The 126,455-nt window shown below is 37.4% G+C and overlaps 4 protein-coding genes across 7 annotated transcripts; 3 read left to right on the forward strand and 1 right to left on the reverse strand.

Moving 5' to 3' along the window:
* Positions 1–6,263: 6,263 nt before the first annotated feature.
* Positions 6,264–6,956, forward strand: LOC118348474. The gene has a single exon (XM_035690206.1). The coding sequence runs from the start codon at positions 6,264–6,266 to the stop codon at positions 6,954–6,956; it is 693 nt and encodes a 230-aa protein (XP_035546099.1).
* Positions 6,957–74,793: 67,837 nt separating this feature from the next.
* Positions 74,794–90,007, forward strand: LOC108984575 (vacuolar sorting protein 18). Of its 2 annotated transcripts, XM_018956582.2 has the most exons (23): positions 74,800–75,201; positions 75,773–75,985; positions 76,088–76,227; positions 76,654–76,749; positions 77,003–77,070; positions 77,316–77,417; positions 78,352–78,496; positions 78,818–78,961; positions 79,059–79,178; positions 79,339–79,395; positions 80,447–80,506; positions 81,231–81,338; positions 82,016–82,158; positions 82,543–82,621; positions 84,105–84,167; positions 84,264–84,394; positions 84,654–84,759; positions 85,314–85,502; positions 85,728–85,955; positions 87,669–87,824; positions 88,335–88,496; positions 89,193–89,309; positions 89,532–90,007. In XM_018956582.2, the coding sequence occupies exons 1-23, from the start codon at positions 75,039–75,041 to the stop codon at positions 89,703–89,705; spliced, it is 2,964 nt and encodes a 987-aa protein (XP_018812127.2). In that variant the 5' UTR covers positions 74,800–75,038; the 3' UTR covers positions 89,706–90,007. The 2 variants fall into 2 exon arrangements, with proteins under 2 accessions (XP_035547926.1, XP_018812127.2); XM_035692033.1 differs by lacking the exon at positions 89,532–90,007 and having other exon boundaries at positions 74,794–75,201; positions 89,133–89,233.
* Positions 90,008–93,796: 3,789 nt separating this feature from the next.
* On the forward strand, positions 93,797–100,327 carry LOC109014315 (pentatricopeptide repeat-containing protein At1g11900). The gene is made up of 3 exons (XM_018996740.2): positions 93,797–94,323; positions 97,827–98,965; positions 99,289–100,327. The coding sequence occupies exons 1-2, from the start codon at positions 94,195–94,197 to the stop codon at positions 98,871–98,873; spliced, it is 1,176 nt and encodes a 391-aa protein (XP_018852285.2). The 5' UTR covers positions 93,797–94,194; the 3' UTR covers positions 98,874–98,965; positions 99,289–100,327.
* A 1,422-nt stretch (positions 100,328–101,749) lies between these two features.
* On the reverse strand, positions 101,750–109,782 carry LOC109014314 (external alternative NAD(P)H-ubiquinone oxidoreductase B1, mitochondrial-like). Of its 3 annotated transcripts, none has more exons than XR_004801933.1 (11): positions 109,510–109,782; positions 108,666–108,942; positions 108,157–108,363; positions 107,751–108,001; positions 106,609–106,828; positions 106,259–106,363; positions 105,243–105,506; positions 105,016–105,137; positions 102,388–102,507; positions 102,114–102,276; positions 101,750–101,935 (listed from the first exon to the last, which is right to left on the reverse strand). XR_004801933.1 is itself a non-coding variant. In XM_035691883.1 (10 exons), exons 1-10 carry the CDS (start codon positions 109,596–109,598, stop codon positions 102,189–102,191), a joined length of 1,743 nt encoding a protein of 580 aa, XP_035547776.1. In that variant the 5' UTR covers positions 109,599–109,782; the 3' UTR covers positions 101,937–102,188. The 3 variants fall into 3 exon arrangements, 1 of the variants encoding a protein (XP_035547776.1); XR_004801932.1 differs by lacking the exon at positions 101,750–101,935 and adding an exon at positions 101,937–102,039; XM_035691883.1 differs by lacking the exon at positions 101,750–101,935 and having other exon boundaries at positions 101,937–102,276.
* Between the last annotated feature and the right edge of the window lie 16,673 nt (positions 109,783–126,455).

Below are 126,455 nucleotides of genomic sequence, written 5' to 3' on the forward strand. Positions count from 1 at the left end.
TTCCATCTTGCATTCTTGCTTTTTCTTTTTCCTTGCAAAACGTAATGCTTTTTACTATATTTACGAATTAATAAAAAAAATATTTTCTTAGGAAAATTTTTTAAAATGATCTATGCAATATAATATCGAGTTTCTTAAGATATTTTGAGATGGAAAGTTTATTAAAAATAGTGAAATAATTTAAAATAAAATATTTTTTATTAAATTTTGAAAACTTTTTGAGAGAAAAAATTAAATAAAAATATTATATTATTAAAATATTAATTTTTATTATTAGTCTTATTTTAAAATTTGAAAAAGTATATTATATTTTATGTTTTATTTAAAATTTTTAAAAATTATAATAATTAAATAATGACTAGATAAAAAATTAAAAATTAAAATTAAAAATATATTTATATTTAATAATGCTTGAAAAAAAAAATTATGGAAAAAATTTAAGATGGGAGATACAATAAATAAGCCTAAATCTTATAATTTGAAAGATATTTGATGTTTTAAGAAAAAATAATATACTATTAACGTGTCACTTCATAAAACATTTTGAAAATAAAAAGTTAACGTTAAAAGTTAAACAGGAATAAATAAAATTAATAAGAATCAACTAATATTTGAAAAGAAATGAAAAGGACGACTTTTGGATGATTAAATTCGGCTCAGTCAATGGTGTGGCCCCCCACCGGTCACCTCAAGGAGGTAGCCACAAATGCCACTTCTATCAGTCTGTGGATGTCCCCTTCAGCGGGACCATCCAAAAGTCTGGCCAAAACTCCGAGGCCGACCGACCTTCTTGGTGGCGGGTCTTCTTTCTTACCCCCTTTTCTTTTTTCTTTCTCTTTCCTTTTCTTTTTTTTTTTCCTTTCCTTTTCTTTTCTTTTTTTTTTTTTTAGTTTTTTTTTTAATTTTTCGAATTTTTAGGCTGATTTGGTGATAGAGTTAAAACTATCTTACAGTATTATCTTATATAATTATTATAATTCTATTTTTAATTTTTATATAAAATATAAAAAATAATTCAAAATTTTGAATTTTAAAATAAAATAAAAATTATATTAAAAAATAATATTCTAATAATATTTTATTCAACTTTCAACTTTTATCTCATTGATGCAGGAGATCCAAGTCTGAATCCGAAACCAATGAGGCTCAACTGACAGATGCGATGTTAAAAGTACTAGACTACTTCGAAAATATAGACTAATACAAAATAGGCGAGAAGAGATAAAGATTTGGGTGAGGAACGGCAGATTTGGGCGAAGAAACTTAAGTAGGGGAGAAGAGATAAAAACTTGGGCGGAGATATTTATCTCTTAGTTGGTTGGGCGAGGAGAAGTGGTGGCATCCGTAATTTAAGTATAACTTAGGCTACAGGTGTCAGAATTGCGCCTATGACTTCGACGTGCACGTCATGGTCACCATGCTTTGCCTAGTGTATCCCCATTTTCAACCCCAAGATCAGCCCTTTTTACCTCTGAAACGTCAACTTTAATCAACTCTTTTATTTTTGGTTAATTCTCTTTTATGGTAATGTTTATCTTTATTAACGATGTTATTCCGAATTCTTAGGCTACATTTTAGTCATAGTTATCTTATTCTTTATTCTATTTCCTTACCTTAATTACAGTTTTATCATTCTTCGTTAGCTATTTAAACTCGACTTGTTGCCTTCAGAAAGGGAGGATTGATTTTTTTATGTTAAAACTTTAATCTCAGAGTTTATCATTGTTTGTGATTTTTCTCAATTTCTAGCTAACTAACCTGGCTTTGTGAGCTTCCGTTGTGGCTTTGTGAGCTTCCGTTGGCTAGGCCTTGATCCATGAGGTGTGGAGCCCCCATTGATGACTCAGTGCGGCTATACGGTATCCGTACCTACGTCCATGGTTATAGATGTTCTTTTGTTGGATGACTTTACCCTTTGGTGCTCTGTTAGGGTTTACAAACAGAGAGGTGCGATGAGGTGTGTCGAATGGCTGCAGCAGTGGGTCCTGGGCCAACGGCAACCATTGGGCGGCTGCGAATGTTCGTAGACATGGTGTCTCAGTCTTCGCAACCTTTGTCTAAAGCTGAGGTCCCGTTCCGTCAGGGTAAAATGATTGATAGTGAGTTGTGTGTGATTTTCTCCAAAGAAGAAATTGAGAGATCGACTACTCCATTTATGTACTCCATGGTTCTGAAATTTCTCAAGCAGAGGCCTTCCCTTGACAATATCCGTGCGTTTATCAGAAGCCGTTGGAGTTTGGCCTCTCAACCTATGGTTTCCGCTATGAGGAAACCACAGAATGTCTTTGTGCATTTCTCTAATGAAGCTGACTTTGTGAAGGCACTTTCGAGGGAAGCTACTGATGTGGATGGAGTGAGTTACCGTGGTTTCCACTGGCACACATAATTTGATGAAACCATCGCTGCTGCCGGTTTGGATTTTTCTCCCAGGGTTGCCCCCCAATTTTTATCACGAATCGTTTTTGAAAAGCATCACTGCTACACTTGGGCGTTTCTTACGCCGTGACAACGCCACAAAGTGTGCAACCAAAACGGATGGAGCAAGAGTGTGCCTTGAAATGGATGCTTCCAAGGAGCCTATCAAGGGACTTTAGATCGGTATGCCTCACCTTTGTTCTAGTTTTTATATTGAGGTTGTATGAAACTCTCCCTGCATTTTGCTCAAACTATCGGGTTCAAGGCCATACTTTTAATCAATGTACAAGGAAAGTGGGGGTTAAAAGAGCTAGTGATCCGAGATTGGAAGGAAGTGGGAAAATTGTGCAAGTTTGGAAACCTCAAAACACAGAGACGATGGTGGAAATTGCTAAGGAGTCTGACCTGGTCGATGCGGTGGGGGCTGCTCCGAGCGGGTCTAAGGTGAATCAATTGGTAAATGAGCATGGGCCTGAGGGTAGTTGTATGAAGGATACAGAGGGGGTGTTACTTGATCATAACAGGGCTGCTATGGAAACTGAAACTGAGATGAATACATTGGTGTTGTGGTCAAATTAGCAAGATGACAATCTTTTTGAAACCGTGAATAAAGACACCGCTAAGCTCGGGGTTTATGGTTCTTTGTTGTTGGCTCCTGTGTTGGAAAATCCTACTTTGGAGGTGATTGATCCTACTGCAAGTTTGGAGGATGGGTTAGGTAACTTTGGGGGGGATGGTCCTAGTTTTTCGAAGGAAGAGCAGGGTGTATGTAGTCACGGATCTGGGGATAGTACTTTAAAAGAACTTGAGGGGGAACAATTGTTTACAATCCAAGAGCAATTAGTTGCAGAACCTATGAATAATGCCATGGTTTTATGGTCCAAACAGATAGACCAAGACACTTCAAAAACAGAGAGTTGGTTCATTGATTGCACTTACTGAGATGCCGGAGGTAGAGAACATCTTGGTTATTGAAGAGAGGAGTGATGAAATGATGCAGGAAAATATGTCGGCACATGTTGAATTAAAAGAACCGTAAGTTACAGGATGGATCACAATTCCTAATATGCCGGAGGTAGCGAATAGCTTGCTTGAAGAGTCGCAAGTTATAGAACCAGCTGATGAAAGTGTTTCAGAACCAGATAATGAGCGTTGGGAGCATCTGAGTAAAAACAAACAATACCCGTTGGATAGTGATGCTATTCAGGAAAAACATCAGGCGAAGGGTGAAAGAAAACTTAGAAGCTCAACTCGAGTTCCTCGCAAATCCGTCTGCATGGATCTATGATTTGTAACCCTATGTTTTGGAATATCCGTGGACTCAGATCCTCACGGAAAAGGTTGTGTAAGTTGGTTAGGAAATTGAAGGTGAATTTTCTTTTGTTAGTGGAGCCGTTTGCAGATGATACTAGGATGGAAATTCTGCGTACTAGTTTGAATTTTGAGATTAGTTTTTTGAATCACAGTGCTGGTGGTAAACTTTGGGTGCTTTGGGGTAGGGGAATGGAGCTCTCGGTCACTAATTTTAGTGCTCAACATATCACAATTTCTATGGTTAATAACTTTCAGCAAGTCTTTGTGTCTGTGGTTTATGCCAAATGCAGTTATTTGGAAAGACGAGATCTCTAGAGGCTACTACAACTGGATGTTGTGCAAGATAGTCCTTGGCCGTGTCTTGGGGATTTCGATATTATTCACAATGAGGAGGAAAGAAGAGGTGGTAGACCTCGGTTGAGGGCTGCTATGGATGATTTTAATGAATTCATTGATAATTGTCGCTTAGTAGATATGAAACCAGCCAGGAGTAAGTTCTCGTGGTGTAATGGTCAGAGGGGTTTAGCTCGAAGTTGGTTGAAGATTGACAGATGTCTGCTCAATACCTTGGTTGCTAATTCTTTATCGGATGCTTATTGTAAATATCTGGCCCGTACAACTTCCAATCATGCTCCGATGTTTTTCGTCCTACATTCTCCGATAACTTGTTATGGTCATTCCTCTTTTAAGTCCCAACAAATGGGGTTTCGCATGAGAACTTCCGAGATGTTGTTAAATAGGCATGGAATGTTTCGGGTGTGTCTATGGGTTTTCTCGGTTTGGCTATTAAGTTGAAAAAAATTAAAGTGGTTCTAAAGGAGTGGAATCGTTGGATCTTTGGGTGTACTGAGCTTAATATTCAGGCGTTGGAAACTCAGATTGATCATTTAGAAAGCCAACTTCAAGGTGGTTTCTCAGAGGACAATGAGTTGGAGTTACTGGTCGCTAAAGAACAACTTGATTTATGGATTCATAGAGAAGAAACTAGGCTTTCACAACAGGTAAAGCTTAGCTGGATGGAAAAATGGGAGGCGTTGACCAAGTTTTTTAAGACTTTTGCTTCTTTAACTAAGCTTGTTGTTCATGAAATAAGACTTTGGGATGGGACGTGCCTATCTAGTCCGGAAGACATTCATTTAGAAGCAGTGGATTTTTTTATGGCCTTCCTTTAGGCTAGACCACAGAGAGATCTCCCAGATCTGTCGAGGTATGTACATAATTCTATTATAGAGGAGGAGAATGATTGTCTCCTTCAGCTCCCTTCGATCCAAGAGGTAAAAAAAGTTATATTCTCTATTCCGGTAGATAGTAGCCCAGGCCCTGATGAGTTTGGTTCGGGTTTCTATAGATCGTGTTAGGATATTGTTGATAATAATGTGGTGGCAGTAGTTAGGGATTTTTTCAGTGGGGCCTTGATGCCTAGATTTTATTTGGCTTCTCATATTGTGCTTATCCCAAAAATGCAGCAACCTACAGGTTTTGATAAGTTTCGACCTATAAGTTTGTGCTCTGTCGTTTATAAGGTGTTTTCTAAAATATTGGTTCGAAGATTGTCTCCACTATTGAGCAAAACCATCTCGCTAGAACAAGGTGTCTTTTTGCCTGGAAGAAGTATATTTGATAATGTCACTTTGGCCCAAGAGATGACTTAGATGATCAACAAGAAGGTTCGAGGTGGAAATATGCTCATAAAAGTGGATATGTTTAAGGCGTATGACATCATTGATTGGGATTTTTTATTACATGTGATGAAAATTTTTGGGTTCTCCTTTCGTGTTTGTGAGCTGATCAAGTAGTGTATTTCGACTCCTTGGTTCTCGGTGGTTATGAATGGATCGGCAAAGGGTTTTTTCCCTAGTGATCATGATCTTCGTCAATGAGATCCGTTATCGCCATATTTGTTTATTCTGGTTGAAGAAACTCTCTCTCGTTTGTTGAAACAGAATTTTGCTACTGGACAATTGTTCCGTTCTCTAAGCCCCGTGGTACTCCTATGATTTCTCACTTACTCTATGCTGATGATATTGTGGTCTTTACGAATGGAGGGAGGTCTTCCTTGAAAGCTATCAGAGATGTATTTGCGCTATATGAAGATTGGTCAGGTCAGATGGTTAGTAAAGATAAGTCTTCTATATTTTTTCCCAAATATTATACAATTGCTCAGAAAAGAAATGTATTGTTGTTGACCTTGTTTACTGAAGGTTTTTTTCCGGTTAAGTATTTGGGTGTTCCCCGTATTACTGGTCGGTTAAAGATTTCTTACTTTGATGATCTCTTGACTCGTCTTCGGGGTCGTTTGGATGGATGGCAAACATGTTGTGTCGAGTATTCCGGTGCATTTGTTATCGGTCATCTCTGCTCCCAAGACTGTGGTGGCTTCTTTAAATAGACTCATGAGTAATTTTTTTTGGGGCACTTCGAATGAGAAGCCAAAGCGTAAGTGGGTGGCTTGGCAGAAGATCTGCTCCCCGACTCTGGAAGGGGGCCTGGGCTTAAGGAAACTAGAGGAAGTTAAATCTTCGTTATTCATGAAGATGGCTTGGAATCTCCTGACCCAAGATTCGCTATGGGCTAATTTTTTCAAATATAAGTATTGCAAAGGCAGCCATGTGACGTTGGTGGATAATCGTAAAGGTTCATTATTATGGAAAAGTATCATTAATATGGTTCCGAAGGTGCTTAGTCATGCTTGGTGGTGTGTAAAGGATGGACAGGTGTCCTGTTGGCGAGATCCTTGGTTAAAATCAGGTCCTCTGGTAGCGTCATGTGACATCTCTGCACAATCATCTTTAAAAGTTAGAGAATGCCGAATTCAGAATGGATGGGATGTGGACTTGTTAAAAGATCTGGTGGGGGAGTCAAAGCTGGAGGAAATTCTGGATGGTCTAGGGGAGCATAAAGAAGGCGCATATGTGTTGATTTGGAAACCTAATTTGAATGGGGATTTCTCATCTAAGTCGGCATGGGATTGTATCCGTGTTCGTGCGCCAAAATCTAAATGGGTGTCCTGGATATGGCACTCTGCTCTCCCTAAGAAATATTCGGTTACTATTTGGAAGGCTTTAAATTCTAGCCTTAGTCTTGTTGAACAAATTAGTTCTTTGGGTATCCCTCTGGTTTCAAAATGTGAGTGTTGTACTCAGGGATGTATGAAAGATCAAGACCATGTCCTCGCCACAGGGATGATTACAATAGAGATTTGGCAAAGAGTTTCCTTACATATGTGAATGCCTTATAAGCCGAGTAGACCTAAGAAAGCTAACATGGAGCTATGGTTTCAGAGGGCAGCTCATTCATAAAAAAAAAGTACGTTGTTGGGTCTTATTCCTATTATTTTAACTTGGCCCCTTTTGGGTTTGGAGATGTAAAGCTTGCATGGAGGAGAAATTGACTAATGTGAATACTCTTTGGAGGGCGATAAAAGCTACTATAGCTTGGGTTGGTTTACGATTGCGTGCTAGTAAAAAGCTTAAGGAGGGGGACGACAAAATTCTGCAATCTTTCAATATTCCGATTAAGGATGTTTCTAGGCCAAAAGTTTGCCTTGTGAAGTGGAATAAACCTTCTATGGGATGGTTTAAACTGAATGTGGACGGAAGCTCTCTGGGTAATCCTGGTCGAATGGGTGCTGGCAGACTTATCAAGGATGATAAGGGTCATCTGATTTGGGCCTTTGCTAAAGAGTTGACTTTTGGGATTAATAATGAAGCGGAGTTACGAGCTTTATACTATGGTTTACAACATTGTAAAGACTTGGCGATCCAAAAAAATGAGATTGAAGTAGATTCTTTATTAGTTGCTAATTGGTTGGAGTATGGAAGGTGTGGTATATGGTACCTGGAAGATTATTAGGATAGGATACAAACGATTCTTTCTTCATTGGTATTTAAGATCATACATATCTTTAGAGAAGGTAATGCAGGGGCAGATTTTCTTGCTCATTGGGCTTCGGATCAGAATTTAGGTACATGAGAGACGTTCCAGGAGGTTCTGCATAAGCTTAAAGGGATCCTCAAAGTTGACAGAATGGGCCTGTATGTCCTTAGGTTGAGAGACTTGGGGTTTTTTTTTTGGGTTTGTTGGTGTCCTTAGGTTGAGAGGAAAAGGTCTTTTTTGAACACTTGGGTTTTTGGTTTTTTCTTCTTATCTTGTAACCCCCAAGTGTGATGTTTTTACCACGGTTTTCTTTGCCATAAGTGAGAGTTTTATTAATAAAATTAGGGAGAGGCCACTATTGAACATGTGGCTCTAACTCTTTGAAAAAAAAAGTGTGTATGTCCATGGTAGTGAACAATATTTAAATACAGAGAAAATAATGAGAAACTGACACACAGATTTACGCGGTTCATCACAAGGCCTACGTCCAGGGGGCTTGGGGAGGGGAGATTCCACTATAATATATTTGTTTACAGTCTCTCATTGCATCTCATTTCTCGCTGTACAATGGGAGTTGGAGATCCACTTGCTGGAGAAGATATTCTCGCTGGAGCTCCACCTCGAGGGGTTGAAGAAGAAATCGAAGAAGAACCTAGCCAAAAAGTCCCTCCAAATGTTCAAAAAGAAAGACCCCCGAAACTGTGGTCACCCTGTCCCTTTTATCTGACCCTCTTTTTGTGTGCGCCTCAGTAGTAGTGAGGGATGTTTGCATTGCGTGTTTGATCGCTTCTCCATTTCCTACTTTCTCCTGACACCTCCCCTTCTTCTAGGGGTGGGCAACGAGGGTTCATACCCTGCTACCCTGCCCCGCAGGGAGAAGAACTAGCTAGGGCGGGGGGCGAGATGACCCCAGCGGTGCCCCACCCTGCTCCCCGCTCAACTCCACATATATAAATTTTTTTTATATATAAATAAATATATTGCATATAGATATATACAATTGATTAAGGACTTGAAATTGTATTCAAGTTATTGGATTGCTTTGGCCTCCTAGGCCAACTTTAATATAGTAGTAAGTCTCACATTACTTAAGTATGACTATTATATTTCGTTGGCCTCCTATATAAATGTTGGCTTAGGAGATCAAGGCAATTCAAAATATAACTCTAATGAGTTTAAGTTTTTTTTGTATTTATAAATTTTAATTTATAATTTGGGTCCAAAAATATTTTTTTAGACCCAATGGGTTGGCCTAATGGGGGGATGACATTTTTTACCCCACCCCTGCCTCTCGGGGGCGGGGTGCGGAAAAGGGTCCCCCCGCCCTGCATCATGCGGGTAAACCCTTACTGTCTCCTGACACCCTTGTCCCTTCTTGTCGCATTTCCCTTTCTCTTATTTTGTCTTCTAGTGATAACTCCTTAATGGGCTGGGTCTTGAGAATCATTTTGTGTCTTGTGTATTTTACCCCCTCAGAAGGGGCAGTAATGCTTGATGTTGTAGTATTAAATTATATATGTCAATTTTAATTCGATCTGATTTATTTAATCGGAGAAATCCTAACATTTGAATTCGATTCGTTTTAATTAACATGTGATATAACATGATTCGCTTAACCCGTTTAGTAATTAATTTTTATTAAGTTAGTATATTCACACCACGTACTTCAACCAGTTTAATCAATTCATATAAATAGTTTAAGCCGACTAATATATTTATTTTTTATCTCAATTAAAATAATTTCATATATAATACAATGATAACTATATAAATAATTCATAATTACAATTGGACTCATGATAAAATATTTTATTTTCAATATCTAAACAAATAATATATAAGAAAACTAATATTTTAATAAAAAAAATTACATATTAACAAAAAAAGTTTAATAGTGTGAGATATAATGTAGTTAAATATTAATATTAATATTAATATCACACATTCCCAACAATAAAGAAAAAAGACATCTAAGACTAAAAAATTATAAAATTTAAAAATAGAATTTAGTTTTATTATACTGGTTGATTGCGGGTTTCGAAAGTTGACTTTTAATTGACTCGTTTATTAATTGTGTTTTATCTGGTCAACTCGTTTTAACCCAAATTCATTTATATTGAATACAAATATGCTTATTTCCTGTTGTGTTCGTATCGGATTTAATGATCGTTTCATATATTACCACCCTAGTTTGAAATTTTTTTAGCTTATTAATATTTTTATTTTAGTTTTAAAGTTCTTTCCTCATTCCTAATTGTTTTCCATTTTTTTTCCTAATTTAAGTTATTATATGTTTTGTTGTGATTTGGTTATTTATTTTAGTTTTTGTTGTTTGTTTTTATTTTTAACTTTTTTATGAAATGGTACTCAAATAGGAAATTTACTATTTTTGAATATGAACCGGGCATTTTTAACCTTTGTGCTCTTGTAATTAATTTTGACGTAACAAATGAGTGTCATGTTAGTAATTTTGTCGTAAAATTAATGAACATCAAGTGAAGGGATCATTTTAAAATTTTGTATGTGAGAAGTGCTTCTAAACGGTTGGGCTATTAATTGCCCAAGTGCAGCCCTCCTTTCACCTGTTGCCACGTAAGAAAATACACAATAATTTCAAAAGCCTACACCACACAGAATATCATCTTTGCAAGGGACACTTGATTTCACACGAGCCTGTCATCTCTTTTGGAGATGTTTGGATTCAAAGATGACTTGAAATGACTTGAGATGACTTGAGATGAGTTGAGATGGATTGTAAATAGTAATGAGATGAGTTGTAAATAGTAGTGAGATTTGTGAGTTAAAGTTGCTGAATAGTAATGAATAGTAGTGAGATGAGTTGAGATGAGCTGAGATGAGTTGAGATGACTTCCTCGCTGCCCCTCTCTTTCGTCTCTTTGCACCACCGCCCAAGAGCAAACTTAGTTCCACCATCGTATTCCGAAGCCGATCGACCATTTGTTGCCTACCGGTGACTTTTTGTATTTGGATCTTTTATTACCAATTACCAAAGCCTAAAAAGGAAAAGGCATGTGCTTTGATGAGTTCTTTCGGTTACATCCTTATTATTCTGGAGGAATTCACGGCAATGACAGCCATGCTGTACCATGGGGTTCTCTTGGGCTTTGAATATCATCCTTACTCCCTTATCTGTATGGCTTTGTCTTTTTGTATTCACTCTTTGGCTTTTCTCATCTTTCCAGACACTTCTTGTAGTTTTTGGCAAATCTTTCATCGATTTTCTTAGATTAATTTTTTTTTTCCATGCAGTTGGTGCTGCCTACAAGTGTTAGTTTTTTTCTTTATTTTCAAGTAGTCCTTGTTGACTATGTTGTTTTCCCTCTCACTTGTAATAGTGTTTGCCATACAATGAAGAACGAGTAGATAGTAAAGTGGTTGATGGTTGAACTAGATAGGAAATAGGAAGGTTAGGGGTGTGGAAAGGAGTGCGATGGGGCTGGGTGGGGCTGAGATCGCTAGGTGAGGGAGAAAGGGGCTAAGGATTTTCTATAGTGCTGCTTCAAGATAACTGTAGTGGAAAGTCTAGGTGTCACTTAACTATCAGTAGGCTGGGTAACATCAGTCGGACCGATCCTAAGGATTTCTCTTGGTATATATCTAGGGATTGCCGTGTTCATTGGTCATTCGAGAAGAGAACGAGGAGATTGATCCACAACACACGAGAGCAGTAATGGGCAAGCAAAATGTGCCCTCGTAAATCGTAATCGTCTTTGGGAGGGCATTAATTACATGAGCTTTTCTACACAACCTCCACTACACTCCACACTCCATATTTTTTTAAATTTTTAAAATTTTTAATATTTTTTTAAAATTTTTTTTTGAGTTTATTCTTTTTAAATTATTTTAAATTATTTATTCATTATTTATATAATAAATATTTAATAAAAGAAAAAAATAATAAAAATTAAAAATAATGTGGAGTGTGGAGGTTGTATGAATAGTAGGAGGTTGAGTAGATTTTTTGTAATTACATCTCCTTCCAGAAGTTATTACAAGTTCACAAGTCGATCTGCTGGACAGGTTTCAACAATGATCTTTTTACATATTTATTTATGAAAATTTTGTTACGACTTCTCTTTTCTCAGGTTGGTTTGGATTACAAGATAAAATATAAAATTTTTATCTCATTTCTTCTCATAATTATAATTTTTTTAAATTTTTATATAAAATATAATAAATAATTCAACTTTTTCAAATCCCAATTCAATTTTTTCAAATTCAAAAACAATAATAATATTAAGACATAACATTTTAAACTTTTAAACAAAACATAAAACACAAAATTCTCATCTCACCTCCTAAACCTTAAATGATAAAATTTAATGGACTTTTTGGACATCTCAACAGCAAACCACCCACCTTGCCGCAATTGAATTTTATAGTTTAAGGAAAGTTTTGAAATTGGACAAAAATTGAACCTCAATAAATAAGTTTATCATGTACAAACGTGTGTGTATATACATATATATACTAGGAAGGTAGTAACATGCAAAGTACGTTTTCCTAGTTGGATGAATTTAATTTTTTTTAACAAAAATTATATGATTTTGTAAAAAAAAAAAATGATTATTGAAAAATTTAATGGTTAAAAAATAAATTTTGGCAAATAAGTTTGGATAATGATAGGTTTTTTTTTTTTTTTGAATCAAAAACATCGAACTTGTATTCATTCTTCTTCAACTGTTTCATCTTTATCCTTTTGAACATAGTACTGTATGCCTAAAGGGCCTTCTTCTATCCAAATTGTTTCCTCATTTACAAGTAAAGAAGATTTAGCTAGAAAGTGAGCTACACTATTACATTCCCTATAAGTATGTGTGATTGTTCAGTTAGATCTATTCTTCAAAATCCCTTTAATGTCTTCAACCAGTTGACCATGCCATTCCCAGCTAGCTTCAGTATCATTCACTGCTTTAATCACACTCAGAGCATCCCCTTCAAAGACCACTTTCAATAGGTTCAAATCTGCACACAATTGCATAGCACACCAAAGAGCCTGAAACTCAGCTACTAGAGGGGAGGTTACTATCCTCTTCTGAGCACACAGTGAGACCAACAGATCTCCATGCTCATCTCTCATCACTACACCAATCCCCATCCTTCCTTCATTAACTTTTAGTGCAGCATCCCAATTAACCTTCACTTGGCCTTCTATAGGAACCTTCCATCTGCATAACTCTCTTGCCTGAGACCTCTCAATCTGGCTCCTGGGTTCTTTTTGTTGAGCTTCCTGAAACTGAAGCAGAAAGTCAGTGGCTTGTCTAAAAATCACATCAGGCCCTTCAAATTTATTTTCAAAAACAAATCTGTTTCGCCTCAACCAAATCCTTCTCAGCACTACTACCATTAACTCCAAATCTTCTCTTTTCAATTTATTACACCAGTCTGCCCATAGCTCTTGTATATCTTTCTCAGTAGATGCCCATTTCTGCACAGGACTAAGATTATCTGCCCAAACATCCATAGCTCCACCACAGCTCCATGGAGCATGAGAAACTGTTTCCTTCTGCATTTTACAGATTGGACAGAAGTAATCTTTAACAATCTTCCTACAAGACAAGTTAAATTTTGTAGGAAGACAGTTATTCATTGCTTTCCAAAGAAACATTTTAACTACACCAGGTACATTTAACTACCACAACACCTTCCAGTTCTCTGTACCAGCTTTCAATATCTCCTCATTTTCTCTATTTTTCCTGCACAACTCCAGATGATATGCACTTTTGACATCAAACTGACCATTCTTAGTATGAGCCCAAATTAATTTGTCAGGCATACCTGATGAACTAATAGGTAAGCTGCCTACAAGAATTGCCTCTTCTTCCTTAAAAATTTCTTTAACCAAATCTGTTTTCCAAGTCTTAGTAACCCCATAAATAAGTTCTTTGACCTTTGCTTCAGCTGCTAGTAAAGTTCTGGGCATTTGAATTCTTAAAGTAGACAATTTTGGTATCCACTTATCTCTCCAGATGTTGATACTCTCCCCATCACCTACTCTCCACACCAACCCCTCCTTTAACAACTCCAAAGAATCCCATAAACTCCTCCAAATAACTGATGGCCTAAACCCCAGCTTTGAAACCAAAATGTCAGAATGCCTAAAGTATTTATCCTTCAGGACCTTTGCAGCCAAGGAGTGAGGATTTGTCAACATTCTCCAACATTGCTTTGCTAGTAAAGCCTTGTTGAAGCTTACAAGTTCTCTAAAGCCCAGTCCTCCACTAGCTTTTGCAACCCCCAATTTTGCCCAGCTCCTCCATTGAATTTTATTCTCGTCCTTTTTGAAGCTCCACCAAAATTTAGCCATTTGAGCAGCTATTTCCTGGCATAATTTCTTTGGAAGCTGGAAAACAGTCATATGATATGTTGGGATAGCTTGAATTACAGCCTTTAACAGCACCTCCTTACCCGAGGGTGATAGAAATTGATTTTTCCAATTACTAATCTTCTTCCACACTCGGTCCTTAATGACTCTAAAAGAGTTATATTTTGATCTACCAACCATACTTGGCAAACCCAAGTATTTTTCACAATTATTCTGCTGTCTTCCTCCCATTTCTTTCATCATTTTTTCTCTCATAGAAACATGGACTTTGGGACTAAAGAAGATTGTAGTCTTATGCTTGTTTAAACTCTGACCTGAGGCAGCTTCATAAAGCTCAAGAATGTCATTAATCTTCTTCCATTCTACCCAACTTGCCTTCCCAAAAATAATGCAATCATCTGCAAATAGTAAGTGAGTGACCCTTATACCTCCTTTAGCAACTGACACCCCTCTCAGTTCTGATCTTCTCTCTGCATTGTTGAGCATTGCACTTAGACCTTCAGCACACAAAAGGAAGAGATAAGGAGATAAGGGATCTCCCTATCTTAGTCCCCTTGTAGGGAGAATAGTCTCTCTTGGTCTACCATTTATTAAAATAGCATAAGATACTGAGGATATACACTCCATTATCAAATCAGTCCACCTATCCCCAAATCCCAGCTTCTTCATCACTGCTTCAAGGTAAGACCATTCTACTCTATCATATGCCTTTGAGATATCCAATTTTAAAGCCATGCTGCCATCCTTACTCCTTTGCCTTGTTTGCATAGAATGCAACACTTCATAGGCTGCTACAATATTGTCAGAAATCAACCTCCCAGGAATGAAGGCACTCTGATTTTTTGAAATAATAACATCCATAACTTTCTTCAATCTATTGGCAAGAGTTTTTGCTGCAAGCTTATACACTACATTGCATAAGCTTATTGGTCTAAACTCATTAACATTTTTGGGGTCACTCACTTTTGGAATTAAAGCTATATAGGTGTGGTTTAAAGAAGAGACCATCCTTCCACCATTGAGAAAATGAAGCACTGCCCCACACACATCATCACCCACAATATGCCAAAAAGATTGAAAGAAGCATGCCCCAAAACCATCTGGTCCTGGGGATTTTAATGGCCCCATCATCTTCAGAGCCTCCTCTACTTCCTCCCTCATAAAAATCTTCTCCAATGATTCATTCATTTCAACAGTTACCCTTCTCTCTACTGCTTCAAGGCACTTTTCAATCATTTCAACTCTCGGACTAGCAGTTTTATACACCTCAGCAAAATGGTCTTTAAAGGCTTCTGCAACTCCATCTTGTTCTAATCTCAAGGTTCCTTTTCTGTCTACAATTTGAGATATTTTACTTCTTTTCTTCCTTTGATTTGCACACTCATGAAAGAACCTTGTGTTTCTATCACCAAGGTTGTACCAGTTTCTCTTGGCCCTTTGTTTCCACATAATATCCTCCTGTTCCATCAACTCTCCCACTTGCTTTTGTAAGCTTTTCAGCTCCTTTACATTATGAGGCCCCAACTCTTCTTGCACTTCCTTAATCCTTCTTGTAATCTGTTCAATCTCTTTTGCTCTCCTTTTATCTTTGCTTTTAAAACATTTCATCAGCGTCCTACTACAATAATTCAATCGAGCTTGCACCCTGCTCCCATGGTCATTTATCTGCTGTCCTCTATCCCATTCTATCTTTATTTTTTCCTCACAGTCCTCCTCTTTAATCCAGCTGGCCTCAAATCTGAACAAAGCCTGCCATCTCCCTTGCATATTGACAGCCCCTTCTAATGACATCAATATAGGCAAATGGTCTGAAGTTCTTACTAGCAAGCCTTCCACTCTTACTTCTCGGAACAACTCCTTCCACTTATTGTTTGCCAAACACCTATCTAACCTCTCTTTTGTAAACGAGAGGTCAGCATGCCTAGTGCTCCATGTAAAGAAACCATTACAGAAGCCTAAATCAAACAGTTGATTATCTTCTAGCACTTCTCTGAATTGACTCAATTGTGATTCAGGTCTTGGCCTTCCTCCCACCTTTTCATTTTCGAAAAGAATCTCATTGAAATCCCCTACCACACACCAAGGTTCCTGCTCTCTTGGCCTCAAACTTCGTAATAAGTCCCAAGACCACTTCCTTTTAACTGTCTCAGCATGCCCATAGAACCCAGTAAATAGCCATTTCTTACCCTTTCCTTCTATTCTGACCTTTGCATTGATGTGCCAAGTAGAATAATTTTTTATTTCCACTTCCTCATTATTCCTCTAGAACAATGCCAAACCCCCCTTCCTTCCAACATAATCTACTACAAAACATCCCTCCATCCCAAGTCTTCTCTTCAGAATTTCTATTCTCCCAACTGTAAGCATAGTTTCAATCAAGAATACCATGTTGGCCTTCTTTTCCTTTGCCATTAAGCAAAGGTCATGAACTGTCCGAGGGTTGCCAAGCCCTCGGCAGTTCCAACTTATAATATTCATAATACTAGGCGGGGTTGCTCAGCAACCACCGCCCCTAAATTTCCTTCCTCAACAACTACCTCCTCCATTCTGGCTTTTTTCATTACACCCTCCCCCTTATTCCCTTCCATACTATCAGCATCCCTTTTGTTCAAAGAAAGGGAGTTAGAAATTTTACAAGTATTTGATCTACCTCTGGCTCTTCTCTTCCAACTGCCCCTCCTTCCCCCACGAGAACTCTCCTTATTCTGTACTTCCTCCATAGCCATCACTAAAGTCATATTTCTTTCATTTGAGAAAATGTCCAGATCACTATTGTTTATTTGAGAGTTCTTTTCAACTTCCTAATTAAAATTACCTTCATCAGTCTCACCTATTTGACACACCACATCATTTTCCCTTTCAATCCCAATTCCCACTCCTCCCTTCTCCTCCTTATCCCCCACTTCCACACCTTTCTCCTTCCTCTCCCCATCTCCAAAAGATTCCTCCCTATCCTTTGACCCTGTAAAAGAGCCTTGTGAATCTTCTTTTCCTGTTTCACTATTCTTATATTCTTCCCATCTCTCAAACCATCTTCGATTCCTTGATGGAGCTCTTAGCCAAGTACCATATTGCAATTCCCCACCCTTCATCCCCTGTTTACTCATCTTCCCCTCTCCACATCCTTCCTTATCATGTACAATTCTACCACAATAATAGCAAAATTTTGGTAGTTTTTCATATTGAAAAGGAACCCACATTCTCTTCCCCTCCACTTCTATGGTTCGTCCCCTTGCTAGAGGTTTTTTCAAGTCACAAGAAATTCGAACCCTTAAAACTCTACCCCACGCCAAACCATCCTCATGCATATCAACATCCTTCACAGTCCCAACAGAATCACCAATCTGTTCTCCCATCCCCTTTGTCATACAGCTTAGCGGCAAATTTAGCATCTGTATCCAAAAGCATTCTTTATCAAAATTCATCAGATGCGGTTGTGTTTACCATCATAGTCCTTAATCACGAACATGAAGTTATCAAAGAGCCATGGGCAACCACTCATAACTCTCTCCTTATCATTCACCGAAGCAAAGGTAATGATAAAACAGTTTGCTCCAAACTCTTGAAATTCCATTGGTCTCCCTACCCTCCATATTTTCTCCATTGTTGATCTCACAATTTCCTTCCCTATCCTTCTCTCCGAACAAATTTTCCCAACTACACTTCTCTTTCCTTTATTTTTTATCTTTTCCATAAACCTACAGTTCACCCCTATGGGCATATTTTCTTCCTCGCTCAGCTTCAATCGTTCCCAGATTCTTGTCACTTCTTCCATACCTTCACCTCTACCCGCCATAGCGCGCATATACAACCCTCGCCTCCTTCAGCAGTAGCCCGGAGCAGCAGCAGAAGCAGAAAGCGGACTAACAAACTCCTCTCAGTCGTTTTCAGAGAAAACGGTTAGAGAGAGAGACTGGTGATAATGATAGGTTAGTGAAGTATAATAATTACATGTTTTGATAGATTAGAAAACAAAAAGATAATAGAATTATAATTTTTTATAAAGAATGTAATAAAGATTTGAAATCATATAATCTTGTATGAGGAAGAAGTTACCTGAGCAATCAAATAAAATCAGAAATAATCACAAGTAATTACATCAATGAAATTCACCAAGAAAGGTTTTCGTATCAAATTTTATTGCATGTTTATTAACCATTGTGACAGAACTATCTAATGGTCTAAATGAATAGTTTTTCATAAGAATTCTCATTTACCAAATTTTTGTTAAAGTGTTATTAAGAAAAGATTTTGGTTAGTTGTATCTTTCAAAGCCATAGCATGTGTATTTGTCATGTTGTTTCATTTATTTCTTAATTAATAGAGTATCATTTGTTTTATAATTAAAATGATATGTTTTCTCCGATAAATACCACATAGTTGTACCTCAGAATTCTTTATCAATTCTGACAAAGAAAATAGTATAAACCAATTTACTCGTGTTTGGTTAGGTCTAACTCTTAATTTCTTTTTAAAGTAGAATAAAATATACTTTTTTTGAATTAAATACACCAAAATTAAAATGCATTTAGGGACTGTAAATAAAGAAATTCTATTTGCAGTCCCCATTTAGGGACTGCATGTGCAAGCTCTTCATTAAATGGAAAAAATACCATTTTAATAAGGATATTATTGTAATTTTGAAAAAATTTAAAGATAAAATTAACTAAGTTTGCACTGCAATCCCCATTTGGGGACTGTACGTAGCATTGCTCTATAAATGAACATTCAGTTTAGTCAAATTTTGTTAAGTCAAGCTTTTTGGATATCCAGAAAAAATGACCAACATTTTCTTTCTGTGGATAATATTTTCCAACATTTTTTTACCTTAAATTTTTCAAAAGATAAACAAAAATTAGGTTTAGTGATGTCTTGTTAAGCCCATGTATTGAACCCAAAATAACATAAAACCAATACCATACAAACCGAATGAGAAGCATGTGTCTGTTTTTAATAAAACCCTTGAGTTTTAATGGAAAAAAGAAAAAACTAACAGCCTAAAAATAGAAAAGAAAAGAAATTGCTCACGGGTCTCCTCTTTCTCAGTAAAGGCTTCTCTCTTGTCTTAGTACAGGTCCTTTCTTGTATGTTTTGTTTTGTTTGTTGTCTCGATGGCAAAGGACCTAGAATTTATGTGCCAACATTTGTCTTTATCTGTGAAGGAGAAGGGCGAGATTCATGTGGAATCTACTCTCTTAAAATCTAATATAGCATGTGGGGAATGTTGTTTGGTGATTACCTTGCTAATTGATCGTTATTATAATCGAGAGGCTCTCAAGAACACAATGAGGAAAGTGTGGCAACCTGCATGCAAGGTGAGCTTTAAGGATCTGGGCTCAAAATTATTTCTGGTGGAATTTGAGGCTAATCATGACAAACAATGTGTTCTTCAGGAGTGGCCTTGGTCTTTTGATCGTAATCTTATTCTGTTGAAGCATCTGAAGGGGGACTTACAAGTAACGAAAATAAGACTTCATGAGGCTTCTTTCTGGAGCAGGCTATATGACATGCCCTTAAATGCTACGAATGAAGAGGTGGAGAAGACTCACTGGTAATAAGATTGGCAATGTGGAGGAAGTTGATGGAGAACAGGGTGAAGTGGCATAGGGTGAGTATCTGAGGATCTGAGTAAAGCTTGATATCTCTCAGCCTCTTATGCGTGGAATCATTATGAATCTTGGTCAGTTTGGTGTAGGCTGGATTCGTTTTGCTTATGAACACTTGCCAAACTTTTGTTATATGTGTGGTAAACTTGGTCATCAGCAGAAAGACTATGAGATCAGTGGGAATCAGGATGTACGGGATAGTAATAAGCTACCTTTTGGTCTATGGCTGCGTGTTGGAACTATTGTGGGAAGAGTGAAGGCAAATTCTGGTCAAAAGCGCTCGCCCCATTAGGAATTCTCGCTGGTTACTTCATCGGGGTCAGAACGACAGCCAGCTGGTGTTAAGGCTAGAAATCAGGAAACTGCTGTGAACGACTCCTTTATTAGTGCTTTGGTTATGCATGATTCAGGGGAGGCCGTTATGGAGGGTATTAATGCAGGAGGTAGTAATGGGATGTTTCCCTCTTGGATTGATATCAAAAGATTCTTCCTAGTAATGCAGGAACTGATCCCCTAATTGGTGGTTGAAAGATTCTTTCTTGTAATGAAGGGCTGATTCATTATTTGGTGCTACTGTGGTCTTGATGGATAAGTTGACTCAAGATGATGGGCCTAAGATCATAGAGGGAGAGGGCTTTGTGGATCCAAATTCAAGGCCCAAGAGGGGAAGGCCCAGCAGGAAGTGGACTAGAGTTGGTCTTCCTTGGCAATTGAATCCAAGTGATTGCACTTTGAACCAGGATGTTAAGGGAAAGAGGAAGGCTGTTATCCAGCATGCTAAGGTTTCAAAACGTGGGAGGACTAGTTTGAAGGAGGATGGGGGTGTTCCAACGGTGGAGGCTACTATGCAACCTCGCCGAGCACTTCATGACTTGGTCATGAGGGAAGGTCCCAAAGTGTTGTTTTTACAAGAGACTAAGATGACTGTTAAGCAAATGGAACGTGTACATGTTAGAGTGGGGTTTGATTGTTGTTTTGCAGTAGCTTGTGAGGGAAGAAGCGGTGGTCTGGCAATGCTGTGAAAGAATGAAATCAATTTATCAATTGAGAGCTTCTCTTCCTGCCACATTGATGCAAAGATTCAAGATGTTGATAGGGGGTTGGTTTGGAAACTTTCTAGTTTCTATGGGCGTCCAAAAACCGAGAAAAGAGGAGAAACTTGGAGATTGCTTTGAACTTTGAAAGAAGATGGGGATATTCCATGGCTTGTTTGTGGTGATTTCAATGAAGTGCTATGTCAACAAGAGAAAATGGGTGGAAGGCCTAGATCAGAAAGATTAATGCAAGAGTTCAGAGATGTGCTTGATAACTGTAATCTTATAGGTTTGGGCTTTGAGGGTCCTATATTTACTTGGTGTAATAGAAGAGATGAGCAATAGGTGATTAGTGAAAGACTTGATATATTTGTTGCTAATATCAGTTGGAGTTATTCATGGTATTTCTGCTCATTCATATCATGTGTCAATTATGTTATTGCCTACTTCTGAAATTAAAAGGACCAGACATAAACTTTTCAGGTTTAAGGCAATGTGGGTGGAGGATGAGGAATGTGGTGATGTTATTTCAAGGTTTTGGCAAGGGAGTGTTGATGGGAGGTCTGTGGTTGAAATAGCTGACAGATTAAGTAGTTGCAACAGGGGGCTAGAAGCATGGAATAAGTAGAAATTTGGGCATGTATATATGAATATTAGAAGGGCTCGAGCTAATATTCAGAGATTGAAATTAGAGGAAGCTAGTAGGGTCTCAAAAGAGGTATTAATGCAGGCTAGAAATAACCTGCAGGCTTGGTTGGAGAGGGAGGAAATTTTGTGGAAGCAAAGAGCAAAAGCTTTATGGCTGAAGGGAGGGGACAAAAATTCAAAAATTTTCCATCACATAGTGTCTCAGAGGAAGAGGAAGAATTGGATTAAAGGTTTGAAAAGTGAAGATGGGACATGGAAACATGAAGAGGAAAGAGACCAGATTATCTTAAGTTAATTTCAATCTTTGTTTAATTTTGAACAACAAAATAGTAACTTGGATTTTCTGGATGGTATGAGTGGGAAAGTTCTTGTAGAAATGAATGATAATTTGTTGAAGGAGTTTTCTCGTGATGAAATCAAGGCAGCTTTGGATCAAATGCATACTATCAAGTCACTTGGTCCAGATGGTATGGCCCCAATTTTCTTCCAACAATATTGGCACATTGTGGGGAATGATGTCACTAATGCAGTATTACAAGTCCTTAGAACTCTTACTATACCTTCCTCATTGAATCATACTTTTATTACTTTGATCCCAAAGAAAAACAAGCCTGAATTGATTTCTGATTTTAGGCCTATTCATTTATGTAATGTATTGTATAAATTAATCTCCAAAGTACTAGCAAATAGGCTTAAAAATGTGCTTGAAGTGATCATTTCTAGTTCTTAGTGTGCTTTTGTCCCTGGTCGACTTATAACAGATAATATCCTTGTGGCTTATGAATTGATGCATTTTTTGAGAAATAAGAGGAATGGTAAGGATGGCTTTATGTCCATTAAATTGGATATGAGTAAAACCTATGATTGTGTGGAATGGTCCTATCTAGCATCGGTTATGGACATAATGGGTTTTAATGCTTAATGGATTGCCATAGTAATGATGTGTGTCAAATCTATCTCTTTTTCAGTTTTGATTAATGGAGAGCCTAAAAGTCCTATTATCCATTCGAGAGGCATTAGACAAGGGGATCCACTATCCCCTTACTGGTTCTTAATTTGTACTGAGAGATTAATATCATTGCTCAAAAAAGTTGAGGGAAGATGTGACATCATAGCTGTTAAAGTGTGTAACGGGGCTCCTAGAATATCTCATTTACTTTTTGCTGATGATAGCCTTTTGTTTTGTAAGGCTACCTTGGAAGAAAATCAGAAGATTCAAGACCTGTTAAACTGTTATGCGGTTGCTTCAGGCCAAAAGATAAACAAAGAAAAAATAGGAATTGTTTTTATTAGTAATGTACACACTGCCAAAAAGGAGGAGATACTGGAGCTTTGGGGGGTGCAGCAGAGCTAGCAGTTTGAAAAGTATCTTAGGCTTCCACCTTTGGTTGGGAGGTCCAAATATAAGACTTTTTCCAAATATTAAGCATAAAGTTTGAAAAAAATTGCAGGGGTGGAAAGAACAGATGCTTTCGGTTGGTGGAAAAGAAATCTTGATTAAAGCTATTGCATTGTCCATTCCTACTTACTCTATGAGCTGTTTCAAATTACCTTCCACTTTGTGTAATGATCTTGAGCAGTTGATGGCAAAGTTATGGTGGGGTTAGAAGAATGATTAACATAAAATACATTGGATGAGTTGGTCCAAGATGTGTGAATCTAAGCAGGATGGGAGCATGGGTTTTAAGGATCTTAGTGTCAATGATGCTCTTTTAGCTAAGCAAGGTTGAAGAATTATGCAAAATACTAATTCTCTATTGCATAAGGTCTTCAAAGTTAAATATTTCCCCAGAGACCAATTTCTGGATGCTGCACTGGGTTACAACCCTTCTTTTGTGTGGAGAGGTATTTGGAGTACTATACATAAACTGGGAGCTGGCTGTCGTTGGAGGTTTGGTTCTAGTCAAGGTGTAAGAATTTGGAAAGATTATTGGGTACCTGGGTTGCCTAAACTATCTGATCTACAGAGTGAAAGTGGAGCTTCTGCTTTTGAAGAAGATGCTACAATGAATATGCTAATGGATGATGCTCATTAGGGGTGGGATGTGGGAAAAATTACTGCTATGTTTTCACCTAATGTGGCTTCAAAGATTTTGAATATTGTCTTGAGTCATGGAAGGTCTGATTTGCTTAGTTGGGTTCAAGAAGGACATGGTGACTATTCTGTTAAGAGTGCCTATAGGCTATTTTGATCCTTGAACTAGAGCAGGCAATGTGGTGAATCTTCGAGGGCTGCCTTGTTGAAGAGGTTGTGGAAAGAAATTTGGTCTATGCAACTTCCATCTAAGGTGAAAATCTTTGCTTGGAAAGCTATCAAAGGGATCCTACCTACTAAATATAACCTTATGAAAAAACAAGTGATGGTTGAGGGAGAATGTACTTTCTATGGTGCTAAAAGGGAAGATGTCCTACATGCTATTTGTTATTGTTCATATATCAAAGAAGCTTGGCTTAATCATTTTCCTACGATGATGCAGATAAATACTAATGAGTTGTTTCTTGATGTTGTGCTAAGATTTATTCAGGACAGATCTAAAGAAATGCTTCAGTTGTATTCTCTAATTTGCTGGAGTTGTTGGTATAGAAGAAATATGAAGATCTTTGAGGAGAAGAGTGTGAGTGCAGAGGCTACAGTGGGAAATGCATTGGCTATGCAGAGGTCTTTCAAAGAACTGGAATGTAAACCTTTACCTACTGTGAAGAATTACTGCAGATGGGAATTTCCCCCTCTTGGTACTTTCAAACTTAATGTAGATGGAGCTTTATCTTCAAATGGTTTGATTACTGGAGCTGGAGCAATTTTAGGGGATTCAAAGGGGGCTATTATGATGTCTGCAACAAAGAAAAGAAGGAGCAAGCTATTTTGAATGCAGTGGAGATTGAGGGGTTGGCTATTCTGCGGGGCTTTCAGCTTAGTATCCACCTTGGAACTCATCATCTTGTGATTGAAAGTGATTCTTTATTGGTAGTTAATGAATTTAATAAACAAGGAACTTCAAAGGCAGCAATTGGAAATATTATCAAGCAAGCAAAGGAACTGATGAGTCGTTTCAATTCTTGTGTAGCTCAATATGCCAACAAAAGCTGCAATGAAGTAGCACACTCACTTGCCAAGTTTGGTTTAAGTGTTAAGGAGATTAGTTTATGGTGGGGGTTTGATGTAATTACTAATATAATTTGGATTGATTCTCTTGTATAAGTTTGTTTTTTTATGAATGAAGTTGTTTTCCTATATAAAAAAAACATTTATTAACCTATTAATAAAAAAATCTACAAATCCAACAATATATATAAAGGGGAAAAAATAATCAACATTCAAAAAATGTAAATTCTTAACCCACTGCTCAAATAATACTAACATAAATATAGAAACCGGGAGAAAATAAAACTGGAAGATATATACATAGTCCAAAGCAGGTTGAACTCTAAACCAAAATATACTAACCAAAATATACAAGCTTGAAAAAACAACCGAAAGACATACAAAGCTCAAAACACCATCATTTCTCAAATAAAATACTTGAAATTTCCTGCAAGAAGCAAACCAACAAGTCAGAATAAATAAAGAAAAAAAATTCACTAAAACACCAAAACATGTAGAAAAAATGGAAGTTAAATATTTTTTTTAGAAAGATAAATAAACAAAAATGTCTCTAAAGTCCAATTTTTTTCATTTGTTTCTTTTTTGACAAAGACCTCATTAAAACCCTTAAACCTTATAAAAAGACAAGTAGAAATGACAAATCCAAAATATACAAATCCAACAATATATAAAAAAAAAATACTCAACACGTTAAAATATAAATTTTCCAAAAAACAAAGATCCAAATTTTAGAAGACAGATATAGATGACAAATAAATAAAGCAAAAAAATTCATCAACCAAAAACTAGAAACCGATTTCGTCATGTTTGGTTAAGTCCAATTAGTTTTTACCTAATGAGAATCATGTCTCTATCTTTCATAAAATCCTTCAGTTCTAAAGGAGAAGTAAAAAATAATACATTGATGAGAAAAGAGTTAAGAAAAATCCAAAAAAGAAACATGCAACAAGGAAAGGAAAAGAGAGAAACGCACAAAGAGGGAAAAATCACAAAACAAACATAGAATAATGAAAAAGGAGTAATGAAACAAAGGAAAAAACCACACAGTAAGACCAACACAAAATATGGGAAAAAAAAGATTGAATCTTGAAAGCTAAGAAGAAATCTGATTTTTGGAAGAGAAGAGCTTGGGTGAGAAAGATGTTACACACAGGAGAGAACAAAAAAGAACACAAATGAAACTTCAAAAGACACATTACCATTTATATATAAACCAAGGGTAAAAAATGAAACCAAGCAAAATAACAAAACATAAATCAGCCAACCACTCCAGGATAACAATGAGAAAAAGCAAAGAAGAAAACACTACCCAACTGACACAAGTAAACCCAACCCATTAATCTGATTCACTGCCCCTTCCCCAAACACTCAACTCAATAGATAAGAATGAGAAAAAAAACAAACAAAAGGAGACTGAGCGACTGACACACATAAACCCAACCCATTAGTCTGACTCACTGCCCCTTCCCCAAACACTCAACTCAACGGATAAAAATGAGAAAAACAAACAAAAACAAACTTTGACCGACTGACAAACATAGACCAAAACACTCAACACATCCCCTCAACCTAACACATTGACATACAAACCCATCTGCCCATCCGTTTCCCCAAACTGAAACCATCCCTTTCATGCCTCAAACAATAAAAGAGCATAGTTAAGAACCATGTAGCTAAGAAACCAAATAAATTAAAACAAATTAAAACAAACAATGAAGTTCAATGAAAAAATAGAACTGCCCTTCATATAGATTCACAATGAAGTAAAAATATAATATTGATAGTCAAGAAGCACAAAACGAATACATGTCAAACATTATGTTTAATGTCATCTTAAATATAAAATAAACAACGTGTGAGTTATAAAATTAGTTATATAATACATCATTTCTGTTAAAGGCTATGATGTAAATAAAACATAATATCAGAACAATTATAATCCATACTCACTGCTAAATAAACAAAAATTGTGCATTATATCACAACGGCATATTGACCAACACAAATGATATTTTCAATCAATGCATCAAAATTAATTTAATTCATGAACTTTTTTTTCCCAGAAACAATGACAACAAAAAAACTTGAAATCATCTCTCAGATCCAGAGAGACCTAGACACTGATCTTAACAGATTTCAAGAAACAAAAAATGAAAAACACATTTCGAACTACCAATGAGAATCACGTCCCAGATAAAGAAGAGAAAAATGATCGAAAATCAACATAACCACCACAACACACTAGAGCCCACAACGAACAAAAGCAATCGACGCGGTTGTGGATCTAAGTTTTGAGCTGCAGTGAGTGGCAGATCTAAGTGGAGAGCTACAATGGGTCCAAATCGACCGTCATTGTGGTGGTCTCGTGGTAGTTGGGGTGGCGGTGAGAGGCGGAGCATAATGACATCGTGGTGGTTACACGGCTAGGTCGTGGGTCATAAATAGGGAAATGGAGAGGGAGGCTCGGCTGGGATCTTGGTTGGCCATGTAGGAGCTTGGGAGATCGGTGAAGGCAAGTGGTGGCTCGAGGAGGCAGTACGGTGGTTGTGGCGGCGAATCTGGGCGTGTGAGAGAGAGAGAACTTGTGAGAGATGGGTTTTTGCGTGGGGGAAGGGGGAGGAGCTAGGGTGGCTAGAAGAGCATGAGATGGTCGCCAAAGGAAGGGAAGCTCGGTGGTAGTGGTGCAGTGGCGTGGGGACGGCATATGACGGTGCTATGGTGGAGAACTTGTGTAAGACCCATTCGGGAAAGGGAGTTGCGGGAGGGAGGGTGGCTTGGGTCCATGGGGGTGGTCGCTGGCGTGAGGGGAGGTTGCTGGAGGTAGTGCAGTAGTTGAGGCTAGTCGCAGTGGCTGGAAAAACAAGAGGGAAGAGATCAGGAAGGATAGGAAGGTTGCGGTGTGGTAGAGAAGAGAGAGAGGGAAAAGAAGAAAGTGAGGAGAAAAAGGGAGGGAGCTATTTAGGTATCCTAAATCTGATCCAACGGTGAAGAAAGAAGACTGAAATGATCTTTTTTTTTTTTTTTAAGAGCGAGCAGTCACCTGTACAATAGTGACCCCCTCCCAATTTATTAAAAAAACAACCTCACTTATGGTGGAGAAAAACCGTATAAACAAATGAAAAGAATCATACAACCAAATCCCCATAACACCTCCCAAAAAAAAAAACACTAAAGCTATTGACCATGCACCAAAAGACAAGTATACCCCTAAAATAAAAGTAAAACGCACAGACTTATGCATTTAAAAATAGGGCAAAATCGATATAATAATAAAAAAAGAAAGGAAAAATGGATGAACAAAATTTACTATTTATTACTGTTTCTAACCGATAGAGACTTTTAATCATAGAATAGATATTATAAAATAAAAAAGTATTATATATTACGTTCTCATCTCTATTTCTCTGTTATATATATTAATATGAAGTTACTTTGCTTAAATTTTTGGATGCCCTTTTATTTTAAGAAAAAAATAGCAGTTAATGAACAATGTCTCATTGCTAAGAAGATAAAATAAAATAAGAGCAATTTTTTATACATCTCTTTGAAACTATGCTACTTCAACGTAGCAGTGTTATATATAGCATGGATATTTAATTTAAAATTCTGAAAACTATGATAATTAATAATATAATAAAATAGCAAGGATTTAAGTTGAGTAGGACTGTTCATCCAGGCCGAATTTTTTTCCGGCCCAGTTCGGAACCCAGATAACCGGATTCTGGATGCCGTTCCATCCAGGCAGAAAACCGGATCTATATAACCAGGTATATACGGTTACTGTTACGGGCGGGTACAGTACCTGAGTTTCGGATTTAAATCCGGTGCCCCATTTTTTTTTTCTCAAGATACAAAACGACGGCAAACCTCTTCTGACACTCTTAAGAAAAGAAAGAGTTGGGAGAAACGCCTGATTGGACTTTTCACTCCTAGTGGTGTTCTTGCATCTGCTCTTGGAAAAGCTGGCATCCTTTTCTCCCCATTTTCATCATCAGAGCTTCTTTCTTCGTATAGCTTGTAGGCGTTTTCCCTATTATACCTGTTTGCCTTCATTTGTCCACTGGTTTTTTTTTTTTTTTCATCATCTTCATCCCAAATCGAGTCCAGGTGCATGTGGCTTCTCTCGTTGCTTGGTTCTTCACCGATTGTTACTCTTCCCTTTGGGTTCTTCACTGTGTTTTGCCCAGGTCAAGTCCATATGGTTAGCTGGCCTAGCTTCAATCTCGTTTGGCTGGGTTGAGTTGATTTGTCTTAGAGGTGTCGCCCATCCCATCTTCACGCCGATTAATCTAGTTGTTGGGAATTTAGACCTCCTAAATTCACCCCCTAGGATCCACCCTTTGGTGAAATATGAAGAAAAACAGAGAAATAATAACAACACAAGAATTTACGTGGAAACTCCCAAAATAGGAGAAAAACCACCAGACCCAGAGAAGAAAATACACTATGTGAAAAATTATTACAATCACACAATTTTTCTCCTCACTCCAAATGACACCCACAAAGCTTCCCCACTAGTAAAACTTTAACTCTCACCTCTTTCTTTTTTACAAGAAAAATTAAAAGAGGAATTTTACTAGAGTCACAAGTTACTAAATAAGCTTATGATTTGGTGTACCTAACTAAGAGGCTAAGCCTCCCTTTTATAGGCCATGGGGCCTCCTTCTCTTTTTTCTCCCACCGATGTGGGATTCACAAAGGAGCAAACCCATCAATCTCCACCTTGCGACTTTGGCTGATCCCACAGCCACGCTCCACCGCAATGAAGATCTTCATAGCTTCTGCTATCATGCTCCACCATAAAAGCATACCCACTCAGAATAAACCAATTCCAAGCATTTCAATTTCGGCACATGTCGAAAATAACCTTGCTGAAAAATTATGGTGCAACTTCCACGTTTGGCTTTTCTGGAAGTTCATCAGCCATCGACATAAATTTCCACCACACACCCTACATTAATGCCAAACCAATGCTTGTGTGCAAATTTGTGGACCAGCTAACATTAACACATCCTCTATCATGACAACTTTGGGAATTAATGGCATGCCATGAGGATGTACATGTCCCTTTAACAGACATCGTCTTCCATGGAGAGGGACACAACGTTAGTTTCATTATCAGTATCTCCATTTACTGACTTGGAGCCACTTGCCGAACCTGCTCCACCTCTTGGACAATTTTTCTTGACGTGCCCAGATTGTCCACACCCCCAGCAAACTACTTTCATCTTCATGGAGTTCTTCTTCTTCCCATTACCAGCTACTACCACTGCTAAGTTCACAGGTGGACCATTTCTTCCACCACCTAGTCTTCTCTCTTCAGAAAAGAGTTTACTGGTAACCTCTGAAAAAATTATTTTCTCCTTCCCATGTATCAAAATAGGCTTCATATGCTCATAGGAAGATGGAAGAGACCAGATGAGCCTCAAGGCTTGATCCTCATCATCAATTTTAACTCCAATAGATTCTAGCTCAGAGACAATACCATTGAGAACACTTAAATGATCTGAAATAGTCGTACCTTCACTCATATGCAGTGTATGAAACTGCTCCTTTAGGTACACCCGATTTGAGACGCCCTTTGTCTGATACAACTCTTCTAGCTTTTCCCAGAGTTCCTTTGCCGTAGATATTCCATGTATATTTGCAAGAACATTCTTGGCCAAGCACAGACGTATCGCACTTGCTGCTCTCAAATCCAGATCTTCCCAATCTTCATCGCTCATTACAGATCTGCTCTTTGTTTCATCAGTCACACTAGTATCACTGCTGACTTCAGGGGTTGGTCTGCCCTTCAATGCCTTGTGTAATCCTGATTGAATCAAAACATCCTTGACTTGAACTTGCCACAAGCCAAAATTGATTCTCCCATCAAATTTCTCCACCTCATATCTGATAGAATTTGAAACTTTACTTCCTGACATTGCCTCGATGAATTTTACCGTAGAAATGAATGGTACTCACTAAGTAAGTTCCCAGAAAAGATTATTCTTTACATTGTACAGAACTTCAAGGTTCCCAGGAAAGATTGGAGGGTCACACTGGACCACTTAAATACCAATCTCCTAGACAGAACCTCCTTAGACTGTACGTATCCACACTACCACACCAAAGCTCTACCCACCAAAAAGAACCTAGTGGCTCTGATACCACTTGTTGGGAATTTAGACCTCCTAAATTCACCCCCTAGGATCCACCCTTTGGTGAAATATGAAGAAAAACAGAGAAATAATAACAACACAAGAATTTACGTGGAAACTCCCAAAATAGGAGAAAAAACCACCAGACCCAGAGAAGAAAATACACTATGTGAAAAATTATTACAATCACACAATTTTTCTCCTCACTCCAAATGACACCCACAAAGCTTCCCCACTAGTAAAACTTTAACTCTCACCTCTTTCCTTTTTACAAGAAAAATTAAAAGAGGAATTTTACTAGAGTCACAAGTTACTAAATAAGCTTATGATTTGGTGTACCTAACTAAGAGGCTAAGCCTCCCTTTTATAGGCCATGGGGCCTCCTTCTCTTTTTTCTCCCACTGATGTGGGATTCACAAAGGAGCAAACCCATCACTAGTAGGTTCTGAGTCCCATGTCAGATCCATTGCTTGCGATTCTTTTTCCCACGTACAGTGGGTAACTGGGTGGCCTTTGGAATCCTATATTTACCGCTTGGTGTGTTAGGCCTCTCGTTCATTCTGTTGATGGTTTATTCCCAGTCTCAAATGGCCTGCTATTGTGGTCACTCTCTCTCACGTTCCTCCATTCTTGCAAGGTATATCTTTGCTTTGTTTGTTTTATTTTATAGGTGATCATGGATTTTAAGGAAAAATGTACTCCAATAACTTTCTAGCACATCTCCATGGATTGAAAAAGGAGAAAGTTCAAGCAGAAATGACTTTGATCTACTTTACACAAATAAAATCCTGGAAACCATTTTCTCGAAAAACCCCCAAAGATTTAACACAAAAGAAATGCCCCAGCCTTTCTTTGATCTCAGCAATCTTCATGAACTGTTGGTTTGAAGTTAGCAAAAGCAGTAGAACATAGATTAGAGTGTGAATGGTCCTAAAGTTGTCTGTTAAAAAAAAAAAAATCGGGTACAACCCGGAACCCGGGTCTGACCCTCACCAACCCGGTCCAGGTTTTGGCCCGGATTTGAAACCCGGATCTCGGTCCGAGTATACCCGAGTTGGACCCGAATGAACACCCCTAAAGTTGAGGATAGCTTTTGGGATTTAAAAGAGGCAATTGGATTAACAACTTTCCAAAGGTGTTCCATTATCATTTCTTATTTTTAGCCTTCTCTAACCCCCCCCCAACCCCCCAATCTTCCACACCTGCAGCTTATAGCATTGGTATTAGTCTCTCTAAATTTGTGGTTAAAACCTAGATAGAAATTTCATCTTAAAGCATTCTCAATGGGTTATGTAAAACCCATGTATCTATAAAATATGAAGAAATTAGTTTAGAAAGGTTATCCAACATATGTTGCATTCCATCTATATTTTTCAATCTGCTATAGGGATATCGCTACATCTGAAGCAAGGTTCATCTATGTAAATAATTTTCGATTGGTTTCTCTCTCCCTGTTGAGGTTTTAGCTTATTTCATTTTTGCCTCTCTGGTTTGTTTGGCACCATTTTCCTCTAAGTTATTTGTGCTCTTGATTCCATCAACCATCAGTTTGCATTCTTGTGCTTCAACTTTGCTCTCTCGAGTTCAAGCATTCGGATTTCCAGCTCAGGAAAACATTTTGAAAACTTCCCATCGCTCATTTTCCAATCTAGCTTTGCTATCTAGTTTAGCTTTGTAGCTATGCCTCTTCAGCTGCGTAGAAAAGCAGCTCCTCTCTTTGTCCTCCACAAATCAAAAATACAAACTCATCAAGCAGTTGCTCTGCTGATTCCATTTGATTCTCATGATCGTCCCATCATTTTCTGATCCTTGTTTGAACATTGAAGTGAAGACATGTTTGTTCTTCTTCGCAACCCAAGTCCCAAATATTGTTGCCTAACAAGCTCAAACCCTCAACAAAATCGATTATTTTGGTTCCCCACAGTCATTCAATTCGGTTGTCGGGCATGGAGGACATAATTGCAGTTTTCTTCATGAGATTACAAAGTGTTCGTAGAACCTACGAGGACTGTTACGCCATGAGGATGATATTTTGAGGGTTTCGGGTTTAGTTCAATGAGTGGGAAGTATCCATGGAGTACTTTACATATTTGAAAAAGATGTTTCTGTGTTGGGACAAAGAATGTGACTATTATAGACATGCTTTGCACCCCTGACAACGAGCTCAATGTACCTGCAATACAAGAAAGGTGAAGGCCTGGTGAGTGGGTTACATCTCTGATACTTAAGTTAGTTTTTTCTCTTCAGAGAAAGTTGGTGATAATACATGAGTCTGAATTTTACTTGTGGTTAGGCTTATATACCCCCCTCCTTAGGTGGGACCTCAGCTTCCTCTGTACTTGGGGTGTCTGTCCATTGTACTGGGAACCATGTCATCACATTTAATGTGGTGTGGCTTCTCCGGGGCATGTCTCATACGACAGGTGGTGAAATACAACTTTTATTTGGTCATTTTGTGAAGGACAGAGCCTCCCACCGGGATCTCCTCCTTGTGATCCATATTTGGTCATTTAATGCGGAGTGGCTCTCCTGTGGATTATTCGAACAGAGGCGTGCCAATATGAGCGTTGTCCCATCTTCCCATTATCACTTTCCCACATTAGTCTTGGGTCTGCTTCTCCTTTACCGTTCATTGGGTTAGTCATATTATGACCTTTGGGCCTTCTTAAGGTGGACCGGGCCTAGCCTGGTGGGGGATGAATATATCCCATCAAGTTACGCCACAAATTCTTACCTTACGAGGACGGTGAGGATTTTTTTTTTAACCTCGAGACGCTTCAGTGATTCTTAGCGTATAACGGCTCGGTTCGCATTCATTGTTTGTAACAGTACATTTTCCCATGCCTAGGGTAACATGTGACAGCTTGGTCTCCATGTTTCCTCGTGCAGTGAGGATAGCAGGATTTGTTCCTGACGTTTCCTCTCCAGTGATACTTGTCGCCGTTCTACTAGGAGTCATCCAATTGACACCGACCCTTTATTTAAATCCCAGGTCATGACCTTCATCATTTCTTTTCTACCGTACTTCTCTCATTCTTGTATTTTTTTCAAAAACCCCTAGCTTCTCTTTCTCCGTGCCTTCTTCTACTTCTTCTTCTTCAAAAAGCCTAATCCTTTTTTCTCTGTTCACTTCTCCCATCACCAATGACACTCACAAATACCTCCGGTTTCTCGTCTCTGGGCTCATGCTTGTCACACCCCAAGGGGTCTTCCAGAAACCGTGGGACTTTTGGGCACCCTAGGGCTCAGGATTACCTTTAGTATTTTGAGGGGTACTATTGGTCTGCAGCCACTACCTCGTCGGATTTGGACACGGTGAGGAGCTCTTATGGAGTGCCTAACTCCTTTGTTTAGTTTTGGGAGCTCGACGCGAGGCCCTCGACTCGAAGGAGTTCATCGAGAAGGTCATATTGTACCCCTCCATATTTTTGAATGGTCTGCGGGTTCTTTTATGTCTACCCGTATGGAATGTCTTGGGATACCTTGCATTGGCTCCGTTGTAGCTTCATCCCAACGCATGGAGGATTTTGATGCCGGGTCGCATTGTTTAGGAGTTCTTTTTCATGCATGGGGTGTAGTAGCATGATGACAACCTTTGTAGTTTCCGTTCTTGTTGCAAGTAATGGGTTGCTCGCCTAGAACCCCGTTTTTCTCGTGTTAAGACTTGGTTCAAATGGTTCTTTTTTATATCGGGCCATGGTTGGAAATTCCCTGTCGATGAGGCCGTCTGTTAAGAGTTTCCCGTTTGAGTCGTGTGGGAAGTCGTTTCGGATGACAAGGAGTTTTCTCTAAACTTGTCCAACCGAGAAAAGGCTCACTTGAGGGCGATCTATTCTTGGGTTGAGGGGAACCAAAAGAAGGTTTGGATTGACACTCTGTCGACCGAACCCAATATTGACCATTTTTTGTGATGTCGGAATGATCACGCTTAAGTGGCCGCCGCCACTTAAGGGAGCCATTCGTTTCTTTGGGCGAAAAGAGGCCTTCTAGTCTCCTGTTGGAGGAGAAAGGGAAGAAACCACACACCAAGTGTGAGGTGGCTTGCGAGTCATCGGGGACTAGCAGCAGCTCTAAGTCCGAGCAGAAGGTTCCCCTTCCATTTGGGGGACCTTGCCAGTCTTCGCAAGCTCCGTCATATCTGGGAGCCGGTGAGCCGATTCGCCAAGAACCATCCATTCCACACAACATAGATGCCATCCTAGAGCAAGTGGAGGTTGATTTTTCAACGGTGATAGGTCTCGACTGTCCCTTGTTTAGTCTGGACTAAGCTCAATCACCCTTGTTGGTTCCATCCTCTACCCCGTTAGGTGACCAGGGGCCGACTGAGGCCCTTAGTTGGGACGAGGAAAAGCTTGAGATGGCTTTTTTATCAATCTTCCTTGAACCTGCTTCGAGGGGTTTATGCAAACCCGGTGTGCCCTTCAAGGATGTTAAGGAGGTGATCACTTCTCTAGGTGATGATGTTGGGGCACGCACAGCTGCCTCTGGGGCAACCATTGTCCGATGGCGAGACACCTACTCTTCCTTTTGACCCTAGGGATTTGTCCTAGGATAACCTTTTGGTCGTGGATCTAAGCGAGGACATTGTCTCTGTACCTTTCTCTCCTTTCAAGAGATGGTGGTCGAGGCGGGTGCTGAGGGACACCCAGACAAAAGCTTGTGACTAATGTGGCTGGGGGCATGGACTCTCCCCCACGTGCTTCCCCTTCCTATCCACTTGGGCATTTGGGAATCTCGAGGCTAGCCTTTTAGGAAGATGGGGGTTGCACTTTAGGGTCACTTGGGCCCTATGGATCTCGACCTTCTGGATCCGGATCGGGTGTTGATAAGGCCCGGGCTGAGTCTATGCTTGACACAGTCGACAAGCTTCAAAAATTCCTGACCACAGTAAGTTTTCCCCCACATTCTCCTCCGATCTTTTTCCTTTATTGTTCCTCCATTCACCAATATTTTTCCCCACATTCCCCACGGCATAATCCTAACAATGCTTCCTGGGCTTTTAGGGGGTTGACTTACTGGAAGCTTGGAGTGTCGATGGGAGGAGCGAGTTGGAAGAAGAGGTACGGTTGTTGCGGTCTTTTGCAGTTCAAGCTCACCGAAAGGTCACCAAAGTGTGGACTGAGAAGGATGAGGCGGATGAGGCCTTTGTCCAGGAGCACACTTGTTTTCACAGTTGAAAGAAGAAGGTCTCTACTCTCCGAAATGAGGTGGCGTATCTCCAAAGCAATCTAGTAAAATAACAGGAGGAGATAACATTTTGCCATCATATCCATTATGTTTTGAGGTGGCATCATATCCATTATTGCTTTGATCTTTTATGGGTTAGTCTCTATTCTCCTTCTAAGATCATAAAACTTAGAAATTTTCCCAAATCTACCTTGAAGGCACACTTTGCAGGATTTACCTTCATCTTGTACCAGTGCAGCACAGTAAAGGCTTGTCGCAAATCATCCAGATGGTGTTCGGGTTCCTTGACGAGTAAGTTGTCCACTGTACTAAAAACCATGTTGTCACATTTAATGCAGTGTGGCTTCCTCGAGTTGTGTCTCCAACGACAGGTGGTGAAGTGCAGCTTTTATCTGGTCATTCTATCAGTGATAGAGCCTTTCGTCGAGATTTCCTCGCTATGATCCGTATCTGATCATTTAATGTGGCATGGCTCTCCTATGGATTATTTGGGCAAAGGCATACCAATATGAGTGTTGTCCCATCTTCCCACGTTGTTCTTGGGTCCTCTTCTCCTTTACATTCGCCTAGTTAAATTCTTGCATTTAGGCATTCTTGAGGTGGACCTGGCCCACCCTGGAGTGAAATGAGAATGGCTTGGTTCGTTGCCCGGATTGCTGTTCCTGAAGTTGGAAAATTTATATGCCAAATGTTGTTATTCATAAATAGCCGTAATGTAAAAGAATCAATGATATCAGTTTGAAAAGTTTTTAGATTCCAAAAGTCTATTTTGAAGGAAAAAAGTTTGTCATGGGTTGGGGGAAATGATATGTTCAAATCCCTCTGTCTAAGTTACTTTGAAGTGCAAAATTGGTTTTAGGATGTGTTTTTGAATGTATGTTTCATAGGGGGGTGTCTCCAACATGAGATTGTAAATATCTTAGTAGTACCATTTACTAACAGGGTTTGCTGTTAGTGAGGCTCTCCAACATAAGGTTTATAAATTTTAACTAAAATGAAATAGAACTTAATTATAGCACAATGGTATAGGAGGAGTGTAATGGACCCAAGTGACTTGTTTGAGAAGCCACTCTCTAGAATTAGGTTAAGGAAGAAGTGTGAGATGAAGAAGGAAGAAGCAAGTCTGTAATTTGCATGAATTATCCGTTGGGAACTTCTCCCCCCAACTCCTTCTATTTATAGTATTTGTTTGAACAAAACGGCAGTGTTTAACAACACTTATTATAATTCCCGTAAGTGAAAACGACTGCGTTTACAATTAATGAGAAGAAAAGACATTAAACGACAACGTTCTATTAAAGGAATGAAACTAATTATGCATCAAACGACGTCGTTCTCAGTTTCACGCATGCAACTAACTGTCATCAACCACCTTTCTATTCCTGACTTATGAACACAACACAGAAGCTTTCATCCTCATTGCACCTTGCCCCCTTGCAGCACCCCATAACCAGACTGCAAACCTTCCACTCCAGCACTTCATCAATCCATAATAATGAGATATTGTAAATATCAAAAGATATAAAGAAATTACGAATTCATATATAATTAAAAGAAATATTTAAAATGACTACAAGAATATTTACATGATATATAGATAAAATAGATAAGGTGATATATTGTATATTGTAAAAGTCGATATGATAGAAAAAATGGATTTTAGTGATATATTTTTAAAAACAAGATAAAGAAACTAGTGCTTTTAACTAGTTTATTGGAGTGTACCTCGTGTACATCACACATTGGATTATATATAAGTTTGGCTAAACTATTAAAATGATATTTTTTGTTATATCTTTATTTAATATATTTAACGATCATGTTTTTTAAGTCCACCGGTAGTATTTATTATTTTATCTTAACGTATTTTATTTACGGTCATTTATTTTAATGGTAATTCTTAAAATAGTGATGGTTTTCTCAAACAGTCATTTTAATCTATCTTCTTATCTGATGGTAATTCATGTGTTGTAAAATATTTGCGGAAGATTTTATTGAGAATAGCAAAAGAAATTAAGAGTAAAATACTCATTTAGGCCCCGATTTGGTTTCACATATAGTTTTAACCCATTTCATCTCATTGATCTCAACATCCAAATATTATTCAAACACAAATATTTTTTAATTTCAAATTTTTAAATTTTTCATCTAATTATTATCTAATAATTATTGCTTTCCCAAATTTCTAAATAAAAGACAAAAAATAATTTAATTTTTTTAAATTTCAAAACAAAAATTATATTCTAACAATATTTTAAATTTGTAACATTTTTATTTAACTTTTTCTCTCTCATTTCTCAAAACTTTATAAAATATCTTAACTCAAACCATATTACTATTCACAAATTATCTCACTATTATTTACATATTTCATATCTGATCTCATCTCTTTTGTGTAACTAAACGAGACTTAAATGAGCTACAATATCCAACAAATATATTGGATACCATACTTTCGGGGAAGTTTAGCTTAAGTTTGTATAGGATTTTACAATCCTAGATATTGTAATTTTACAAATCCTAGATATTCCATTACCACCACATGTATGTTGCTATCTTCATTATGGTGTTCTATGTTCTTCTTCTTCTTCTTCAATTCTCTTAACTATCCTTCCCCCATCTCATTTCTGCCATACTTGATACTTCTCCCTCTCCATAATTCATTTCCTCTCCAAGTTTCCAACCCCCCCTCCCTCCCTCTATATTTTCTTAATTCAAATTCAAATTCAAATTCAAATTCAAATGGCAGCCGCATTACTCCTCAAGATCTTAAAATTAGACCAAAGACAAGGAAAACTAAATGGGATGGTAATCAAAGTGAAAAATTGAAAACTAAAATGACTTTTTCTCTAATGAAGACAACAGAATCAGAGAATATAGAATTTTTAGCCTAGTATGCATGGGAACACTGATAGAGCATCTAAGGCGAAGGGTAGGAATGTCCATTTTTATTCTTTTGTTTTATGACAACATATGACTATTTTAAAGAAATTGAAGTGAAATTTTTAAAATATCTAACCATCACAACTTTTTATTCTTACTTTTAATTTTAAAATAAGAAATTCCCAAGCCACCATCTAAAGGCATGGAAAAAGTGGTCGATGTATTGTTTTGGATTTTTAAATTTCCAATAAATATTAACTTGATAGGTTTTATGGATGGTAACGGACCACTCGATATAAATCAAGTCTTCGAAATCAAACATTATTTTCATGTAAACTTCACATCAATATTAAATTCACTTCAATTAAATCATCTAATTCCAACCAAGAATTGGAAACAGTCCATAAAAGATATGGTAATCCTAGTGGAGTCAGAGGCTCGATAAAGAACGGTTCATTCAACCGATTCAATTAGAATCGGCCGGAAACCAAATTGATATTAGTGCATTTTCTAAATTATCAGAACCGGTTTAATTAGCCAATCCATACAAATTCTAACTAATTTCAAACTGATTTGACTTAATTCTAACAAATTAAAAATTTTATTCCTTTTTTGGATCGTGTTTGCAATAAATAAGTTTTTTTTTTCTTATATCAAAATATGATGAAGCCAAAATATATATTAACTTTCCCAACTTCACTACAAGGTTCAATACTTTTGCCAGCGATTCAATATCGCTGGCTATACACCAAAATTCGCTGGCATACATATTCCCCAGCGATTTTTAAGTCGCTGGAAATTCGCCGGTATTAACGCCCCACTTTAGATCTAGTGCAACGGAAGCCAAAAATCGCCGCCATATATTTAATATCCCAGCGAATTTTTCTTCGCTGCTGATTACAAATTAATCGCCGCAAATACAATATAGGATTCTATTGATAAACGCTGGGATAGATTATTTGCAGCGATTAATTTTTGCCGCTAAATATCAAAATATCGCTGCCAAATATATTTACCAGCGACTCCACAAAATCGCCGTAATATCAAAATCGCTGTATAACTGCATATGGCAGCGATTAATTATCGCCGCAATACACCTGCCAGTATTTCCCAACGAATAATAGATCGCTGCTAAATAATATAATGCGGCGAGGTTTTACTCGCTGCTAATTGAGTTTTCAACTCGATACGTATATAGCGGCGATTTAAATATCGCCGCTATATACTTATAGACAGCGAGTTTTAGTATCGCCGTAATTCACGTTCTGCAATTTAAATTTATTTGCGGCGAATTTTTAATCGCCGGTATTGATGTTGTAGTAGCGATTTGTACATTGCTGGTTTAGGAGAATTTAAGTTTTAGTTTTTTAGCGGCGAGTAAAAAATCGCCGGTAAAGGAAATATTTCGCCGCTAAAACTGAATTCATGTTTAAATTTCCTGAGCCGAATTTTCTTTCCAGGCCTGGTTTTTAGTTGTTCCTAAATGCACCATTCATAATCCAAACTCATTCATTCAAGTTGCTGATCGATATAACATGCAAAATAAAATCATTCAATTGCATCCAAGCCCATCAACAAAATCCAAACTCATATGTATTACAATGGGGTGGTGTATTAATGTATTCTCATATACAAACTGAGCTTTTATCCTTAATAATAAATAAGCATCACAATCATCCAAAGGTCACAGTACCAAATCATTGGTTGCAGGAAGAAAATTGCTCCTTAATCAAAAGGATTAGTTCCCTTAGTCTTCTTTTGAGTTGCTGGAGTATTCAGATGAAGTTACTTCAGATGAAGCACTGGATGACGTATCACCGCTGGAGCTAACTCCATTCCTAAAGCTCTTTGATGCTAGTGCAGGGTTTCTTTGTGGATCGTTAGCTGCAGGCACTTGTCCCTCCTCTGCTAATTTTGACAGAAGAATACCTTATACAAATAGAGCAAATGAGTTACAAAAGAAATCCCAAAACCAAGCTCTTATGAAAAATATTATTGGAAAACTCCAGCTAAAAAATACGACGTAGTACTGCATAAAGCTAAAAAAACATTATAAATTAATGATGAAAGTTAGGAATACTTGCACAATCCAAAACAAAAAGGCCAACCATATCTTTGGGGAGCTCAAAACTGGAGGAAAAACTTACCGTGCGGCCTTGAGCTCCATAGGAAGCAAGACTTAAAAGCACTTACTTCTTTCTATATATGATTAATACTAGAAGGGAAGACATTTTTAAAATGAAGGATATCATCCCAAATATCAGTATAAATCCAAGGGATTGAGAATTATTATTAAACCAATTCACAATAAGAAAGAATATATCTCCACAATAAGATCCTCAATACCAAGCTGGTAGCAAGAGATCGTGAATATTTATCTCTTACAAAATATGACCAACTAAAGAAGTTGTGAATCATGTCACTTACAAGAAAAAAGAAAAGTAATACTTAATATTATAATTATAGTTTTTTTTTTAATCCATAAAAAACTAAAAAAATTCCTCCTTATATTCAACATCATGCAATCTCGATCGTTCACTAAACTGTCGTAAATGTATGATATTTGTTGTGGACGTGTTTCGCACTACTGCAAACATCTTAAGTAAACCTGCACCAATGAACTTAGAAAAGGCTTGAAGGGTATGAAACACCTCTGATACTTAGGTTAGATGGCTTATATAACGCCTTTACGAATCCAATACTCGAATAAACTTATCTCGATTGAATTTCCTCTAATATATATATATATATATAGAGAGAGAGAGAGAGAGAGAGAGAGAGAGAGAGCAAGATGACTTGTTCTGGTTTGCACAACAGCCTAATTCTTTTATTCAAATTGGGTTTGGGTTTGTTATTATTTAAATTCTCCCTTTATCTGGCCCCAAGTTGTTGTCTGGGAGAGCATTTGGATTCCCATACTATTTGGAGAGTGGCAGGGTGGTCTCCTTATATACTAGTAGTGCTAAAAGATCTGAGGCCTACAGTGAACGACTAAGGTTGGCTACCAGAGGCCGAGTGTCATAAGCTTGCTCCATTGGGCCCACAGGCCTTTCTAGCATGTTGGTAGGCCTGTAGGTGAGGAAGGAGTTTGGTCCCTTCAATATTATTCCAGTTTCTTTTCTCGCAAAATAAGAAATAATCCATTATATGTACGAAACATCACTACAAGGTTCAATACTTTTGCCAGCGACATGCAAATTCAGGGACACTGATATATCGGTAAGGCTCATTCTTTTTGTACCAGTACTGCTCCTGGTCCTTTTTTGATGTAATCTCTTGCAAGAAGTCTGCAACTCCTTTCCTTTCTGGGCACTTGAAGCCTACATTTTCAAAAAACTGAAGAACATTGTCACGTGGACCTTGATAAACAATCTGACCCTCTGAAAGTAGGATAATGTCATCAAAAAGATCAAAGGATTCAGGCGCAGGTTGCAGAAGAGATATTATCATTGTCACGTCCATGATATACCTCCATCTGTCTCATAAACCTGACAATTTGGAAAGTTGTGGAACTGTCCAGACCATTTGACGGGAATATAGTCTGTAACAAGACTTGCTTCTTCGCCTAGCATACCAATTTTTCATACCACTTATATGGCAACCCCATATGGCACCAATGCAAAAATATCACATTTTGGCAAGTGTGTGGTATTTTAAGGGAAATTAATTATAGACATTTGAAGATAAGTACAAGCGACACTGGAGACTTGCACCTACATATGTATAACTACTGTAGATTGTAATGGGCTGAGTTTTCATGATTTAATCATCTCTTTTCCTGTTCCTAATAAAGAGTTCATCTTGTATACTACTCATGTGCTTCGGCTATGCCTTTTGGGATTTTAATAGAATCTTTGTTTGGTTATTTATTTAATTCTTGGAAATAAATATGCATAAAATCACCTATATCGAACTAGTACACTTAATAGATACAAGCAAACAATCAACTTTTATGCTCACCATAGAATATTTTGAGAAAAGATCCTTAGGCATCTGTCACATCCTACTAGCCCAATGTGAGTAGATATTCTTCTCGACAGAGGACGATAAGAGCAACTGTTGCAAACAACAAAAATTTTGTATGAATATTCATCGGATTTGGGAAACCAAGTTGCTAGAAATATATTGAACACTTCACTTGTCCCGTATATTTTATGGTGGATAACTCCAAATGATACTAACCTCATTTGCAGACCATGAGAGATCCAAGAGATCCCCGGTGTAGACATAGATCCAAGATTTATATAAATATATATATAATACTATATATATATATTTATATATATAGCCCAGTGTCGTATAGACTAAGTACAAAAACCACCCAAAAGCACAACACGTCGACACCCTTGACTCCTCATGCCTCCCCGGTGTCACAAAAAACCACCCAAAAAATGTGCCCTTTTATGAGAAGCCCCTTATGGGCTGGGGGAATCGTTACACTGAGTCTGTCGAACTGACTCAGTGAACGACGGGAATGCCCTAAAGAAAGACTGCATCACTTTGTCATTTTGTATCTGATGCTCCCTCAGCTCCCGCATCTCTGTCCTCATTTCATCCAGCTGACTCTTGTAAGCTTCAGCATCCTTCTTATATTGCTCAGCATCCTTCTTATATTGTTCAGCATCTTTCTTGTGCTTTTCAGCCTCAGACATGTATGGTTGCATTTGAACTTTGTCACGTTGTCTACTTGACTCGGGGATGACCATTTCCCCAAGTCCCCGTGCATATCCAGGTCGATGGCCAAGAACCTCCCTAAAGACAGTCGCTGCTGCCTCATCACTCCGTTGCTCTGGTCCTAGGCCATCCAACCTACCTTGCATCTCCTTCTGCACATTGAGAAAGCAACGATTATTAACAAATAATCAGCTAGTGTTATATTAATATTTATCACGTATAGAAAGAAACATAGATCCCAACGGCTGTTTCTGTACTACTCACATAAGTACTTTCTGTAGCATCTGTGACAAATGCATTCTTTTTCTTCGACCAACACGTCTCTTTGTAGAAGTCGACCAAATTCCCATTCTCATTGCGCTGTCATGTGTATGAACCATGTGACATTTGAACAACAAAAGCTATGAGTAACCACCTTTAGTGATAGTAAAGTAATATTGTCACTAAAATCTCCAAGTAAAGTGCATTTTCACTATTCTCTTGAAATGAAAAGATTGTTTTCCCTTAGACATACATTTTGCTCAAGTAATCGGACGAATGATTTACGTCCTGATGTGTGATTAATGGCCTGCTTGTTTCGGTTCTCCCGATTTTGAGCTGAAATTTTCTGTCATACACATTAGGGAACAATTACTTATAATAGACAAACAGATTTTCCACCACAATATTTAGACATATTAAATATTTACATATTATATGGTTATATGTATATATGAATATCTGTACCTTGAAGGCATCGCTGCCCCACCTTTCACACAACTTCACCCATACAATGGGGTCCACCAGACTAGTTCCATTAGCCAACGCTTCTGCGTGGCTTCCATAGGATTCATAAATCTTGTGCAAGTCGTGGTGGAAGGAGTTGAAGCGCTTACGTAAGGCCTTTGTCACCGTCAATCGGTGGTTTTCGCAATCCCAATCCAACACAAAGTCACTCTACATAAGGCAGCATGCAAACAATCAATGTGTCATCTCGTTATTTAGGCGATAATTATACTACATAAACAACTTCCAAACAAGGACAATTAAATTTTTTACTTACTCGAACACGGTCGATGAGCTCCTCTTTAATCGCTGGTGGGACATCCGACCAACGCTTGTAACTCATATCACAGTATTGTTTCACAATCCACGATACTCGTGTTGTGAACATAGAAGCGTGTTCACAACATGGGGCTGTCTCACCATCGTTTATCTTCAACTGCACTTTCCCGTTCTTCCTTAACTTGTCAAAGAAAATGCATCTAGATGGCCCACGAGTTCGTCTCCTCTGTTCTTGCGTTCCTTCGGTCTCCGCTGGGGCATCTGCAGCTGTATTTTAAGGTACAATATATTAGCATTTTAAAGTGTAATGTGGAATATTCACACTTAATAACACATACAAACATGATAATGCTTTCAAAATTAAAGTATTGGAAAAACATGTACCAGTTTGTTCTCTAGTAGGTGATTGTTTCCCAGCAGTATTTGGTGGGGGTTCTTGAATAGGTTCTAGCGCGTGAGTTGGCACAACGCATGGTGGGGGACTTGGGGGCTGTGTTGAGTCATCTGAGGAGGATTGATTACACTCCTCCGTGCTATGATATGAAGATAATTTCGCACCACGTGGTCGGATGTGACGACCTGAGTATGGGATATAACGCCTTCCGCCTCGAAGACCTCGAAGTCTGCCTCCACCTCTTGAACTAGGTCCCGGCTGATTACCTACACGAGTACAAGTTAATAACATAGTTGGATAAAATTGATGCCCTAATTGATACAAAATAATCTCAATATGCACAGACAGGTTCGTAAACAAGCAAATTTATCTACCATTTTCAGTTACTTTTAGGTAGACTAACCCTTACACTATGAGACTTTAAATAGACAAACGAATAACTGAGAGTCGGCCGTATATATACCTTGATAATGCATAGTGCTCCTCACATAGCCTCCCGATATTGAACGTAACCTGAAGCAAATTAAATCCCATGGTTTAATACTATTTAATTTAGGTATAGATGTTGTAAAACTTGAATACTACTCTCAAGATTGTTTGCTACTTGCATAATAATTAGTTCGAGCCAGGTAAAATGATTTTCTTCATGGTGGTAAGAAAATAAATCAGAACATATATTTCACCCAAACTCATATTGAACTGTCTATATACACATACCAATTTCAAAGTCAATCTCATATTGTCAGATGTCTATATACACATGGAAATTTCGAACAAGAATTCTAATATCTCAACCTTAAATGAACGAATTTCCTAGGTTATATTTATAGGTCGCCAGACTCATCAGATGTTGTGTGCCCATCCTCATCTGAATGTTCCCCCTCATTTGTTGATAGGTCCTCTTCATCTGAATATTCCCCCTCACTGGACGCATTTCCAGACTCAGAAGTGATCATGTCATCATTAATAAAGCCTGTTGAATCTATGCATTGACCAACCGGATCCATGATTTCTCGTGCATCTACATGGCTAGGTAGTATATCAGGCCTATTCAGTTGAGTTGCCACTTGATCTGTGTTATCACACTGCACTGGTTCATAATAATATGATGGCTCATCTTCTTGATCGGCATCAGGAGTACTTGATTCCCCATCAAGTACTTCAAGAACTCTCGGCAGTGGCGGAATGTTGTATACATTCCTATTTGCATAGTTCTGCACAACACCCCGATTCCCTTTCGCCCTTAAATCTCTTATGTAGAAACATTGATCAGCCTGACTCGCCAACACGAATGGTTCATCCTTATACCAAGTCCTGTTCATGTTGACACTAATCATATGGTCATCCACCCGCACCCTTCGTTTTCGATCACCAACGTCAAACCAATCACATTCAAACAGGTACACCTGACGCCACTCCATGTAGCATAACTCTACAATATTATTAATAACTCCATAGAAGTCCAAGTTATTTGTGGCCTCATCACCAGTTACCACCACTCCAGAATTTTGTGTACGCCGGCGAAGTTCACGCTGTTTCGTATGAAACCTTTTTCCATTTATTATGCAAGCAGCATATGTTGCAACCCAACGGTCAGGCCCGCAAGCTAACGCGTACAAATCAGCGGACACATCAAGTGTATGCGAGGTACGATGTTCCCGGATCTATATATTTAAAAAAACAAATTTCATAACGTTTATTTTCGATTATATCCAAATCATATAAAATGAAAGCTATAGCAGCACATCTTAGATAGGAATGGATAAGAACTTACACGTTGCTTAAACCAAGTTGGGAACTCAATTTGGTGGGTGTGTAAGGTGCAATCTGGGTGTTGCACCTTACATTTCTCGTAGTGTTCCCTGCATTTGGTGCATCGAGGCGAAACAACATATTGAAGTTAGATGGTATTGGGTTCATAACAAATTGTATAGAATGAAAGATGATTTTTAAGTAGACTCATTAATGCTTACTCTATATATGGTCCAATCTCCACACAATTATTGAGCACGTACCAGATGGCTGCCCTAAATAGTTTATCTTCTAATTGCACGTTAGAAGGCATGCCCAAGGGACGGACTTTCTGGTTGAAAATTTTGAACCCATCTAACGTTTCCTCTTCGTCAGCATCAATGTTGCGGTCTGGTCGACTAAACCTCGTCTCAATATCTTTGAGATACATGGAGCAGAATGTCAAGCATTCGGTGTGAATGTAGGCCTCGGCTATTGAACCTTCTAGGCGGGCTTTATTCTTAACATACCGCTTGAATTTGCTGAGATACCTCTCAAATGGGTACATCCACCTATATTGTACTGGACCCCCAAGTCTGGCCTCACGGGGTAAATGGACAGCTAGGTGGACCATAACATCGAAAAAGGAAGGAGGGAATATCATCTCCAGTTTGCATAGAATGGTGACAACATCAGTTTGGAGTTGGGCCAGGCGGTTGATATCGAGTGTTCGAGCGCACAACTCTTTGAAGAAAGTACCAAGTTCAGTCAAAGCCAAGCCAATGTCACTTCTCAAATACCCCCCAGCAGTAATAGGGAGTAGTCTTTGAAGGAAAACGTGACAGTCATGGCTTTTCAACCCTGAGATTTTGCACTCACGTCGAGATACACAGTTCGAGATATTGGAAGCGAACCCATCTGGAAATTTGATATCAGACAACCACTCACAAAATTTATTCCTTTACTCGACGTTTAATGTGTACTGTGCATGTGGCATTGTTACACGATCACCATGCCATATCAAGTGTAATTCTTTTCTATAGCCCAAAAGCTCTAAGTCATGCCTTGAATTGATGTTATCCTTACTTTTCCCTGGACTGTTCATTAAAGTGAATAAGATGTTGTCGGCAATATTCTTCTCAATATGCATAACATCTAAATTATGCCGAAGTCAAACTGTTGACCAATAAGGTAACACGAAGAATATGCTACACTTTGTCCAGTTCAGCTCTTCAGCAGTGCGTTTTTTCTTCCTATGAGATTTGCCAAACTGAACATCCCCAATCATCTGCAATTGATTTTGAATCTCTTCAGCTCCTACATCCCTTGGTGGCATGCGATGATCTTCTCTACCATTGAACAACCATTTCCTCCTTCTCCATATGTGATATGGGGGTAAGAAACGGCGATGTCCCATGTAACAATGTTTTCGGCCATATTTCAACCAATTAGAGTCTGTGTCTGCATTGCAAGACGGACAAGCCAATTTTCCCTTTGTTGACCAGCCAGACAGATTCCCGTAGGCAGGAAAATCATTGATTGTCCACAATAAGGCAGCATGCAACATAAACGTCTCCTTGGTTGAGGCATCATATGTAGGTACCCCATCTTCCCAAAATTCAAGCAGTTCATCGATCAACGGCTGCAAGTATACATCAATCTCATTCCCTGGTGACCTTGGGCCAGGAATAATCAGAGATGTCATGAAGAATTGGTCTTTCATGCATGACCACGGCGGCAAGTTATAGGGGACAAGGATGACTGGCCAAATGCTATGAGGTTTAGCCAAGTTGTTGAATGGAGTGAAGCCATCACTTGCCAGACCGAGCCTAACATTGCGAGGATCCGAAGCGAACCAGCCATAGTCTTCATCAAATTTCTTCCAGCACTCAGAGTCGGATGTCTCATACAAGTATCTTCTTTCGTCTGTTGCTCTTTGTGCCATCGCATATCACCTGCTATTTTTGCAGACATGAAGAGACGCTGCAATCTCGGTTTCAAAGGAAAGTGACGCAACACTTTTTGAGGTACCGCGCGCTGTCCGTGTGTATTTGGTATCCACCTCGAAGCCTTACATACAGGGCATTCATTAAGAGCTGCATTTTCCTTCCAATATAAGATGTAGTCGTTGGGGCACGCATGGATTTTGTGGTATTTGAAGCCTAAACCGCACTCCAGCGACCTTGACTCCTCATATGATTGTGGCAATAGGGCATCAGGAAAGGCAGACCTCAACAAATCAAGTAGCATGTCAAATGACTTAATTGACCACCCACCGATCGATTTGATGTGTAACAACTTGACAACGAATGACAATTTTGAAAATTTTGTACACCCATCGAATAATGGACGTCAGGCATCCTCTAGTAGCTGCTCGAAAGATGGTGAATCTACCGTCTCTCGTGGCCTGTTTGCCGCAGGAGTGCTATCTTGGGGCGCATCATCGAAGGTGCCTGCCCGGATGTCATCCAACATATCCTGCATGTCATCTATGTAATCGTCTTCTTGGTTGATATCATCATCAATATCTTCATCACTCACGTTCCATGTTGTATCCTCCTCCCCATGAAATATCCACTGTGTGTAATTTGGGTTGATCCCTTTCATAAACAAATGAATTTCCACCTCAAATATAGGCAGCCACAGATTGTTAAGGCATGCACGACATGGACACCGGATGTGATCCCTTCCACTTGCATGGTTTCGTGCTTGTGCGAGGAAATATTTAACGCCTTCGGCATATGTAGGTGATACAAGCCTATCGGGGTCATTCATCCAACTTTTGTCCATCTGAAGCACGATATGGGAGGGGAAGAAAGTTAGTTAAGCATGGACCGTAAACAATTAAGTTCGATGAAAAACTCACTATAGTGCGCATTCACGTTTAGAAGAATGAATAAGTTGTTTGAAGAAGAGAATTGGAGGCACCTAGTTCACTTCATAAAAAGCATATTAGAAGGTGGTTGAGACACTAGGCTTTTAGAGCGTGGCGCCAATGGGAGTAACCTTTACGTGGAATTCAGGAAACTCTAATCAAGACTGTGAAGGATGTTATAGAGGTTGCCAGCGTATTTAAAGAGCATATATGTGTTTTCCTGTTCAGTTATTGCATACCAAAGGTTAGTGTAATATAGCTTATTTAAAGAGCATATGTGTGTAACAGTTCATTTTTTCAAGGCAATGAATTGTGTTGCTTACTCGTGCCTACAACTTACAAATAAGTTGCTTTCTTAAGATATAGGAAGGTGGTCTAAGCTATGGTGTTTGCATACACCACTGGAATCATGTAACAAATACTGAATTCAAGATATGGTGTTTGTATAGTACCTCATATGTACTTGGGCAATGCCTATTTACTTGTATTATTAAAAAAAAATTACACTTCTTGAATCAGAAGCTCATGCTTTATTATGTTGTCTAAAATGTCCATTTCATTCTATGGTTGTATGTGAGTTCCGATTTATGTTTTCATCTATGGAAATTACAATTCATCGTAGATAGATGATGTAATATTGTTAAAGCAATTTTCCTAACAAAAGTAAGCAAACAACTATAATTGGTCCGACATTATAGTTGAAGATTATATATAGAAGATAAGAAAAGATAGAAGATTCAAGAAGTAATCAGGTTTTCTTGATATCATCTCAGTTGGGAATTTGTTCGTTTGTGAGGCCATAACACTGACCACTTTTCTTGTTTGGTCGGCAGAAACTGCTTATCTACCTTATATACTCCATACTGTTTTAGGCAATTCCTTATAATACTTGTCCAATATATATAATCTAAGAAAATACATTGTTTAATCCAAGGATTGAAATATAGATGCATTAAGCAGTACTTAACAGCTTCATTCTGACTTGGTAATAATTGTTTTTGGGTTTGCATGCAGAATTACTTTTGGTTGACATCTTTTGCATGGTCTTGCTTAAGGATCCTTGAGTACTTTGTTGTTATTTTATATCTACCAACTGTGTTATTAAGTAAAGCAAATTAAATCATAGCACTGACCACTCTAACTCAAATTCAAATTAATTAATTAGCCACTACAAGGAAAAATACCTTTACCGGCAAACAACATCACCCAAAACAAAGAACAAACAACATGTGGAATTTGTTAAGTAGAATACAATTATTATTAGATGGATTATCTAATAATAAACCATATATATTAACCAATCATTAGAATGTCTAGCATATATAATAACACTAACAACAAAACATCCATCTATGTTTTGAGAATTCATGAAATGAACGGAAGAAGGAATTACGGACGTGTATGGGTATTCGTTACCTTCAATCCCCAATACAAATTGTTTCAGCTCACCCCTGGGTGAAATGGCCACCAATAAGGCCGTCGGGCTCAGCCAAGTGCTTTTCAATCAAAATGACAGCACGTCCGTCCTACAATCTGCACCCAAAAATGAAACATAAAGTGTCAGATTAAATCTTAATAGAAGAGCCTAACACAAACGAAATCAATAAACAAAAGAAATATATACAAATAAAAGCAAACAAATATAGGAGTAATGATTTTAATCAGAAGCTTAACTGCATAAACCAACTATATAATTTCAACTAGAAAGCACGTTCCTTACATCTTGTCAACTTAGGGAAAATCAACTAACAAGCACAACATCAAACCATTTAACTTCTATCCATACTTAGCACTAAGCCAAACTTTAAAAGTCCTTATTCCAAGCATCCTAAATAAATAACTAGAGCATACATACTATTGCATGTTTGCTGTCCAATAAAGGCCATTGGGTTTTGTACATGAAAGATAAATGGATGGAAGCAACAATTGGGTTGAGTTCCTATAAGTTCAATAGTATTTCATGTAGTATTGTATTTTCAATATTTCTGTAAGTGTAGAGCTATTTTTTAAAAAATAGCAATTTGAAATAGGATGTCCCGTATACTAGTGCACAAAGTAGGAAAGCTAGTTATAAGCTTGAGATCGGCTCAGACAACGTACATATTAATACCAAGGGCTAAACAATCCATTCAATGCTTAATGAATAAAATTTTCAATTAATGAATAAAACATCAATCAATACTTGAGTTCGATCTAAATCACTCCAATTAATAAAATTACTAAGAGCAAATCTCAACTACATGACACTAAAAGTAACCCTGAAATTGCAACAAACTGCTTTCAATTTAGTATGCGATATACACTTTGTTGGTATTAGAAACATTAATAGCATATATACACAAATGCAAGCTAATTGTTGTAGGTACATGCATGGTATCTATTCATTTCCCTCAATGAATATTTGCATTTTAGGGTTCAGGAAGGAGTTGGGAATTTTGAAGCATAGTTGGAAATGAATTTTTATTTGAACTTCATACAGAGATTACGCATTATATGGCTCTTACCTACCTTGGCATGATTGCTCTCTGCATTTTAGCCCTCAAAATCAAGTCAAGCAAAAGCCACATAAATAAACCAATTTCAAACTTGATCTTTTTAATTTTTGCATATGAAGGTCTATGTTAGTAGGATGGGATGAGCTAAAGGGAGGCACTTGTTGAAGGCAAAAAGGGCATACTTAGTATGGTCCTGGAATAAGAGCATGATTAAAAAAAGTTGTATGATGAATAGCCCTAAAGAAAGCAATATCGTTAAAACAGTTGAAAATATATTTATTTACAGTTTTCCACCCTGACAGGAAAAGAGAGAAGGACGGAGTGGGGTTGGTGGGCACACATGGCCAATAATTAAATGACTAAATATCCCAAGCAACTATGCAAATGTACCAAAGAAGTTTAAGTGTTCAGGAGTTTTAATGAAGCACCAATGAAGAACCCAAGTTCACAATATTTTAAATCCATTAAGGGACTTCTTGATTGGCATTTTATGGTTGCAACTTAAATAAGGAACCCATCGATCTATTGTAACTACACAACCAAGCATGCACCTGCAACTAACTCCCAGACTTGTTGAAAGCCCCATAACAGAGTTGAGCAAGATCATTGAACTTAAAAATATATATAGTAAAGTAAAAAGAAAAAAGACTTTTGGCAGGGAGCATTCACCAAAAGTTTGAAGGTAGGAATGTGACAAAGTTGCCACAGAAGTTAGCAACAATTTTCAAAGCAATTTGTTGTCCTTAAGGAATCAGTAAATATATAGTGTGATTCCAATGAGTATGAAGCTCATGGGCTTGATTATTTAGTCATAAGAAACCTAGAAATTTGATATCAGAAGCAAGCACACCATAAGAAACCTAATCTATCACATGCATAATGTCTGATACAAGGAAATATAACCAAAAGACAAACTTTTATATAGACATGTCAAAACTTTAGTTTTCCAAGTATCATACCAAGAAAAATTTCCTTCCATCAAGAAAGATAACCCAATCCATAAAACCTTCTTACTAAGTTCATATCCTTAGTTAAGATTTTCTTTGCATCCATATCTTAATAGTTATTAATAGTTATTTGAAAGAGAAAAAAGAGGAAAAGATTCATTTCAGCCCCAAAAGAAAAATGGTAGCTTGCATCCTAACCAGATTTTAGTGGATACACGAGAAATATGATGAGAAAGACAGCTTAGAAAGTGTATTCAGATTTTTGTGCATGCCACACGCACACAAAAATTCCTAGCAACAACACTTAATCAGTTTGTGTTATATGAAGTACCAGTACTAAACAACACACCAATTCAGTGTGTACCTTCAGGGTATAGAGCCATAACCACCCAAAAAAATCCTGTCAATTATAAATACAAAGCACTTTCCTGACCTCCCATTCACTTAGGGTTAATCAACTACAAAGCACAACCTCCCTCTCATTTAACTTCTCTCCATACTTAGCACTAAGCTCAAACTTTAAAACTCCTCATTTCAAGAATTTGGAAGGAATTAATGAAAATGACTAATACCATGCTTGCTATCCAATAAAGGCCATTGAATTTTCTACATGACAGATATATGAAGATCGTGGGTTAAGAATCAAAACAAATGATAGGAATTGACTTAGAAATGGAAGAGAACAAGGAAGTTACAAAAATCTGGCAATTTCACCATTAAAATGGCATTTGACAACTTTTTAGTAACTTGTTGCAACCAAATTAAATGAAGAGCAAGTGCTACAAGATGGATGGTTGTTGCCCCTTGTTTGCAATAGTTTTTCATAGAAACAAATAACTTTGGTTGAGCAAAAGATGCAAATGAGTAATGGGGATGAAATGGATTGGTTGAAGAAGCAAAACAGAGTGCGATTCAAAATTTTCTGCACTACCATGGACAGCCAGCAGCTAAAGGACATTCATGCTCAACGGAAACATAGAGTATGCTCAATTAACCACAATCTCAACTACACAACCCAAGCATACTAGATTTGAAACAAACATGAGAATTCACATCATTTTGGGTCTATTTGCATAGCATAAACAGCAACAAAACTATCAGCACCAAGGCAGGAAATTCTAATCGAGCGCTACCCTCTTGAATAAAATCCTCGGTTGCTTACAACATATATTATCATTGAAGAAAAGTGTTAAAAATAATACATAAACATGTTGCACTAGTTTAACACAGTCATAAAGGGTTAAAGATAGTCAAAACATGATTGAAACAGAATATTTAAAACAGAAGATCTTCTCAATATTTAAAAAAGTAGAAATAAATAAGCACATATGGACCGGCCCGGTGTTTTCGACGTTAAAATCCATTGACTTAAAAATGGGTACATGCGTGGGTTAACGAATGTACAAATGATAGGAATTGACTTAAAATGGAAGAGAGCAAGGAAGTCAATAGTGAAATCTGAAAATTTCACTATTGAAATGGCATTTGACAACTTGTTAGTAACTTGTTGGAACCAAAGTTAAATGAAATAATAAAGCTCACTCGGAACTGGTATTTGTCCCTTATTTTCACTCTTTGGAGAGAGACATAATTTTGTTTGAGCAAAAGATGCAAATAAAAAATGGGGATGAAATGGACTGGTTGAAGAAGCAATACAGAATGCAGTGCCATATTTTCTGCACTTCCATGGACAACTAGCAGCTTTGGTAGATTCATGCTCTTAAACATCCCTCATTTAACCACAATCTGAACTACATAACCCAAGCATACTAGATTTGAAGAAAACCTAAGAATTCACATTATTTATGTGTGAAAGCATAGCAAAAACAGCAAGCGTATCTGTCGAAAAACTAGGAAATTCTAATTTCCCTACTAGTTTGAATAAAATCCTCGGCTGCTTACATAGGGTATTATCATATCAGAAAAGTGTTAAGAATAATACATTCTCATCTCCACTAGTTTAACACATGGTCATAAAGGGTTAAACATAGTCAAAAAAAAGATTCAAACCACTGTATTTAAAACAGAAGATCTTCTCAATAACCTGCATATATATATGATAAGCAACTAGTTTTAGGCCAGTTAATTGTCTTGGTGAAAAAAGTAGAAGTCAGATACCAGCTGTTGCAATCTGTGTCTCTACACCTAATTCCAATTTAAAGGTTAACTATATAGAATAGGTATTTATTACATTATTGCACCTTAGTATATTCATATGAACTGTTCCAATACAGTTGGTGTGAAGCTGTTTCATGCATGGTAAAGGAAATTTGTTTCTTGTAGTGAAGCTGCTACGTAAAATGTAATCAATATAGTGGCTTTCAAGGAAGCTACTTAAAATGTGTCACATCATTTGGTGTGACAAAGCATGAAAAATTAACAATAAAGAGTAGCATTGCTTTTTATTCAATTTATATTATGAACAATAAAAACATTGTTATGTGCACCACCAGTTAAGTGTACCTCTTTCAATATTGCATCACATCCAGTACTACCTAAATGAAGAAGCCCGCAAGAAAAAAAAGGATTTAAGAAGAGAAAGACAGAGGCAACAAAAAAAGGAGAGAGAGAGAGACTTTATTCATGATGAAAATCCATCTTTGAGACAATTGTGACAGTTTTATCAGCACAAAAGAGTTACATTTTATAGTTAAAATAAGCTTATAATCCTCCATGTTAGCCCATTAATTGTGGGCAACAGCACATTTATCATCAAGGATCTAGGTCTTTTTTGCATTTCACGATCTCAAATAATAAGAGAAATATAGATAAATATTATGGGTATTAAAGATTGTATATTTATCCTACTGCTACTTAAAATGTTTATATGGGTAGTAATAATATAAGTTGAATGATCCTGTCACTTAAAACTAATCTGAAATTCAGCTTAAAATGAAAGTCAACATGATCAAGTTGGACAATTCATTTCCTAGCCAGCTTGTCGAAGTTAGTTATTTATTACATTATTTCTACCAATATTCATATGAACTGTTTCATCTTATTTAACCCCCAACTTCTACTTCTTTACACCAATTATCAAATAAACAGCTTGGGTTGTGTAATCATGTTGAGCACAAAGATCTAGTAGCTAGTTCTAAACCTAATTAATTAACCCTTGAATATTTTAGCTAGCATAGTCTAAAGGGTAGAATGCATGCATGCAAACAGAAAGAAGAATTGGAAGAAAAACAATGAAATTCAGCCAAATATCTAAATCAATCTTCCCTAACTGCAGCCTTAACTAGAAGCGAAGGATCTTCATAAGGTTCATCACAAATCAATGTCAATATTACTTTCTGCAAGAAAAGTTCCACACTTATATGTTTTCTAATCTACTTTGATTGTTCACAAGGCATTATTTCTATTTCTGATAGTTATAGATGATCAATATATCATACAGAACTGAGAGGGCTGGATCTAAGTATTTGTATATATCAAAAACAGAAAATCTAATGGGTTTTCGAAAAAGGCATTTATTCTTTATGGATATCAGAGAAAGAGTTAACGTACAATAATTCAAGATCAGCAAAACAATTCCCACAAAACTCTAAAAAATGCACATTCAAACAACGCAACATTATTCACAGAAATCTTCTAATTTCTGTATTAAAAGCTACTTGTAAAGGGCCATAAACGCTGCAACTGAAAAGGCTCTGTTTTTGCAAGAATATCACCCACGAATCGCTGCATTATAGTAATATCCACAGCTTAGACCACCACGTACGCATAAGGCAGGTATACAAAAATTTAAACCTCAAGGAAGGACACGGGAATCATATTGACAGTGACAAAAAATTATAGTAGAAACAAACAAAAAACCTATGAAGCACTGCAAGAAATTTGGGAAGGTTTCTCTAATAGAAAAATTAGACAACAAAAATATACTTGAAAGGGAATTTATTCCGTACAAATCAGCCTCAGTCGTTCGCAAGATAGATGCCCAAAGACTTAGTTCCCAGCCAAATATGGAGGCACTATTTCCCAGTCTAATTCAAGGGGCAGGAAACGACTGGAAATATTGAAGCGATACCGTCGGGAAAGTAAAAAATCAGCATGTAAACTGGGGTAGGAGGCACTTTAAGTTGCAGGTGAGCTGTTCATGGAGGAACATGAAAGTATAGGAAAATGGGAAATGGGACTCCGAAGGTGAATGGAGGAGTTTCGGCAGTGAGGCCTTCAAGTGGCGTTCCGTCCGTCGCAAACAGGAGTGATCATCGGCATAAGCAGGAGGTGGAAGCACCGTTGAATGGTGTTTGGCGAGTGGGTTTTCGTATTTCTTGGATTTCGTCGAAGTGGAGAAGAACAGGCCGTGGGGCGAAAATGTTTGGGGGGAAATTAGCGATATTTTCGTCTTTTGCCGCCCAGAATCAATCCCGCCGTAAATTTGTTTGTCGCAACAAGTTAAAACATATTGCAGCACATAAATTTGTTGCTAAAACATTCACAATCGCCGTAATTAATAAATTAACCGAAGTAGTGCACTGTTTTGTATTAAAACATACGGCGAGTTGAAAATCGCTGTCAATATATTGCATATTGCAGCGAATTGTTTGCAGTGGTTTATTAATCGCCGGTAAAGGATATATTTCTTGTAGTGCTTGGAGGAGTCAATATTGGTCTAGCCTGAGCTAGGGGCCCAAGACCCATCTTCTGTAAAGGAAAACTGTTCAAAAGAGTTGTGAATTGTGCATGGACTCTAGTCGTCCTGTTTATTAGGGCGGATAGAACCCTTCCATTGTGGATATAGATAGAATGGTGACCAAATAATTTTGTGATATCAGGGATAGGCCTTGTTATAGGTAAGTCTTATGCGAAGTTGATCGATTAATAGTACTCATCCAATATTTTTCACGCCTATATATAGAGACAACATGTAACATGTAACCCTTTAGTGATCTGATTGAGGATTCTTAAATTACTATCCCTCATTTGTTGCTGACTTAGAAATCGGAGCTGTCTCAAGCACACCGTGCTGCTAACATTACTATTTATAGGTGAACGGTCATCGTTGGCGGTGGGACACGTCCTTGACAGTGGCACCGTCTGTGTGATTGTTGTAATTTGTGATTTCAGTCTCTCATCGGACTTCAACGTGGTTCCCTCATGCCGATTGTGACGTGCTCTCAAGAAACTCTTGCAAACATGGAAACACATTTAGCAACGACAGAAGAAAAGTTGAAGATGGCGTTGGACGCATGAAAAACTTGAAAGAAGAGAACAAGGAACTGAAGCGCCGCAATGCCAAACTCACTGACGCTACCATGCCTAGTCATAGCGAACAAGGAGAAGGAGGAGCACATAGCAATGGAGGAATAAACGCGGAGGAGGTGGAAAAGAAAAAGCTGCGTGATGAGATGCGTAGCCTTATCGACAAGTACGAGGAGATGGTGAAGAAGATGAGGGGATCTTCCTAAGTGGAACAGCTGCTGAGTTGCACAGATTTGCCTTACAGCGCAGAAGTAATGGCTATGCCACTCCTGCCGAAGTTTAAAGTGCCACATATAGAGATGTACGACGGGTCTAAAGACCCTGTAGATCACCTGGAGAACTTCAAGGCACACATCACACTCCACGGTTTCTTAGGAGAAATTGATTGCCAAGCTTTTCCTCTGACTCTAAGGGGGATGGCGAAAGGATGGTTTGGAACACTCCGGTTGGGGTTGATCGATAGCTTTAAAGAGTTGGCTAGACAGTTCTTAACAAAATTTATGCCCAGTGGGAGGCGGAGGCGCCCAACAACATACCTCCTGATAGTTAAATAAAGAGAGGAGGAGAGCCTAAAGACATACCTCACCCGTTTTAAAAAAAAAAAGAGGTTGACAACGGATGATCAAGACGAGAAGATTACCGTGACCGCCCTATTGGGTGGGATCTGGCCGTGCAGCCCGTTCATGAATGAACTAGCTAGAAAGATCCCCTTTACCTTGAGAGAGTTTATGGATTGGGCTGATGACTTTGTCAACATCGAAGATATATTATAGGCTCTTGTAGAACCAAGGAAGGGGGAGTCAAAAGCGAATCGTACAAATAGAATAGGGGACATGAATGCTTCACAAAACCACCAAGATAGGAGGTGTGAAAGGCAACAGGAACATAACACTTGATGGTGCATCCTCGTCCAGCAAGAGGGCACACATCAGAAAGGCGAGAAACGAAGAAATTTATGTAGTGGACAGGCCGCCCAAGCACCAAAAATGCGACACCTCAGTAGCTGTTTATTTCGAGGAAGAAGATTGGGAGGGAGTATTATACTTTCACGATGATGCATTGGTATTAACCCTCTTAGTTGATAATTACACTACTAGGTGCATCCTTATTGACAATGGGAGCTCAACAAATATATTATTTTGGGAAACTTTAACAAAGATGGGCATAAACGCCACTAAGCTAAGACCATCTCCAACGCCGCTGAAGAGCTTCTACAGAGATTTGATCTAACTCTGTAGGCGCCATGACCCTCCTAGTCACGACAGGAAAAGGAATGTGCACTACGACCACCATGACCGACTTCTTGGTCATGAAGGCACCCTCCTCGTATAATGCTATATAGGGTGGCCAATACTGAATAATCTTAGGGCAGTAACGTCCACATACTACCTCAAAATGAAGTCCCAACTGAAGGAGGAGTGGGAGAAGCACGTGGCTAGCAGGCCTTAGCACGAGAATGTTACGTGCAGGAACTGGGAGTAAAGGGGGAGAAATATGCACTATTGCAGACAAAGGTGACCAAGCTATCCAGGAGGACGGCCAGGCTGCATTACCCCCACCCAAAGTCCTTTTGAACAGAGGCGTGGAGGTGAAGGATGAGCAAAACTTGTAGCAAGTAGAGACGAATGAGCCATTGGAGATCGTAACACTATACCTAAATTGCCCCAATGCAACAACGAAGATTGAAAATCAAATCCCCTCGAAAGACTGAGAGTCCCTAAAGCAACTGTTAGTAGAGCATCGGGATGCATTCGCCTAGAGTAAAAAAGATATGCCTGTGATTGACAACAACATTATCGAGCACCAACTGTTCATGGATCTCATGTGCAAAAAGGTCAAAAGAGAAGATCGTTCAGCACGGAGAAATATACAACCATCGTCGAGGAAGTAGAACACTCGCTCGCTGCAGGATTCATCAGGGAAGCCTGACTCACTAAAAAATGAGTAGCACACAGGCTATCCCAAGTACAGGAGGATGTCGCATAATAATTAGGAATAAATTCCTAGATCGTCTCTTCAGGAAAAGTTACTTAAATTCAAACTCGTTTAAAATACTGAAAATACTCACAAAGAGAAAATAAAAATGATGGTATATGCAATGAATGGAAGAGTGCAACAAGAATGAAAAAGGCACTAGTCATGGACTAGATTCATATTTTTGGATTTTTAAGTGTCGAAATGAAATGTAAAAGAAACTAACAAATTGAAATTAACAATAAAAAAAATCAACTAAACTAAACAATCTTAATTAATATGAAAATTAAACAATAAAATAGAAATTATGTAAATCCTAATTAAGCTTTAATCGATCTAATATGCAATGAAATTGAGAGATTAATAAAACTAATCTAAGAATTAAACTAGATTAGAAAGTAATTGACAAAATACGAACCGAAAATTGAAAAGTCCCAAAATCAAGATTCTAGGGTTCATCCTTGTATTCAAATCACAAATTCTCAAAATTAATCCATGGCAATTGTAATCAATGTTAAATGAAAGCTTAAAGAAGCGAGAAAAATAAATAACACGAAGTAAATAAACAGCAAATAAAATGCCCAAAAGTCTAAGCCAAATATCTCAAAAATATTCTATGAACTTTAAACTGAAATTAAATAAAAAGTAAGGAATGAAAAGAGCAAGCCAAATGAATGGAGATGGAGGTGGTAGGCAATGGAGGAGGCGGCTGGAGCGGCAATTGGACCCTGGAAGAGTTCTTCAAATGTGCGGCGCTGCTTTCCAAGAAGTCCTCAATTTCGTGCTAATGATATACTTAAATAGGGTAGGAAAGAAACCCTAATGTCTTTATATTCCCGCACACAAAATCGTTTAAATTTTAGGACTTAACTTGGTAGCCACGTACGTGCTTCAGAAGTTCGAGTTTGGAAATCCTTATTAAAGACAACTTTGTAACCCTTTAAGATAGTTTTCCAACGCATTAAGAATCGTATCAATCCAATATTTGAGCAAAAAGTTATAATTAAAATACTAAAGTATATCCATTTTATCTCCTAACGCATTTTGGACTTGATCCAAATTACTCTCAAACCACATCATTATCCTTATTTGAAGGGTCCTACACTCGTTGAAAGTTCTTAGGTTGTTCCAACGTCTTGCCCACTTGAAAGTCCTTTAAATTTGAAATTAGAAATAAAATAATAGAAATTAGAAATAAAATAAAATAAGAATAATAGAATATAAAAAATATGTTGTGCATATGAATGAACATTGTCCAATTAAATCACAAGTTATAAAATTAATCATAAATCATGCTATTAACCAATTTAAATCACAACTCGAATTTATTCATCTTAACCATTTTTTCATCTAAAACCAATAATAATGTAATGAAATAAATAAAATATATTGGTTCTAAATGTATAAAATATGCAATAATTCATATCAATCACACCCCCCAACTTGCGTTTTGCAAATCCTTGAGCAAAATAGTGAAAATTAATTGAGATGAACATTGCATAAAAATCGAAATCCAAACAAAAACAATCAAACACAATTCTGAATTCTCACAAAAGTGATACGTTACTACTTAACCCCCAGGAGCTATACCCACCAAGACTAGCTCAACAATATTTCACATAGAATTGAGGCAAATGTCTCAGAACTCAAATGTGTGTGTGGAGCTAAACTGGTTGTGTGTTCCTCATTACTAGCCATGATTTGTCATAGGATTTTTCAACCTTAAGATTAATCATTACTGATTCTAACTACCTCAAAGCCCAAGGGACTAGCAGTTTTCACGCCAGCTCTGTTTTTAAAGGTTGAACACTCAACCTCCAAAGTCTTGGGTAACTGTTTCTAGCCCTTTACTTAGGAAATCTCACTAAGCCGCCTTTACCTATTTTTTTTCTATTCTTTTCAAATCTATTTTTTTTCTTTTCCTTTTTCTTATTTTTTTCTTTCTTATTTTTTTTGTCTTTTTATTCTTTTCTTTTCTTTTTTTCCTTTTTGAAGCATGGCTTGGTAGTCGTGCAATTTACTTATCTTATGTTAAATCAATGAACAATAAATAAGGAACACTACAAGCGTAAGCATGTGCAAAATGTCCTTCAAAATTTGACATTCGTTCTACAAAAATCTTATCAAGTCTCATCTCAATAAGTATAGCATCCCGGTGTTTCAAGCTACACATCAACAAAATAGGATGCATAAAAAATCATACTCTATGCTTAAAGCTTGAAAATAAATATTCACAAAATGATTCTGCTCAACTACTCCACCAAGATGCTTAGATTTCATAAAATACTAGAAATAGAGTGTGTGTCAATTATATGTGTATCAATGCACATCACATTAATGCAAATTTCTTCTTCTTCTTCTTCTTCTTTTTTATTTTTTTTATTTTTTATTTTTAATTATGTGCACACACGCTACCCCCAACTAGTGAGAGACATGGTCCTTAATAAATCAAACGAAAGAAAACAAAGTGCACATGAATAAGCAAGCAAAAAAAAAAAACACATGAAATATAAAATCAAAGCATAATACAAATAAAAAAAAACAAAATACAAGCAAAGAAAGTTGTAAAGGGTGAAAAGATCAAAACACTTCCCTGGAATCTTGCACAAGTAAGATCTCTTCGTGTGGATCAAAGACCTTCAGAAACAGCTTTAGACGTTGTCCATTGACAGTGAAGCTATTTCCATTCTTCGGATTGACAATGTCTACCGCCACGTGAGGATGAACCTTCTTTACAATGTACAGCCCCTTCCATCGAGATTTCGGCTTCTTGGGAAAAAGATGTAGTCTTGAATTGTAGATGAGCACTTTCTGATCAGGGACAAGATGTTTGTCATGGATCTTCTTGTCATGCAAGGCCTTCATTCGCTCATTCACCAAGCGGGAATTATCGTAGGCCTCTATCTTTATTTTTTTAAGCTCTGAAATCACTTCAACAGCATGCACCTCTGACTCGTCGCAATCACCAAACATCTTGCAAGTATTGAACACATTTATTTCCAATGTCATATTCTCGAATGTGAGTTACAGCACCCCACTTCAACAATTTATCAGTGCATTGGAGGTAAGAATGAATGGACGCCCAAGGATGACAGGAGCTTAGTAAATAGTGGAGGCTGACTGCTGCATATCAAGAACTACAAAATCCATTAGGTAGTAAAATGGACCAGAACAATACCCCTTTGCTCCTTAACTGATCTGTCAGCCAACTGTAGCATGATAGAGGTCTTTTTCAGCTCACCCAATCCCAACTACTCATACACTGAGAATGGTAGCATGTTCACACTACTCTCTAAATCAAGTAAAGCTCTCCCAATGCGTGACTCACCAATCATAATGAAAATGTGGGGAGAGCCGGGATCTCCAAACTTTTGAGGAGTCTCGCTAAATATCAATGCGCTGAATTACTCCGTTAGGAAAGCTTTCTTCTTTACATTTAGCTTCCTCTTCACTGTGCACAAATCCTTTAGAAATTTTGCATATGAAGAAACTTGTTGTATGGCATCCAAGAGTGGAATATTAATCTTTACTTGCTTGAAAATCTCCTGAATCTCAGTGTGATATTTGTTCTTTTGGCTAGCTGCCAATCTCTAAGGATAGGGAACCACAGGTTGGTACCCTTACTAGTTTCAGCATCTGCACTCATAGGCTTCTTCGACTCTGGTCTCACTACCTCTGGTTCTTTTTCAGCTTCATCAGTCTCTGTTACATCTTCAGGTGTAGGAGCAACTACCTATCTGTCAATGGTCATCTCTAGTTGGAGAACTTCCTTTCCACTTCTCAAAGTAAGAACGGCCTTCGCTGTCTCAAAAACCTCCCCTGAGACATTATGCACTTCTTGTTGTTGTTGTTGCTGGTATACTTGAGGATTAGACTGAGATTGTGCTGGAAATTTTCATTTCTCTTGAGTGCTCAATATTTTGTTTATTTTATTGATGGTACCACGCAAGTCATTTATGGCTTGAGTGTTCTGATTATTTGTGGTGGCCTGAATCTGCATGAATTGCTAAAGTGTATTGGTCATCTGTGCCATACTGTCATCTAGAGACTTCTTCACAGATGATTGAGTCTGAGAACTCTGTGCAGCTACATGAGGCTGAAATCCTGCAGGTGCTACAAAAGGATAGCTATGAGAACTCTAATATGATTAAAATACTGGTGCTGAGGAGCAGCCTGATGAAATGGCTGCTGAGAAGGTAATGGAGACCGGCCAGGCTAATCATTCCTCCATGAGAAATTTGGGTGATTCATCCACCCTGGATTATATGTATTGGAGAAAATTTGATTTTGTGCTCTATTAACCCAGTTTGCTGATTGCATCTGCTCAGAGCCACTCTCCTAAAATACTGGCATGATTGGGCAATCTTGGGTCTTGTGGTTTGAATCAGCACATAAAGAACATGCCTCTACTATTTTCACTGCTTCACTTTTTCCATCTCCATGACCTCTAATTTTCTAGTCAATGCTGCTATTCGGTCTTGAACGTCAGTGTCCTCTTTAAGCTCATATGTCGTCTCACCCCAGGCGAAAGCCCTCATGAATCCTCTTCATATGCCCCCACCAGCAATAGCCCTCAGTGGTTGTGCTGTCAATGAAACTTGATCAGTGCAAGTGTTTTATTGTTGTGCGCTCTCAGTAAGATAGTCAAAAAATGGCAATGCTTCATCAGGTTCCTTGCTAAAGAATTCTCCATTGCACATAGTCTGAACAAACTGCTTGCATTGTGGAGTGAGACCAATGTAAAAATAATTCACCAACCTCCAGGATTCAAAACAGTGATGTGGAAAGATGTTCACCAAATCCTTAAACCTTTCACAGCTGGCCTGGAAAGTCTCGTCAGATTTCTGATTGAACTGACTGATCTGCTCTTGTAAATACTGAGTTCTCTGAAGAAAAAAAAATTTTTTTGTAAGAACTCACGCTGCATATCAGGCCAACTAGAGATAGAATTAGGCTTCAAAGAATTAAACCAAATCTTTGCTTTATCCTTTAGAGAGAAAGGAAATAAACGAAGTCTAATAAATTCATCAGTAGTGGCTCTATTGATAAAAGTAGTGCAGGCCAACTCAAAATCTGTCAAGTGTTGATAAGGACTCTCAGAATCCATCCCGTGGAACTTAGGCATCACAAACATCATGTCATGCTTAATAGAAAAATTAGGTACATCATCAGGTAAAATAATGCATGATGGTGTAGTGGTGCAGGTGGGCTGCAAATAATCCCTAAGAGTGCGTGGTGCAGGTGCAACCATGGTTTGTTCAATCTCAATGTCCTCGTCTATAGTAAAAACAGAAGAGCTATCTATCTCTGGACTGTGTATACTACTCTTAGTGCTCGATGTAACTCTAACCAACCTATTTAAATTGTCCCTCATCCATAACATGAAACATCAGTCCAAATAGCATAAGTAAGGTTCAAATGACTGAGTAGTAGATGACAAGTGCAATGTGTAATCAGAGATAAAATAGTGAAAGAAACATTTGAGATAAATAAAAAATAAAAAATAACGAGTCTAAATTTACGTCAAGCAACTATTCCCCGGCAACGGCGCCAAAAACTTGACTCACTCAAAAATGAGTAGCACAAAGGCTATCCCAAGTGCAAGAGGATGTCGAGTAATAATTAGGAATAAATTCCTAGATCGTCTCCTCAGTGAAAATTATTTAAAATTAAACTCGTTTAAAATTGTGAAAATATTCGCAAAGAAAAAATAAAAATGATGGTATCTGCAATTTATGGAACAGTGCAACAAGAATGAAAAGGGCACTAGTCATGGACTAGATTCATATTTTTGGATTTTTGAGTGTCGAAATGAAATGTAAAAAAAATAACAATTTGAAATTAACAATAAAAAAAATCAACTAAACAAAACAATCTTAATTAATCTGAAAATTAAACAATAAAACAGAAATTATTTAAATCTTAATTAAGCTTTAATCGATCTAATATGCAATGAAACTGAGAGATTAATAAACCTAATCTAAGAATTAAACTAGATTAGAAAATAATTGACAAAATACGAACTGAAAATTGAAAAGCTCCAAAATCAAGATTCTAGAGTTCATCCTTGTATTCAAATCACAAATTCTCAAAATTAATTCATAGCAATTGTAATCACTGTTAAATGAAAGCTTAAAAAAGCGAGAAATATAAATAACACGAAGTAAATAAATAACAAATAAAATGCCCAAAAGTCTAAGCCAAATATCTCAAAAATATTCCATAAACTTTAAACTGAAATTAAATAAAAAGTATGGAATGAAAAGAGCAAGCCAAATGAATGAAGATGAAGGTGGTAGGCAATGGAGGTGGCGGCTGGAGCGGCAATTGGACCTTGGAAGTGTTCTTCAAATGTGCAGCGCTGCTCTCCAAAAAGTCCACAAGTTCGTGCTAATGATATGCTTAAATATGGTACGAAAGAAATCCTAATGTCTTCATATTCCCGCACACAAAATCGTTTAAATTTTAGGACTCAACTTGACAGCCACGTACATGCTTCAGGAGTTCGAATTTAGAAATCCTTATTGAGACAACTTTGTAGCCCTTTAAGATAACTTTCCAACGCATCAAGAATTGTATCAATCCAATATTGGAGCGACAAGTTATGATTAAAATACTAAAGTATGTCCATTTTGTCTCCTAACGCATTTTAGACTCTAATCCGAATTACTATCAAACCCCATCATTATCATTATTTGAAGGGTCCTACACTCGTTGAAAGTTCTTAGGTTTGTTCCAACGTCTTACCCACTTGAAAATCCTTTGAATTTAAAATTAGAAATAAAATAATAGAAATTAGAAATAAAATAAAATAAGAATAATAGAATATCAAAAATATGTTGTGCATATGAATGAACATTGTCCAATTAAATCACAAGTTATAAAATTAATCATAAATCATGCTATTAATCAATTTAAATCACAACTCGGATTTATTCATCTTAACTATTTTTTCATCTAAAACCAATAATAATATAATGAAATAAATAAAATATATTGGTTCTAAATGTATAAAATATGCAATAATTCAGTTCAATCAAAGCTCACTAACCCAAATGGTTATCCAATGTCGTCATGGTGAAAAAAATAAATGGAAAGTGGAGAATGTGCTTGGACTTCACTAATCTTAATAAAGTCTGCCCAAAAGATAGATTCCCCTTGCCGTGAATCGATGTCATCGTAGACACCACAACGGGGCACAAGATGTTGAGATTTATGGATGCCTATGCAGGCTATAACCAAATTCGAATGCACCAAACGAACGAAGAGAAAACCTCATTTATCATAGACCGGGGTTGTGTTGTTATCAAGCCATGTCGTTTGGCCTGAAGAACGCGAGGGCAACATATTAGTGGCTGGGCAACCAGATGTTCAAAGCCATATAGGACGGACTATGAAAGTGTATGTGGATGATCGGCTGGTCAAAAGCAAAGAGTCTGCCCAACACCTAGCTGACCTAAGAGAACCATTCACAGTACTATGACAGTACAAGAGGAAGCTGAACCCATCGAAATGCGCGTTCAACGTAGGATCAAGTAAGTTTTTGGGATTCATCATGTCAGAAAGAGGAATTGATGCCTCCGAAAAAAATTGAAGTAATCATGAACATGAAGTCGCCTAAAAATCTAAACGATACGCAATGACTAGCAGGAAGAGTAGCGGCTTTAAACATGTTCATATCTCGATCCACAAATAAATGTCTCTCATTCTTTAGGGTATTACGGAAGGTACACCCCTGGAACAAGGAGTGTGACCAAGCTTTTCAAAAGTTGAAGCAGGATTTGACCAACCCGTCGCTTTCGAGGCAACCTACAGAGGGAGACACACTCTATACATATCTAGTAATATCCCCCTACGCCATCTCGACCGTCCTCATCAAAGAGGAAGGGGCGGCACAACTACCGGTGTACTACACGAGTCACGCCTTAAAGGAAGCAGAAGTCAGGTATCCATGAGTAGAGATGTTGGTGTTTGCCTTGGTGACAGAGGCCAGGAGGTTGTGCCCATACTTCCAGGCCCACTCCATCAAGGTACTCACAGAAAGCTCGCTGCAAGGGTACTATAGAGACCAAATAGCTCGGGGAGACTAGTCGGGTGGTCAATCAAACTCAGCGAGTTCGACATTGAATATTTATGAAGGAAAGTCGTAAAAGGATAGGCATTGGCAAACTTCGTTGCCAAATTCTTAGGTTTCCCACTATAAATGGTCACCACCTTGACAGGGAAACTATGGAGCCTTTTTGTGGATGACTCCTCTTGTCATGCTAGCAGAGGGGTGGGAATCCACATAATCAATGACAAAGGGCAAGATCATCTCTATATGGCGAGACTTATGTTCAAAACCACCAACAATGAAGTGAAATACGAGGCACTTATAGCAACTCTCAATGGTCAAAGCATCAGAGGCGACCGAGGTTGAGGTAAAGTCGAACTCACAAGTAATAGTCAACCAAGTGCTGGGAACATACGCCACAAAGGGAGAAAAATTAAAGAAATACCTGAGCCAAGTCTGGGAGGCGTGCAACCGATTCTCCTATTGTTAGCATAACAAAAGTGCCTAGAGAAAAAAACGTCATGGCAGACAGGCTAGCGCATACAGCCTCGGGCATGGAAAACTCCCCCTCCCCTGGGAAGCCAAGAGAAGAGTAATAGAAGTCCCAACAATAGGATCAGAAGTCTCACCGCAAGAAGCATAACACGTTTTAGCAGAAATACATGATGCATCTCACCGCAAGAAGGGGTTTTGCTGCCCCTATTGTGATGCATCTCACCGCAAGAAGCATAATCCGTTTTAGCAGAAATAAATGAAGGCTAGAAGAGCTGACCTCCATAACCGCCCCTTGGTCATTTGTCCAATGGGGGGCCGACTTAGTCGGGCCCTTCCCACCAAGGAAGGGTGGATTAAAATTCATGATTGTAACAGTGGACTACTTTAGAAGTGGGTGGGAGCGGAACCTTTGGCAACCATCATGACCAGAGCCGTGAAAAATTCTTGTGGAAAAACGTCGTTTGTCTAAATAAAATTCCGCAAAGCATAGTCTCTAATAATGGGTGGCAGTTTGATTCAAAGCACTACCGGGAGTGGTATGTCGAGTTAAAGATATAGGTCAGATATTCATCCCAAGACACCCACAGGCAAATGGACAAGCAGAGGCCACAAACAAAGCACTGCTAGGAATTCTAAAGGAGAAACTTACATACAAGAAAGGGGAATGGGCGGAAGAATTGCTAGGAGTATTATGGGCCTACAGAACCACGACAAAGCCCCTAATAGGAGAGACTATTTGCCTTGGCATATGAGAGTGAGCAGTACCCCTGTAGAAGTCGGTCTGCTAAGTTACCACACCTGTCATTTTTCAATACCTGAGAATGATAAAGCCATGGAAGAACACCTCGACCTCCTAGACGAAGAGAGAGGCAGTTGAAGTTAGAATGATACTTGACAAGAAAAAGGCAGAGCACTACTTCAACAAAAGAGTCAGACTGGGATATTCAATATAGGCGACCTGGTGCTAAGGGAAAGTGGGGGGTCACCATGAAGGAATAAGGCAAGCTCGGACCTTGATGGGAAGGACCATACGGGTAGTTACCAACCACAGACCTGTGTTGTACCATTTGAAGGATAGCCAAGGCAAGGATCTGCAACACCCCTGAAATGCAGAACACTTGAATAAGTTTTGTCCTTAAGTATTTTTCATAACTTTGTTGTTAAGTTCTTGATTATTTTCGTAGTAAAGCGTCCGTTTCGGGACAGTGGTGACTCACCCCATGAAGAAAGGCATGTAGGTCAACAGACCACGCGACCCTTAAATACCAATGATGAGTCCAAACTCAAAAACTCACGGTGCCCATGAAGAAGGTTGCGGAGGTTAACAGACCACACAACCCTTAAACAAAAATGACGAGTCCAAAAACTCCCGATGCCATGGAAGAAGGGTGCGGGAGTCAACAAACCACGCGATCCTTAAACACCAATGACGAAAAGACTCGTGGTGCTAAGGAAGAAGGGCACGAAGGTCAACAGATCACGCTGCCCTTAAACACCAATGACGAGTTCAAAGACTGGCAGTGCCAAGGAAGAAGAGCGCGGATGTCAACAGACCATGAGAAGGTCAATAGACTCGTGGTGCCCATGAAGAAGGGCGCGAAGGTCAATAGACCACGCCACCCTTAAACATCAATAACGAGTCCAAAGACTAGAGGTGCCCATGAAAATGGACTCGAAGGTCAAGAGGCCATGCGGCCCTTAAAACACTGACAACAAGTCCAAAGACTTGCGGTGCCCATGAAAAGGAGACAAGCCACTCACAAACTAAAGAGAAAAAGCCTCGTAAAATCAAAACAAAGAGTGACACAATAAAAAGCCAAAACCGGCCAAGTGTTCCCAATGTGTACAATACATAAGGGTTCACAATATTTACAATGATGAAGTAGAAGACAACTGTCATAAAAAACTAAGTGCTAGGACCACTGGAAGGTGGAGGTGGATGAGAACTATCAAAAGCATTGGGCATGGTTTTTCAACCAAATGTGTCAATAAATTGATGCGAGGCCGCATCAGGTTTAAACATCTCAAAGTGTAGGCACCTCAAGTCAGTGCTAGGATTGGCTAACAAGTGCAACCTAAGCTGCAACACGTCGGCCCCATATCCATAGCCAAAAGAGCGATTCTTGACGCCACGTGCCGATGTTAGCTAAGGGGAGAGGCGAATAAGCTCCTCCCTTGCAGCCGCTAAGTCAGACTCCAATTGCTTCACCTGCTAGGCCTGTTTCTTCAGCCGAGTATCCATGTGAATAAGTGCTTCCCTATGCTTCCTAGGGCTATAAAAATAAGCCGGAGAACCGGTCTACCCTGATTGGCTCGATTTGGGACCCGTTCCTCCATTTTAAAAATGGTCTGGTTTCAGTTTTAGGTTTTCGACACCGAACCGGTTCGTATATATATATATATATATATATATATTTAATTAACTATTAATATTATATATTATATTTTTGTATTATATATTATATGATTATATATAATATATAATTATATATGAAATAATCTCATATTATAATTTATAACATAAAATTTAAATCTTAAACATGAGCATTTGTTTGATCATATATTTTAGATATATAAAGTATATATATTAATTACATTTTATGACCTAATAAATTCTCAACATATTCCTTTTGATAAATACATTAGTAATACTAATACTAAAACCAGAAAATCGGACCGAAACCTGTAAAATCGAAAGTACCGGTTTAGGTGGGTAACCAGTATAATATCGGTTCTTGAAAATGCAAAACCAGTTTATACAAGTTTGGTCCCAAAATTTTTCCAAAACTGGACCAAACCAGACTGGTTACACCCTTAATGCTTCCTCTACTATTTGTCTGCGTCGGCACGGTTTTTCTTGTATTTCTCGTGCCATTTGGTCAACTCCTTTAAAGTACCACGCACCTCGGAGAGGTCAAGATTAGTTTGCCGCTTGCCCTCTTCTAAAGTCACCAGCGCCTCCCCAAGTTCGAAGCAACGCTATTGGGAACTAAACAACTCCTTGCAGACAGAATTTATCTCCTCCCCGAGGGCATAGAGTCGAGTGTGTGCATGGTCCCACTCTAACTCTAACTCCCCTTGGACAAAGGAAAGTTGAGCATGGGCGGAGTCACGCTCTGACTCCAACAATCCCAATGTGAAGCTGTCCCAAGCGTTCGTCTCTCCAGCACGATGAAGTTCATTTCAAAGGTGAAACACTTCATCTCGAAATATATCTAAGTCGCCTTCCAGCGAGTGCGCATAGACGTCTGCCTACTCAAGAAGAATCTCCAACTCCACCCTCACAGTCTTCCATATCTCGAATTCCCTCTTGGTGTAGAGCGAACCTCATCCTCTAGATTAGCGTGATCCGCCATGATCTAGGATGCCAAATCATCGACACCTTACAAAGGCAAAATCAAATGGAGCTAAAAAAAATGAAAGAAAAGAAGGGAGAGCAACAAGAGTGACAATAATGACAGTATCCCAGATAGGAAATTTCTTAGCGACCAACCATGTTGCTGACGACTTCATCTCTAGCAAGATTAGAGGGAGGGGAAGCTCTTCCCAACACCTCTCCATCATCCCTCGCTTCAGAACCACGACGGGAACCAAGGAAGAAAGTTTCAGACGACGCCGCCATTAAGCCCATCCTGCTCTAGGGGCCTCACCCAAGTTTTCCAACAGGCGAACAACATTGGTGGGAATGACTTCGACATCTTCCAATTCAACAACCTCATTCACGACGCCACTTGTGGGGACACCCTCTTCTAAGGGAGAGGACTTAACTTCATCCCCAAAAGAGGAGACAAAGGGAGAAGGAATAGAAACCTAGTCTTTGCCAGCCTCCAAGTCAAGTGGAGGAGTTTCTCCCCCCGAGATAGTGGTAGGCAAAGAGTGGGGAGTTGAACTTTTGTCCCCACACGCTTCTTGAGACTTTTCAATAATAGGAGGCTCATCACCCTAATTGTCGCCCTAGGCATTGCAGTCACCCTGGGCACCATCTTGATTGCCCCAAGTGTCCACGGAGGCTGCCCAGTCGCCAAGGCTAGAATAAAAGGCGGTGTCCACATCCAAATTGACCTCGTTGCTTTCCCTCGGTAGATCGGAAGCCTCAAATGTTGGGTTGGATGCCAAATCAAGCTATTGAGAAGGAAGGTCAAAATCGAAAGCGATTGCCAGGTCAGAAAGAGCTTGACCCATCAAGCCCTTGAGGTTGTCGAGACCTGGAGAAGATGTGCGAGTCGGTGAATGATAGGTGGTAGAAGGTGGGATATTGTGAGGTTGGTTGACCACAGGGGAGGTGCCAACACCTACACCCGCAACCCCTCTTTCTGCCCTGGGAGAAGGCGTACCCGTGGCTACGAGGCAAGGACGCTTCTGCGAGGCCTTGGGAGTTCAGATGGAGGCTTCTTTGTGGGAGATGGGGCGGCAACCTTGGTCAAAAATTTGCGACCACGAACATTCGAATGGTTAGGCATCACCAAGAAACGGTCAATATTGGCGGGCGTCAGAAGGAACTCTGTCCAAATCTCATCCTCATGTTCAGCTACCTAGGCAGTGACCATGTCAACACGGGATTGCTCCCATTCAGACAAAGGGCCTAAAGCCGCTGCCAGACCTTTTGTCATCTGGGACCTTACTCCAGGTGGCTCTAATAGGGAATTCTCGGCGTGCAACCTTTGAATGAGGAAATTCCAAACCTACACCAAAAATGAAGAAAAACTTTCTCGTCCATTGCTTAGCATTCGAATGGCAACTCTCAAAACGAGCCAACCGCTGGTCTTTGATTCAAAAACTAAGTTAAGTTTGGGTATTCTTCCTGAGCGGGCTCCAAGACCAAACGGAACACAATGCAAGAACGGAGAAGAACCCGTCATGCATGAGAGCACAACCATGTTAAGCAACCTTTTCGATGAACCCTTCTTCATCAACACAACCACGACGAGGAAGTTCGAGGAGTATCGAGTCTGGGATCCCTTAGGAATTGCGTAGATTCAACAAATTCTTAGGGGTGAAGGTGGAACGCCACCCGAAACCTTTGAAATGTGAAATGTCTTTCACAGAGGAAGACTCCATAATAGAGGGGGACTGGCTGTGAGTAGTGGTCTGGGATACATTTCGCTGGGACATTGGTACGGTGAATAAGCAGAGGAGAAGGGGAAAAGAAGGAAGGTTGCAAGCCAAGGGTCATAGATAGAGAGGTTAAAGTAGTGGGAACTCAAGAACATGAAGAAGATGAAAGAATGAGAAAGGGCAGGAAAATGAAGAAAGGTAATGACTACGGATCATCATTATCGGACTAAATGATGTGACGGGAAGATAACGTGGTGATGGTTAGGGGGTAGCGTATGTACGTTTCTCAAGTTTAAAATTTTCACCTCTTGATAAGTGGAAAAGACGAGTGAGGTAATCAAGGGGGTAGCGGGGTAGCCCATGGGTCTCGAATCCCTTTTTTTGAGCAAAAAGAGGTGTGTATATATATATATATATATATATAGATATAAAGAAATCCTTTATTATGAAATTCCCCACACGTACACGAGAGGAATTAGTGGGATAACTAGAGGAATCAATATTGGTCTAGCCCGTGCTAAGTGCCCAATGCCCATCTTCTGTAAAGGATAACTGTTCAAAAGAGTTGTGAATCGTGCATGGACTCTAGTTGTCATGTTTATTAGAGCGGATAGACTTTTGCGTTGTGTATATAGATAGAATGGTGAACAGATATTTCCGTGATATCAAGGATAAGCCTTATTATGGCTAAGTCTTATGCGAAGTTGATCAATTAATAGTATTCATTCAATATTCTTAACGCCTATATATAGAGACAACATGTAACCCTCTAGTGATTTGATTGAGTATTTTTAAATTATTATTCCTAATTTGTTGCTGACTTAGATATTGAAGGTGTTTCAGGCACACTGTGCCGCCAATGTTACAATTTATAGGTGAACGGTCACAACCGAGGGTGAGACACGTTCTTGACACAACCATTAATTCAATGAGAAAGGTAGAAAAATAAAAAGTACAACATGAAGTTCTTTACTTTATTTAGTTGAATAAAAGAAATTAAGAGAGAAATTAGTATTTTGAATTAAATTTGTGACTGTGCACTAAATAATGCCATTGTCATATGCTTATAATTTAATAGTATTTATCTTTTTCGTTCACGAAAATATTTTAAAAAATTGAGAAAAATTAAGGTTAAATATATAAATTATTTACTTAAAAACTATTTAGATTCATATATTATCTTTATTATAACGAGTCAGTAAATTCATAATTTCAACTCTTTTATAAATAATTCTAGATACTTAAATTGCATCACGAACAATATTAAAATTAACACTGAAATAGCAATAAACTCACGAATGATTTTCAATTTTTCATTCATTCCTCAAGTTCATTCCCAACCCATACGAAGTTTCGAGCCGGGAGCTCGAAACGACGTCGGCTGTTTGTTTCTGTGTGTTCTCTGATTAGAAATTTTGAACCTCTCTCCGATTTATATTTCTGCGACTTTGATTTTCGGCAAGGTGGTCTTACAGTGAGTGAATTGGGGGTTCTTGGATGATTGACATTTGATACGACTTGAAATCCTTCAGAACTCAAAGATGGATTCAGGGAGACAGGTATTTATGGTGGATCTTCTAGAGAGGTACGCGGCGAAAGGTCGCGGTGTTATCACCTGCATGGCCGCCGGGAACGACGTCATTGTATTGGGCACCAGCAAAGGCTGGGTCATTCGCCACGATTTCGGTGTCGGCGACTCGTCCGGTTTGTTCTTTTCCAATTTCCCGATCTAATTTTAAACTGAATTGCTTGTCTTTTATGGACGAATTCATTTCGTATAAAAGATGTATGCTGAGAAAGGTATATTAGATTCTTAGTTACACTCTTTGCTTGTTTCACTTCGTATGTGAATGCCAATGCATCTGTAGCTCATTAATGGGAATCCGGGTTGCTATAAGATTGCTTTAATCGATTTTTTTTTTTTAATTCGTTGTTTCGTGTGCTCGATTAGTGAGATTAGGAGAATTACAGCTGGTTGATTCTGAATTTTCTGCTTAGTTACCTGAGATGCTGTCGTTAGGAAACACTTTTTAGTTGTAAGACTGACTCGGGAAGTGATTTTTTATGCCGGAACCTAAATAGTTTAAATTTTCTGCATCTCGTGATCAACTTGAACTTGCCTTCAATTTTTAGCGGAGCTTTAAATCATCCACATTTTTTTTTGGAGTGGATTGGCATGGCTTGGTTCTGTTCCGTTTGTACTTCTTACGTGAGCTGTTCAATATGTAGTTGCATAAGGTAATGTCTGATATTTTCTTGTTTACTTGAGCTATAGAGATTGATCTTTCTGTGGGTCGTCCTGGGGAGCAATCGATCCATAGGGTTTTTGTTGATCCGGGAGGGAGCCATTGTCTTGCAGTCATTGTTGGGAGTGGAGGTGCTGATACTTTTTACACTCACGCAAAGTGGACCAAGCCCCGGGTTTTAAGCAAATTGAAAGGTCTCGTGGTGAATGCCGTTGCCTGGAATAGACAACAGATTACAGAAGGTAAGTTATCCCTGTGTTGGCCTTGGGATTTTTCGAAATGTGAATCATAAATATTCGTGTTGATTATTATTATTTTTTTATTTTGGTGGTTTTGAAAAACAGCTTCTACAAAGGAAGTCATTCTTGGTACAGACAACGGCCAACTACATGAGATTGCTGTGGATGAGAAGGACAAGAAGGAGAAGTATATCAAATTTCTATTTGAATTGAGCGAACTTCCAGAAGATTTCATGGGTTTGCAGGTGTTATATTTTTCTGCCTTTTCTTCTGGAACAATGATTGTTGGTTGCCAAATTTTACTTCTTTGCTTCTGTTTAACCCATTTGTACTAGTCTTACTTCGATTGTCTGAATTGTAATACTTGTACATGTAGGGCTGCAAGTGCATGTGCTATACAAGTTTCTTTTTTCTCTATGATCTTTTTGGATTCACGAAGTTGAGAAAGATCTGTAGGTAGACAAAATGCAGGAATGCCTTTTTCATTAGGAGAGGGAGAGAGAAAGGGAGAGGGGGTGGGGGGTTGCTAGGAATTGAAATAGCAGCTAGAAAGCTAGATTAAACCAAATTTGTCTTATTTTCAGAAATTCCGCTTCTTTGCAAATGGAATATATTGATCTATAACTGTTTGTAAGGAATTCATCATTTTAGTCATATTCTTTTTATTGCAGATGGAAACAGCTAGCGTACTCAGTGGAACTAGATACTATGTGATGGCTGTTACTCCCACACGACTTTACTCTTTCACTGGAACTGGATCACTGGAGGTAAGTTTAACACCCATTCTAACCTTTGGAGTTGGAGTGTGCGTTTTGCACTTTCAGTGAGTTTAGATTACTTGTATAAAATAACCTTAACATCCATTCTTCATCTGTCTTTTAGAAGTGAATAACTTTTCTACAATGAACATGTCAGATTGTGCACTGTACTCTGTAGCAATTTGTTATATGCTTATAGTTTATGTCTTATAATTGTGTGGTATAGTTGAATATTGGGCTTATTGTCCATTTTAAAATTTAGGCTCTTTTTGCAAGTTATTTAGATCGTGCTGTGCATTTCATGGAACTTCCTGGTGAAGTACCCCACAGGTAAATGCTATTTTTTATTCAAATTTATTTTAGCACCTTATGGACAAAATCATTGACAAACTAAATGTTTTCGTACTTTCAAAATTTTAAATTGGAGATATTTTTTTTTCTCTATTTCGATATTTTTTTTCTCTATTTCGTCTATGCTTTCATAGTTGTGCTGTTTGCCTGGAAGTTTGTCTCCTGTTAATTCTTTTTGAACATTATGAATATGAGAGCCCCTTGACATTTTGGTTAACTTTCAGTGAACTTCATTTCTTCATCAAGCAAAGAAGAGCCATACATTTTGCATGGCTTTCTGGAGCTGGTATCTATAATGGTGGCTTAAATTTCGGATCGCAGAATAGGTAAAGGATGAAAATCTTGATTTTTTGTGACTTATGTCAATTTGATTTCTTACGTTAGCTAGTACTTGCTTTGTGGTTTAATTTTTGGAACATGCTTTTACCTGATGCTGCATCAGTTGTAGTTTCAGTATGAAATTTTCCTTTGTTATACAGTGTCAAATATTAAAATAGTCCCAATGAATTGCTTTTTGGACAGACTAGCACCTATATTCTAAATTTTAACTTTTTGTTTCTTGTGCTTTGAAATTTGATCATTATAGTCATTCCGATAGTAAACCATTGTAAAAGCTACACCAACATCAATGAATGTTTCCCACGTGTCCTTTCGCATGCCATATGTTAAAAAATATTTTATAAAAATTGTAAAAAAGTCATTTTAAAAACTAAAATTGAAAAAATGGCAAAAATAAGGCATTGCCTAGGTTGCCCAACCATTTTTGGGCTATGTGATCCGGTGTCACTTGGGTTGGCCCAGGCATCGTTTGGGTGTTACCAGACACTACTCGAGTCGTGTGACCCAGTCATCATCAAGGCTGTGCCTAGATGTGGCTTGGGATGACCTAGGCATTGCCTAGGTCACACCCATTCACTAGCTGGGCCACCTAGGCCTTGGCCGTCCCAACAGTTTTTTTTGCCTTTTTATTTTTATTTTTAAAATTTTTAACATTAGTTTTTAATTATGATCTTTTATTTTGCATGTGGCAGTAATGGAGCACGTGGCACATAGTCATTAGTGTTGACATGACATATTTAGTAGATTATTGATAGTTTACTAAAGGAATGACTAAAATGATCAAAGTTGAAAGTATAGGGAGCAAAAAGTTCAAAATTAGAGTATAGGGACCAACCTGTCCAAAAGGCAAATCATAGGGACTATTTAGTATTTAACCCATTTATCTATTCATTCATTTTAATTTGTAAATCTCTTTGGCAGTTCACCAAATGGAGATGAAAACTTTGTGGAGAACAAAGCTCTATTGGACTATTCAAAATTGTCTGAAAGTGCTGAAGTTGTTAAACCCAGTTCAATGGCAGTGTCTGAATTTCATTTCTTGCTTCTTATTGGGAATAGGGTCAAGGTGAGTATTTACTTAACACTCATGTACCTTTACTTATCAAGAAGCCCATTTCTTGTCAACCTCATGACTGTTAGATAATTCTTGGTGCTGGTAATAAGTATTATGTTCTGAATCAATTCTGGTCTTAAATATGAGGTACATTAGTAAACCCCGTGTACTTGGGCTATGCTTATTTACTTCAATAAATGTTATTTTACTTATCAAAATAAATAAATAAATATGAGGTACATTAATCTTGTAATGTCTATAATGGGATTTTGTAGTTTTTTACATAAAAATGCCTGCACAGCACATTTGCTAAGTACCTTTTTATGTTTGTAGGTTGTAAATAGAATTAGCGAGCAAATCATAGAGGAACTTCAGTTTGATCAGGCATCAGAGTCCGTTTCAAGGGGAATCATTGGATTATGTAGTGATGCCACTGCTGGATTGTTCTACGCATATGACCAGAACTCTATATTTCAGGTTTTTATCTTCTTTTGACTTTATCTCCTGTATTTTGGTGCATGTTGCATGAGAAAGTACTTTTTCCCTATACTCCTGATTGAGAACACAATGTTAGGTGTCTGTCAATGATGAAGGTCGAGATATGTGGAAGGTTTACCTGGACATGAAAGAGTATGCTGCAGCTTTGGCAAATTGTCGTGACGCCCTCCAGAGGGACCAAGTATATTTAGTACAGGTCATGACTAGTTGATTCTATTGCTTTAAACACTTGGTTCTGATTATAGACCTCTATTGTTATTTGTTGTCACACAATTTATGTTCTTTATGCTCAGCATACACTCACCTACTAAATCTTGTTATCTTGATAGTGTATAATAGAGTTATTGGTGGTGCAGGCTGAAGCTGCATTTGCTTCCAAGGATTATCTCAGAGCAGCATCTTTCTTTGCAAAAGTGAACTCTCTATTACTTAATTTATTATGTCGATATATTTAAGTTAGAAGATTGATAATTTATTATGTCAATATATTTAAGTTAGAACTACTTATCAAAAAATATATTTAAGTTAGAATATTGATGTGTTGCCTTGGATTTGGTTATATTTATTTGATTTCTTGTCGATGAACTTGATATTCATGATATCATCCCAAAGACATACTGAAAAATCCCATACATGTTTCACCTATTGGGCTCAATCAATTTTGAACAATGGCTATAACTCTAAAGGGTTCCCACTACCTGATCACCCAAAAAGTTCCAACCTTTTTTGTCCTCAATCGGTAAGAAATTTCTTAATATTTCTGTCAATGAATTTTTGATATTACACTTGACTAAAATGAAATGTCTTGCTCCCTGTCTGGACAAAGCCACCTGATTTTTAGATGAGTAAGCCACTCCTTCCTCAATCTGGTATGGTCACGACCCTTGTTCGATCTTTTGAAGGATATTACATGTGATTTATGTAATATACATCTTCAAATAGAACTTTGATTTTCATCTGTGAGTCCTCTGATCATGAGGGTGTTTAACATAGATACAACTCGTTGTAATCCTTAATTTATGACGCTACCCTCTCATTCCTACTGGTTTCCATGGTCTTGTTGATTACCATTTCTAGTTTATGCCTGAGATGAAGATACCTTTATTATTTACTTATCTTTCTTCACTTCCTCTTTCGGTGCTCTGTATCTTCACATTTCTTCAATTCCAATTATGCTGCTTCATTTTGTTATCATTGAATTGGCTCTAACTCGATAAATAAATGTATATCAAGTTTTTATAACTCTTATTAGCTCATGCAGCAAGAACATTGAAGCTTTTATCCTTTACCTAGCCTGGGAGTTTCTTGACAAATCTTTATTGGAGAAATCAGAAAAATTTTGAATAGTACTTAAGACTGATTCTTGAGAAGTTTGATTCTATATCAATATGGAATTATGCTCTCTTTCTTTTGGTTCTTTTATCCAGAAGAGAATGTTGTAGCTGACAGGCAAATGTTTTGCAGATTAACTATATATTATCATTCGAGGAGATCACTCTAAAGTTTATTAGCATAAGCGAACAGGTAACTGGAGTACTATTTTGTTCATGTGGCTTTGTGAAGATGCAGGGCAAATGATCTAACCTGCTGCATGCATTCTATAATGTTGGCTGCAACACAATTTTGACAGTTATTTCACACCAAGTTACTTTTTGGAACTAGAGTTGTATGGAATATAGCTTTCATATTGCCTTTGAAATTTGTAGGGTTCATGCTTTGTTAACTTAATTCCAATTGGTCAAATACCCTTGATTTAGTTTACATATTTTCTTGACTGCAAGCCAACTCATTATGAGAATTTGTGGAAGGCTCGTGCAAGCTGCATATTTTCAGCTTTCAGTTATAACTGCCATTACCTACGTAAAAAACAGAAAGGCAGGATTTCTATTGTAGATGATATCTGGCATAATCTGTACTTTATTTTTTTATGATGTGGAATCTCATCAAGGCATTGTCTTTCGAACCCACCCTTAGGGAGTAAACACTGGATACACGACCCCATCTGTTGGAACCATGTTTCAGGTAGTACGGGGAACTCCTAGTGTAGCATCGAACTCAGGATGTTTGAGTCTACAGCTCATCCCAAGCCTGCCCTTTGACCATTAGGCCGCTCCCTGATGGATGCATATTTTGACTTTTGTCTATGGGCTTTCCTAAATGATGGTTTTAATTATAATATGCATGAATTTGACTAGATTTGTTTGGACTGGAATAGTGAAACATACACTTACAACTTGCTTGCTTGCAGGATGCTTTGAGAACTTTCTTACTGAGGAAGCTTGATAGTCTTGCAAAGGATGATAAATGCCAAATAACTATGATCTCCACTTGGGCTACTGAATTGTACTTGGACAAGGTTTTGTTTCTTTTTATGCATGGCTTTTGGAGGGATAACTTGGCTCTCTCTCTCTCTCTCTCTCTGTGTCTGCTATGCTAGACTGCTCTGTAAAACTTGTTTGTTGTTAGTACGAATTAGGAGATCAAGATGCTTTGGTTTAATTTGATTCATCTTATGAAATGAGAAGTATTTTGATACCATTTTCCTTGCAATTTCTTTCCATTGATGTCTTTCTTGAAAGAACTGCACTAAACAGCTCAAAAAATGTTCAGCACAAAAGTAAATGTGTCTGTTTTTTTATTTCTTTTGAACCTTCTTTTTGTCTCTCTTAATCTGAGTAATGTGGCTTCTTGTTGCTTCTTTAAAATAATCAAGGATCATATATGGTTACTCTACATTTAAATTCTGGCCAAAACAACAGTGTGTTAGTTTTTCTTGGGTTCTTTGTACATTCACAATTTCTGATAGGCAAACCAGTGGTCTTGTTAGCCCCTCTTATGCCTTTATCTTGTTGAGAAGTTGGTGCAAATGCATCAAAGCCATTTTGAAAATCTGTATCTGAGTTTTAGATATCTTCAACATGTCTTATTTCATCTGAAAATTTTCATCCATCCCTTCACTCTTGTAGTTACAAAGCACTTATTTATATGTTGCTGTTTCAAAACTAAATTCAGATTTCATAAAATAACTTGTAGATAAACCGATTACTCTTGGAAGATGACACTGCTGTCGATAATCGTAGTTCAGAGTACCAATCGATCATTAAAGAGTTTCGAGCTTTTCTTGGTGACTGCAAGGATGTATTGGATGAAGCAACTACAATGAGACTTTTGGAAAGGTACTTTTATAAGAAGCCACTATAGATATGTCAAAAAAAAAAAAAAAAGTTTATGAACTATTCTGTCTCAGCATGTGAGATTTGCTGTAAGTGTCCCAATATCTGGTTTTTTTTAGAAAGAGTGAATAAATTATCCTAGATTTTGACTGTGTTCTTAAATAGCTTTAATCTTTTAAATGCATAGTGTGTAGTTAAGTTGCTAACATAAATTATGGTAACTTGGTTCACTTTTAGTGGTAAAGTGTATTATTGCTGTATATGTTTACTTATTTCTCAAGTACTGTGACGGACACTCATTTTGCATATATGTCAATTTATCTTGGATTTCTAGTCAGTTATAAGAATGCTAAAATAAACTTGTTTTCTGTTTGAAATATGCTACAGTTATGGTCGGGTTGAAGAATTAGTATATTTTGCTAGTCTGAGGGAGCAGTATGAAATTGTTGTTCACTACTATATTCAGGTGCTTTCGGAAGCCTTTTGAATTTCTCGTGGAATGTTGTTGTTGTTACCTATTGCTGCTACTCATAGTTTCTGTAATCTTTTGATTTTAATTTTCTCATTCCCAGTCCTGCTATGTTTTTCCTCATCTTAGATCTTGGAGATTTTATTTTATTTGGTTTGGGAAACTTAGTCCAGCCTTGTAATTCAATTGGAAAATATGGGTTTTTGGTTCTGCAGTTTGTTTTCCTCTCCCCTCCCAGTCTTTTCACCCAAGCACCACTTTGATAGGCATTAATTGGATTAATAGAAAAAGATCATAGTTGTGAGGGATTCTCAACACAAAAGCCCTACGAACAAGTAGTTGTATATTCACCAGTATTAATTGGATGAGTACTTGTCCAAGAAACACCTCCTACTTATCCTCCTTTGGCAGGTAAACCTCTGGACTGCATACCAAGTCTTAAAGAGTCTTAGAAAACTGACCTTTAGCTCCTACTGGTTTTAATAATGACATAGATGGCACTGAATTAGAAATATTAAACTTAGTGTTTTGTCAAAGGAGGCTTGAAAAATCCTGAAACCAGTAAATCCTTTTTCGGCTTTTCTATTTTGAGTAAGAACCCCAGTCTATCACAACTGGGGACCAATACATGCACTTCTTAACGTACCATAACCATGCTTGTTGCCTTTGATGTTAGTTCACACCCCATAGAACTTAGCTTTATGATCTGGGCACTTAGATGTGAGTTGGGCAGTATTTCTTTGGCTGGAAACAAAAACAAATAAGAATGGTGGAAAACAAAAATTATATTTTTTTATATTTTATATTTTTATTCTTATGACGAGGAAACCTGGAGACCATGCAAATGCAACATGTCTTTAACTTGGTTAAACCCTGGACCTGTGTAACATTTCACCAATGGGACATGACCTTGAGAAATTGATTGCACCCAAGGGTTTGAACCTTAGACTTGGAGGGAGCATACCACCAAGACCAAAACCTTTACCACTTTAGCCAACCTCTAGGGGTTAAAGAAGCTGATATAGTTCAGGTAAATATTTGTATTTTCGCCAACGGGATGTGGCCCCTAGAAATTGATTGCATCCAAAGGTTCGAACCTTAGAGTTGGAGGGAGCATACCACCAAGACCAAGGCCCTTACCACTTTAGCCAACCCCTAGGGTTTAAAGAAGCTGATATAGTAGTTTGATTAATGAGATCCATAGCAATCTAGTTAAAATGGAAGTCCGATTTGCCAATTTTTTTGTGTACCCTTTCAAATTATAATATTGAATATTTAGGTCATAGAAGCTTATTGTATGGATTGGTACTGATAGGCTGAAGAGAGAAGTTATTTACTCGGTTTGCTTTAAGATAGAGATGATGCATTACATTGATAGTTTATCAGGTAGAAACTGTTAATTTTGTAATCCAATTGGTTGATATGATTCTTATAATTGACACCATGTCCCCCCCCCCTCCCCCTCCGTTTTTGGGTTCAGCAAGGAGAAGCAAAGAAAGCATTGGAAGTGCTCCAAAAACCTGCTGTTCCTATAGACCTTCAGGTAGAGTCAGAACATTCCCCCCCAAAAACAAGATATGTGTTGGTTGCTCTTTTTCACCAACTGTTGACCTCCATAATGATTGAATTTCTTTTGTAGTACAAGTTTGCCCCAGACCTCATCATGCTTGATGCATATGAAACTGTGGAGTCATGGATGGCCACAAACAACCTGAATCCGAGGAAACTGATTCCTGCAATGATGCGTTATTCAAGTGAGCCTCATGCCAAGTAATGCGCACCTACTTGCATCTTTGTTCAGCTATAAGTTCCTTTCACAATGTTAAGACCTGGGTTCACAAATTTCTTGTGCACCTGATAAACCTTGCATGATCCTGGAAAGTGTCAGAAATGCCAAGATTATTAATTTTCCACCCCTTGAATCCAATGGACTTTCAATTCTTGAAATTTCAAAGACTTCTAACTTTTGATTATCGTAGAAATACAAAAGTTTATAATTTACAATTCCCTGGATCCAAATCTTTTGTAGGAATGAAACACATGAAGTTATCAAATATTTGGAATTCTGTGTTCATCGTTTGCATAATGAGGATCCTGGAGTTCACAACTTGCTGCTCTCTCTTTATGCCAAGCAGGTTGATTTGCTAACTTCAGAATTTTGAAATAATTCCTTGAATGTATGCTTTTAAATGAATGGTGGCATAATACTTTTTGCATGCTCCATCATATGTTTCATTAATCACTGCACTTTGTACGGGTGTCATGGTGTGCTGGGATATGCTTTACTGATGCATGCTATAAATGAAATCAAAATGTCCAAGCATTACTATCAAATCTTGGCATGTCTCCTGTTTTTATGAACTCAATGTCGTGTTAGTTTCTGAAAAACGTATCATTTTTTCCATTAATAACCTCTATGGATCATATACATTTGAAGTTGGTCACGCTTGTGTTACATTTGAAACCTATGTACTTCATTTTATTAATCTTGTACGTGTGTTGCACACAGACACATGTATATGAATGTATATACGTATATATTTATATATATGCATAACTTTTGGCTAAAGTTCATCCATCATCCTTCTAGATCTTTAATCTTATTGACATCCTATAGAATTTATCTTCATAATAAATCACATTGCACTTGGAACTTGAATGTTTCTTTTTCTTTCAAAATTCTATTCAGGAAGATGATAGCACACTTCTGCGTTTCCTGCAATGCAAGTTTGGAAAAGGACAGGAAAATGGCCCTGAGTTCTTCTATGATCCCAAGTATGCCTTGCGCCTATGCCTCAAGGAAAAGCGAATGCGTGCCTGTGTACATATATACAGTATGATGTCTATGCATGAAGAAGCAGTTGCTCTTGCCCTACAGGTGACAGTTCAATGCTAACAATTTTGTTCTTACACTTTGTTTAATTTGTATCTTGTCTGTTGTAGGTTTTTTTTTGGCTGTAGCTGTGTCATTAGTCTTCTTATGTGTAAACCTATGCAGAATCTTAGATTAGACACTAGCTTTGAACCTTTAACGGTTATCTTTTCTTTCATTTAGAAGGCATTTTTACATGGTTGTTGAGTAGTTCTCCTTTTGGTGTGCTAGGTTGACCCTGAGCTCGCAATGGCTGAAGCAGACAAGGTTGAAGATGACGAAGACTTGAGAAAAAAGCTCTGGCTCATGGTTGCCAAGCATGTTATTGAACAGGAAAAGGGAGCTAAAAGGGAGAACATACGAAAGGCTATAGCATTTCTAAAGGAAACGGATGGCCTTTTAAAGATTGAGGATATATTACCATTCTTTCCAGACTTTGCTCTGATTGATGACTTCAAAGTGAGAATTTATTTCTATGGTTTTCTTCTTCTTGTTCTATTGGTCACAATGATTCCATTCTTACATAAGGCTGTTTTTCTTCTCTTGGAAAATTAAATCAATCTGTTGTAGCAGTTCTTGGCTTCTTAAATCAATCTTTTTCAGCATTCTCCTCCTTTGGACAGCTTCTATTGACTTTAAATGGGCATAACTTCCATGATTATGCTGTATCTTTTTCTTTTTCTAGTTTGATGTCTCTATTGTGTACATATTTTGTACTTGGATTGCGACTTTTGAACTTTTTAATGATATTTTATTACAAGTTAAATATATATTCTATAATTATGCTCACGGTTCATTTTAGTTATCCAACAGTTCTTTGTACCAAGTGAGTCCAATTCAAATAATTCTCTTCTTCTCATATCCAGATGGTTTTTCTACCATTAAGTCTGGGCAAATTCATCGGTTTAATATGTGGATTTCTTTCTTCTTTATTGTCCAAGTGTAGTGGAAGTTTTCTGGGGTCTCAAAGTTGAAGAGCTTGTGGTTTAACTTTGTGTATATATTGTTGGGTTTTTCCCCTTTTGTTAATTTTTGGAGTCTGGGTTTCATCTTGCACCTGAGAATGCATGTATGAGCTGCCCTTTCAGCGATCCCATAAACTTGTAATGTGCAAGAGGGTTGTTGGGTTTTTCCCCTTTTGGGAGTCTGGGTTTCATCTTGCACCAGAGAACGAATGTATGAGCTTCCCTTTCAGCAATCGGATAAGCTCGTAATTTGCAAGAGGGTTTGTTTTCTCTAAAGGCCAAGGCATTTAGGACTTCCTTGCATCTTTCCTGTAGTAGTTGAACCTCATATCCTTCTTTTGTTTTTCACTTAGTTCACATAGCCCTTGTTCTTTTGTGCATTTGCTGTTTTGCACCAAAGGCCTTAGTCCTAAACAAAGGATACCAACAACTGAATGCGATGAGGACTTCAAAGTTGGAAAGAACTATTAACTTATTGAAGATTTAAAATTTCTGAAATTTCGTTAACTGCCACAATTAGCTCAAGTGTTCTGCTGTGCGGGTTAAAAGATACTGAATGAGTTGACTTAGGTTGATTGTCTTTTGTATGTGACATCATCAATCTTCTTTTTAAAGAAACAAATAAATCTAGTGGTGAAATGGTAGGAAAATTAAGGAAAGCAAGACTTAAATCAGAGAGCAGTTAAATGCAATAGGAAAATAAGGTTTAGAAGACGATCAAACTTCTGTAAACTTGCTGCTGGCGTTTTGATCTTGTAGTATATCTTTAATCTCACACTTCTCCAAATACAATCAAACAAAAGAAAAGAAAGAAATGTGCTATCCTACTTTAGAAAAACTCAATTTTCTTATGTGCCTTCAATTCTGGAGTGTAGTGGTGGGTTCTCTGTTTTCTCTTCCATGGATGAAGCTTTAGGTATCTCTTTGTTTTGCTTTCATAAGAGACCTGTTTTTTTAGGCATAAGAGACCGGTTTATTCCACTTATCAAAAAAATAAGAGACCTGGTTTATTCCTTGTTTCTTGTTGAATAAAAATAAATTGTGACATATTTCCTCTCTGGAAATAGTTTTTTTCCCTTTTCAATCAAGATTGAAGATGATCTGTCTAAATTCCTATCTCTAATGCAGGCCAATTTTCAGATATTTTACCTTGTTTAAATTTCCTGTTGATGCAATTAGTTCTTAAATTTCTGTAATATGTATGTAGGAGGCAATTTGCTCATCACTTGAGGATTACAACAAGCAAATTGAACTACTTAAAGAGGAGATGAACGATGCAACACATGGTGCAGACAACATCAGAAATGATATAAATGCACTTGCCCAAAGATATGCTGTGATTGATCGTGATGGGGAGTGTGGGGTATTACTCATCCTAATTTTCAGTTACCATGGACAAGCTGATAATTAATGAATCAAGCTCCACTTTGGTGTTTTTGTGTGCATGCATGTGCATTAACAAATGTGCCACTTGTGTTAGATTGGAGCTGAAGCAAATTATCATGCTCGATTTGGTTTTCTTAGACAGTGGTACATCTAGTTTCCTAAGAACAAGTTAGAGTTCCGAACCAGCCTCCCTTAAACCAACCCAACCACCTTCCCCCACCCAGCAGTCACATTTAGGGTTGAGAGTGGCTGCATAAAATTTGTTTATAGCACCATATGCTATATAGTTGTCTCAACTAATAATTGAGCTTTTCCCCCCTTAAGATCTGAAATGGGACTTCTTTTGCAAGCTTTCTGATGCTTTCATTTATTAATTACTTTCATAAGTAATATGTTTTTTCCTCCAGAGTTGACTAATTCTATCTGCTGTTGTGAACTGATGGTGTGCCTATATCTGGAGTTGACTTCTCTGTATGCCAATTATCAGGTTTGTAGGCGTAAAATTTTAACTGTGGGTAGAGAGTACCAGATGGCTCAGGGTTACTCATCAATAGGACCACTAGCCCCTTTCTATGTCTTTCCATGCGGACATGCCTTCCATGCACAATGCCTGATTGCCCATGTCACACGTTGTACCAACGAAGCTCAAGTAAGTTGTGGTGTTTTCCTTATGCACTATTAGTTGATTTTATTTTAGCATGAGTGTTGTATGGCTGAACTACCATCATTTCTGGTTAGTTTATCACTAGCCCAGTCAAAAGATTTTCTTACTGCGCAAAATTGAAGTAAAATCATCATGTTCTATTATTTAGTAACTAGTAATGTTATTAGCAAGATGTGGTAGTTAACTAGATGGAGCATATCTTAAAGTATGCTGCAGCAAACAATATTGGAAGCTTTTTCTAAATTAGAAATTTTTGTTTATAGATTCATTTTTATCACAGAAACATGCACATAGTCAAGACCATTGGCGCCTCTGAATGTGCAGTTAGTTATATTACTTAATTCTTCTGTGGCCATTATGATGGAGGAAAAGAAAAGCAAAGTTGGAAGCCTAATCAATAATTTTGGTTCTTGATCTGTCTGCCTGGCTAGTGACCAGTGTTACTGAATCTCATGGAAAGCAAACAGATTCAATTACTTAATTCCATAATATAATCACTCATTCTTGGCATCTCATAAAATTCCATCTTATCCAAACTTCGCAATGTGTTTTGTACTGTCAAGAGAATACATGTCTTTGACTGTTTAGGATTGGTATTGTCGTTTTTGACATATATTCCAGTAACAGGGTCTCTCTGGCACGATCTAAATTCTCTCCTCCCTTTTTGGATGAATGTTGCAGGCAGAGTCTATACTGGACCTGCAGAAGCAACTTACTTTACTGGGTGGGGAAGCAAGGAAGGATTCAAATGGAAGCGTAACTGAGGATTCCATAACTAGCATGGCCCCTGCAGATAAGGTCTGTATTTCCATGTGGTTCTTGATTTGCATTTAGGCAGCATGTATTGGTGTATAAGAAGGCATCTGATTTGATTCAAACATAGTTTCATGGCTTTGTTGTAGACCACCATCACTTTTCACAAAAATTGCAAGTCTTGTTTCCTTGTCAGTGTTCAAACACAAGCCCATAGCTTCTCAAGTGTAAGCTAAACTGACTAATTATTATGCAATTAATGGGCAGCTCCGATCACAGCTGGATGACGCCATAGCCAGCGAATGCCCATTTTGTGGTGACTTGATGATCCGTGAGATCTCCTTGCCTTTTATCCTGCCGGAAGAAGCACAGCAGGTTATGTCATGGGAAGTAAAACCACATAATCTTGGAAACCAGAGGAGCCTTTCTTTACCTGTATGATAATAGCATGTCTGCCTAGGTTGTGCCTGTGTTCTCAGGGAGGTATGCTGTTGCCTGCAAGGTTGCCTTGCTATTTTTTTTTATTGGGAGTAATTAAACTTATATATATATATATATATATATATATATATCTCCAGGTTATTTGCAAAACTCATCAGCATTATTGTTAATTATTTTGTGGGTTTGGTGACCCTAGTAATATTGTGTGCGCGTATTTGTATTAACATTTTCTTTTATATTTTCCTGTAGTTCGTAAATTCAAAAAACACAGCGATAGAGAAAAGGGATCTGTATGCATGTAGGGCGCTTATTACCACCATAACATGATTACTTGTGTATTAATAGCACTTACATTGAGCTCAGCTGCTTTTAGTTTGTCGTTAAGCTACAAACAAACAGAACCAACAATTTGAAATATGTGCTAAAGACCAAAGAAATTACACATCTTAAAAGATGGGGAGCTAATAGGTTTTTCTTTTAAAAACCATTTCTTAGTTGTTAATGGTTTTTCAAATTAAAATTTCTAAAAAAACTTGTTAGTTTTCCTAATCTTTTTACAATGTGAAGGGTGACTATGTATTTTTAATTATTTTTATTATGATTTTGTTTATTTTTCCGGTGCATCTAAATTTAATTGATGATGACATGATAAATCTGTGTCAACTTACAAATTTAACAAATAAAGGGTAAAAGGATAGATCGATTTGAAAATATAGAAAATATTAAATAAAAAAAAATTCATCATCAAAGATCTCATTCCAAAATTCTGATTTTAAAATTCTAATCTCATTTCCTTCATAAATATAATTCAAATATAAATATTTTTAAAATAATCATTACAAGTTTTTCAAACTAATCGTTACAATTTTCCTAAGCTTTCAAATAAAAAATAAATTAAATTTTTTCAAATCTTCAAACAAAAATTATATTATAAAATTATATTATAACAATATTTTAATTTTATAATATTTTATTTAACTTTTTTTCTCATTTTCTAAATCAACTCAAACTATCTCATTACTATTCACAAATTATCTTAATATTCACAAAAAATAATATCTTCCTGCTGGTCGGGTTGTCCAACCTCCAATAACAGCCCTCCATGTAAGTCTTTTAATTTACATGTCCTGCGCCTATCTACACCTGATCAAAAAATCACAAAACTCTCCAATCTTTCTCATGTGCCCTCTTCGTCTTCCACCAAAGGACCCTGACCAAACCCAGAGCTCAACCCTGTCGAGTTGCGACGGACCTCGACCTTGCCGAGCCGCAATGGACAGAGATCGACCCCCAAGCACCCATCCCAAACCCAGAGCTCCATCGACGGACTGATTTTGAATTGGGTGCTGCGACAAACTGATTTCAAATAAAAGCTGTCAAATATGTTCAATATTTTGAGGCAAAAGAACGTAATCCTCACACATACATTATGACCCCAATCAATTACTTTTACATCAATTGGATGGGGAACATTTGACAATTAAATGTTCCATATTACCAAAGCATTCTAGAATTAAACAACTTGAATCAAAGGGTCAAATTCAATCCCAAACCCTTAAAACTATGTAGTACAAAATTAATCGAATAAAACTTGATTAGAGCTGTTGCTAGTACCATTCCATCTTATTTAATGTCTAATGTGGATTCCTCAAAACATCTCAAAAAGCATTGATAGGTCTTTCAAAAATTTCTAGTGGGGTTTCAAATCGAATAAAACTCATAATCTCACACCAAAATCTTGGAAAACTATTTGTCAACCCAAGTCTATGGGAGGTCTGGGTCTTAGATTAACAACCAACTTCAACAAAGCTCTCCTTTGCAAGTTAAGCTGGCAAATGATTAATGGTAGCACTTCAAATTGGAAAACTCTTCTTGTGAATAGGTATCTCAGAAACAATTATTTCTTTGACACCTCCCCAAAAGTGACAGATTCTTCGTTGTGGAAAGGGATTTTAAAACAAAGGGATTTTCTTAGGAGAAGTGTTTTTCATCAGATTAATAATGGTACCAACACTAAAGTGTGGATTGACCCATGGATCTCCAATCTTAACTCCTTTCACTCCCACCTCTCAAAATGAGACTATCTTCAAAGATCCCACTCTTAAAGTCTCTGAACTCACACTAGAGGAACCTAGAAGGTGGAATAAATTGCTTCTTCATACCCTTTTCAATCAAAACATTGTTAATGAGATCATCAAGATCCCTTTAGCTCAATTTGATTTCCACTCTAGGGAGGATAGAATAATCTAGATCAATCACACCTCAGGAAATTTCTCTGTGAAATCTGCTCACGCTGCCCTTAACATACCCACAGAGAGCAATCAATCGCATATCAATTAAAAAACTTGGAAGAATGTGTGGAAAATCAAGATACATGATAGACTTAAGACGTTCACCTGGAAAATCTTGAACAATATCCTTCCAACAAGAGCCTTGCTAAAAAAATTCATTCCCTTAACAAATGATCAATCTTGTTGTCCCATATGTGAATCTGAGGAAGAAACACTTAACCACTTATTTCTGAGATGCCCCTTTTCTAGAATATTATGGAGACAAGCACCTTGGCCCCTTGATATTTCCTTCTTTGCAAGCAAATGCATTGTTAATTGGATTGATTGCTTTGTTAATTCCCCCCCAAAACATTGGTATTCCAAATATGGATAAACACAGCTTCCAATTGTTTGCCATCATTTCAATGGACAATATCTGGTTTCTTAGAAACAAAGTTGTTCATGAATCATGTACTCCTAAAATTGAGACTTTTGTGACAAGAACCATCAAGAATTTCAGGGATCATTGTAATGCATGGGGCAATAAACATCTTTGTAATCCTGTGTATGAAAAGGCTATACCTGTAGGACATTATTTTTTAACATTTGATGTAGTAGTTCGGGAATCGAGCAGTACTACAGCTGTAGTGTGCAAAACATCAGATGATTCGATGGTTTTTGTTAAAACCAGATTTATCAATTCCAAGAATGCCAACCAAGGAGAAGCAATAACTCTGTTCATAGGAATTGAAGAAGCTAGAGCACTCGGATAAAGAAATTAGCTATCGGTGGTGATTCAAAAGTTGTTATTAAATTGATTGAAAATCCTGAGAAAGCTACTGATTGGATCATCGAACTCATAGTTAGAGATACAAGAATACTCCTACGATCTTTTGAGAGTTGGTGTATTAAAAAATTTCATCAAGATCATAATCGATGTGCGCATAATATAGCGCAATGAGCGGCTTCAAAATATCTATTTGGAAGCATATCCATTATTAGTATACCCCCCTGTCTTTTGGATTTTCATAGTGGAAAAGACCCACCTGTTATATATATGTAACTAAGGTAGCTTTGTCTATCAAGAGTTCTCTTTGTTTAGTTTAATACAATATAGCTATCTTGCCTTCAATAAAAAATTTATATATATATAGTACAAAATTAAAAAAGAAAATAAGAATATATCTTAAACAATTAAGGAAATGAGTTTTCACCTTTGGATAAATAAACAACAAAGGTTTTCGGCGCAATACCCAAATCGAAATCAATCCTTTGCAGTACCCAATTCGAAATCAATCTGTAGATGGAGCTTTGGATTTGGGATGGGTGCTTGGGGATCGATCTCCGTCCGTCACAGCTTGGCAAGGTCGAGGTCCATCGCGGCTCAGCAAGGTCAAGCTCTGGATTTGGTCAAGGTCCTTTTGGTGGAAGACGAAGAGGGCATGGGAGAAAGATTGGGGAGTTTTGTGATTTTTTGATCAAGTGTAAGCAGAAGCAGGACATGTAAATTAAAAGACTTACGTGGAGGGCTGTTATTTGAGATTGGACAGCCCGACCGATGGGAAGGTATTCTCTTTACAAAATTCTCATTTCATCTCATAAAATAAAATAATGATAAGATACTCTATTTAGATATTAGAATGTTCTAAGAATCCTTTACTACTATTTATTATTTCATAATTATTTTTTTACATATTTTTTTTATTTTTTATTACTAATTAATATTTTATTAATATTTTTTTATTACTATTCGTCGCAAAATATATGATATCACATATCATTTTACTACTCAAACGCAAATAATCTTTCAAAGTTCAAACCTTAAGCTACTTCCAGCCACTCCACTCCAGCCCGCAAGCAGCCGTTCCTCCACACCTCACCAGTCTCTCTGTCTCTCTCTCTCTCTGAATACAAGTGCACTTTAAAGTCTAAACCCTACCAGTTCATCTCAAACTCGGCTCTTTCTGCTTCTTTGAAAACAGGTTTCCGATGAACGAAATGCCCTCCTTGGAAGTCATCAAGGTCCAAGGAATTCCAACTTCTCTCTCACCCCAACCAAACTCATTAAACCCTACTCTCAGACTTGTCGGCTCTTTCTGCTCCCATCTCCTATCGAAATCCTAATTCCCTCACCCATAAGCCATCTGAGTGCTGCCGAGCTGCTTTTTCTATAACTCCTTACCGCTCTCTTCCTAGTTCTAATTGTCTCAGAATCGAGCATGATAACCGCTTCAATGCACCTCAGGCACATTTTTCAATGCGACAAAAGCAAGACATGCTCCTCTTCGGCGATTACTCGGTTTAGAAGTCAGATTCCCATCATAGGAAGCAGACTTTGCCGGTACAATGTAAGTGAAAGTACCAAACTTATCATTCTGGAATTGCTTTTCTTCATCTCCAAAGCTAAAATCCGTGTTTTGTTGTGGCACCGTTAGTTACTCATCTAAACAAAGTATGTGTGGTGTGGTGTTTATTCTTAATTTGGGATTGATTAAACCTTGTTGTTGGCTTTGCATAAGAACGTTGTTAAGATGCTGAAAGTGTTGTGTACTGTATTGCTTGATAGGTTGTTTATTTTGTAGAAACGTGCCGAAAATCTGAGAAAGAAAGAAATATTTTTAAGATGGAAATAAAATGGCATATCTCTAGTGTCAACGGGGAACTTATACATGGGTGGGCTGGCAATTTTTTTTCCAATAAGTAAAGGTATTTTCTTATAATGGTACAGTGATTTCAGATAGCAGATACTTGATACGTTTAAAGAATCTTGTAATAATAAAAAAATCGTCTTGCAATAAGGAGATATTTTTATCACTAGTTTGGTGTAAGATATATGTGACCAGATAGAATGTCATATCTACAAATTGTAAAATAAAAGGGATGTTATAGGTGTACTTATTGCTGCTCATGGATAAACACCATCTGTCAATATCTTCTGTTAAATTCTAATGATTTTTTCATGTGAATGATCGATGGGAACTCCCTTGTTCTGTAGAGGTCTTAGGAGGAAATTTCTAAATCCCAATGCTCATGAATAGACTGGAGTGCAATCTTGGGCCAACTGACTAGATGAAACTTCAACTTCTTGTCAATTCCACCCCATAAGAAATCCTTATGATTTTATATATATGATTGACCACACCAGCCGGCTTGAGGAATATACCCATGGTAAGTGGGCATTAGCTAAAAAGTGCTTATGATCACACAACCACAATGCCCTGAATTTCTGCTTCCAACTCAACTCCTCTAAAAGAGTGATTCTATCCAATTCATTGATAATCTCCTTTCTCGACTCTTCCATCTTAAGCAAGGATCTTCTTTCTTATAACACATCAACACAACATAATTCATTCAAAAGAAGAATATTCATTTTCCCAAGATGGCCTAACTCCTTTTAAATGCATATCTTCAAGTTTTTTTTCTATGCTCTCAACAAGACTAGGGGAGCCTTGAAAACTATATGAAAGCAACCACTGTTTCACCTTGTCCATAAAGCCTCAATTATTTATTTTTTATTGGCTCTGGGTGCCCGAGAACAAAGCCCCATAAAGCCTCAATTTTTAACCCATATTGTTGAATCGAAGTAACCTACTTCCTTCAACATCCCCCAATCAAGTAACTAAGGAAAGTGAGTCGATAATAATCAAGGTAGTCTTCTCTGTGACAAATCAGGTAACTAGATTTCCTAATCAGGGGAGATGAAAATCTATTGCCTCTAGATCATGTCGTGGGGATCTAAATATTGGACCACATGTAATTCCCTTTAATCAAACGAATTTCCCAAAGGTCGTTTTCAGAAATGAAATCCATGAACTCCACCATAGAAGCGGACAAATGGGTCTTACTTGATCATTCAGTCTAGAACCAAATCATGTTGAGCCACCCATAATGCACCGCGGTACATTCCAACAGCTAATGAGCCCAGCCAATTCATCCCATAGGAAACTTCTATCACCATTGATGATAGGGCCATAAGTTCCTGCAAACGCCCACTGAATGTTATCCTTCACATTTTTTAACATACAGGAAAAATTGAACTCCCTCAAAACTCCATTTTTTCCAACACCCTCCTATCCCACATCAACAACACAACACCACCAGCCCCTACTGATCCTAGATAATAGTAATCCACATGTTGACAACCCCACAAGCTACATAAATCTGCCCTAAACAGCATTCTCCGTCTTTGTTTCTTGTAAGCACACAATATCAGCCTTCCATTCCTTGAGAAAAAATCTAGAGTAATGCTAGATACAATTATGAGTTGTGCAAGCACCGCACAGGCCCACCATTAAAAAATTAATTTTTTCATGTAGATCTCATATTTACTCACTTTTTTTCAAAAGGAGTGCGTGGCACTTGCGCACCCTATGACTGCAAGTATCATTTCTCTAAAATCTAACCTTTAGCTGTTTATCACCCTTGTTCAGTCCCCTCACATTTCAAAATTGCCGGCTACATAAGTAAATAGTACCCCACCCCTTTCCTCTGCTTCTACTAGATTGGCCTACTTCAGAATCATAATTTATAGAACATGCTAACCGATTTTATTGCCAACTCCCTCTATTCACAGACTTAGAATTGGGAATCTTTGGGATACAGCTTGCTTCAATAGCCATAAATAAGGCCATCTAATCATTCTCAAACCCATCACCAGACACACCCACTCACTTATGAAAATCCCTAATTTTCTGTAAAACCCAATACGAGGATTATGAAAATCCTTAATTTTCCCTACTTGTTTAATTGACACATTGGGCCACGTTAGAGCCAAAGGGCCTTTCCCTTTATCTTGTGCAGAGACCTTATCCGATTGACGCAAAACTGAGGTCTCCCCCTCTGTTTAGCTTGGGTCCTTCTTTGTTTTAAACCAGCCCTCACAATTTCAATCCCATATTCATCTCATGAATTAACTGATCCACCTTCCCTCATAGAATCCAGCTGGCTTCTATGCCAAAAGAGAGTGCTATGGATTCCACTCTCTACAACTACACCGAATACACCATGCACACTATTCCTGGCAAAAAAACTCAGAGCCCTTTCCAATGGAATCAACAGATGGATGTTTTGGATTTTTCTCTTGTGCAACACTTCCAGCTGTTTTTCAGAAAATTCCTCCACAATGTTACCCATATTGCCCGTCTCCAACATTGGTTACTGGCACCAAAGCGGTCCCCTCAAGAACCTCTGTATACAACTTCACCTTCAAGGTGCTGGTCATGAATTTTGCCATACCCCTAGAGTTGAAGTCTTCCACTTTAAACGACTGAAAAACTGTAGGTGGTTGGTTGTATAGGCCGAGACCCATTACAGAAGAAGGAAGAGAAAAAAACTATGGCCAAGTATCATCCATGACGATTGACACATCTTTGCTCAAGCTATGCTCTGTTTCCTATGCAAGAAGTTTTTCTAAACTATAGCGACCCCTCAGACTTCAACGCACTTCCATGGTGACCAGCAACCAACCCATGCTAACTCTGCTAAAGGATAACTTTCTTACTACGCACCTACTCTTCTGAATGACACTTAGTGCCGAGATTCTCCCCATTACCACTAGTTCAAGAAGCTTAGAACAAACAGAAAACCGAGATGAAACCAAGTTTGAAACCATGGTTGATATAAAAAACATGATTGCTAAGATGCGTGAAAAGATTGAAAGTTTTTACGTGTGAGTCACCAGAAACGGCCATCATTGGAGAATAGCAGTGAGAGAGAGAGAGAGAGGGAATTATTATAGATCATAGATGATCTGGACTTCTGTATGATGAATATCATATGTAATTTGTAAAATTCGATTTCTCCTGAGTTTTATTTCCCTGTTTAATAATTAATTGTTATGCTTCTCTTACAGAACTGTATCACTTCCAGCACGGTTGGCTTCCCTTTGATCTGGCCATTCTTTGCTGTTATAAATAATTTTATTGGAAAATACCATTTGCTTACAACCCAGGCCTCTCCTAATGAAAAGGAAGTGACAGATGAAGTCATAAGTCATATTCTTACCACCATAATAAATGCTCAAAGGCCAAATGGAAAAGTTTGTACTGTTGTTAACAAGCTGTGTGAATCGGGAAATCTTTCTGCTGCTGCTAGAATACTTCAATCCTTACGTGATAAACACATCTTTCCGAGCCCTATAGCATATAATCTCTTGCTAGTGGCGGCGAGTGAAAGGCATGACATTGATCTTTTGTCTCAAGCTTTCAAAGATTTATTGGTATCTCGGGGAGCCTTGAGTTCATCCTCTTATCTTATGGTTGCCAAGGCTTTTACAAAGACAGATGATAGTGTACAGCTACTCAGATTCATCGAAGAAGTGTCGGCTCTGACCTCTCCAAGCGTAACAGTTCTTAACAGAATAATCTCTGCGTTTGCTGAATGTGGTCAGGTTGATAAGGCCCTTCTGATATATGATATGATTAAGAGTCTAAGATGTAAACCAGATTTAGTAACATATAATACCATTATGGATATCTTGGGTCGTGCAGGACGCACCGATGAAATGCTCCGTGAGTTTGCGTCCATGAAAGAAGCTGGTATTGTGCCAGATATCATTTCTTACAATACATTATTAAACAACTTGCGGAAAGTTGGGAGACTAGATTTATGCCTAGTATATTTCAGGGAAATGGGTGAGAATGGAATTGAGCCAGATTTGCTTACTTTTACTGCATTGATTGAGAGCTTTGGTCGATCAGGTAACATTGAGGAATCTATAAGACTCTTCAACAAGATGAAGCTGATGCAGATCCGTCCTTCTATCTATTTGTATCGTTCACTAATAAATAATTTAAAGAAGATGGGGAAGGTGGAGTTGGCGATGAAATATTTGGAGGAAATGAATTCATGTCTTTCAGAGCTTGCTGGTCCAAATGATTTCAAACGGAAAAAAAGGTAGTTGAGCACTCAGATAACTTCAAGGTCTCCATGTTCTTTGTTTAATTCAAGCCAAGATATGTCTGGAAGTCTCTGGTGGTGTGGGTGGTAGTGGTATGTGGTTCTGCTCTCTTTCTATCCTTCTTTTTCAATACAACGCTCAGTTGATCATAAGATGGAGTGCTAGTTTGTTTCATTCTGTTGGGTTTGTTCCACAACCCAAACCACAGACTGCTTATGAAGTTCACACAAGAACTATTCCATCATTCTTATCAGCATGATGGAATCATTATTATTAGCATCATCTTAATGATGAATGCATGTGAACTGATATACTTTCATTTGTAGTTGACTTGGTTTAAATGGAAGTTCCAAAGAAGGTGATTCAAAGTTCAATAAACAGTAATAACGAATTATTGTTTCCCCTGTGGTGATAGGTACTGAAGCTTGTGTTGATATATCTCGTGTACCCGAAAAACGTTTAGAGGATGCCCATGGGCAGCCTGCTTATTCATCTGACTGGCTTGTGTTGCTGTGTAAACTCTGGTTGCTAATTCGGAAACCATTTGCAAATTTTTAACATGCTTCTAGAGGTTGATATCATCTGAGGATGATCAGTTGCTGGTACCCGTCCAAGATTTAAGGGAGCGCATATGCTGTATTGAAGGATCTGTTACTAAGTTGCCTCGTCATGGACATTTCCTCGGATGAAATTATTTTCAAGGTTTTGAAGCTAGGAATTTGTCAGAGATGGATTTGCTCCACAAGTTAGGCGTGCAAAATAATCTCAGCATGGTGGTCGATGCCATCAGATAGTGTGCTCCATGAACCATTTAAAATATGCTACAACAGGTAATAGCTTTCACACAATTCACTCAGTGGCTTCCAACTCTTCTGATTTTTCTAAAAGAATCTGACGAATGGACACCAACTTTTTGGGTTTTGACCCTTGCGGAAGCATAAGATTGTGGAGTCTAGAATCTAGATTGATTTATTAATTTGCGATCCTTATCTAATGCTATAGCATCCCTTGTTGCTAACTACCTTCCCTTTCATTTGTTAAAACTAGAAACTGAATATGTGTTATATGTTAATGTGATTTAAGAGTGTACAAATGGTCACAAGCAAAAGGGTGAAGAAAGTGATCCAAGAAAAAGGTTTTGTTTAGGACTATGTACAAGTGCAATCACTACTTCCTTATTTACTTACAGACGGCAGGAATGTTGGGGCATAATGTAGAGCACCTTCAATATTGTCTCTTCCACTTTTAATCTCCCATAATCCATTCATGAATTTTAAAAAATCTAGATCAGAGACAAAGCTAAAGAATAATCGCAATACTTGTCAAACCGGAAACTAGGTAAGGCTGGGTTCTGTATTTTTTTTCCTCCGTAGGGTGAGCATCTCTCCAGTAGCTCGTGAACTGTCCGATCAAGGTTTCAAAACTACATACACTCCGGTCCTTTCAACGACTGGATAATGAAGGGTTTTTTTTTTTTTTTTTTCATAAATAAACTAAATAGTTACAAGACACTAAATTCAATGGGGGTGGAGTCTCCAACAACTATCTCAAAACAAGCAAATTCAACATGAGAAATAAAAGAGGAATTTGGAGCAAAAAATTTGGCTCACACCCATTTTCCACTAAGAGAAAATCGCTTGAAGCGGTTTTTGCATATTCTGATAAATAAACTATAAAATTATGATTAAAAATTGTAGTGAATTGTTGTTGCATTTAGTTGGTCTGGGTTGGTTGGAGGAGACTTTCAAGACTGCTTTATCTTGATCTTTGGTTAGGAAAAGTGGGAATATAGAGAAGTAGCAACTGGAAGATGGGGTGATATGCCGGCATAGGACCGTCACTAGAGGTGGAGGCGCGAGTAGCACACGCGTCACTCTTAGAAAGAATGTAAAAGTCGGATCTAAGAGATCCGAAATCGCTGACCCCGATGGTGGCAGTAGATTCCCCGTGGCACGGCGGCGCGTGAGGCTCATGTGCACTATGAGTTGTGCGTGAGATGCACGCTCCACTCGTTTGATAGTTTTCTTCTGCCATCTGACAGATCGGCAATTGGAGAATTTGGTAGTGGGCTGCGTGGCGGTCGTAGGAGGTCTGTAAGCAACAAATCGGCGCATCTTGATGTTATAGATAGAAAACTAAGAAAAAACAGATAAAAAAACTTAAATACATTTCCGATGTTGGTTGGACAAGAGGAGGGGTTGGCTGGACAGGAGGAGAGAGGAAGGAGCCGAAGCTCAAAGCCTCCAACCCCCCTCTGGACGGAGAAGCTGGGATAGCAGGATCTTTGGTAGAGAAAAAAAACTCCTCTGGAGAGAGAAAATGTTTACCTATTGCGTGAGATTGGATAATGAAGGGTTGTTTGTTTATATTCTTTTATATCTTTTTTCTATTATTTTTTAGGTCTATAGATGTGGGCTCCGTGTGTTTTTTGTTTATTATAAAATACTCATGTGAATGGCATAAAGTATTTAGTTTTCACCAAATCAGTATTGGAGTTGTTTTCTTAAATAATGTTAGCTATTTTTTTTTCAAGAACTTCTATACATCTGTTTTTATTTTGTATATTTTTAATTTTTTTCTTAGCAGGTATGTGGTATAGAAATGATGAATATAACTCTTTATATAATTATCAATAAAAAAATTACAGTAATTTTTGTTTAACTATTAAGTTTTACGAATTGCCATCTTTCTTAAATCTTGAACTTTTTTCTTTATTCACATATTATTTTTATATTGAGAAATACTAGAGATCAGCCTACTGTACATTGCCCTCTCCACACACCTCACATAGTTTTTTTTTTTTTTTTTTTTCAACCCAGCACGTTAGGTGTGCTGGGACTTCTACCAACAGTAGAGTGTGAAGAAGATTTTTTCTTTTATATTTTACAAATTTCTGATGGTGTCATTAAAAGCATTAAAAGAACTAAAATCCTGACTTACTGGGCGACAGTTTTCCCTGTTGGTCCGTTAAGAAAATACTTTCCTTCTGTGAGAACGGATGCTTGGCATTGACGTGCACAACTTGATATTAGAGAAGTAATAAAGAGCTGGTCTTTGGAGATCTGAGAAGAGAGATGCCAACGCAGTATAACATCAAATGACAGGAGGTGCTAAATTATTACACGTGATGCTGCTCTCAGTCTGCAATGCATTCATTGCATGGTATCTGGACATGGTGTCCCAATTATTTATCAATCATTGAGAATATAAACACAGAAAATCACAAGCATATATACGTACGTGTTAGGTGCATAAATAGACTGCATCTGCAACTGGTACAATCAGATATTATTTATAGGCCTCCCAAATGTTGCCTCAAATTCGGCTTGAATCTCTTCCAAAAATGAATCTTCTTGTCCAATCAGATACAACCAGAAACCTTGTCCGCCAGCTCACTTGCTTGCTAAATTTCGGAAAGAATTATTCTAAAATCAGATGCAATAATGATGCACACACTGCTGATATCTGAACAATCAAGCACATGGAAAACACAAACAGCTGAATATGATATTACCTTGCATATACAGAATACCAGAGCCACTGAGTACTATGACCTACTGAAACCCAGTCTCCAGGTAGCTCTGCAGCTGCCTGCTCTCCTCCCAAAGGAGCAAATTGCCCAAAATGCTTGTACCTTGCAGTTGCAAGTTATCAGCACCCCATTGGTTAGGAAGGATAAATGAAAAGCAAAGGAGTGAAATATAAATAAAAAAAGAAAAAATTATAATTTTCTCCCTATATATAATCTTCTCCACTATATCTAGCAAAAATGTAACATCTTCTTCAGAAGTGACCTTTTCTTGCATAGATTGTAATAAGAAAACTGCAACTAGTACTCTTTGACATCAGTCACTTGTAAGGCTAAAGAAACGATCTAGCATGCTGGTAGTTAGGTAAACTATGTTTTGATCCTTTTGAGGATAGTTGCATATTCACATATCCCAGAGAATAAAACTAGCTTCTGTACTTGACAGAGTGATGAGATAGACTGACCGACCTCCAACTCATGCATATGAATTTCATCAAATAAGATTTTCATCCACATAATTCCACATGCATCACGATACACACAAGATGTTCCTCGACAGTCTCGCTCTAATCAACCAAGTCGAAGGTAATACAATATATGATAACACAGTTTGCCTGCCAAGTAAACTATAGGTAACCCATTTGTTTCCCATCCCAGTCTATTGGGACACTTCAGGTTTACTTCTTTTGTTAGGTCTCAATTTCTCTGCTATGAGATTTCTTTTGTGAAACTAACCCCTGAACTGAAAATTTCCGATGAGAGTAGCGACGAACCTCAAGAGATGAGTAGTGTGTCTACTGCCTATGATCTGACTTTAAGAGAGAGAGAGAGAAATGGAAGAGGATCCTGTCCATTTATGGCAATGGCAATCGCAGGGTGACTTTAAGAGAGAGAAATAAAAGATCTGACTTGATCCATCCTCTATCTTTCTCTCCCCTAAAGTCACCATACCATTGTCTCTATGACAATGGGAGGAGACCTAAATACAAGTCCACACAAAGCAAAACACAAGAAATCATTCTTTTTCTTCGGTTTGCATTCTTCAATATTATATCAGAGATTGATTCCTCTTTCCCTTTTCTTTTTCTTTTCTTTTTATGTGATTTTCCATCCTGTATATCAATAATACGTCCACTAACTGTTTCTTCAGAACCTTCCAGGACTGGAGCATCACTGCGATCCATAATGTGTCTTCTCTGTATCTTTTCCACTCTTCTAAACATCCAGGATCCCTTTGGTCTCATCTCCTCTCACTGCCAAAAAATACACTTGGAAGCATGTCATGAAAATGGTGTTGAATGCTAAAAGTAAATTTAGCTTTGTTGACGGTACTCTCACTCATTCTAATGCCACATCTCCCGATCTTACACCATGGGACAGATGCAATGATATGGAGTTGTCTTGGATTCTAAATTCCATTCCATTTGTCAACAATCATCTACTCCAACAGCCCTCGCAACGCACGGCTGGATTTAGAGCAACAGTTTTCTCCAGAGTAATTATTTTCTGGAAGATAGATATGTGCACCTTAACAACTGAACAAAAGTCCATCAACTTACTACAATATATCAACCATCATTGGGATGACTTGTCCACGTTACTAACTCTTCCTACATGCTCTTGAGGTACTTTGCCAAACCTTACAACCTTGCAGGAATAAGAATGTGTTTTGATTTTGTTCTGCCTTGCTGGTAATGGATCTCCTTCAACCATATCAATATCACCAGCTAATGGGACTCTTTCACCCACCACACCACCCTCAACCAACCTTGCTGGAGTTTTCTTCTTCCTCTTGCAATTTAGCTCCGCCTTCTACATCCTCAGATTGGGTTACCAATAGTGGGGCATCATATCACATGAACTCCACTCTCTTTGATTTACCTCGTGAGTGTTTCTAATGGCAGTCCAACAGATGAAGTTGTTACTATTACTCATACTGGCTTAGTACAATTGTCCCAAACAATATCTTCACATGATATTCCTTGTTTCCCATTTCAAATTTAGGCCTCGTTTGTTTTCGCAAATGAGATGAGATGAGTTTAGATTAAAATTAAAAGTTGAATAAAATATTATTAGAATTTCTTTTTTAATATTATTTTTGTTTTGAAATTTGAAAAAGTTGAATTGTTTATTTTATTTTATGTGAGAATTTGAAAAAATTGTAATGATTAGATGAGATGAGATGAGTTGAGAGGAATTGTGAAAACAAACGAGGCCTCTCCTATGACCTATCCATGCTTGTTCCAACCTTTTGTGTTTTCCAAGACCTACCCAAAGGAAGCTGATTAAAATGGATGGAGATCGTGATGAACTTCATTACCATATACTGGTCCACATAGCAATCTAGTTTCTAAGTTTTGACTAGCCACAACCATTCAATGTTTTTCTCAGTTGTTGTTCTCTAATGTTTTTAATTTTATAGATGCCACTAAATAGAAAATGATGCCAGTAATAGTTGGACTGTATCTCACTTTCCAATACAGTAACTGCATTGTCTTGAGAGAAAATTTATTTGACCACAAATTCACTTAACATTATAGAAAAATTATATGTTGTAGGATGACCCAAATAATTAATTAACATAGATTAGCATTATAAAAGTAAATGGAATACCTAAAAGGAAGAAACTGATGATGCCCAGAACCACTAAAACGTAGAGGACCTTCTGGATTCTCTTCACACTGCTGCCAGCGGTTAAAGCACCTTGAAAGATATGCACCCTGTTGAGCAGCAACCTGAATACCCAAATAAGAGAATGCACTTTGAGTCCCTTATTTAGATATTAAAACGATATAAATCTACATGAAATTACCCCCAACCAGTACAGGACAGACACATACCTGTGCGGTGGCAGGCAAGCTCTTCATCTGCGAATCTACATGAGAAAGGGATAACTTAAATCCTTCAATATCCACTTCTTTCCTATCATTCCCCTGATCATCTTTCAACAGATATGTCACATCCCTCATATGCTTGCTTTGTAGATAGAGATCCACTTGAGGATATCTTACGCGGATGTCATCTATTACATCTCGGAACTCTTCAAGTGTTAAGGTACCAGAGTTGTTCTTGTCTGCTGCTTTAAATATGCTTGAGATATCATCCTAAAGACAACATGATTTGAAATTTAATATTACCGTTAATTACAAATATCAAGTTGGATGTAGTCAAGATAACTTCCTCCACCTCCACCCTCAAGAAGCAAAGACAGCAGTTAACAAACTATGTATGCTAGTTTTAAAATTATCAAAGGAAACAAAGATGAACTAGAGATAACGTGTAACACACTTCAACAAATTATGGCTCAAGGGGTTTGGTAGGAAAATTCTACATACCACACTCTCATATCACTTTTATCCCACAATAATGAGGTTACATTGCCCATCAACCTTTGATTGTTTCTTTAAAAGAAGGAAAAAGTTGATTCAGGGGTGATAAAAAGTGACGCAATATACATAGTGGGATGTGAGTGTGGTATGTAGCATTATTCGGCTTGGTAACATAACCAAAATCCTAAACCTCTAACAGCTCAGATAAGCTGCCGTGATATGATAACTTGCACAATAAATGAACCACTGAACTTACTGAAGTCCTAGAGTAAAATCATGCGGGTTTTTTATCAGTTAAAAAAAAAAGCAAATAGTTAGGCCCCGTTTGGATACAGAAATGGTTTCATCTCATCATTACAACTTTCTCAAATTCTCACACAAAATATAATAAACAATTCAACATTTTCAAATCTCAAAACAATAATAATATTAAAAAATAATATTTTATTTGACTTTTACTTTCATATAAAATCATCTCATCTCATCTCATCTCACTATCCAAACGGGGCCTTAATGACTTCACGTACCCTGATTTTACGCTGATCTATTGTAGCACAGTCACCAATGGCATAGGCATCTTCACATCCCTTTACTCGGAGCCATTCATCAGTTGCTAGAACATGTCTATTAGCCTGCATATGGAGCAGAGCTTTTTGTAAGTGCTTAGAGCATTCAGATCAATCATGGTGATAACTGCTCTTGGCTTAGAGTAAGAATGATGTTTACTCCAAATATAGTAAAACATCAACCAAAATATTGGATTAAAGAATACTGATCGACTATCTAAATCTTTTACATTATTCAGTTACCATAACTGCATAACACACTATTTAATATTATTTCTGACATATGCTTGTATTATATTTATGTAACAAACCTGCCCAATTTGCTCCATAAGGTCCCTTACAACTGGACGTGTCCCCACTCCAGTTGACCATACAACCAATCCATGGGGCATGGAGGAAACTTCTCCCTTTGACTTCACCTTCATTTTAATCTCCTTGTCAGAGACACTGACAACGCGGCATCCTGTTTGAACTTCAATGCCATCTCTTTTAAATTTCTGCTCAGCAAATGAACTAATCCTTCCATCAAACCTACAGAGACAGAGAATGTGAAATTTTATTAGTTTTAAGCTGTGATCTTCTTTACATACTTGCGGTGCAGAAAGGTTGACCTTAGAATGAAGCTAGAAAAGTTTAGTGATTGATCTGAATCTCCGATGCTTCAAAAACCCACTAAAGATACTTTCAGACCTTCTTGGTACAGGGCTTTTCAACTTATGCGTGACAGCTTGAGACATAAGGGTATCAGCATCTAAATCTGTGTATGGCTCTACATAGCTTGAAGATATAGCTGGAATATAATGACCACACTTAAGTAATGAAACTAAACTTAAAAAAAGTATACCAGTATAGGGTAAGTATACATAGTAGAGCCTGTTTGGATTCAGAGGTAAGATGAGACCATCTCACCTCATCTCATCTCATCTAATTTCAACTAAAAATCTCACAACTATTCACAAATCATCTCAACTCATATCTGAATCCAAACGGGCCCTTGACTAGAGTTTCTTGGAATTGCAACTCACATGAACACCTACGCAGAAAGGAATTACAGAATTAGGTCAAGTTGCTTCAAAGAGAGAACTTGACTGCAGTTTCTAAAATCACTTTTCCCTTCTTTCTTTCTTTTGTTTTTTTTTTTTTGAATGCAGCAGGCCCATTGGACCCATGGGCTATGCAGTGAGAGGAAGCCCACTGCTTTTCCTTAATCCTCTCCCCAACATGAGCTAGGAGGTACTCAATTCCAAGTCCCTTGTACAATAAGAAAAAACTTTACCAGTTGAGCTAATTGACACGAAAAACTGAAGGAATTTTGACCATTCTAATACATTTTTACTTTGATTCAGATAAGTGCATCTTGAAAATTACAAGGATTACTAAATACTAACGGAAGAAACCTTATGGTGGTAGCCTAAGATTGAAAAAATGCAAAAAAGCTTGAGTCTTTTCTTACATGTTCAAGATGTGATCTCCTGATTGAATCACTGTTATTTTCACTAGATCTTTAACTGTCGGATATAATTTGACCAAATCTCCTTCAAAAAAGTCGTGCAACTCTGCAGCAAATTCTATACCTGTTGGACCCCCTCCAACAATTACAAAATGAAGATTTCTTCTTCTCTCATCTTCACTGAGACCAGGAAGTACAGCCGTTTCAAAGCAATCTATCACACTCCTACGGATCTTCTGAGCATCCTCTACTTCCTGCACGAGATGTCATGCTTCTTCAATTGATATCAAACACTTACAATTAGTACATTACATTATTCAATTTCAAGATAATGCAATCATCTAAGAGTCTCAGGAGGAAAGAACCAAAGACAAAATGCAGTATAGCTCCATTCTATTGAAATGGCTACCTTCAGAAAGTGGCAGTTCTCCGCGACACCAGGAGTGTTAAAAGTATTTACTTGTGCTCCTAATGCGATGATCAAGTAGTCATACTCCAGAAAGAATTCTCCCTTTTGCAACAAGTCGTTGTCAATATTTGATTGACATAGAACTTTTTTGTTTGCCGCATCAATCTTAACACATTCTGCCTCCCAGAATTGAATTTCCCCTCTTCTCTGTCATTGAAAAGAAACAATAAAGATATTCTGCTATGCGTTACCAAACCAAAAAGAATTTCTCAAGGGCAATCAAAGTGTTCATTAAAAAATTGCTTGTAATTAGAGTGAACATTGAAATTTCAGGATTCATATATGTAAATGTATACGTATCCATCAGAGCCCAATTTAATAATCTATACACACGCGATCAGACACAAAGCTACACAAATAGATATATGTAAATGTAGTATGATCAACCATATCATATAAATAAATATAAAAGCTAAACGAATTTCCGAAGCTCTTGTTTTGTCTCTCACCTTCTTCACCATTTTTCGAATTGGCTCCACAATGCTTCGTGCTTCAACGGTGCCACATGTGACACTGGGTAACAAAGGAGTAAATGCAAAATAGTTCCGGGGTGAAACAACCTGAACATCGTATAACGTAGCGTCCACGTCCTTAAGGAAACTAGTACCAGCCCATCCCGTTCCAAGTACCAACACCCTCTTTTTCTTGGGCAGCTTTTGATCTGTTTCAACACCAGCAGTGCCAGTGTCAGGTCCTGATTCTGAGTAAGCCAAAAGACCTCCACTACTGCAATAATTCTCGGAATAGGAAGCATATCGTCAATGGGGGGGATAGGTTCTTTATTTCCGGACTAGAAGATTAGAATACGAGCTACAGAAAACAGAGAACCTTTGATAGCCCTGGATGTTCTTCACATTAAAAGGGCCATAGTTTTTAAATTAATTTCCTTTGTTGGGATAACTACAGATGTAAAATGTGCTACTCGAGTGAAAACCATCGTTTTCTTCAGTAACCAGATAATGAACACTAACTATAATCCAAAAACTAAAATCTTAAAGGATAGATATCTTTGTACGGGGAAGAGAAATTTGAAAAATATGGCATTCTTGTTTTCAAAAAAATATTAAAATTTTACACACAACATAACTAGCCAAACCGATACTACGCACGATTGATCACAGGACTTTGTTTTCTCAAGTCCGGGAGAAGAAATAAAAAAAGGAATTTTCAGATTTCCTATTTCATGTATTTCACTGAAGTGTCTTGAGGACCAAAAAAAAAAAAAAAAACGAGAGAATAGTACCAATCTAGCAGAGCAGAACGAGTAAGAAAGCATATGAAGGGAAGAGAAACCTGAGAGTGCAGAGGACCAGAAGCTTAGAGTAAGCAGGGTAGTCTTTGTATGCTTTTGAAGCTCTGCTAAGGAAGGACAGAATCTTCATTTTGAAAAAGGTCGAATCTGAGAGTGCAGAGGACAGAATCTGCTAACGGATCTGAGAGCCTAAAGTTTTGGAAAAGGTAGAAGAAGAAGAAGATGAGACTTTTGACGATCTTTTTAAGATAAAAGGAGGTTGTTCGACGGACAGAGGTCACAGAGGGTAAAATGTTAGTTTACAGTTGGCTGGACTTGATATTCTGAAAGAAATGATTAAGGTTGGACACGTCGCTGTATTTTATTGAGTTCTTTGCTGGGAGATTGGATTTTTGTATGTTTCACTCGGACCGGATTAAGATGCAGTAGAATCATTTTTACATATTTTTTTTACGTATTTTATTAATATAATTAACTGTATTATTTTTTTAATATAAAATAATTATTTTGACTAATCATATTAATAAAATATATATAAATAATTATATATAACAAAAATTTTTAAAAAATAATAATATTTCTACTCGTCTTTCGTTTTAAACGTATCTCAAACTTAATTACACTTATTTTTTAAATTCGCAAAATAGTGTCATGATCTTATAATATTGTATCTAATATAATGATGGAGAGAAATGTTGTTCTTCATATAAGTTTTAAGATCTCCAATATAGTGACTTTTTATTTAAGTGGTTGACATATAAAATCACTCAAAAATATAATATATTAATTGATGTGATTAGGGCAACACCCACAATAAATAAAATCTATACTTTCTACCTTCAAATAATATTTACGATATTTTTTTAAATTTATAAATTTATCATAAATTTATTTTTAAACATCGCTTACATATAAAATAATTTTTAATTTTTAATTTTTTTTATCTAATCATTACCTAATTATACATAAAAATTAACATAATTTTTATAAACTTTAAAACAAAACTCAAAACTCAATACAACTTTTACAAACTTCAAAATAAAAATAATATTCAAATAATTTTTAACTTTATAATATTTTTATTCAACTTTTTTTTTTATTTTTCTAAAATTTAATAAAACATCTTCACTCATACTATTTTATTATTATTTATAAAATTATGACATACTCCAAATATCTAAACATATCCTTATACTATAAATTATCAAAATTAATAAATGGTGTTTTAAATTATCAGATTTTGATCGTTTATAACTTAATTAAGATCTGACTATTAAGATTGATGAACTTAAAGGTGACAATTGCCAACTTTTAATAGTTTATTGTACATTTAGGGCTTGTTTGGATACATAAATTATTTCATCTTATTTTATTTTTATCATTTTTTCAAATTTTTACATAAAATATAAAAAATAATTAAACTTTTTTAAATCTCAAAATAATAATAATTTTAAAAAATAATATTTTAACAATATTTTATTCAATTCATTTAAAATCATCTCATCCCATTTTACTCAAATTTCAATTAGTAAAAGAGCTTCATGGTGTGAAGTGAAATTTCTTAAAAATAAATAAAACAAAGTCACATTAGGTCCCACATATTGATAAAGTCACAAAATTATTTTTGTCAAATTCTTTGTACTCATATCCGGCGTAATTTTTGTAAAATTAGCATCTCATGAGTCATGATCGTGATTTTTTTTTTTTTTTAATGTAAACGTCTGCATATCATATATGAACTCAACCATTACAATGTTTGTCTTTTTTAGACTATTTAAAATGAAGTTGGAACTTCTTCTATCAAAACCCTTTCTTTTTTTTCTTTTTTTTTTTTTTTTTGAAATAAACCTCAACACTTTATTAATCAAACTTTAAGGCTACGTTTGGATAGCCAGCATACCTCAACATTTTTCAAATATTCTCGTACTATTAGAAATACTTCACATGCCAAACGCAATGAACCATCTTCGTATCAAAATCTTTCCAAAAATTACTATAATATTTATCACTATTATATATAAATAAAAATTAAAATCAATAATATTTATCACTATTATATATAAATAAAAAAATAAAATCACTATAATATATAAATAAAAAATAAAATTACTATAATATTTATCACTATTATATATATAAATAAAATCATTATAATATTTATCATTATTATATATAAATTAAAAATAAAATCATTATTATATATAAAAATAAAATAAAATCACTACAATATTTATTAATATTAAAAAATCACTATAATAAAATAACTATAATATTTATTACTAAAAATAAAATCACTATAATATTTATGAGACCCACACATTTTTCAACTACCTAGCCAAAAGTCAACAACTCAACATATTTCACACATCCAAACAACTCAAAATACTCTCAATGGGACCCATAAACTCATTCCAATCTTTACTCATAACTATTCACAAATATTCTCAATACTTTTCAAGTATTCTCACTACCCAAATGTAGCTAAGTGTTACAAAGTTTGTCTAATTCCAGACAGTTTACAATAAAAGCTGGAATTTCTTCTATCCAAATTTTAGCTTCTACTAACTTCAAAGCTTCCTTAGCTAGTGTATGAGTCACTGTATTCTTTTCTCTATATGCAAACTGTAAAGACCAATTTGTCCTATTTTTAAACACTGAACGTATATCTTCAACTAAAGGACCAACACTGGACAAATCATCATCCTCACTGTTAATTGCTGTAACAATGCCCTTTGCATCTCCTTCAAACATAGCCTTTTGGATGTTTAAATCATTACACAACTCCACTACCTTCCAGAGTGCATGACATTCTGCCATTGTTGGATTCTGGACAAACTTCATCTAATCACATACAACGACCATTGCCTCTCCCTTCTCATCTTTAATCATAATTCACACTCCCATTCTCTTACTCTTCAAGTCTAGTCATGCATCCAAATTGACCTTAACAAACTCAGCCTCTGGTTTCTGCCATTTATGTTTGTTACTAGCTGCACTTGATGGATGGTCATCCTTCCTCTGCCTCCTTTGTGACTTCTTGTACTCTTCCAAACCTTCTTTAGCTGAAATTAGTATTTTCGTAGGATAAGAAAGTCTTTCCTCAAAAACACTTTCATTCCTCCTAAACCACACTCTCCTAAACAGAACTGTCATCTCTTCAAGCTGGGACATATTCACTCTTGCCATCAGTTTCTCCCACAACTGCATAAAATCCTCCTCCTTACTGCTCCACTTCTGAACTATACTCCTCTCATCGGCCCAAATATCATTTGCTGATGTGCATTCCCAAAGAGCATGCATGACTGACTCTTCTTCTGCAAAACAGATGGGGCATTTTGGGTCTTGCACAACTTTTCTATTGAATAAATTCTTCTTAGTGGGTAACAGATTACTTCTTGCTTTCCATAAGAATAACTTAACCACTCTTGGTACTTCAAGATCCCAAATATTCCTCCATCTCTTATCTTCCATTTCTTCATTTGAACATGTACCTCTTCTGTTTCTCACTCTTTCAAGATGCAAATAATAGGCACTGCTGACAGTAAAAGCTCCTTTCTTTGATAGACCCCATATTAACTTGTCTTGTGCATTGCCTTTACATAAGGGAATATTAAGAATTTGCTCAGCCTCTTCACATGAAAAAATAGCTCTAATTCTTCATTAATCTCATACCCTATTTTGTTTGTCAATCAACTCTTCCACCTTTGAATCTTCCCTCAATACTGAAATTGGAGGCTGAACTGAAAAAGATGATTGAGTTGGCAGCCATTTAGATCCCCAAATCTAAATCTTACTTCCATCCCCCACTCTCCACCTTAATCCCTCTTGAAGCAGATCTCTTGCAGCCCAAATGCTCCTCCATATTAATGAAGGTTGATAACCAAGTTTTCCTTCCAAAAAATGTGATTGCCTAAAATACTTTTCCTTGAAAACCACAGCTACTAAAGAATCAGGATACTTTAGAAGCCTCCACCCTTGTTTAGCTAAGAGAGCTAAATTAAAACCCTCCAAGTCCCAAAATCCCAGGCCTCCGTTTCCTTTTTACTTTCCCAAATGTTCTCATCTCCTCCATTGAATGCCCCCATCCTTATGCTGTTTACCCCACCAAAATTTCGAAAATAATCCATTCATATTGTTGCACAGCTTCACAGGAAGCTTAAACACACTCATAGTATATGTAGGAATGGCTTGGAGCACAGCCTTAATCAAAACTTCTTTTCCAGCTTGTGAAAGAAAGCTGTTTTTCCAGCTAGAAATCCTCTGCCAGACCCTTTCTTTTAAAGCTCTAAAAGTATGGTATTTAGATCTTTCTACCAAAGCTGGAAGACCTAAATATTTCTCATAACTACCACAAGCCACAGAAGCCCTAGCCACCATGATCCTTCTCTTATCCTCCTCCTTAGTATTAGTGCTGAAAAAAACTGAAGTCTTCCCTTTGTTCAAAAACTATCCTGAGGCTTTTTCATATCTATTCAACAGCTCTTGCATCTTATTCCATTCTTCCAATTTAGCTCTTCCAAATAGTATACAATCATCTACAAAGAGAAGATGATTGATACTAATTCCCCCTCGAGACACTTGCATCCCTCTAATAAAATTTTGTTTCTCATGAAAATTAAGCATCGAGCTAAGCCCCTCAGCACAGATAATGAAAAGATAGGGTGACAAAGGGTCACCCTGCCTTAACCCCCTTGAAGGCTTGAAAATGTGACCTACCTTCCCATTAATCAACACTGAAAAGGTCACTGAACAGACACACTTCATAATGAGCTTCACCCATTTCTCACAGAAACCAAGCCTTAACATCACTACCTCTAAGAACTTCCATTCCACTCGATCATAGGCCTTGGACATGTCCAACTTAATGGCCATGCTTCCCACCTTTCCCCTCTTCCTTGTTTTCATAGAATGTAACAGTTCGTAAGCTATCATAATATTGTCACTTATCATTCTCCCAGGTAGGAAAGCACTTTGAGTGGGAGAAATGATAGTTGATAACACTTTCTTGAATCTGTTCGTAATGGTTTTTTATATAAGTTTATAAATGACATTACAAAGTCTTATGGGTCTAAAGTCACTCACCATCTTAGGATATTTTACTTTTGGTATCAAAGCAATGAAGGTATAGTTAAGAGAAGAGTCCAAGGAATTACCATTAAGAACAGATAAAGCTGCATGACACACTTCCTCTGCAACCACACTCCAATGGTTTTGGAAGAAACAAGGTCCAAACCCATCTGGACCAGGGGACTTCAAGGGTCCCATTTGCTTGACTGCCTCTTCAACCTCTATCCTTAAAAAACTCCTTGAGATCCAGTCATTCATTTCAGGAGGTTACCATACCTTTAATACAATCATCAATCTCTTCTCTATTAGGACTAGTTGTCTGAAATAGTTTCATAAAATACCTTCTGAAGGTTTCCTCGATTTCTTCATGCCTAGTGACTCTCCTACTACTTTCATTCACCACTTCTTTAATAAGATTCATTTTTTTTTCCTTTGATTAGCACAAGCATGGAAATACTTTGTATTACTATCTCCAAGCTTATAACAATTTGGTTTTGTCCTCTGTCTCCATCTCAGATCTTCTTTGTCCAACAACATATTCAGTTCTTCTTTCACTCTCCTTATCTCATTTGCATTACTCCTGTTTTCATCCTCATGTAGCCTCTACAACAGTTTTGATTTTTCATCAATATCCTTTTTTCCCCCATTTTTTAACTTTCTGCTTCATTTCTAAAAAGCTACATTGTTGTTGTCAAGTAACTTAACCACCTTATTCGAGGGGTTCCTCCCTTCAACTTCCTTCTTCCATGCTGTCTTTAAAACTAGTTCACAATCATCTTCTAAGGCCCAATTTGTTTCATACTTAAAGGATCTTCTCTTAACCCCAACAACTTCTTTTTGCTTCTGTACGTGAACTAATAAAGGTTTATGGTCAGAAGTACTACTCACCAAAACTTCAACACATGACTCCTTATACTCCTCTTTCCATTCAGGGTTTGCAACATCCCTATCTAACCTTTCTTTGGTAAATGATTCATCACCATGCAGGTTACTCCATGTAAATCTATCCCTCTTTCAACCCAAATCATAAAGATTACCATCAGTAAGAGCCTCCCTGAATAAGACCATCTGCCCCTGTGGTCTAACTCTTCCCCCTTCCTTTTCACTGTTAACAAGAATTTCATTAAAATTCCCCACCACACACCACCCAACCTGGGTTTGGGGTTTAAAGGATTTTAACACATTCCATGACTCCTTCCTTTTTTTGCAGTTTCAGGTTGTCCATAGTAACAAGTCAACATCCATCTCTTATCAACCCCTTCATCCATAATCCAAGCATTAATATGCCTTTGGGAATAATTCACAATTTCTACTCCCACATTTATATTCCAAAATAAGGCCAGTCCTCCCCTTTTCCCCACTGGATCCACTCTAAAGCAGCCCTCACAATCTGATCTTCTCTTTAAACATTCAATCCTACTACTTCTAATCTTTGTTTCTATAATGAAGACCAAACTGGATTTATTCTTCTCTGCCATAATGCAGAGATCTTAAACTGTCTGCCACTACAAACACACTATCTTCTCCCTCTGCACTTGTACTCCATTTCCACTTCTTTCTATTTTTTCCCCTTCCTTTCCCTTCTAAACTAGATTCCACATTCCCCTTTTTATTCTCAGACATAACTGCTAAGTCCTCCCTTATTTCTTTTTTCCTTGCTTTCCTCTTCCATGTTCCTTTTTTTATGGCCTGCACTGCTCCCTTCCTGCACTTATTCTGAACTGCAACCTCACTCATACTCAACTCTCTCTCCCCATCTTTAGTAATCATACCTCCAACCGGAAAAGCCACCTCCTCTCTCAGTTCCACCTCAAACAGTTCTACCATACCCTTCTTTATATGATTTTGTCCTCCCCCCATATATTCACTTCCTCTTTATTAATTAAAATATTATTCTCCCCTTCACTCCCATTAATAGAACTTTATGAAATGTCATCTCTCCTCTCTTCCTCTTCTCTCATTTTTTCCCCCTCAGCTTCATCTTCCCCTCTAGCCTCCTCTTCTTCTTTCTTATCCCTACTTTTCTCACCATGAAACAGCCTAGTTTCTTCCTTTCTCCATTTATTTAACCCATCTTCCCTTCTAGACAAGTTACTAAAGTTTTTACTTCTTTGAAACTGGGTAGCCCTCAACCAGGCCCCATATTGCTCTTCCTTACTCTCTGAATCTTCTATGACACTGCAACATCCATTAATCCCGTGAACAATGCATCCACAAGAAAAACAAATGCGAGGCATTTTCTCATAACTAAGAGGGATCCATATACTCTCTCCATTCACCTTTAGAGTTCGTCCTCTTGCCAAAGACTATGTCAAATTCACACAAACCCGAACCCTCAGATAACTCCCCCAACCACAACCATCCTCCTGAACATCCACTTCCTCAACCTTACCAACTGTATTACCAAATTCAGCCTTAGCTAATGTATAAGCCATAATCTTTTTTATCTCTATAAGCAAATTGTATCCTCCACTTAGGGGTGTTCATCAGGACCCGGATCCGGATATCCGGCCATAACCGGATCCAGATCCAGATGCTAAAATCAGGATTTAATTCGAATCTGGATTATAACCGGATTTAATCCGGGTTATAACCGGATAAATCCGATTTTTATTTTATTTTATTTGTTTTTAAAATACTTTAAAACTTAAAAAATTGGTTGTATAGCACTTGTTTTTTTTTTTTAATTCTGATACCCTTAAATTGCCCAGATTGTTTTAAAATAATAATTTAAACACTTTTTAAAAGATTTTTATAAAAAAAATCAATTAACAAACAAAATAAATAAAAATGCAAAATAAATAATATTGTTGTTACATCACAATGCAAAACATAAATTTACAAAAAACAAAATAAATAATAATACATCACAACTAATTAACTAAAACATAAATTTACAAAGAACAAAAAAAAAATAATAATAATACATCACAACTAATTAAACTAAAACATAAATTTACAAAGATCAAAATGCATTAGTCTTCACATCTTGAATAATGCATCCTTACATGGATTATAAATCTTATTGTTTCGTTGTAATCGAGAAGCTCCTTCCACTGTTTCCCAATGCTCAACTGCAACAAACAAGTTTGACATAAGATGTTTGTCTATATTATCATCACAACCCATGAAACCAGGAAATCTGGCACTACTATGTAAATATTTTTCTATATAAGTAAGATACAATCCCTATGGAAAGGGCATTCAGACTAACTTTGACAGAAAGTACTTCATCGTGGTAACCAAGAGGCTTAATTTGGAAAAGCTACTTCTTTGAAGAGTATATTCCACCAATAGAACTTGCATAATTCTTTGAGGCTAGCATTTTATCTTTAAGCCATTGGTAAAGTATGGCAAAGCAAAATGGATTTATGAGCATAGAAATGAGATCATAAAAGATAATATTTAAATATTTAATACTACTTCAAAATCTGTTTTACATCAGGATTGCATACGTTAAGATTGCATCAATGTCTATCTCTGGTAAATGAGCTTAAAAGATGAACTAGTGGCGAAATCAGGAGTTTGGAGCTCAAGATCTCTCCTATATGATCATACCTTGCAGTTAGTGGCATCAAAATCTGGACCAAGCAATTCCAATGCCTTTTTGTCATTTCCACTCTCGTACTCGTACATAGATTCTGCAAGCCTAAGTACACGGGGTGTTCACCATATACATTACAAGGCAAATCAATCAGCTCCAAGAAAAAAATAGAAACAAGATAAACTCATCATTATAAACTCATCATTATATGGCAAAGATAGCAGAAATCAAAACAAACCAGCATTACTCTCTGCATTAATCTGCTTCTTCTTGCTCATTCTAGAGAATCTACAAGATAATGAAATCTTGATGCAGAAGGAAAAATAATATAAACCAAACAAACAGAGTATTATAATGAATTATTACAAAAATAAAGGGAACCTTAAAAAGAGGGTTAAGTTGAAGTTAAAGTTGCTTAAGTTGCTGAAGTTGAAGGAAGATGGTTACCTTAAGTAGAAAAAATGTAAAGGTTAAGTTAAATGGATAAATTAATAATAAAAAAATCAAACTTAACAAATAAAAGTATTTACCTTCGATGTCAACGCGTTCTACATACTCCTCGACCTCCAAAGAACTAAGTGGTTCACAAGTCAACCAATTTTGCGTGCAAATTAGTGCTTGGACAGTTTCCGGAGCTAATGAGCTTCGGTATGGATCTATTACACGTCCACCAGTACTGAATGCAGACTCGGATGCGACGGTGGAAATAGGGATGCCCAATACATCACGTGCGATCTCCGCAAGGATGGGATATCTAAATGAGTTCTTCTTCCACCAATCCAAAATATCAAACTCAGGTATTTTTAGTTCAATCACATCCGACAAATACATATCCATGTCCGAGCTAAGTACTGAACTATTTTGCTTCTCAAGATATTGCTCTAGAGCTGTATCAAAATCTTCACAGTCCAGGTCATCACCAATAATACTTGAGGAACTTCTATGAGCCATATTTGATCTTCCACTACCTAGCCCATAAAACTTGTGGTATTGTTCAATCAAACGATTCATGAGTAATCTTACTTTGGCCTCAATTTTATCTCCGCATTCATCCCATTTGCACATTTTTAACTAATATGACAAGGCTGTAATCTTATATCGAGGGTCAAGGACAAAAGCTACATAAACAATCATGTTCATCCTATCTGTTTTCCCCAATATTTATCAAACTTAAGTTTCATAGTAGAAGCCATCTTCATCAACATATCATCCTCACTCTGACTTATGTTGTTCAAAGTGTTCTCAATTGTACAAATTTGTTGAAATAATATATTAGAGGTTACATACAATGAGCCAGAGATTTTCAAAGTGGCATCATAAAAAACTTTTAGAAACTTAATAAAAATACGAGCCATTTGCCAATCTTCAAACGGAGGCGCCAAAAGTTGTGACTCATTCACTCCCATTAGTACGAAAGCTCTTTCATATTTTTCAGCAATACTAAGCATTAGGTATGATGAGTTCCATCTAGTAGAAACATCTAGACACACCATTTTTCCACACATAATATTCAGCTCATTTGCACACGTTTTAAACATATCAAGCCTTGCCGGTGAGGACCTCATAAATCTTATTGCTTCTCTAATCTTATTTACAGCATCATGAATAATTTTTAAACCATCACATACAATAAGGTTTAAAATATGTGCAGCACATCGCACATGTATGAACTCGCCCCCAAAATTGTGAACTCATTATCTCTTATGTTCCTCCTTACATGATCAATAGCAACATCATTAGAGGAGGCATTATCCATGTTGATCGTACAAGGCGGTTAATCTCCCAATCCGCTAAGCAAGACTCTAACAAAGTAGAGAAAGAGAGATGACCATACCGTACAGAAACTAACAGAGTAGAGAAAGAGAGATGACATAGTAGAGAAGGGCTTGAGAAATATACCTTACGAGCTTAGACTTCAGAAATGTTGGATGGTAGCCTCCGCGTCTCTTTCCCAAATGCGCAAACTGTAAAGGACTTTGAAAGACGAAGGGCTTTAGCAGAAGAGACGCCTGCGTCGAAGAGAGACGGCATAATGGATTCGGAAAGGAGAAGAGACGCCTGCGTCGAAGAGAGTAGGCAGAAGGGATTCGAAAAGGGGAAATGCAGAAGGGATTCGAAGAATCCAGTTAGGGATTTTGCACTTTTACAGCGTGGGGCGTTTTTTTTTAATGACCCGGTTACACCACGTCACAGAACCGGATCCGGATTCTTCTCACCCGCCTGGGTGTAAACCGCCCGGATACACCCAAATTTCTGGGTTCCGAACCGGACCGGAAAAAAAACCAGTCCGGATGCACACCCTTACCTCCACTCACTTTTATTTTTTAACACCTTTTTAATATCTTCAATTAGATGACCATAATAAGTCATAACTTCATCTTCACTCTTCATTACCATTATGATAACTTTTGCATCCCCTTCTAGTATTACCTTTTGGAAATTAAGGTCCCTGCAGATCGCCATAGCTTTCCACAGTGCATAGCATTATGCTACTTCAGGTTGTTGAACGTTGCTTCTTTGATCACATACAGCTACCTAGGCCTCTCTCTTCTTATCTCTAATTATTATCCTCATCCCCATCCTTCTCTTGTTAATATTTAGGGAAGCATCCCAATTCACCTTCACAAAGTTCAAATCTAGTTTCTCTCACACCAGCTTGTTGGTTTCAGCTACTGGTGACAACATTTCATTCTTCTGAGTTTTCTGTGCTTGCTGGAATTCCTCCAGTCCTTCCCTTCCTATTTTCAACACTCTTTTTGGACAGTTAAGCCTTTTTTTCAAAGACAAATTCGTTTCTTCTTAACCACACTCTCCTTAACTAAACTGCACACTCCTTCAACTGTGCCTTGTTCAATTTTTCCATCAGCTTCTCTCATAAATGTAGAAAATCATTCTTTGCACCATTCCACTTCTATACATAGCTTTGATCATTTGCCCATATATCATTGGCTACTGAACATTCCCATAGAGCATGCATTATTGACTCTATTTCTCTTTGACAAATTGGTTAGCAAGGGTCTTCAACAATCTTCCTATGAAACAAATTATTTTTTGTTGGTAATAGGTCATTTCTAGCGTTCCACAAAAAAAACCTTCACCAATCCTAGTACCTCTAAATCCTAAATGCTCCTCTATCTGCTATCAATTAGCTCTTCCTTTGAAGATTATCCTTTAATGTTTCTTTTTCTTTCCAACTGTAGAAAGTAAACACTCATTAATGTGAATACTCCTTTCTTAAAAGGGCCCCATATAATCTTATCCTCGGGACTACCTCTGCTGAGTGATAGACTAAGAATCTGTTCCGCCTCTTTACTTGCAAATATAGCTATGACCATCTCCCCATTCCGCTCACCTTTTTACTTTAGAATAACCTCTTTTACCTTTCAGTCTTCTCTTAGAATTGTAACTAGTGACTGGACATAATAAGAGGATGGTGTAGGCAGCCATTTATGACCCCGAATCTGAATCTTGCTCCCATTTCCCACTATCCACCTCAACCCCTCCTTTAACAAATCTCTTGTTGTCCATATGCTTCTCCATATCAAAGAGGATTTTGTGCTTAGTTTTGCCTCCAAGAGAGTCGAGTTCCTATAATACTTCTCTTTAAACACCATTGCAGCCAATGAGTTTGGGTTTTGAGTAAATCTCCACCCTTGTTTTGCTAATAGGGTTAAGTTGAAACTTTCTAGGTCCCTAAGACCCAATCCTCCCTTTACTTTCTACAAACCCATCTTTTCCCATCTTCTTCATTGTATCCCACCCTTTTTTTGTTGTTTTTCCCCCACCAAAACTTTGAGAACATAACATTTATGTCATTGCACAATTTTTTTGGACACTTAAATGCACTCATGGTGTAAGTGGGAATAGCCTGTAGTACTATTTTTATCAACACCTATTTCCCTGTCTGTGAGAGGAATTTGTTTTTCCAATTAGTAATCTTCTGTCATACCCTCTCTTTGAGATTTTTATAAGTGTTATACTTAGATTTCCCTACCATAGCAGGAAGACCTAAATACCTTTCATAACTTCCACATACTGTTGCATCTCCTACTTCTAGAATTCTTCTTTTTCCATTAGCTTGGGTATTGCTACTAGAAAAAGAAATTGAGGTCTTTTCTTTGTTGAGAAATTGTCCTAAGGCCTTTTCATACCTCTTCAGCACCCCGTGCAAACTGTTCCATTCTTCTAGCTTTGTTCTTCCAAATAAAAGGCAATCATCTGCAAATAGGAGATGGTTAATGCTAGTTCCCCCTCTTGCCACTTGTAATCCTCTTGTAATTCTCTTTTTCTCAGAGTTGTTAAGTAAGGAACTAGCCCTTCAACACATTAGGAAAAGATAGGGTGACAAAGGATCACCCTGTCTTAGACCCCCTCGAAGGTGTAAAATTTACCCCTTGCTTGCCATTTATCAAAATTTAGTAAGACACAGATGTTACACAGTTCATAATGAGAGTTACCCATTTATCATAGAAACCCAACATTTTCATCACAGCTTCCAAGTATACCCACTTAATTCAATCATATGTCTTTGACATATTAAGTTTAATGGCCATTCTCCCAGTTGTGCCTCTCTTCCTAGTTTTCATAGAATGGAACACCTCATAGACAACCATTACATTGTCGGTAATCAACCTTCCAGGTAAGAAGGCACTTTGTGTGGGGGAAATTATTAGTGATAGCACCTTTTTGAATATGTTAGTGATTTTTTTTTATATTATCTTATACAAGACATTACACAAACTTATAGGTCTGCAATCACTAACCAGCTTAGGTTCTTTTATCTTTGGTATGAGAGCAAGATAAGTGTAATTGACAAAGGGGTACATAGAGTTACCATTTAGAACTGCCAAGACAACATGGCACACTTCATTTGCAATTATGCTCCAGTGATTTTGATAAAAGCATGCTCCAAATCCATCTGGTTCAGGAAACTTTAGAGAAGTCATCTGCTTTATTGCCTCTTCCACCTCCAATCTAGTGAAACGCTTTGAGTTACTTTCATTCATCTTTGTTGTGACCCTTGGCTCTATGCACTTTAAGCATTCTTCTATGTCTTTACGGGTTGGGTAAGTTGTGGTGAATAAATTCTCAAAGTACCTACTGAAAGTCCTTTCAATCTCAGTACTTCCTTTATAATATTGCTCATTCTCCTTTGATTGGCACAATCATGAAAATACTTCGTGTTTCTATCTCCAAGCTTGTTCCAATTCCTCTTAGTTCTTTGTCTCCACCTCATATCTTCTTTTTCAAGCAACAATCTTAACTCTTCTTTCACACCCTTATCTCTTCTACATTGTGCCTACCTTTATCAGCTTGGAATTGCTACATAATTGCTATTTTTCCTTAATCTCTTTCTGCCCCACCCTACTTGTCTGTCGGCTCCACCTTTCAAAAGCTTCTTTACTTATGTTCAGTAGTGCTTCTACACTCAAACTATTTCACCACCATTCACAAACTATCTCACTATTATTCATAGATTTCTCATATCATCACATCTCATTTTTGTAACCAAATGAGACCTTAATAATTAAGAATTGGAGAAATTGTAAGAAAGATTCTAAATTTAATAGATTTTTACAACTAACAAGTAGATCCTTTATTAAATTTGAAAATTGTAAAAATTTTTAAATAATTAATACGTAACTAGTTTATATTCATCCATTATAACCATAAATTATATGTCTACAAAAATTATTAATATCTAGACATAATATAATAGTATGTATTAACATTCCATATATGGTTCCTACTACTTATATATGAAATTATTAAATTTTATTGACTAACTATTGTATAAATTATAAAAGTTATGAAGTAAATTCAATATATAAACAAAAGCGATTAAGCACAAGTAATTAGGTTATATACTATATATTTAATTATAAAAAGTGTGATGCTTATATTATTAACTAACACACACACACACACACTAATTGATGTATGAATGAACTTTAATCGAGTTGAGCATAAATGAGCAAGGTTTAATGAGCCTTAGCCAATTGAGTTTAGTTGGGTATGTATTATTTACTAATCGAGTGGATATCTGCTTTCACGGGTGAGTTTTTTTTTTTTTTTTTCTTTTTTTCTCACGAGTCGATTTTGATTTTAGTTAAATTGAGCGAGTATTAAGAGTGGGTTATCGAATGGCTCATTTAAAGCCCTACCATCTTGCTTCATATTTGAACCATTTTTTTCTAACCCAACTCTTTTCCCTTCCCTTTATTACATGAACCAGTAGTGGTTTGTGATTAGATGTTTTGGCAGCAAACACTTCCATCCACATCTCATTGTACACTTCAAACCATGCTGGTTGCCACAACCTTGTCTAATCTTTCCTTTGTGAAAGTCTCATCTCCATGCATGTTACTCCATGTAAACTTATGCTTAACTAGTATATCGATATGATTGGCTGCAGAAGCTAATTGCTCATTCTTTTCTAAAAGGCGCTTAATCAGCATTCTTGCATAATCAGGCATCTCGAGATCAGCCCCATCTGAAAAACTAGTAAGAAATTTCAAACTAAAACATAATACCACAATAAATTTTCAAATTGCAAGAAATTTAATGAATTAAGGAAATACATGTCTCTTACTACAATATTCATGATGGATACTTGCCAATTTTTACAGCCCATGAAACGACAGCCATAGTTGTAATCCTTTCTCGACTTCTTTGACTACACTTCAATCCCACAATGACAATAGTTTCTAGACATGACCTTGCTTTGTAAGAGTTAATGCTACTGCTTGACCCTGACATTGTGCAGCAAATTTTCTAGTTGGTGGGGTGGTTGGAGTTTGCCTAAGAATCACCGAATAGTTAGGTTGGAGTTTGCCCAAGAATTACCAAACAACAAACATATAATACAATAGCTGCAGTCCAATTAGTAAAAGATTGAAAGAAATGACAAAAGGTTGAAGTATGCCCAAGAATCACCAAACAACTAAGGGGTCATTGGAGTTTGCCCATGAATCACCAAACAACAGACAAATAATACAATAGCTTCAGTCTAGCATACAAATATTACAATAGCTTCAGGGTATTGAAGAACTTTATTCCAATTAGTAACTTGAACTTCACAGCTCTGCTGAAGCTACATTCTCCAATAGCACGAAAATAGCCTGTGATTGGATGTTGTGCAAGAGCCAACTAGCTTTGTTCATTTTGAGCATGATGATGAGGGGATAAAAGAAAGAAAAAAGACAAGAGAAGAGGTTTTGCCCCAGTTTCTACACTATATGAAACCTCAAGTTTTGAACAAGCAGAGGTGAAATGAATCCAAACACATAAACAGTGAAAATAAATAGCGCACCGAGAAGTAGGTAGAAAAAAAACTATGTTAATAACGTGTCAAAGATGAACTTATACCTAGTTAAGTAAAAGGGAATTTAAGTGAAACTATGATGAAGAGCATTAGCACAAGGTAATAGAGTTTTGGGACAAACTAGCACCATAAAACTTTATTTTTTGAAAAGTAACTAGCACCATAAAACTATGAATAAAGACTCACCTTTTCACAAGTGAAACTATGATGGACAACATTAGCACAACGGAATAGACCTTTAGGACAGACTAGCACCATAAAACTATGAATAAAGACTAATATAAGAGAATGAAGAGCATTAGCACAAGTGAAACTTTGAATAAAGACTCACCTCTTCATAAGTTGAGAGAATATAACTTTAGGACAAACTAGCACTGTTAACATCATATTTTGCACACCTTTAGGCCAAGTTCTGACAACTCAGGTCTTAAAAAATGGGCTTGCAAAAGGTAGAAAAGACTAGGGCTTTGAAAGGGCTGCATAAGGGCCGGGTAACCTCAGATACCAAAGTTAATGAATATTCTTAAAGGGTAGCAAATAAGTAAGGGAGTCTAGCAATAAGAGAGCTTTTCGGTACCTGGTGCTAGCTATTTATATTGTGGTCTAGGGGAAGGTGCAAATAGTCTTTTTCTCCACAAAGTCCGTGCCTTCCTTTTTGTATCTACTGTTATACCTCCTTTAATGCGGCGTGGCTCTGCGTCGACTTCATAAATGTGGCATGTAACTTAGCAACAGTGCCATTAATGTGACGTGGTTCCCTGACCCCTAATATGGTTCATATGAGCCGTATATGACCTAATGCCGAATAATTGATGGCCATCCGTGTTTCCCGTTGCGTTCTGTGCAGATCCCTGGGTTTTGAAGTTGGCCGCAAGATATCAGGCTGATCTGTCTTGTCGATTATTCGTCACCCCTCCCTGGTAGACGTTCTGTCCCTTGCACGGATAGGGGAGCCGTAGATGACCTGATGCCTAAGCTCGGTGGGCATTTCATGGGGGAAAATTTCCTTACAGTTACCCTGCCAATTCTTTCCGGATGAGTCCAGGAGGAAT

This window comes from Juglans regia, chromosome 1 (genome assembly GCF_001411555.2).
Source record: "Juglans regia cultivar Chandler chromosome 1, Walnut 2.0, whole genome shotgun sequence".
Classification (NCBI taxonomy): domain Eukaryota; kingdom Viridiplantae; phylum Streptophyta; class Magnoliopsida; order Fagales; family Juglandaceae; genus Juglans; species Juglans regia.

Excerpts from the sequence above, each read along its gene's own strand:
- LOC109014314 (XM_035691883.1), bottom strand. The coding sequence starts at position 109,598 with ATGAAGATTCTGTCCTTCCTTAGCAGAGCTTCAAAAGCATACAAAGAC. Across the intron at positions 106,829-107,750 it reads GGAGATCACATCTTGAACAT|GTTTGATGGAAGGATTAGTT; the intron begins GTAAGAAAAGAC and ends CTGTCTCTGTAG. Across the intron at positions 102,277-102,387 it reads TGGTATTCTGTATATGCAAG|CAAGCAAGTGAGCTGGCGGA; the intron begins GTAATATCATAT and ends TCCGAAATTTAG.
- LOC109014315 (XM_018996740.2), top strand. The coding sequence starts at position 94,195 with ATGATAACCGCTTCAATGCACCTCAGGCACATTTTTCAATGCGACAAA. Across the intron at positions 94,324-97,826 it reads GCAGACTTTGCCGGTACAAT|AACTGTATCACTTCCAGCAC; the intron begins GTAAGTGAAAGT and ends CTTCTCTTACAG.
- LOC108984575 (XM_018956582.2), top strand. The coding sequence starts at position 75,039 with ATGGATTCAGGGAGACAGGTATTTATGGTGGATCTTCTAGAGAGGTAC. Across the intron at positions 78,497-78,817 it reads TTATTGGGAATAGGGTCAAG|GTTGTAAATAGAATTAGCGA; the intron begins GTGAGTATTTAC and ends TTATGTTTGTAG. Across the intron at positions 85,956-87,668 it reads CTCTGATTGATGACTTCAAA|GAGGCAATTTGCTCATCACT; the intron begins GTGAGAATTTAT and ends ATATGTATGTAG.
- LOC118348474 (XM_035690206.1), top strand. The coding sequence starts at position 6,264 with ATGGCTTGGAATCTCCTGACCCAAGATTCGCTATGGGCTAATTTTTTC.